This window comes from Muntiacus reevesi, chromosome 3 (genome assembly GCF_963930625.1).
Source record: "Muntiacus reevesi chromosome 3, mMunRee1.1, whole genome shotgun sequence".
NCBI classification, from domain to species: Eukaryota; Metazoa; Chordata; class Mammalia; order Artiodactyla; family Cervidae; genus Muntiacus; species Muntiacus reevesi.
Window position 1 is genome coordinate 202,154,691 of NC_089251.1, and position 144,179 is coordinate 202,298,869.

Consider the following 144,179-nt stretch of genomic DNA (forward strand, 5'->3'; position numbering starts at 1 on the left):
ATTTTTTGAATGTTGAGGGCTTTTATTATTATTATTATTGGCATTGCTTTATTTTCATTGAATTTTTATAAAAAATTATTTATTTTTAAATTGAAGGATAATTGCCTTACAGAATTTTGTTGTTTTCTGTCAAACCTCAATATGAATCAGCCATAGGTATATATATATTCCCCTTCATTCTGAACCTCCCTCCCATCTCCCTCCCCATCCTACCCCGCTAGGTTGATACAGAGTCCCTGTTTGAGTTTCCTGAGTCATATCATTGGCTGTAATGCAAATTTCCATGTTACTCTTTCCATACATCTCACCCTCTCCTCCCCTCTCTGCATGTTCATAAGTCTCTTCTCTATGTCTGCTTCTCCATTGCTGCCCTGTAAGTAGATTCTTCACTACCATTTTTCTACATTCCGTATATATGCATTAGAATATATTTGAAAACGAATGTTGAGTTTTAAGCCAGCCTTTCCACTCTCCTCTTTCACCTTCATCAAGAGGCTCTTTAGTTTCTCTTCCCTTTTCTGCCATAGGGTGGTGTCATCTTCATACCTGACATTATTGATATTTCTCCCAGCAATCTGGATTCCAGCTTGTGATCTAAAGATGTTGCTTGTAGTTTTATTGAAATGTCTTATTCTGCTCCTTACTTTGTTTCTGTTTCCTCTGGGTTCCTTTTCTCTGTTTCTTGTATGGTGGAGGTATTTATCACAATGTCTGTCCATTTACATTAAGCTTGAAGTTTGAAGCTTATAAGCTTGAAGTTACATTACAAACAACAACTTCAAAGTGCTCTGTGGATGGGTGGGACCTGCTGAATGGTGCTCCAGGGCCCAGGGTCTGGAGGATAAACCTCCAGTCTCCTGTCTGGGAATGGCCTGAGGTTCTGAGGATGCAGAAAGGTGAATCAGCCAGCTTTTTATCACTTTTTGTGGACGCTTTACTAGGAGCATCTTAACTGTGGCAGTTCCTACTCCTCTGTAAACTTTCCAGCTTCAACAATGGGGTGAACTCTCTTAATCTCTTTGTCTTTGTGGTCTTATACCTGTCCCTTTATCTTCATTTTAGTGGAGTTTCCAGAGGAGATGATGTAGTGAATATGTTCAGTCTGTCATGTTTAACTGGAAATCTGCATGCATGCTTCTTTCCCTGTTTCCTTTTAAAAAATTGGAGTATAATTTATATACAGTAAAATGCAAAGACCTCGAGTGGACTGTTCCATGAGTTGTGACAAGTGTACAACTTACATCCCTATCTGTGTCTTTACAGAATGTGCCCATCCCCCAGACATTTCCTTCACACCCCTTTTCAGGTCACTCCCCTCTTTTCCACCGTTAAAAGCCACTGTTGTGATTTCTGTCAATGAATTTGGGGTCCTCATTTTTGAATATTTTAGGGAAGTGTTTATATGGTAAAAATCATCCTCCTAGCTTACCTAACTGAAGAACAGCTTTATTATTATAAGAAATTGAAATTTAAGTGAGAGCAATTCTGTTTTATTAAAAAAAAAACACACACCAAATTTTGTCCAACCTAATGTCCTTCTTCAGGAGTGAAGAGAGGTTTATTGTTACCTTGAAAAGCTTTTAAGGAAATCAGTTTCCTCCATAACCACCAGAATGTCATATCACACATTTAGTTAAAAACTCAAGTAGTACAAAATGATCCTTAATATCTTTGAACAGACGTCATGTCCTCTTTCCACGTCTTCAAGGTCACACTCTCCGTGTTCTTCTGAACAAAAACCGAGATCCCCCTTGTTTTTAGATGGATGTGTGATTAGCTGTCCTTTCAAATACCTTCCGATGTCTGTGCACTTGTGGGCGCAGGGCTGTCATGGCAGGGGTGGCCGGGAGGGTGGATCTTGACCTGCACTGTGTATACAGGGGGATCTGTGATACTGACATGATAAGGACTGCGGCGTGCTAATTGCCTGGCTCCTGCCTGGTGGTTGCTCCCTTCATATAGACCTTCCACGAATGATAAAAGTCATATTTTTAAAATGCTAAGTCTGACTGTTTTTTCTGCAACAAGAATTAACAACCTCTGTGGGACAAGCTAGGCCATCAGAAGAGAGACCCAGCCAGGTCCAAGAGCAGCTAGCATTTACTGAGTGCAACTACTAATGTTAACAGATTTATGCACTTGTTACCCAGCTAGTAGGTGATGGAGCTAGGGTTTAGAGTCTGCTCAGGACCAGCTGTCACACTATCTTTGTATGGAAGGCAGGAGGGGACTCTAAGGTTAAGAGGGAGGGTCCTTAGAATCACCAGCTGCACTGCAGAATATTTGCTAATTGTAGCTAGAGCAAATGATATCCTTCTTTGCCTTTCATTGCTTTCTGATACCTCCTCAAGATGAGACGGCTCAAAATTCTTGGAATTGACACCTCACATGGCTGCCTTCCCTTTCTCGTTCCACTTCCACCGCCTTGCTTGGGCCTTCATTATTTTTTGTCTTGACCGTTGAGACACCATTCTGTCATCCAGCGTGTCCATCTGTCATGCATATTACCAGAATCATCTCTTAAAAGTGTAAATCAGAAAGAGAAAAACAAATATCATATATTAATGCCTATATATGGAATGTAGAAAAATGGTACTGATGAACCTATTTTCAGGGCAGAAATAGAGATGCAGATATGAAGAACAGACTTGTAGATATGGTGGGGGTAAGTAGAGGGAAGGAGGAATCGAGAGAGTAGCACTCTCATAGATACACTACCGTGTGTAAAATAGCTAGTGGGAAGCCGCTGTGTCGCACGGGGAGCCAAGCTCCATGCTCTGTGATGACCTAGAGAGGAGGAGTGGGGGTGGGCGTGGGAGGGATGCTCAAGGGGGCAGGGATTTGTTGTTTAGTAGCTAAGTCCTGGCCAACTCTTTGGGACCCCGTGGACTATCGCCCTCCAGGCTCCTCTGTCCATGGGATTTCCCAGGCAAGAGTACTGGAGTGGGTTGCCAGGCCCTCCTCCAGGGGATCTTCCCGGCTCAGGGATTGAACTCTTGTCTCCTGCCTCTCCTGCACTGCAGGCAGAGTCTTTCCTGCTGAGCCACCAGGGAAGCCCCTGAGGGAGGGGATGTATGGATACCTGTAGCTAATTCGTCAGCAGAAGCCAACACAACATTGCAAAGCAACTGTCTTCCCATTAAAAGTAATTAAAAAAAACTCAAGTCTGACTGTGCTCCTGTCTGCTCGAAACCAGCTGATGGTGGGTTCCTGTTTCCGTCAGCATGAAGTACACACTCTAGTGGGGCCGGGGACCTTTTGGTTTCATCTGGAGGCACATCTCCAGCCTTTTCTCTTGCTCTGTGGGCTGGCACGCCCCTCCTCTCTCCTACAGCCCTCCCCCGTCCCCAGCGTCTGTTTCTCTGCACATGCCATGTGCCATGGCTTCTCTGGGACGCTCCACCCCTCCTCGCCCAGACAGGCAAGCACCTTGGGGACGCTGCCAAGGCCAAGGGTCACCTTGTCTCTGAGATCTTTTCTGACCCGGCCCTCCCACCACCTCAGGGCCAGCAGCCTAGATGGTGCTCTCCTTTGGGTCCTCACCAGGTCCTGGCCAGTGTTTTATAACAACAGAGCTTCTAACAACACACCATGGTCTTGCTTTTTTATGTGTTCATCTTCCCAACGAGACAGGGCTCTCCCCAAGTTTGGGGATCGAGTCTGATTCACTGTTGGACTTCCCTTGCCTGGCACACATCAGGACTTAAGAAAGGTGTGAAGGTGAAGTCGCTCAGTCGTGTCTGACTCTCTGCGACCCCATGGACTGCAGCTTACCAGGCTCTTCCATCCATGGGATTTTCCAGGCAAGAGTACTGGAGTGGGTTGCCATTTCCTTCTCCAGAGGATCTTCCCGACCCAGGGATCGAACCCAGGTCTCCTGCATTGTAGGCAGACACTTTACCATCTGAGCCACCAGGGAAAATAATAATAATAATAAAGGTATAGTTGTATTTATTTATATATGAATGGATGGATTCGCTTTCTCTATTGCATCATATACTTTTCTAAAAGTTACCTGGCTTTCTGGAGCTTATATTAAGAAATTCAGATACCAGCAATAATATCTGGTTAGCTCAGCCAGTGCCAGAATTGCCTGTTGAGATTATCTGTGCCTCTCAGCTAGGACCACAATTTCTGCTGCTTTTCTGTGTTCTCCCCATGATCTGACACAGTGTTGGACATGCATTACCTGTTTAAATGTATCTGTTGATTTGAGTTGGGGAGGTGTTGGGGGTGGGAGACAAAAGACAGAAGAAATAGGGTCCCTACTATTGAGGACCTGACACATAAAAGGGGAGACAGGGCACATCCTGTCGGGGAAAAGCCAATTACTATCAACTTCCCTGGTGCTCCAGTGGTTTAGAGGCCACCTGCCATTGCAGGGGACATGGGTGCAATTCCTGGTCCTGGAAGATTGCTCCTGCTTCGGGGCAGTTAGGCCCGTGCACCGCGCTCTAGAGCCTGTGCAATGAGAAGCCGCCGCCACCAGGAGCACATGCACCGCACCTGGAGAGCAGTCCCCACTTGCCACAACGAGAGGAAGCCACGTCCAGTAAGGAAGACCCAGCACAGCCAAAAAAATGGTCTAAAATCCCTTATATAGGACAGTCCTTCGAAAAAATAAGCAAATAAATAAAAACATATTCTCTTGAAAAAAAATTACCAAGACTTTCCTCCCAAGTCCCCAAAGGTGCCTGCACATATCCCCAAAGAAGCCATTCTGAGTTGCATGACCCTGATGAAGGTCTTCCTTCATCATATGATTTGTTGCAGTAAAAATAAGGAAGGAATTTCTAAGCAGTTAAGGTCACTTTGTACCGAGACTGTGGCACTCTATCATGTTAAATAAAATGTCAGTTGATAGTTATTGTGTCATTCTTTTCAAATGATTTTATGCACAGTAGATGGTTTTATTATAGATGAATTCGATTTGACTGTTGATTTTTTAAGAATTTAGTAAGAATATGCAAACAAATGTGTATATCTTATTTAAAGAATCCTAATAAGGAAACTGCAACAATACTAATGTTGAATGAAAGCTGTGTTGGGTGTTTTGGATATGAATGCCCTTATCTGATCTTCTTTACAATCCTGGGACAATGATTTTAAATCGCCTATTCACAGAAGGAAAAACCGAAGCTAATTAACTGGCTGGAGATCTCTACAGCCATTATCATGTACCATCTATAAATAGTTAAATCTAAATTCATTCATGTGAAATTATGGGTTAGATCTTTTAGGAAATTGACAACTATAAGGTTCTGTTGGCTATACTCATGTGTATTTATTTATTTATATTTTTGTCCACGTATACATTTTTAAAAATTTAATTTTTAAAGTTTTATATAATTTTTATAGTTTATTTCCATTTACAGTTTTTACAAAGCGTTGGCTATTTTCCCTGTGTTGCACAGTACATTCTTTCCATGTACATGTTTTTAAGTTTCAAACATGAAAACTATTTTAGCCACTAGGCTGCAAAAGTAAATGCATAGTATACAGAATGAATGTGGGTTGCTGTATATCAGTATTTCCATATAAATATATTTTCTCAGGTTAAAGCGTGAGGAAACCTGGAGCAGTATTTTGGGGTGGAGATAATTTGACAGTGTAGAATACCTAATTCAACAGTACACCAATCCAGTGACCCACCGAGGCCTCTTTGGGGATTCTACATCATACAGTAACATAATAGTTAAGAGCAGAGGCCCTGGGGCCCACATGACTCTGGGAAATTTACTTTAAGCCCCATTTTCCTCCTCTAGCATTAGGCCTGTGGTGCCTACCGAACGGGGTGTCATCAGGATTAAATGTCAGACGTCTGTCTAGTGCTTGTTCGTGGTGTGGCTAGCAAGGGGTGGTTTTTCAGTCGCTCAGTCGTGTCCGACTCTTTGTGCCCCGTGGGCTGCAGCACGCCAGGCTTCCCCGTCCTTCACCATCTCCCGGAGCTTGCTCAAACTCATGTCCGTTGATTCAGTGATGCCATCCACCCATTTCATCCTCTGTTGTCCCCTTCTCCTCCTGCCCTCAATCTTTCCCAGTGTCAACTACACTGGCACTTATCAAGAGCATTGCCATCTGCCTCTACGGAGATTGAACCTCATGCTGCTATAGCTATTGGCCTTCAACAACCCCTGAGGGAGTTCAGGGTGGAGTCCGGTACTCTGCGCTCCAGGGACTCTGGTGGGGCAGGTCTTTAGATAGTTGGATGTTTTTAGGGACAGATTTTATGATATCTATCCTTGCATCTCCTCACGTCTAGAGAAGCACTAAATCCTTTCATGGTGACATCAGATGTCATGACTTACAAAATCCTTTTGTGAATTGAGTGCTTCACGGTGTTGAACTCCCCCTTCACTGAAATATTATATATTGACTTTCCCCCACTGCCGCTTTGGAGCAGTCTCTCAGAGCTATCTGAGATCCTGCCTCCTGGGCTGCAGTCCTCGTTTTGCCCCAAATAAAACTTAGCTTGCAGCTCTCAATTGTACATCTTTTTTCAGTCAACACCAGCATCAGGATCTTTTACAAAGTTCACTCTTCTCATCAGGTGGCCAAAGTATTGGAGCTTCAGCTTCAGCATCAGTCCTTCCAATGAATATTCAGGGTGGATTTCCTCTAGGATGGACTGGTTTGATCTCCTTGCTGTCCAAGGTGCTCTCAAGAGTCTTCATCAGCATCACAGTTCAAAAGCATCACTTCTTCAGGGCTCTGCCTTCTTTATGATCCAACTCTCATGTCTGTACGTGGCTGCTAGAAAAACCATAGCTTTGACTATATGAACCTTTGTTGGTAAAGTGATGTCTATGCTTTTTAACATGCCATCTAGGTTTGTAATAGCTTTTCTTTTGATTTCGTGGCTGCAAGTCACTGTCTGCACTGATTTTGGAGGCCAAGAAAATTAAGTCTGCCACTGTTTCCATTGTTTTCCCATCTAGTTGCCATGAAATGATTGGACTGGTGCCATGAGCTTAGTTTTTTGAATGTTGAATTCTAAGCCAGCTTTTTTGCTCTCCTCTTTCAAGGAGTACATAGCTCTCGTCATTGGCTAGAGGTGCACTCTCCTTCTCACTGGTTAATGAGGTGTTCTCTTCTGATTGTGCAGATTGAGAGGGCATGGAGAAGCTGAGGTTGGGTGCTGGGCGATTATGGAAGGCTTCTAGGAACTCCAGGAGGGAGAAAAGGTCACTTAGAAGTGAGCTTGATGTCTGAAGCCATTTTCATATCATGGGTGAACAGAAAGCCCGATTCTATCAAGAAACCAGCCCTGGGTGTCTTGTGCTCCCAGATGTCTGTGGTCCTTTCATTGTGCAAATAGGGCTTATATTTTCTACTTCCTGAGAAGTCTCAGCTTCCAAGATTCAGTCCTATCAGCAAGGCCCAATTTCTGATTTTTTTGAATTTGAGAATATGGAACCTAGAAGTGGAATAACCCTCCAGTGTTAATCTTGAAACATGGTGAATTAGATACGGGACATGGCAAAGAGAAAGGGGAGCCGGTGGGAGGGGTACAGAGGACAGAGGGAGGAGAAAGGCAGGACCGGGGCTAACCCAGGGCTGGACACCCAGGGGTGTCGGGACAGGGGTTGCTGCACTGGGTTGAGTGAGCACGTTACGTAAACCAAAGCCTGGGAGTTCAGGGGCTGCTGAGTGCTGACCCTCATACCCTCCACTTGCCCCTGCTGCCTCTGATGCCTCCAGGGGCATCCTGCCTGACATCTTGAGGGAGGTGGTCACCAGTATCTCTCTGGAGCCCCCTCCTCTCCATCAAGGGCCCCGAGGAGAGAGTTCCCAGGTTGGGGCATGGGCCTATCAGGGCATCACTCAACTATGAATGGCCCCTTAATTATTCAAGACACTCACCTAATGTGGCCAACTCTCCAGTCCCTCCTGTGCTCATCCACAAGGAGAGAAACTCTGAATTGGATACTCTTTCCTAGGGCCTTGGAAGAATTCTGCCAAGGGCTGTAATCACCTCCTACCTCAGTCTTGAGGTTTTGAAAGAGTGAAATGAGAGTATTTTGTGATTCTGGGCTTCATGCTTTCACTCCATTCCCCATTTCATCACACCCCTCAGTGCTATGAAATGTGGATTAGTTTTTAATCTTCCTTTCTCATTTTTGTTGTGTTGGTGTTGAACTGATTATGCAGAACTGTGTGTTGATATCTCTTGGCATCTTCCCTCCAGGGATGGAGCTGTGCTTTCTAAACATCACCTTTAATCCTCTTACGGAGGGAGGCTGTATAAGGTGCTCGCCCCGTCCATCAGGACCCATTGAGACTGACAGGTTACAGGCCCTTGTAACCTGGGCCACACAGAACAGGAGGTTCAGAAGTGCCAAGATCCCAAACCTATTGCTACCCCTCCAGCCATCCGTCTCAGGTGACGCTGGTGGCTGAAAGAATAAATACATGAAAATTAAGCCCACTCGGCCTGCAAAAGAGAAGAGAAGGCAAGCTGGCTGCAGGCTGTCACCTGGAATCACCTACTGGGAAGTGCTGAGTCACCTCTAGATGAAGGATGGAGAGGCGGCTTGAGTGACAGACTCGCTGGCAACACCTTGTACAAGAAAGCTTCAGTTCAAAGTGAAAACAGATTCTCTGCCTTGGAGCCAACCTATCAGCATGAAATATTTTACTCTTAATATAGGGATATTTGTGGTAAATAGGTCGACACAGGAATGGTCGGTTTCATTTTTCATTTACATGTGCTCCTTGGAACACCTCTCACTTTCCCATCTTAATGGCCTTTCCAGAACTTTTCAGAGCACATACAGCCGACTCCTAGTGTGTCTGGGGATGATTCCTGGTGGCACTGAGAAAGTTACTCTTGTTTTACCTGCCCTCCTGGCCTTCTGGTTGAGTGGAGAAGAGGCTTCACCCTGCTGCTTAAGACTTCCCTCGCCTGATTCCTTCTTATTTGTTTTATATTTTTAAAGATACCAGGGCCAGTCCACTAAGCATTTTAGCAGGTAAATAGTTAGACTTAGTAAGCCCTCTTTTGTTTCTAAGATTTTATTTAAGATTTTATGGAAGGTAGTACTGGTTTTCCATTTATACTAGAGGCATTTACTTAGCAGACACTCATATAGCATGTATTCTATGGAAGGCCTGTTTCAGGCACTTTATAAAGAGACAGCCCCTTGTTTCTCCCAACCTGATTGTAAACCTCTGTGATAAGAACTATAATCACCCTCATCATGCTTGTGTGCATGCTAAGTCACTTCAGTCGTGTCTGACTCTGTGACACTGTGTACCACAGCCCTCCAGGCGCCTCTGTCCGTGGGATTCTCCAGGCGAGAGTACTGGAGTGGGCTGCCATGCCCTCTTCAGGGGATCTTCCCGACCCGGGGATCGAACCCAGGTCTCTTATGTCTCCTGTGCTGACGAGCAGGTTCTCTACCACTAGCGCCACCTGGGAAGCCCACCCTCATCACATAGATGGGGAGATTGAGGCACTGGAGGGTTAAATCAGGTTAGGGAGTGGCAGAAGTAGTGTTGAAACCAGGGCAGCTTGACTCCAGACTGCGTTCTTAACCTCTGTGCACCGCTGCCTCTCCAGAAGGAATGCATTAAAAATTGATGTATTCAAGGGAAAAAAAATGAGCTGATTCAAAAAACAGGATATGAAGAAAATGAGGTTCACGTGCTACTTGGAAATGGCAGAAATGGTGACGGTGAACTAAAATGAGCGTCGCTGGTAGCTCACCTGGCCTGCAGGATGAGGAAGTGACTAGCTGACTGAGCAGTCAACCTCAGGCACAACGCGCTGCACCCGAAGGGTCCCTGGAGCTGCAGATAAAACTTCTTGCAGGTTGACTGTGTTGTAGAGACCTCCTGCTGCAGTAGATGGTGTATTTGTAGTAATATGTACGTGAATTCACAGGTGCATGCACACGTACATGCGTGTGCACACGGCTGCCTTCACTGCTGTTACAGACCAGGAATGGAGCCACACAGCTCGATCAGCACCATTCCTTCTTTTCTCTCTTGATGGGCGTATAGTTGATTCACAGCGCTGTGTTACAAAGGCAAAGCAAAACAAACAAGCATGCTAGTTTCCAGAGTAGAGCACAGTGATTCAGCTTTATGCGCGCGTCTTCTTTTTCAGATTCTGGTCGTCATAGGTTATTGTAAGATGTTGAGCATCGTTCCCTGTGCTCTATTGTAGGGCTTTGTTGTCCTACATACAGTAGTGTGTATATGTTAATCCCAAACTCCCATTTTATCCCTCCCCACTCTCTTCCTGTCTGGTCACCACAAATTTGTTTTCTTTGTCTGCGAGTCTGTTTCTGTTTTGTAAATAAGTTCATTTGAAACATTTTTTTTTTTTTTTAGATTCCACAATAAGTAGAATATGGTATTTGTCTTTCTCTGACTTACTTCACTTAGTATAATAATCTCTATTATTCACACTACTGCAGACGGTAATGTTTCATTCTTTTTTATGGATGAGTAATATCCCCCAGAGAAGGGAATGGCAACCTACTCCAGTATTCTTGCCTGGAGAATTCCATGGACAGAGGAGTCTGGTGGGCTACAGTCCATGGAGTCACAAAGAGTTGGACAAGAATGAACGACTAACACTTTCATATTCAAAATTTTCCATTGTATCTATGTACCACATCTTTATTCATTCATCTTCTTTTCTTTAACCTGTGTTATCTCTTTAAATGTTCTCAACAGCCTCTGTGGTGGTTTTCATCCCCATCCCAGGACGAGGAAGCTGAGTCTGGGGTATGCTATGGAACTTTTCCAGGCCACCCTGCTGGAAAAGGGGTGGACCTGGGCTGGGAGACCAGGCCGGGCTGCTCCTAAAACCCAGCAAGTTCTCAGCCATGGCGTTACACTCTCAGTTACTTATTCCTTAAAGGTGAACTCAGGCTTCCTACATTCTCTTTCATAAAAACAATGTTGGGTCTGAACATAACTCTTGACCATAAGTCTCAGACTCTGTCATTTAAATAAAAAATAACTTAGATCTTAGAAATTGATTAAATTTGTCAGCTCTTTATTTCATCAGGTAAACACATTACTTCCCTAAGTAGTAGCAAAGTTCAACAATGCTTCTTTAACATTGTCAATACACAAAGAAAGGAGATCATGACAAAAACGTAGGGAGGACATAAGCTTGGGATGATCTGTGTGTGTATGTGCATGTGTGCAAACATGTGTACATGTGTATAGTATATTTTTAAGACAAATGAAAGCTTCTTCATGGAGCCAAGTTGGTAGTATTGGGGAACCACTGTTTTAAGAGTTCCTGCCTGGTGTTTCTGCTGTCTTCTGTTGGCTGGTAATTAGGCTATCAAATGTGAAACAGATCTCCAGCCCAGGTTGGATGCATGAGACAAGTGCTCAGGGCTGGTGCACTGGGAAGACCCAGAGGGATGGGGTGGGGAGGGAGGTGGGAGGGGGGATTGGGATGGGGAACACATGTAAATCCATGGCTGATTCATGTCAATGTATGGCAAAAACCACCACAATATTGTAAAGTAATTAGCCTCCAACTAATAAAAATAAATTAAAAAAAATTTTTTTTTTTAAATTGAAGTATAGTTGATTTATAATGTGTTAGTGTCAGATATACAGCAAAGTGATTTGTTATACATATGTGTGTATATATGTGTGTGTGTGTGTGTGTGTTTATCTTTTCTTTTTCAGATCCTTTTCATGATAGGTTATTATAAGATATTGAATATAGTTGTACTATACAGTAGGGCCTTGTTTTTTTAATTTATCTATCTTATATAAGTAGTGTGTACATACTGATCCCAAACTACTAGTCTATCCCTTCCCACTCCTCTCCCCTTTGGTAACCATAAGTTTGCTTTCTCTTTTATTTGTTTGTTTTGGCTGCACCGGGTCTTCATGGCTGCACACGGGCTTTCTCCAGCTGCAGAGAGTGGAGGCCAGTCTCTAGTTGTGGTGTGCAGGCTTCTCGTTGCGGTGACTTCTCCCGTTGCCGAGCACAGACTCGAGGTGCGTGGGCTTCAGCAGTTGAGGCATGCAGGCTCAGCAGCTGCAGCCTGTGGGTCTGGGGCACGTGGGCTTCAGCAGTTGAGGCATGCAGGCTCAGCAGCTGCAGCCTGTGGGTCTGGGGCACGTGGGCTTCAGCAGTTGAGGCATGCAGGCTCAGTAGCTGCAGCCTGTGGGCTCTGGGGCACATGGGCTTCAGCAGTTGTGGTGTGTGGGCTCACCACCAGGCTCTCTCGAGCAGGGGCTTAGCTGCTTTCCCACATGTGGAATCTTCCTGGACCAGGGATGGAACTCGGGTCCCCTACACAGGCAGGTGGATGCTTACCTACTGCGTCACCAGGGAAGTCCAGTAAGTTTGTTTTCTGTGTCTGTGAGTGTTTGTGTTCGGTAAATAAGTTCATTTGTATCATTTTTTTAATTCCACAAAAAAGTGATATCGTGATATTTGTCATTGTCTGACTTACTTTCTTTAGTATCTTAGTTGCTTCAGTCATGTCCAACTCTGAGTGACCCTATGGACTGTAGCCCACCAGGCTCCTCTGTCCATGGGATTCTCCAGGCAAGAATACTGGACTGGGTTGCTGATTCCTTCTCCAGGGGATCTTCCTGACCCAGGGATGGGACTTGTGTCTCTTATATCTCCTGCATTGGCAAGTAGATTCTTCACCACTAGCGCCACCTGGGAAGCCCATGATAATCTCTAGGTCCATCCATGTTCATGCGAAGGATATTGTTTCATTCTTTGTAATGGCTGAGTAATATTCCATTCTATGTGTGCACCACATTTTTAAAAACTCATTTGTCTGTCAATGAACAGTTAGGTGACTTCCACATCCTGGCTATTGTAAATGTGCTGCTATGAACACTGGTGTGTACGTATATTTTCAAATTGGAGTTTTCATCTTTTCTGGATATATCGACTGGTTACTTTTAAAATGACCTCCTTCAAATGATGCTAAGAAGGTATCTCCCAGTTATCCTGAAATTAATTGCTCTGATTATGGATTGTACTGGCTCTTAGTTCTGTAGATTTTTAAAAAGCTGCTTCATAATCATCACCATCTCCAGTGACATGATAAATCCTAGAAAGTTGTGAGCTATGAGAGGGGAATAGCAGTGTCTGTTTTTTCACTGATACATCCTAGAACTTAGCACAGTGCTTGGCATAGAGTGGGTGCACAGTAACCATGAGTTAAGTAACTGAATGAATGAATGAATGGTGGATGAAAGAGATAATTACATTTAAAATTTCTTACTCCTTGTTTCCAGAGCTGATAAATTCTTAATGTAAACATATTTGTAAATTATGAAACAATAATGGGAAAGTACACTATTAACCCACTACTGAGCTCAAGAAAAAAGCTGTGGGTACCTTTCCTATCCCATCCTTCTTGCTTCCTTCTAAATAAAAACCATCCTGAAATTTGGGTTTCTCATTCTGTTGCTTTTTCAAAGAGTAGTTAAAAAAATCCCATATGTGTATTCCACCCTAAATCTCATGTTTACCACCCTTGCTTCCTTAAGATAGTTTTTAAAATCACATCTGTATGTAACCTAATCAGAGTGTTGTTTAGTTTCTGCTTGGTTTCTGAAGTTTATAAAGAATGCTATCATACATATAGCTTATGGTATTTTACTATTTTTTTTCACTCCATATTATGTTTCTAAGCTTCATTGGAGCAATAGGTGGTTTATTTTCATTGCCGAATAATAAACAGGCCATCATCTGAATAGTACAATTTATTCATGAATTCACCTGTCAATGGAATTTGGGTTATTTCTAGTTTGGGGCAATTGTGAACAGCTTGGCTATGACCGTCCTTTTAAAAAAATGTTTTGGTTGTTAACATAACAGTATATACATACATCCATGTATATATAGCATAAAAGATGAAAAGTTCATGAATTAAAAGCTGAACACTTTAAACACCCCCATGGCGAGATGACTCACTCTGACCTCAAAGCCCACGATAGTCCCCGCGCCCTCCCCCAGTTGGACTTTGTGCTAATCACCGCTTCCCTCTTCTTTGCTGCAGTGTCATCATTCCTAAGCGCTACAGCTTAGCTTTGCCTGTTTCTCTTTTCCTTCTTCAAATGTCTTTTCTAGGTCTCCTTCCATCTGTGCGCCCCCGTCCCATTCCTCTCCCTCCTCTCCCACTTTGAATTATTAGGCTTTTGTTTTCATCGGTGCGTTTCTCTGGCATGCTTTTCTGATCTACAGGGATGTTATTCTGCTCCTCATTTTTCTTTGAATAACTGTACAGGATTTGACTTCAATCCTTTTCTCTTACTTATGCATACATGATATTAGGTTTCCCGAACTTATAGGAAGGAGGTATAATTTAAGAGTTGTTCTAATTTTACAACTTTGGAGCATCCTCTTCTGTAGTTTTTGTTAAGTATTGAAGAACTCTGGCACCTCACTTCCTGCGATCCCCAGATTACTTTTATCAGGCTCTTCTCCCCACCCCCTTTACTCTATTTCCCTGATATGCTCCCTGTGGATTCTATTTCTGGCAGTTCCTCCTCAGTTGCAATTTTTAAAAAACAATTTATTTTTATGTTTCTGGCGGTGCAGGGTCTTCATTGCTGTGCAGGTTTTCTCTAGTTGCGGAGAGTGGGGGCTACCTTCTAGTTGCGGTGTTCTGGCTTCTCATTGCAGTGGCTTCTCTTGTTGCAGAGCACGGACTCAATATTATCAATTCGCAAATATTATTGCCCATACTGTGAGTTGTTTTTTCACTTCTTGGTGATGTTCTTTGAAGTATAGAAGTTTTTCATTCCAATTCATCTATTTTCTCTTGTGTTTCTATGCCCTACATATCATATTGAAGAAACCATTGCCTATTCCATGGTCATGAAGATTCATACCTATGTTTTAATTCCAAGACTTTTATCATTTTAGCTCTTATGTTTAGGTTTTTGATCCATTTGTGTTCATTTTTATATGTGGTGTGAGGGAGAGGTCTAATTTCTTTCTTTAATGTGTGACTATCCAGTTGTCACACCATTTGTTGAAAAGATATTCTTTCACCATCAGTTGGCACCCTTGTTTAAAATCAATTGACCATAGGTATATGGGTTTATTTCCTAACTCCAAATTCTATTTCATTGACCTGTATGTCTATATTTATGCCAGTCTTATTTCCTGTAGCTTTGTAGTAAATTTTGAAATTGGGGAGTGTAAGTCATCCAACTTTTGTTCTTTTCAAAATTGTTTTGGTTGTTCTGTGCCTTTTGCAATTCCATATGAGTTTTATGATCTGCTTATTAATTATTGAAAAAAAACCCACAAAAGCCAGATGGAATTTTGATAGAGATTGATTGAATCTGTATATCAATTTGGGGAATACTGTCACCTTAACAACATTAAGTCTTTTAATCCATGAAGATGGGGTGTCTTTCTGCTTATTTAGAGCTTATTTAATTTCTTTCAGTAATGTTTGATAGTTTTCTGTGTACTTAAGTGTACTCACACCTTTTTGTTAAGTTTATTCTTAAGTAGGTTAGTATTTTTGGTGGTATTATTAATGGAATTATTTAATTTTTGTATTGTTTATTGCTAGGTCATAAAGCACAACTGATTTTTACATATTGATCTTGTATCCTATAACCTTGCTGGATTGGTTTATTATTAAAAAAAATTCCAATTTTTTAGTGGATTATGTACAATTTCGTATATATAAGATGATGTCATCTCCAAACTGAGATAGTTTCACTTCTTCCTTTCTAATCTGAATGTCTTCTCATTTCTTTTCCTGCCTAATTGCCCTGGACAGAACTCCATCCAGTACAGTGTTGGGAAGAGTGGATATACTTGTTTTCTTCCTGATCTCAGGAGAAAATCAAGCAGACTTTGACCACTATGTTAGCTATGGGTTTTTCATAGATGCCCTCTATCAGGGTGAGGAAGTTCCCTTCTCTTCTTAATCAGTTGTGTTTTTTTATTTTCAAAAGGAGAACAATTGTTTTACAATATTGTGTTAGTTTCTGCCATACATCACCATGAATCAGTCATAGGTACACATGTGTCCCCTCCTTCTTGAACCTCCCTCCCACCTCCCACCCCTTCCCACCCCTCTAGGTTGTCACAGAGCACCGACTTTGAACTCCCTGCTTCATACGGCAAATTCCCACTGGCTGTCTATTTTGTATATGGTAATATATATACTTCAGTGTGACTTTTTCAATTCATCCCTCCTTTCCTTTCCCCACTGTGTCCACAAACTGTTCTCTATGTCTGCATCTCTATCTTCAGTTCAGTTGCTCAGTCCTGTCTGACTCTTTGCAATCCCATGGACTGCAGCACACCAGGCTTCCCTGTCCATCACCAACTCCCAAAGCTTGCTCAAACTCATGCCCATTGAGTCGGTGATGCCATCCAACCACCTCATCCTCTGTCGTTCCCTTCTCCTCCTGCCTTCAATCTTTCCCAGCATCAGGGTCTTTTCCAAGGAGTCAGTTCTTCGCATCAGGTGGCCAAAGGATTGAAGTTTCAGCTTCAGCATCAGTCCTTCCAATGAATATTCAGGACTGATTTCCTTTAGGATGGACTGGTTGGATCCAAGGGACTCTCAAGAGTCTTCTCCAACACCACAGTTCAAAAGCATCAATTCTTTGGTGCTCAGCTTTCTTTATAGTCCAGCTGTCACATCCATACACGACTACTGGAAAAACCATAGCCTTGACTAGACAGACCTTTGTTGGCAAAGTAATGTCTCTGCTTTTTAATATGCTATCTAGGTTGGTCATAGCTTTTCTTCCAAGGAGGAAGTGTCTTTAATTTCATGGCTGTAGTCACCATCTGCAGTGATTTTGGAGCCCAAGGAAATAAAGTCTGTCACTGTTTCCATTGTTTTCCCATCTATTTGCCATGAAGTGATGGGACCAGGTGCCATGATCTTAGTTTTCTGAATGGTGAGTTTTAAGCCTTTTTTTTTCACTCTCCTCTTTTACCTTCATCAAGAGGCTCTTTAGTTCCTCTTTGCTTTCTGCCATTAGGGTGGTATCATCTGCAAATCTGGGGTTGTTGCTATTTCTCCTGGCTATCTTGATTCCAGCTTGTGATTCATCCAGCCCAGTATTTTCACATGATGTACTCTGCATGTAAGTTAAATAAGCAGGGTGACAATAATACAGCCTTGATGTACTTATTTCCCCAATTTTGAACCAGTCTGTTGTTCCATGTCCAGTTCTAACTGTTGCTTCTTGACCTGCATACGTGTTTCTTAGAAGACAGATAAGGTGGTCTGGTATTCCCCTCTCTGAAAGAATTTTCCACAGTTTGTTGTGATCCACATAGTCAAAGGCTTTAGTGTAGTCAATGAAGCAGAAGTAGATGTTTTTCTGGAATTCCTTTGGTTTTTCTTTGATCCAACAGATGATGGCAATTTGGTTTTTGGTTCCTCTGCCTAATATGTTACACACACCTGTAATAGGTGATACACACATATTGAATTAGGGCCCACCCCGATAATCTCACGTTAATTAATCGCCTCAGTGAAGACACACTCTCCCTTCAGGTCCTGGGGGTTAGAAATTCAACATGTGAATTTCAGGGGGGACTCAGTTCAACCTCTAATCGCAAGTGTACACATATTTTTTTTAATATCTGGAAAGAGTTTGTGAAGGATTATTGTTAATTTTCTTTAAACATTAGGTAGAATCCATGTAGTGATGCCTTCTTGTCATGGCTTTTTTTTGGGTAGGAAGTAATCAAAACAATTTTGATTATTAATTCATTGTTTTTTACTTGTTATAGGTCAGACTTTGTTTCTTCTTGACTTGGTATCAATAGCTTGTGACTTTCTAGGAGTTTGCCCTAGAAGGCTATCTAATTTGTTGGCATATAGTTGCTCATAGTATTCCTTTATAGTCTGTTTTATTTCTGTAAAGTTGGTAGTAATGTACCCCCTTCATTTGTGATTTTACTGATTTAAGGCTTCTGTTTTTCTTGATCAATCTTGTTTGTCGATTTTGTTGATTTTTTAAAAGAGCCAATTTTTTGGTTTTGTTGATTCTATTGTTTTTCTATTCTCTAGTTTATTTATTTTCACATCAGTCTTTATCATTTTCTTTCTTCTGCTTTTTTATTTTTGTTTGCTCTTGCTTTTCTAGTTTATTCAGAGTATTGATTTGAGGTCTTTAGTCTTTTTAAAGATAAGTATTTACTGCTATAACTTTCCTCTAACCACTGCTTTAGTTATATCCTAAGCTTTGGAGAAGGAAATGGCAACCCACTCCAGTATTCTCTCCTGGAGAATCCCATGGGCAAGGAGCCTGGCAGGCTACAGTCCACTGTATTGCAAGAGTCAGACATGACTTAGTGACTGAACGACCACAAGCTTTGGTATGTTTCTGTTTTCATTTATCATTTTCTAATTTTCCTTGTTATTTCTTCTTTGACCCATTGCTATGTTGTTTAATTTCCAGATATTTTGAATTCATAAAATTTATTTTTGTTATTGATTTCTAATTTCTTTCCATTGTGAAGAACATACTTTGTATGATTTTAGTCTTTTAAAATTTATTGGAACTGGTAAATTTTTTTGGAAGTAATGTCTAGTCTGTCCTGGGGAATATTCCATGTGTGGTGAGAACAAGGTGTACACTGCTGTTGTTGGGGTGTTCTACAGATACGTGTAAGTCTGATTGGTTTATAGTGTTCAAACCTTGGATTTTCTTATTGTTCTTTTGTCAGGTTTTCTACCCATCACTGAAAATGGGCTGTTGAAGGCACCAGCTATTATTTTTGAATTGTCTAGTTCTCTCTTCAGTTTTGATAGTTTTGCTTCATGTATTTGGGGGGTTGTTAGGACATTTATGTTTATAACTGTTATATATTCCTGATATATTGACTCTTTTATTATTTTAAGATTCTGACTCCATTAAACTATTTTGTCTTAAGTCTATTTGTCTTTTTTCATATAGTCATGACAGTTCTCTTTTGGTTATTGTTTGCATAGAGTATCTTTTTCTATCCTCTTACTTTCAACCTATTTGTGATCTTGAATCTGAAGTGTTTCTCTTGTAGCCAACAGATAGTTGACTCATTAAAACAATTCATTTTGCCTTTTAAATGGAGTGTTTGACCTTTTTACATATAATGTAATTATTTATAAGGTAGGTCTTATGTCTCCCATCTTGCCATTTGTTTTCTATATATCTTCTCTTTTGTGCCTCAACTTCCCCATTATTTATTTTTTTGTATTAAATAGACATTTTGTAGTGTACCATTTTAATTCCCTTATCATTTCTTGTCCTATATATTATTTTCTTACTGGTTGTCTTTGAAATTATAATTAACATTAACTTATAACAATTTAAGTTGGGGTTAATACCAACTTAATTTCAGTATTATACAAAACTTTTCCCCTATATATATATTAAATTCCATCCTCTCTCCTTTGTGTTGTTTATTGTTGTACACATTACACCATTATACACTGTGTGCCCGTCAACTCAGATTGTAATGATTGTTTTATGTGTTGTCTTTTAAATCAGATGGTAGAAAATTACAAATAAAAAATACCTTTATGTGTTCACCTCTGTCCTTACCTTTATTGGTGTTCTTTACTTTTCATCTGAGCTTGAGTTACTGTCTAGCGTTCTTTTAATTCGGTCCGAAAAAAAAACCTTTAGCATACCTTGTAGGGTTGGTTCACTAATGATGAATTATCTCGGTTTTTGTTTGTCTGTGAATATCTTCATTTTTCTTTCATACTTGAACACATTTATAATGGGTATTTTGAGGTCCTTTCTGTGAAATTTGATATCTGGTTGCTTCCAGAGACAGCTTATGTTGTTTTTTATTCCCAAGGTGTATGGGTTACATTTTCCTGTCTCTTGCATGCCTCATAATTTTTTGTTGGAAACTGGACATTTGAGATGATATAGTGTAGGACTCTGGGTACTTGTCTCCCTTCTTCCCCAAACAAGATCTGTTATTTTTGTGTGCCTGTTTGTTTTTTAGTGACTGGATTATTTTAGCAATGTTTATTTCCTCCATCCTATAAAGTATGAAGTCTCTGATGTTGTTCCTCAGGGAGTAAAACCAAGTAAGACCCTGTGGGCCTCCCGGGTATAGAAGCATTTCTGTGTCCCCATTCCTTGCTTGTAGGGCACAGACCCCACCCTCCATGACCTTCCCCGCGTCCCAAAGAGCAGATTCAAGCAGTTGCTAATCAGGGAAGGGAGGAGATTCAGAGACAAAGAAAGCACAGCCGAGAAGCGACAGTGCAGTCCTGGGGCAGGGTCCTGTTTCTCCCTCCAGATACACACAGCAATATCCGCAAGCTCTTTATAGAACTAAAACCCCAACAAATGCAAGGTGTCAGCAGTTCATTCTAGAGAAGACCATCTGAAGTCAGATGAAAGGAACCAGAGAAGCTCATCAAGAGATTAGCCGAGAGCAGATGAAAGGAGTGCAGGCCCGCACACACCCTGATCCTTATCAGCAACCCCACTCTTGAACTATTGCTATGAAACTCCTCACCAGATCCCCCCAGGTTGGGACAGTTTTCAAGGGCAGGAGCCTGCTGTGTCTCCCTTTGCCTGGAAAAGCAGTAAAGCTCTTCTTTTCTAATTCACCCCAAACTCTGTCTCCAAGATTTGATTTGGCACCAGTGCCCAGAGGCTGTTTTCGGCATCAGAAGACCCAACTTGGATACTTCCACACTCGCCTTGGGATGAGAGTGGTATTGGTCATGCTCTTTCTTTCCCAGACCACACTCAGTTGTTAAACCCCACTAACTGCAAGCTTATTGCTCTATTGTTTCTAATAATGCCCTAGGGCATAAATTGTCCTACAAACTAATCCAATCAAAGAGTGGCTCCTTTGGAAGGATAGTTTCTGAGGTCTGTTTGATATTCTGACTCGAAGAGGATTCCTCCCAGCAGTCCTCCTCCTTGAGTCTCTCATAAACTAGCTATCCTATTGTTTAGGTTGTGTTTTCTTAAAAATCCATGAATCTCTTTCTCATCGTCTTTCACCAAAACCTTCACTATTCTTGATAGTGCTCTTAGATTTGAAGTTTCCCATGCCCTACTGAAAATGAAATCAGTTCCTTTGGGGGGAGATTAGGAACTACCTATTTTGCAGTCTGCTGCTCACCCAGCTGAAATCACTGAGCCAGGGCTCCAGAGCTGCAGGCATGGACAATGACAAGCTTCTCTCTGAATCATACCTCTTCTCTAGGAGCTGAGTGATCACTGGGATGTGCTGGCAGCAGTCTGTTCCTCAGAGACCATCAGAGACCACTTTGGCTTGTCTCTCCTGGCATGAAGCCATCACATAGGATGGGGCAAGGCAGGTGGGCCCCAGTATTCTCAGCATGCCACATCTGGACAATAACCTCTATTCTAAATGTGGGGGCTGAACATAAGAAGGGAGCCTCCACCTCTCAATGACACTTGCTTAGAATTAGCTTTGCTGAAAAAGGTCCATCTAGTCAAAGCTATGGTTTTTCCAGTAGTCATGTATGGATGTGAGAGTTGGACTATATAGAAAGCTGAGCGCCGAAGAATTGATGCTTTTGAACTGTTGTGTTGGAGAAGACTCTTGAGAGTCCCTTGGACTGCAAGGAGATCCAACCAGTCCATCCTAAAGGAAATCAGTCCTGGATATTCATTGGAAAGACTGATGCTGAAGCTGAATACTTTGGCCACTTGATTTGAAGAACTGACTCATTGGAAAAGACCTTGATGCTGGAAAAAAGTGAAGCCAGGAGGAGAAGGGGGTGAAAGGATGAGATGGTTGGATGGCATCATCTACTCGATGGACAAGCTTTGGGAGCTGGTGATGGACAGGGAAGCCTGGTGTGCTGCAGTCCATGGGGTTGCAAAGAGTCGGACATGACTGAGTGAATGAATTGATAAGCAGCTAGGGACAGAATGTGAAACACTGAAGTTCTGCCTCTCCTAGGAATAGGACCCTTTCAATGGTAGCTTGAGGAGAGGGAGTCCTATGTCCTTGGCTGCAGAAGTCTGCAGTCTTCACTTAGCTGGAAGAGTGAGGAGGGTAGTCTCTGTTCAAAGACTGCCTACTTGTGCCTTTGTCACCAATTTTGGGGTGTGTGTGTACTTGCTAAGTCGCTTCAGTCATGTCTGACTCTGTGCGACCCCATGGACTGCAGCCCACCAGGCTCCTCTGTCCATAGCATTCTCCAGGCAAGAATACTGGAGTGGGTTGCCATGCCCTCCTCCAGGGGATCCTCCCAACCTAGGGATCAAACCTGTGTCACCTGCGGCTCCTGCACTGCAGGCAAATTCTTTACCGCCGAGCCACTGGGGAAACCCAATTTTGGGAGTTCAGTTTTCTCAAATACGTGCACTAAAGCCACCTATGCTCTAGGCCTTATCTCTTCTTATACCCTCCAGAACTTTGACTGCTTTCTCTCTCTTCGTGAAAGACTCCAGTTCATCTTGTTCTTTTCCAGAAACATTTACAACATATTCAGATCAGAACCATGGGAAAAAACAACCAACTCTCCTAACCCCCCATTTCTCCAACCCTTTCTCTCCCCTACTTCACAGCCAAATCTTAAAACAGTATCTAGAATAGCCTTCAGTTCCTTACTTCTCACTCATTCCCAGACTTTACTTTACCCCCAACATTCCATTGAAATTCTCACCCTAAAATTTCCATATTTCCAGATTCAGTGGACATTTACTGGTCTTTACCCTACTTGACTTCTCCATAGGATTCAACACTGTTTCCAACATTCACATGAGCACACACACACTCTCTTTCTCTCTCTCTCTCACACACTTCTTTAGCCCTTATTTTAAAATGTTAGTTTTAAAGAGGGTCAACAGTGTTTAGTTGAATATCATTGTGTTTCTCTCAATACCAACTTACTCACTGTAAGATCATTACTTATAATAATTTCTACTCATTATTAGTATTGTATATATATATATGTACACACACACATTTATATATATATATATCAGTTCACTTGCTCAGTCGTGTCCAACTCTGCGACCCCATGAACTGCAACATGCCAGGCTTCCCTGTCCATCACCAGCTCTCAGAGCTTACTCAAACTCATGTCCATTGAGTTGATAATGCCATCCAACCATCTCATCCTTTCACCCCCTTCTCTTCCTGCCTTCAATCTTTCTCAGCATCAGGGTCTTCGCATCAGGTGGCCAAAGTATTGGAACTTCAGCTTCAGTATCAGTACTTCCAGTGAATATTCAGGACTGATTTCCTTTAGGATTGACTGGTTTGATATGTTAGTGTAAATTACTTTGGATTTGTTTCTACTTTATATTTCAATTAAGACCTTATGTTGATTTAAAGGGCTTCCCTGGTGACTCAGATGGTAAAGAATCTGTGTGTAATGCGGGAAACGTGGGTATGATTCCTGGGTTGGGAAAAAACTACATGTAGTAGTTTATATTATTTCTGAATTTCATTCATAGAAAGGAATTTTCAACATATTTGTTAGAAAAAGTTGGTGCTAGTCTGGTGAGATTGAGAGTTTCTGCTGTAGCAGCCCCAATTTCCTCTTTCCAAAGAGATCCAGTGCAAGTGAGCTTCTGCACTTCCCAGTGTCCCGCTTCATTACTTTTGAAACACATTCAGCTTTTCAAGTAGCTGAATAATTCTCTTTAACTAATATGAGTTATTTTGGTTGCTCCTTAGCTCTTATGTGAGCTACCAAAATAATGGATATTTTTTTCATCTACTTTATCCCTTCTTTTTAAACTTACCTCTCCCAGCCTTATGCGTGGGAGGATGCGTGCTTACAAACCTCCAAGTACAAGATTTTGTTTTTCTATTGAAAATTATTTGTAGTGAAGTTTTTCTTCTGGCCGTGGTTCTTATTTTGGAAAACCCTTTTCACAGGCTCAAAATGGCAAGGCCATCTCTTGGTTATTGTTCCCAAGAAATGGTTTTCAACCACTAGATTGCTTTCTGCACATGGGTTTCTTTTTTATTCCCTGGTACAAGACAATTCTGGTGGCTTCAGGAGAAAAGCTTGACTGCGTGACAGGTGGGTGCTCTGTGAACAGTTCCTGTTTGCCTGATGGACCCGGAGCCAGTGTGTGGGCCCACCTGGGGGCACCCTACAAGGAGCACATAGAGGGCGAGACTGCGGCGGGGGGGTGTTGTCCCCCGCTACTTCGAAGAGAACAGGGTTCGCAGCAGCATCAGCAGTATCTCAGCAGGGCAGCCAGGGAGCCGGAGCCCAGGGGAAGCTTAACGGAGCAGACACACATGGGCTGTGGGCTGTAGACTAGCGCAGCAGAGTCCGAGAGAGCCATTGAGGCCCTTGTCACTCCGTCCGAGGATTGACACCGTGTGCGGCACCTGGGAACTTAATAAGAAGCACAGTCCTCACTCCCGACCCGCACATCTAAACCGAGGTGTGGACAAGATCCTGACGCAACTCCTGTGCACTTTACAGTTTAGGAGCCCTGCTGCTCTAATCAGACCACAGCACAGACACTGCTTCCTCCAGGAAGTCTTCCTGGTACTCCCTTCACCACCCCGGCACTCTGTCACCTGCATCTCATCTGTGTCCTCACTGGCCTTCTTGCTGCAGGTCTGCATGTCCCTTCCTCAGAGGGAGTGCTAACCCAGATCATTCTGTGCTCACCTTGCACACGACCTGACTCAGAGCATATTCCAATCAGAAGGCCCACTACTGGGCCAATGAACCAATGAATGGGCAGGTGATCAATGAGACAGAAATATAAGCCTGAAATTCATGGAAGGCTAGGTGTTTATTTTTGCTGCTTCTCAGACAAGCTCCTCAAGGTAAAAACAAAACACACAGTTTCAATAGCATAGATTTTAAACGTTCAACCTCATACCATGGCATTTCAGGTTTCCAGAGCACTTTGGTTCAGGCACTTTTGTACCCAGAGGCACAGAGAATTTCCCAGACTGGAAGGGAGTGACTTACTCTCATGGGGGTGCGGTTGTCAGCTGCCTGATGAGGTACGGAAGAACAGCAGATGACATCAGGTCAAGGCCAAACGCACAGCCCACCCTGCCTTTCATGAGCTGATCGTCCGCTTGGGGTGTGGTCAGGCCCTCTGCTGCACCTGCCCCCCTGAGGAGCCCCTACAGCGGAAGGTGGGCAGGGAAGGGGAGGGAGCATGTTAGACTTGGCTCTGTGTCAGCATCTTTGGTGTAAGGAAACATCCCAGGCCCAGGGACGGCCGGAGAAAAAGGGCAGCCAATACTGAGTGGGGCTGACAATCTTTGGTGAGTCCCAGCTGCCCGTGTTCTCCCTGCTTCCTATCAGCAGGAAGTTGATGGGCATTTTTGTCAAGCAAATGCTGAAATCTCTGCTTCGCCCACCGCCTTTCTAGTGAGCTCTACTCTGAGGCCAAGGCTGCCGCGCCATCAGGGCCCATCTGGGAGGCAAGCCCATTCATGCCGCTCGGCTCTTGAGCAGCAGACGGAAAACATCCGCAGGAAGCAGGCCGTTTCGTCTGCACTGCTTTCCCTCCATCAGTCACTGGCCTAATGAGATATGCTTGCACTTGGCTCCTTTTTTTTTTCTTTCCTTTTCACTCAAGGACCCTAATGCGCTCCACAGACATGAGCTCATGCAATCTCCATGGGGAGGCAGGAGCATTTGTTCTGTGGCACTCCTGGGTCAGCTTTTGCCAGCTGACTCTCTATTTCATGAGATGGTTAGATAACATCACCAACTCAATGGATGTGAATCTGAACAGACTCTGGGAGATAGTGAAGGAAGGGGAGCCTGGCGAGCTGCAGTCCACAGGGTCGCAAAGAGGCGGACACGCCTTTGCGATAGGATGACAACAGGATGCCCCCTGGCCGGGGAGACCTAAGAATATACGCATGACCGACACCCCCTTTCAGGGTACATCTCACTGATGTCTTCCATCAGGACCGCACCCCTGTGTGTTCAGAGGTGACACGTCATCCCGATGCTGCCAGGGGTTGGAGGCTTAGCCGAGAACAGCTGTTTCTCTCCACAGGGGGATAAAAGGTTTCAGTGTCAATCAGTGAGGGACAGCATGCAATCCAGGGACACATGTCCTGTGGCCTCTCTTGTGCTTTGGGGCAGCAGTGTTTCCAGTTTGTGGCTCTGGTGGAAAAGACCTCCCACCTGACCCCCCACAGCTATTTTGAAACATAACCCTGCGTTAGGAGGAACTTGGAGCCAGTATAGCTTTGGGGTGTTCAGAAGGCAGGTTCTCTGCCTGGCGGCAGCAGGAAATTTAAAGAGTCCCCAGTGTCCCTCCACAGGACAGTCCAGTGAGGACTATCCATCCTTCAGCCCTCTGGCTGGGGCCCTGAGAAAGGCAGGCCTTGTTTCCCCCTCCCCGTTGAACCAACTTTTAGAGGGTCTGCTCCTGGGGAGACGTTCACACTGATGATTTACAAGCTGAGAAGGCACACTGGTTTAAATAACAGTCATCACCAACTTAAAGAGAGAAAAAAAGGTACACTTGTTCTCAAGAAGGAGTTCATTAGTGGCTCCACTAAGGAGGTGACTTCACACTCCCACAAGAGGATCAATTTGCAGCTGGCGGGATGATTTCTGACTTTTAGGAAAAAAAAATCTCCCCAGCTCAGGGAGGATTAGGGGTAGCAGCCTCAGCCCCAGTCGCTCCCCCTTCCCACCTCCTAACCTGGCAAAGGGTGAAGCTTCAGGTGGCTCCCTGGGCACAGACCTGGGCTCAGCCCCCTGCCCTCAACCCCGCCTGGCCTCCTGCTGCAGCCGAGGGAAGGGCAGCACCCTGCCCCCTGGTGACTGGTCAGCCCTGTGCACTTGGATTGGGCTCCAGGCAGAGCCCCTGTCTGCCCTGCCACCGGAGAGCCTCAGCTCTGCAACCCCTAGGGAAAGGAGCAAGATGGGCAGGGAGGCGCACCCATGGATGGAATCAACGTACCAGCCTCTCATTGCCTTTTCTGTGCCAAGTCTGCTCAGCTCTCTGCAGATGTCCCAAGTGTGAGCTGCTTCTCCTAACATCTGGCACTGGCTTTGAAATCTACAGGTTGAAATCTCAGGGACTCAACTTTTGAAATAAGTAAGTATAATTGTAAATTTTTTTATCTATATGAAATACAAGTGGACATATATATATCACACACAGGCGTGTTATTTTGAATATTACCGCACACATCCCAGGAATCCAGACCTTGGCCCACCAACTTGTGTGTGATTCTGCTGTCCTGCATGATCGAGAAGTCCTGTCAGACTCCGGGCACTCTCCCGCCTGCGTCTGGATCCCGGGAGCTGGGTGCAGGCCTGTCACACGTGGCTTGTCTTCTGGGCCAGGGCGCGGTCCACTGGCAGTGTGAGCCTGACGGAACCATCCTTCTCCCAGCCCCTCCGGATCTTGGTGAGTCTGCGGCCGACGCACGGCAGGAGAAACAGGCCTTTGGCCAGGATGACAACGCAGGGCACCAGGAGGGTGAGGGTGAAGGTCGGCGGCAGGAAGAACTTGTAGCGGCTCTCCTCGAAGGCGCGCGTCCAGCCGTAGGTGAGCGTGTGCAGCGTGCTCAGGACCAGAGCCACGAAGCCCAGGGTGGACTGCGGGGGAAAAGAAGGCTGCCGTAAGGGGGCGCATGGACACAGTGATCCCGCCAATGACAGAGGGCAAAGACGCAGGGTGGCTTTAGTGGGGGTCTGGGTTCAAATTCCAGCACCATCGCTCACTGTCTGCATGATCTTATTACTACCAAAACTCTCTGAACCTCAGTTTTCCCAACAGAAAAATGGGAACAATGCTCGTATGCCAATGTGTGTAAGAACCGATCGATTCGTAAGGATTCAATACAACAACAATGCTTTTCCCCAAACTGTATTATTCATACCTCCAGTGGCTGCCAAAGGACTTAAGATGGAATTAAATTCAAAGAAGTTTAAAAACACGTTAGCGGTTTTGTGTATATATTCATACATGTAGAGTAATAAGTGTCTGCTGGCATATCAAAATCATAATTTCACAGATAATATTTGGCACAAGATAGGGCCAGGAAAAAAACAAGTGGATTTTAAGTTGATTTAAAGATAAACACAGGGACTTCCCTGGTGGTCCAGTGGTTAAGAATCTGCCTTGAAATGCAGGGGACACCGGATCGATCCCTGGCTGGGGAGCTGAGATCTCACGTGCCGTTGGGTGGGGTATGGCCAAAAAAAAGAAAAGATAAAATAAAACACAATGGAAAAAGTTCCCTTGGCGCCAACAGTGAAGATGGCTCTCAGGGGCCTCTAGGCTAGGTGTCTTCACACTGTATACAAAGCCCATAGCACCACAAAGATGCTGTCTGTGGGTACTGGTCCCTTACTTCCTGCCCGTGCTCTGAGCTACAAACACCCCAGGCACAAACCCTACCAGGGTTACATTCCTGCCTGGAAGGAGACAAGTGATGCTGAGGAGATCAAGACCATCACAAATCCAAATGGACACGGTCCAGGCCATCTTAACAGCAGAGCATCCCACCCTTGAGCCAGGTGTGGGCTTTTGTGGGTCAGTTCCAGCCGCGAGCAGCTCATCACCCCAAGTGCTATACAAACGTGACTTTCTATGGGGACCATGATGTGAAAATAGTCAAGAAGTGCTGATCTGTAACTCCAGCCTCTGGGGATCTTTTTGCAGGTAGGGTTTCTTGCAAACTACATATGACGCCTTCCAGATTTACTGTTGGTGCTAGTCTCAACTGACACCGTGACCCTCGGCAAGTCGCTTCATTAGCCTCAGAGAGAAGGAAGTGATTACAAATGCTGAAGTCAGAATTGTGGGGAAAGTGCTGTATCGATGCAGCATTCTGCAGCCCCCAGACCTGGCAGGCTACAGTGCAGAGCAGAGGGCACCTAGGGTTAGGGCTTTGTAGAGGCTGGGGAGGAGGGCACGGAGCGCTGAGTCTGGTGGGAGAGACCTGTGTTCACCTGTGTTCATAAGGAATATGCACTGACCCATCAAGCGATGAACACATATGCACTTTCTCCAAGGAGACACTGCAAGGGTCTAATTGAAATGTGGCGGCTTGATGGTACCTGAGGGTGCTTTTTACAGGTTGGCTTTGAGCTTTCCACAGAGAAGCTGTAATTGGCCTCCTGGATTTCCTTCCAGCCCAGCTTGTCAGCATCAATCCAGGGGCTTGGCTGAGAGATGCTGTCTTGTTTGCAGTGCCCTCAGACACGGCTCTAAGTGGGTCTGATTTTACTACGGTACCTCATGCTTACTCCTCCCTGGCGTGGGCGGCGCTTTGCTTATACCGGCTCCAGTGTAAACCCAAGATGGTGAACCTCAGAGACTGGTTCAGAAGACTTGCTTGTAATGCTTTCACTAAAAATAGTAATAATAAATATATTCTAATGGCTATACATACAAGTTCATAACTAGGTTCGCAAGTATAACGTTTTAACCCTAAGTAAAATACTAGCTGGGCTCCCCTGGAGGCTCAGTGGTAAAGAACCCACTTGCCAGTGTAGGAGACATGGGTGTGACCCTGATGGAGGAAGGTCCCACATGCCTCAGAGCAACTATGCTCGTACACAACAATTACTGAGCCTGTGTTCTAGAGCCCAGGAGCCGCAACTACTAAGCTCGATCCCTGGGTGGGGAAGATCCCCTGGATCTTGCCTGGGAAAATCCCATGGGATCTTGCCTGGGAAAATCCCATGGACAGAGGAGCCTGGAAGGCTACAGTCCATGGGGTCACAAAGAGTTGGACAGGACTTAGTGACTGAACAAGAAAAAAAATACTAGCTGCCAAAAGATCCCATCTCTATTCTTCCTTAGCCAGCTCTGGTTCTTCTTGGCTTTGTGACCACTTCAAGGATCTTTTTGTCACATCCTTGACAACTTCTTGGCTCAGTAGAGCCTGTTGGGAGAGACCACGGTTAGCGCTGTGCTACCCACAGCTACTTCAGGTGTCACATGAAAAGGCTGGCCCCCAAATGGGAAGCTTCTTGACTGTGAGTCACATGTAACCAGAGTCACTTCCAGGCCTGTCAAGAATTTCAAATCTCCTAGCAACTTCTGAACCACACAAGCTTTTTCTAAGTTCTGATCTATTGATAATGAAGACTCGGGTTAAAGAAGTTCCCAGCATTGAGAAAATATTTGGGATTAATATCCAGAATATATAGAGAACTCTTGAACTCAACAACAACAAAAACAAACAGCCTAATTCAAAAATAGGTAAAGGACTTGAACAGAAATTTCTCCAAAGAAGATACATGAATGGTCAGTAAACACATGAAGAGATGCCCAACATCAGGAAAATGCAAATCAAAACCACTCCCCATCCATTAGGAGGGCTATTATTAAAAACAAAACAAAACAAGAAAAGCGTTGGTGAGGATGTGGAGAAGTTGGAACACTTGCTGCTAGTGGGAGTGGAAAGAGTGCGGCTACAACAGAAGATGGTACGGTGATCCCTCAGTGAATTCAGAAACAGTCACCATGTGCTCTGGCAATTCCACTTCTGGTATATATCCCAAGTAGCTGAAAGTAGGGTCTGGAAGAGTGCTAACTACAAGCACAGAGTCCTCACTACTAGACCACAGAGTAATTCTCCATCAGGAATAAATCTTCAACTGCCCTTCCAACCACCCCGATATTTCCCAAACAACTTCCAAGTCCCAAAATACTGCTATCCTCACTCAGATGAACTCACTGGGTTTTGCTGAGATGGCTGGGGTGTGCCTTTTCACAGCTGGAGACTGTTTTCAAATCTGGCTGCATAGTAACATCACTTGGGGAGCTTGGGGAAACATCTTAATGCCCAAGCGCCAGTCCTAGGAATTCAGATGAAATTGGTTTGGGATGGGGCTCAGACACTGGTAGCTTTTACAAGCTCAGCAGGGATGCTGTTTGCAGACAGGACTAAGAATCACCAGTCTGGGAGACTTTCCTCACCTGAGACCGTCTAGCCCCAGGCTGAGACGTCTTCTTGGCCCCTCTGCTCAGGCTATTTGATGCGGGTGGAGCCGGTCCTCTCTGTTCCTTTGACAGAGACCTACCCAGGGCCTGAATGGGCTCACACTCTGCTCTGTGATGCCTTCGCAGATGCTGCAGCGGTGAGAATCCACCCTGGCCCAGGAGCGAGTCCTGGCAGCCCCAGTGAGGCCTAAACACCCCCCTTGGAGACATGTCCTGGGGCTCCCGTGTTTCGCCCATGCTCCCACTGTCCCTGGCCCTGATCTGGAGAGTGATGGACTGTGCAGGGCAAACAAGACAGGCCCTGGGAGACAACAAAGACCTGCTCCCCTTCAGACACCCTCTTCCCTCCACCATCCAGAATCCCACAGTGACGGATGGCGGGAGGGCCCATGGCTCTCAGGGAGGGCTGACAGCCAAAGCCCGGCCAATGACAAAGGGCCTTTTGACCTTCCAATCCCAACGAGAAGCCTGGATGACTCCGGCAAGTTTGTTTCCCTAAAACTCACTCTCCTTGGGAACAATTTAAAAATCCCAGAACAACCAAAGGGAGGCATGGTCTTGCGGCAATTAATGACTCCCACAACAAGCTAAGGCCATTTCTATTAGATGTACGCTTGTTAGTGAGAAAGAAACCACCAGGGTGTTGCTGGCTCCCGCCAGCGCCCAGTTACTGTCGTGGGAGGGGCTTGGACCTTTGCTCACAAGGCTGGGATCAGAGCAGGCCTCCGCTATTATCTCAGGCAAGTGGCTAGAGGGGCAAGGCCACAGGAAGCCCCTCTAACTATGGGGCAGAGCTGAGGTGCTAAGAGCTGAACCCTAGTTCCTCTTCCAGTTGAGCTGCACTGACCTGGTATTCTGCAATCTGACCATGTTTAACTGGCTTAATTAGAAGCAGCTGGCACAGCCCAAAACAACAGCAACAAAAACATCCAAACAAAACCCCAAATTAAAAACTTTGAAAACAGCGTCAGGAACGTACGCACAGGCCAACTTGTTGCATCCACACACTGTTCTGATGGCTCGTAGCTCAGTAAATCATTACAGACCCAGGGGTCAGGCCAGGCCCACTGGGAACCACGTTGTCTCCACAGTCAGTTTCTAGGCCGTGGTGACAGTCATTCTTGGCTGGGGAAGGAAATGTGGTCGGGGTACTCCTCGTTATAAAGCAGTGCGTACCTTACGGAGAAGCTCATGTCAAAAACTATACAGCCACCATTGGATGCCTTTGTCATGCACCATACACGTCCTCAACACAGATTCTCCCAATGACTGCAGGAGGCGGACACAGACAATCAGGACACAGTCAGGATGCTCGGATAGGCTAGGAAACTGTCTAGTGGTGCAGGGCTGGTAAGTAGTGGTCTTGGGACTGAAACCCAGGTCTGCTGGCTCCACCAGCTCAGAGACTGTCACACACCGCATGGCATGCACTCAAGTCACTCAAAGAGCTTATGGGTTCTAGAGCCAACCCATAGGTCGGGGTAGTCCTGGGTATCTGCACTTCTCCAAGAACTCTGTGACTTCTAACTTTTTGATGTCAGCTCACCATAAGAATCGCATTTTCATTACCGCCCAGTACACAATGACATCTATCCACATATGTATCTATAATTACTGAACTGATACAACTGAAAAAAAAGATGTCTGTGCTTAGAACATGTGAAGTGCCCTGACATTGTGGAAGACATTCTACTCTATTTCATATTTAAAAACCTTGTTGTAGACCAAAACTTGACTTCATGACCCATCAATGAGTGTCCACTGCAGTTTGCAAACCTGCCTTGGACCATTCTAAGGCCCTCAGGGGAGTCTCTTGGCCTCCCCTGAGTGCTGAGTGACTCAACTGTTTAGTCTTTTCCTGCTTCCTACTGGGCTCAGAAATGGGCAGTTGGTGGCTTCGTGATCATGGAAATGTGGCCACATGCCCCGAGAATAATGGCGAATCACTTTGTATGTGTGTTTTACACATAATCTTGCACAGTGAGTCACAGCACCCCTGGCGGGAATTCACTCCACTCCACAAGAGTGTAAGGTAAGGCTTAGGGAGCGCACATGATCTGCCCATGGTTCCAGAGCTGGAACAACTGTTCCTTCTCCATGTCAGCCCTTGGGAGATGAAGCATTTGAGGACAGAATGTGGGCACTGGATTTCCACAAGTAAAACCCTGCCTTTCCACCCCTCTCTCGGCCTTCCACCCCCCTCTTCCTGCAGCATCAGCAGGACTTTCCTATTTGTATTTCAACTCTTCAGTATGTAAAGCAGAGCGGCTGCTGAGGTCCCTGTCAGCTTTTGCTAACAAAACCAAATCCCCCGGCTTTCTCTGGCAGCAGGAGCCGGGGCTTGTAATCTACGGCTGCTTAAGGAAGCAACTTTCTGGTGAGGGGAGCGAACTGCAGTCTGTTTTAATTGTGGATAAACCATGCACCCTGGCAGACTCCAGGCAGGAACTGGAAAATCCCAGATTTGGGTGTTTGACACATGAGGATTAGTGGCAGATAAATAAAATTCTTTTTTCCCCTCTTTTGCCAGCATGTCGTCAGGCCTGAGCATTCCTCCAGAGACCTTCCAAGATGAGCAGAGCTAGTGACAGTCAGAAACTGACATATAAAACACTGCAACTCTGTCTTGTTCTAGGCTGTGCATGCGTCCCCAGTTAGGAACAATTAACTTGGATTACATAAGAGTACCGCGCCATTGGCGTCCCTGTTGGAATCTCATGCTGTGTCCTTGCTGCACAGAGAAGATATGCAACAGATGTTTGTTGGCAGTGGGGGTGGGAGTGATAGCTGTTCCCTGCCCCGATACCACGTGCATGTTAGAAGCCGGTATTAATCAGCGCTCCTCACTGGAGTGGGTGAGCTAGCGTGTCAGTACCGGGGGCTGACCACGTGCTCTGTATAGAGAACAGTGGGCGATGCCAGAGGAATGCAAATGTCCCTTCCCAGTTGTCCTTAAAATTAAAACATGGCAATGCCTGGCTTTAGAGGATGAAACAGCAACCCACTCCAGCATTCTTGCCTGGGAAATCCCATGGACATGGGAGCCTGGGGGGCTACAGTCCACGGGGTCACAGAGAGTCAGACACGACTGAGCATCTGGGCGTGTGCACACGTGCATGCTTGGCTTGTCCACAGGTCTAGCACAGTGCTGGGTGCAGAGCGTGTTCAGTAAACACCGAGAGAATAAATGCATGAAGAACCTTCGCCACTAGTAGCAGATTCCTTAAGTGTTCTGTAGAGTGTAGATAGCTGTTATGTGGGTGGTGGTGGGGGGAAGTGGGGTAGGGAGGGTGCTACGACTCAAATAAGTCGGCTGAACAGGGTTTGCTTGTGGTAGACATTAATTTGATGTGCCAAAGTGCATTGTGACCAACTCAGGGGCAGCGAATCTTTTCCCAGATGTATTTGACCCCACATGTCCTTTTTCATAGAGCGGTGTTCTTTGGGAAATGCTGTGGTTTATTTCTTATAAATTGGAGACCCTCATGCCCACCTCCTATCCACTGTGCATGACTCAAGAGGTCAAAGGGAATAACAGGGCCCGGTTGAGCAGAGGGTGCTGGGTGGGCCGCTAGATTCACTCCAGGGCTCGCTGACTCCCTGGCCAGATCAGCGACATGTCCAGTGACTCCATGTTATGGGATTTTGTTTCAGAAGCCCAAGAATTGCAGAAACTGAGAATGTGTAGTCCAGGGTTCAACGTTCTGCCATCTGGTTTTTTCACGTGCCTAAATCTGGCTTCCCCAGATGTGGTGAAGATGAGCTGGTCCCAGGCAGCCCCTTTCTCAGGAGACCTGGGTGAACCTGCCAGGCTCCCGGGACACCGGACTGAGTGGTTCTGTTCACAGATTATGAAAACCGAGGCAGCATGTGGATGGGAAGGTGCCTGCGTGGGAGAGGCAGGGCCCAGGCTCCCTTACCTGCACAAAGCTGAACTCCCTCCAGTTGAGTGAGTTCGCGATGGACGGCAGTGAGGTGACAGCCAGCAGGGACAGCATGCCGAGGGCCAGCACTCCCAGGGACACGTAGATCTCCATCCGCCACACTTCCTCCTCATTCCAGAGGTGACTCTTATTGGTCAAGACCTGGTACAGATGGAAGGAAAACCATGAGCACTGTGGCCAAGGTCGATGCCCTGGGATTTGGGCCAGTGAGGAATTTGGGATGGATTCCACAATTTGGAATTTGTTACTGAAACACAGTAACAACCAACATTTCTACTTTCCACCTCATGTAATGTGTGTCTAGCTCTGTTTGAAGCGCTTTGCAAGTATCAGCTCACCTGATCCTTAGAACGACCCTGTGAGGGAGAGTTCATTACTGTCCCCGTTTTTCAGATGAGGGAAACGAGGCACAGAGATCAAGTTACCTTGCTGTGGTCACACACACCTCAGGAGATGGCAGAGCTGAGCTTAGGAGCCAGGCAGCGGGCTCCGAAGACATGGCTCCCTCCGTACGACTTTCACAAATTTGCCTGGGGCCAGTCAACCAGAGCAGCCACAAGAGCCAAGAGTAAGGAGCCAGAGAATTTGATAAGACACGAAGAACCTCCAAACATGACCATCTCCCAAGGTTTTTGGGTGCCCAGGTCCCCCAGGGGAGGGAGGAGCTCTCCGAGCTCAGAATCCCATCAGCTGGGCGGGCTGCTGCCCCTGCGGCCCACCTCCCCTCCCAGCCTGTCTCACCGGACCCTTGGTCCCCCAAGCTGCCCCCATCACTGGTTCATACTCCAGACACACACAGACACCAAACCCCTCAACATTTCCTAACTAGCCCCCAGCTCCCATCTTCCCACCCAGCTCCTCATTTCTGTCTGAGGAATATAGCTTTGACTCAATTGTGGAGTCCCATACCGAGGTCACAGGTGTGAGGCCTTTGATGCAGAGCCCAGATCCAAGGTCACCTCTGGAACTGACTGAGCCTCACTGTAACCATTGCCAAAACCCGCCCTGATCCTTACTGGCCAGATTCCTGACTCCAAATTAGGCAAAAATGCCCCTCGTCCCAACGCTGCCCCCCTGGTACTTACCCTATTGCGCCCAAACCAATCACCTGATGCCACCCTTCCAGCAGGAATTTTCTTTGTCTTGAGACCATAAAAACTGGCTACCAATCCGTGGAAAGCATCAGCTCTCCCTTGAGCTGACCAGCTGTTCTAACAGCGTCCCATCCTCTCTCCCTGGCCTGTCAGGGGGTTGGCCCACTGTGCTCACCGCCCCACACTACCTCAACTCTTTGTTCTTAATAAACTCACTCCCATCTGAAATGCCCTGTGTCTGGAAGTTCTTTTCCAACCTGCGCTCGGACTGCCGTGACATCAACCACTCACCAAGCAGACCCATGATCACTTAAGAAGCACCTACTGTGCCAACATCCACTGGATCATCAAAAAGCAAGAGCGTTCCAGAAAAACATCTACTTCTGCTTTATTGACTGCACCAAAGCCTTTGACTGTGTGGATCACAACAAACTGGAAAATTCTTACAGAGATGGGAATACCAGACCACCTGACCTGCCTCCTGAAAACTCTGTATGCAAGTCAAGCAGCAAGAGTTAGAACTGTACATGGAACAACAGACTGGTTCCAAATCAGGAAAGGAGTATGTCAAGGCTGTATACTGTCACCCTGCTTATTTAACTTCTATGCAGAGTACATCATGAGAAACGCTGGGCTGGATGAAGCACAAGGTGGAATCAAGATTGCTGGGAGAAATATCAATAACCTCAGATATGCAGATGACACCACCCTTATGGCAGAAAGCAAAGAAGAAGTAAACAGCCTCTTGATGAAAGTGAAAGAGGAGAGTGAAAAAGTTAGCTTGGAGCTCAACATTCAGAAAACTAAGATCATGGCATCTGGTCCCATCACTTCATGGCAAATAGATGGGGAAACAATGGAAACAGTGACAGACTTTATTTTCTTGGGCTCCAAAATTACTGTAGATGGTGATTGCAGCCATGAAATTAAAAGAGGCTACTCCTTGGAAGAAAGGCTATGACCAGTCTAGACAGCATATTAAAAAGTGGAGACGTTACATTGCCAACGAACGTCCATCTAGTCAAAGCTATGGTTTTTCCAGTGGTCATGTATGGATGTGAGAGTTGGACCATAAAGAAGGCTGAGTGCCAAAAAATTGATGCTTTTGTACTGTGGTGTTGGAGAAGACTCTTGAAAGTCCCTTAGACAGCAAAGAGATCGAACCAGTCCATCCTAAAGGAAATCAACCCTGAATATTCATTGGAAGGACCGATGCTGAAGCTGAAACTCCAATATTCTGGCCATCTGATGTGAAGAACTGACTCATTTGAAAAGACTCTGATGCTGGGAAAGATTGAGGGCAGGAGGAGAAGAGGATGACAGAGGATGAGATGATTGGATGGCATCACTGACTCAACGGACATGTTTTGAGTAAGCTCTGGGAGTTGGTGATGGACAGGGAAGCCTCGCGTGCTGCAGTCCATGGGGTCACAAAGAGTCAGACACGACTGAGCGACTGATCTGAACTGAACTGATCTGTGTGCTAGGCCCTGGGCCACAGACAGCAAAGACACCCGCCCTCATAGAGTGCCGGATCACCCATTGAGCCCCAGGGATGCACCACTGACGAGCCACTGCGGGCCCAGAGGTGTCCACTCCCTTCCTCCCCATGGGGAGTGCCCTTGCACCTGAGCCCCCTCCAAGCCGGGCTGACAGATCCTCCTATTAAAAATATCATTTCCCAACCAGACCAGGTAGCAGAGTTCCCGGAGGTCAAGGTGTTCTCTCAGAACACTGGGAAATGCTGGTGCTTCAGTTCTACCCACAGGACAAGGAACAGCATTTCCCTTAAGAAACATGACCAGGCTTTAGCAGGCACGTCTCTGCATCGCAAAACAGAGTCAGTCAGGTTTTTGAGAAACTATTTCAGCAGAGGGAAAAAAATAACCCCAGTGCAGCTAGAAGATGTAATAATAAAAATGAGTCTAGTGGGCTGAGCAAAAATGGTTGAAAAGCTTATGAGAAAAAGTTGAAAGAAACTGAGCCAATGCCATCTATTGAGTACTTTTCCTGCCATTTGTGAAAAACATGGACTCTGTTCTATTTCAGGGCAGGCTGGCTCTCGCTGGCGTCATTAAGCCACAAAAGGACCAGGAGTCTGCAGACCCAGATTCTCACCCTGACCACGAGTCCGGGGAAACTCGGGGCACCTCCAGCTCTGGGCCCCCGTTTCTCCACTGACAGAGCAGGAAGAGCTCGTGTCTGCAATCCCAGAATTCTGCTCCCTCACCAAACAAATGTCATCACTAGCTAGGGAAGGCGGGGCCGGATGTTACCCTGAAGGGGGCTGGGAGGTCTCCCTCCCACCTGAGCCTGGTGGAGGCTTACTCACACCTTCCCAGGACTAATGACTGCTGCTTGTAAGTCATCCCCATGTTCTGAGTTGTTTGCTCTTCAGATATACTTCATTAGTCACTCCCTCCTGCATTTTGGTAAGATTAGGCAGTTAATGTCACAAGAGTCTGGATGATGACACACACCACATTTGCTCGCAAAATGTCTGGTTTTTTCCCTAATATTTCCAGTCAGCAGTGATGCTGGGAAGGAGTTGGGTGAGGCAGGCGAGGGAGTTGCGGGTGGCGAGGAGCCTGTGTGAGCATCTGGATAGTAGGCCGTGGGGGTCTCCTCCAACCACAGCGCTGTTCTCAGGGCTCCCAGCGACCAGGGTCACACGCGGCTAACCGGGACATAGATACGATGGCTCTCCACTCCCCTAGGTATTCTCCCACGTTCAGAGCTAATCAAGCTGGCCGCCTTGACACGATGAGGACAGTGCGCATCAACAAGAGATGGAACGCTGGCATCCACGCCTGACATTTCCTTTCCCTGTAGGTTTCAGGTCAGAGGCAGAAGGGCTCAAGGACAGGAGACCAGAAGGCTCACCATGTCCCAGGAGTGGGTGGTGGTTGACAAGAGGGTGATGCTGACCTCCAGCCAAACCCGGAGAATATGGTAAGGCGGGAGAAGGGTCAGTCTAGGGCGCTGGTGAGAATGGCTTCGCTGTCCCAAGGCCTGGCTTCCAATACTGGCTCTGCTGCTGGCGGGCAGTCCTGAGATCCAGGCAGTCACTTTCCAGAGTACCGGCACCTCTCTCTGTTATTGCAAAGACTAAATGGATGATGCTTGTGAAGTGAGAAGCATGTGACTGGCACATAGTAGATGATTAATATAATAAATGGGTGGTGCTGTTGGTCTTAATGGCAGCTGGGAAGTTAGGCTAGTTCTTTCCCCAAGCTCTACCCAGACTTCTCTTGAGAGATTCCTGGTGTTAGCTTCATGGTGGCCAGGCTAACTGTCACTCAGTGAACATCCACTTGTGTTAGGAACCATGGACCTCAAGGGGTGGAAGACCCACCCAGTCATGGGAATCTAGGCTGGGCAGACATGTCGATGAGTGATTACACAGTAATGCAAAAGAAATATCATAGAGATGTGGCCCAAACACAACAGATTACAGAGGTGGGAATGGGGAATGGGAGAGTGGCTGGAGAGGCTTAATAGAGGTTGGGTTTTGAAGGAGGAATAGGAGTTTGTCAGACTCCCAAGGTGTCCCAGGTTGGGGTATCCAAGCTGGAGGAATGAGCTCTGCCCATTCAGAGAACAATGTGGGACCTGAGTGTGACGTGTCAAAGAAGCATTGGGGAGATGAGGCTGGGGACAGAGCCCAGATGCATTGTGAAGGGTCTGTCTTTATCCTGAGTCATCGAATGCTTTTCAGCAGTGACATGGTCACATGTGAGGTCTAGACGGTTCTCTCTGACAGCTTAGACTAGATTTGGGGTGAGGGGAAGGAGAAGACAGTGTGTGCATAAAACATTTTCTTTGATATTAATTTTGATCTTAAAATGTATTTCTAAGGCACCATACAAGTAAATCAGAAACCACTAATAAATGAAATGTGATCTACCATGGAAGTAAGTCAGAAAGTGCTAGTTACCGCTGGTAATACTGTTAATACTGTCGATAAACATGGTCTCAGAGGTCTTCTCTGCGGCTGGTATACAGCTGCGTCTCCAAATCTGTGGACTTGGGGTTAAAGGAAATCTGTGTTTCCTATGCCCAGACTAGCATGCTCCATCCCTCCAGTCGGGCAGCCAAGGTGGTGAGTGCCTGCCTCCTGCAGGCCCTGAGAGGGCAGCCCGAGGGCAGACTGGGAAAGTCACCGGTCACAAACCGCCCCCAGAGCCCTGCTGTTAGGGGCTGAATGCAGAACAACCTCAGATGCCCAGTCTTGGAGCCTGAGGGTATGGTTGACCCGCGGACTATCCAGTATCTGAACCTCCAGGTTCAGGCAACTCATCACTTCTTGGGTGTGCATCCTACTTCTGGGCTGCTCTGCTGTTAAACGCCAACCCCCCCCCCCTCGCCCCCAACCCCGACATACCCCCAGCAGCCCTGGCTCTGCCCTCCAGAGCACTGCAGAACAAGGTTCAGCCCCTTCGCCTGACTTTGCTATCTGTCTCTGATCCCATCCTGTGGGAGTGATGGTTGCCTGGCAACCTCCACTGGGGCCTGCAGCCTTACAGGGCTTTGAAACTCAGGGAAAATGACCTTGTACTTGCCCCTCTGTGCCTTGGTATTTGCATCATGGCAAAACTATATTAACATAATATCAAGAGCTGTGAGGACGTCCCTGGGGGCACAGTGGATAAGAATCTGCCTGCGAGACAGGGGCCATGGGTTTGATCCCTGGCCCAGTCGATTCCACATGCAGCAGGGCAAAGAAGCCCGTGTGCCGTAGCTCCTGAGCCCACACACTAGAGCCTGCAAGCTACCACTGAAGCCCATGAGCCCTAGGGTCCGGGAGAGACAGGTACTGAAAACGGAGCGCCTAGAGCCCGCGCATCGCAACTGCTGAGCCGCCCAGAGCATGTGCTCAGCAACTAGAGAAGCCACTGCAATGAGACGTCTGGACACGGCAACAAAGAGTAGGCCCTGCTTGCCTCACCTAGAGAAAGCCTAGGCGACAACAAAGACCCAGCACGGCCAAAAATAAATGAATGATCTAAAAACAAAGCCAGAAAGCGCCTTTGCAGGGTGGAGAACCTGGAGAGTGGCAGTCAGAGGGTGAGCAGGGGAGAACCTGGAGAGGGGCAGTCAGAGGTGAGCGGGGGAAGCGGCAGCCAGGGGTTTGCCTCGTGCTCTGGTGGGAAGGGGGCATCACCTTCTTCCCTACCCGCTGCCTGGAATACCTGCCACCCAGATCTGCCACCTCCTGGGCAGCAAGCACTGTGCCATACCCCAGGGAGCTATGCAGGACCTCCTGCCCGGGGGAGAATATCAGAGTGCATCAAAACCGCTAGCACTGGGGAAGACCTCCATCTCCACCGGGGTGCTGAGAACCGAAGAGGGGCTATGACTTGCTCAAGGCCAAGCTGTTTGTTCCCATCAGTGATGCTAGAGGACAAGAGTCCAGGGTTCTGGGCTGCAGGCCTGCAAGCCACCCCGTGCCAGCAAAGGGGAGGACGAGACTGTCTTACTTCATCCTGTGGCCTTAGGGCCTGGTAGAGTAGAACTCAGTGAATGAATGGGCTCTGGGATCACTTACTCAACTGGTAATTTGGACGTGTTTTCCCTGTAGAAATTACATGGGCATGAACTTGGATCTGGAAGAGAATGGCTGGATCTGCATCCCACCTCAGCCCCTTACTGGCTGTGTGACTTTGGCCAAGTAACTTAAACTCACCATGCCTCAGTTTTAGCACTTGTAAAACAAGGGTAGTACAGCATCTGCCTTATAGAGATAAAGGCTAAATGAATTCACGCTGGGTATGTAAAGCTCTTAGAATGCTACTTAGAACATTGTAAGCTCGTTTTAAAGACTGTGACCATTATTTTTCCCTTTTTTTTCTCGTTCCCAGCAGGTGTCTTGCTTTCACACCTGAAGTCTGGGTTCCAACTTTCTATAATGAAAGCCCAAGCCTACAGATGCAATGATGCCAGGTGTCCATGGGTGGAGAAGGACAAGGGCATTTGAGAAGCTGCGAGCAGGAACCCAAGTGAGTAGGGGCTGAGGTCTGTGGTTCCCAGGAAGCGGGCCCACCTTGCCCCACAGTCCTGCTCTGGGAAGAGGCCAGGCCTCTGAGCGGATGGCTGCATGGCAGAGGTACCTGGGGAGGGCAGAGCCTCCGTAGGACCCCTGCTTCCCAAGCAAGAACAAAACTGCAGCTGGAACCACGGGTAGAGGAGAAGGGTCTCATTGGATGACTTAAGTGTCCTGGAGTGCGTAGGAGCCACACACCAGGCCAGAGGCTGAGGGCTAGAGGTAGAATCAAGCAGGTTAGGGAAAATAAAGAAAAGCAGTGTTCCTTGCAGACCTGAGCTTTGGAGTCAGAATCAGGCCCTGTGAGTTTGTAAACCAGGAGGAAGCATCTGGGGGGCCTATTTCTGTGGATACAGGTGCCAGGGGAGGCTGCCTGTGGTGCTATCTGGCTTGGCCTGAAGGCCCGGCATTCCCACGAATCCTGATGGCAAACGAGCACCATCTGCCTTTCCTAAATGCATAATTAATGTGCCCACCCCTCCAAAAAAAACATATTTCTGCAGCCTTCCCCATCTCAGATGACAGTAACTCCATCCCCCTAGGTATTCAGGCTAAGAACCTGAGCATCTCATTTATCCCAAGTCTATTACAGCAATCCTGTGACTCAGGCTTCAAAAATATGCCTTCAGTACGTTCTTGCCCCTCTGCTGCCCCCACCCCATTCTAAGCCTCCCTCGCCTCTCGTCAGGGTTCCTGCATAGCCTCCTAACTGATCTCCCAGCATCTTCATCTGATCAAGTTAGAAGATCTCCTATCTTCTCCACCTGGCAGCAGAGTGAGCCAATTAAAACCCCAGATGGATCATCAGTCCTCTACTCAAAACCTTTCGTTGACTGAGAGTCTAAGGCCAAAGCCCTTCCTTGGCCTTCAAGGCCTCTCTGGTGTGGCTTCAGCCTCCCGGGTCTCACCCACCACTGCCTCCCTGGGCTCCACCAAGAGGTCCTCCTTGCTGTTCCTCAGAGGTGCCAGGTAGCTCCTCTCCTTCCAACCTGTGTTCACATGTCACCTACTCCAGCACTCCTACACCACCCTTTAAGGGTGCACCCCAGCCTTCTCCCCAGTTTTCTTTTCCTCCTTAGCAACAGGCACGTATGCTCAGCTGTGTCTCTTTGCGACCCCATGTATATAGCCTGCCAAGCCCCCTGTCCATGGGATTCTCCAGGCAAGAATACTGGAGTGGGGTGCCATTCCCTCCTCGAGGGGACCTTCCCAACCCAGGGATCGAACCCACATCTCCTGCATTGGCAGGCCGATTCTTTACAACTGTGCCACCTGAGAAGCCCTCCATAGTGATAACTACCTTCTAAATACCCTCTGTAACTTATAGCTACACTTTAAGTCTCCCTGACTTGGGCGCATAGAGACTTTGACGCTTTGTTCACCGATACTCAGAATCTCGGACAGCAGGGTGTGGACACGGCCCCGTCTGGCAGAATGGTGCTGTGTGCTCAGTCATGTCTGACACTTTCAACCCCCGCCAAGGTACTGAAGGCCCACTTTGAAGCTGGAGTACAAAGAATCACTGTAATAGACGTGGGATACCTAAGGTGGTCGAGGATGACACTGGGAACCTAGAGGGATGGGGCTGCCCTCAGCGTAGCCCAGCAGGCCCCTCTGTCCGTGGGATCCTCCAGGCAAGACCACTGGAGCGGGCTGCCATTCCCTCCTCCGGGGATCTTCCCAACCCAGGGATCAAACCCCCAACTCTTGCATCTCCTGCATTGGCAGGCAGATTCTCTACTGCTGTGCCACTGGGAAGAACTGGCAGATGACAAGTGGCGGGGTGTACCTAGGGCACAGCCGGCACCATGACTGGCAGGGGACGACTCAGGAGGGCCGTACCTGCTTGACGGCCAGGTTGACCAGGTCGTAGCGGTGGGAGCGGCGCAGCGGCAGGCAGAGACTGTAGATCGCGTGCAGGGCCGCGCAGAAGAAGCTGAGCAGGCCGATCTGCTTGCGGTGCTGCAGCCAGTGGTCCAGCCAGTCGGGGAAGCGCTGGTACTTGGTGCCGCGGCGCAACTGCAGGGCAGCTGCCAGCACGCCGGGCAGATACACCAGCGAGAGCAGCACGTAGGCCACGCAGGGCAGGGTCGTGTTGACCACGAACACGGGGAGCTTGTAGAACTTGTTCTTGCCCTCCTGCACATAGGGCTCCAGCACGTCGCGGACAAAGTTGTAGGCGTAGAAGAAGATGAAGAGCCCCAGGGCCAGGAGGGCGGGCACCTTCCAGCCTGGGAAGAGGCGCAGGGGCATGGCCTCCACCTCCCGGGCTGAGGCCAGGGACCCCATGTCCACAGGGGTGAAGCCCATGGCCCGCACCATCTCCAAAACAGTGTGCTTGGCTTCCGGCCGGTCACTGCAGATGGGCACCTGTGGGGAGAGAGGTGGGAGGCGTCAGATGGGGTCCCTGGGTGGGGCCTCAGAGAGCCTCCTGGCCAAACTCCTCTCTATGTAGCCGAGGAAACTGAGGCCCAGCGAGCTGCCAGGTCAGGTACAGCTGGAGCAGAAGGTGGCCCTGACTCCCAGCCCAGAGGCCTATTCCTCGGCACCCTGTGGTCTGCCGGTCTCTGACCCAGCAATGCCCACTACTCAAGGATAATGGCCAACACTCATTCAACGGTGAGCATCTCACCCAGCTCACAGCCATCAGCACCCACAAGCAGAACGCCCATCTAGGCAGCCCCCAGGAGCCCTTGGAAGACGCACCTCGAGGACTCTGGCCTGCCCTGGGGGCTGCTCAGCAGCTGGGCTTTGCATGTGGCCCAGAACGTGCTGCTGTGGCTGCGGCTGCATCCCTCAGGCCACACGTGTCCTCTCTGACCACGTCCTCTTGCCCTTGTAGCTCTCAGCCAACACACGAGGTGTTCCACAAGCCAGCCCCCGCCTTGCAGCCCTCTGCTCCCCTCTGTGAGCCCCCAGGCAGGTCCGCTGGTGTCCTCTGACCCCAAGCACTCCATGGGTCTTGCTGACGCTGCTGTGGTCACCCGCTCTACCCACACTGACTCGGGACCTACCGTGTGCCAGGCTTAACACGTGTGATCCCTCAGCGTTGCCACAAGCCTGAAAGTAGGCACTATTATCACATTTTTCAGGGGAGGAAACTGAAGTATGGGGACATCATTCTCACCTCTGTGCCTCAGAAGGAACGCGTTTCTGTGCCTGATTGCATGAGGCAGGGCCAAGGCCAAAGCTGACCTCAAAGGCTTCCCCAGCCAGCTGCTGGTTCTGCTCCCTCCAGGCCCTGCTAGTCTACATTCAGCCACTGTCCCTTGTCTGTCCACATATGAGAGTCCCAAGATGCAGGCTGTAAAGAGGACCCTCCAGTTAGAGGGGCTGGGGACCCGTGGGCTCACCCACAGCCTGGCACGGAGTTGGCAGAGGAGCCGTCTGAGCTGGACTCATTGGAAGAGGGCATCATACTCATGTGGAGCCTGGCATCCTTCCTCCAGGAAACTGCAGGTGGCCTCTTGACATTAAAAACCATCTTGTCTTGGTTACAGCCTCTCTTGCCAACAGCTGTATGTAGCAGTGGCTGTTTTCTGGAGCCATTTCCCACTTCCAGAAAAACCTGCTGTTGACTACTCTGAGAAATCTCCTCAGTTCTGGGAAGCCCTTGGAATAAACGGGATGAAGTTTGGGACCTGCCTGCTTCCTCAGGATCTGCAACAGGTTCTTCTTTCTAAGTCCAACCCTAAAAGCAAAATCTCTCTTCTTCTTGACTCCAGATAGTAAAAAGAAAGCCATCAACCTTTTCCTCCTTACCTTCTTGGAAATCAAATTACCCTAGAAGAACATGGAGTTCTGGTTCAAACCCCAGCTCACCAAGCTTTGGGACCCGGTGTAAGTGAACCCATTAACGACTCTGCACCACACGTCCCTACTCTGTGGAGTGGGACTTTGCAGTCCTGTGAGACGAGCTGAGATAAGGTACACGAAGAGCCTGGTACTCCAAGGGGCTTCAGGGACAGTTAGCCACTTACATTTTTTAGGATGGCTGGCATTCTTCCAGCACTTACCTGCCGATTTCCATCCCTCGGACCAGACTGCAGGGTCCAGGCAGAGATGACATTGAAGGCCTTGACCACTGCGCAGGTGGGGAAAAGGGAGGCCAGGTACTCAGCATTGGACTCATGGTGCTGAAGGTGCTCCCACTCCGTGGGATTGCTCACGTCCACCAGGATCTTGCCAGCCAGCTGGTCACTGAGGCCACACAGTGTGGAGTAGTGTTCCCGGAACATAGCCATGAAGATGACCTCCGGGGAGCCCACCGCCTCCTCCTGGAAAGTCACTCGCGCCGCTGAGGGAAACAGCCCAGCCACGCGTTTGGGGTTGCGGCTCCCCACCACCACACTGAAGCCAGAGCCCAGCAGGCGGCTGGCCAGGGAGCGGGCAAAGTCCCCGCTGCCCAGGATGCCCACTTTGGGAGCCTCACTGGGGGCCTCAGCAAGGCTGCCATCACTGTCCACCAGCTGGTGGCTGATGAGCGGCTTGTCCATCTTTCCTGATGTCCCGGTGGCTAGAAGAGAAAACAGGAAGTTGGTCAGCGGAGGGCTTGTGGACTGCCCCTCCTACCAGCTCCCTCTCTTGTCCAAATAACTGCATGATGGCCCAACATCCACCCAACAGGCCTTTCAGTGTTAACATGTGCCAGCATGGGGCCACAAGCTGAGTAAGTCCCAGCCCCTTCCTCAGGAGCTCACAGATTCCAGAAAAGCAGAGGGAAGGACCTCTGCGTTCCACTCTGTCCTTCGTCCTGAATTATTTCCTTGGTACAAATTTGTGAGAGCGAGCGTGCTGAGAAAGAAGGGTATGGAATTTCTATGATCAATGCTATGCATGTCTTTTCAAAACTATTATGCAATAGTCAGTGTTACTATCCAGGAGTGACCCCAACCTCAGCATCATTGGGTTTATCGGATTACCAGGAAGGGTAGATGATATGTTCCTATGCTTATTTACATTCTGCACTTTGGAATGGTATCTCTGATGCTCTTCCTTAAGTGAGCAGCTTAAAGGTAGCGACCTCATCTTATTTGACTGTGGATCTCACCATTTATCACAAGGCCTGGCCCAGAGCTGGTATTCAGTGCTTACTGAACAAATGAACAAACACCCGAATGCTACTCTCTGAGGGTAGGACTGGAGTGGGACTTGACAGGGGATGGGACCTAAGACTGGGCCCCTGAACTTGGGCTACAAATTTACAGTAAACTTGGGTGGGAAAGTTATTTGTTTTAATTGTCACCAACTTCTAACTGTAAGTTGCTATTTTCTTCGGTATGAACGTAAGCAGCAGCACAGTGGTATTGGCCTATCTGCAGCTTTGTTACCAATAACGACCAATGTAACATCACACGTTTAATTGTGAAAGAGCTCTCCAAATATGATTTAAAGTCATCATTAATTTAAAATTATGGTAGATAGGACACTAAATACATAAAGCAAATATTAATATACCCAAAGGGAAAATAGCAACCACAAGAGTAGGGGACTTCACTATCCCACTTTCAATAATGGATGGATCAGACAAAAACAAAGTCAGCAATGGAAACATTGAACTTGAACTATACTTTAGACCAAATGAACCCAACAAATATATAGAGAACATTCTATCCAACAGCAGCACAATAGACATTCTCCTCATACGTCACAGAACATCCTCCAGGACTGAGCATATGTTAGGTCATAAAACACATCTTAACAATCTTAAAAAGCTGAAAATCACATCAAGTATTTTTCTGACCACAATGGTATGAAACTAGAAATCAATAATAGGAGAAAAATTAGAAATTTCACAAATATGTGAAATTAACATACTCCTGAATGACCAATGAGTTAAAGAAGAAATCAAAAGAGAAATTAAAAAAAAAAACCCCAACTATCTGAAGCAAGCAGAAATGGAAGTATAACATACCAAAAAGTATGAAGTGAAGCAAAAGCAGCTCTAAGAGGAAAGTATAGCTTAATGCCAAAACGAAGAAAAAAGAAAGATCTCAAACAACTTAATTTACATCTCAAGGAACAAGAAAAAGAACAACAAAGTCCAAAGTTAACAGAAGGAAGGAAATAATAAAGATCAAAGTGGAAATAATTGAAATAAAAGCTAGAAAAACAATAGCTCTTTTATATTACTGATTAAAGATTAATATTATAATACCCCCAAAAAATCAATGAAGACCTGGTGTTCTGAAAAGATAAAATCGACAAACCTTTAGCTGGATTCACTAAGGAAAAAAAAATCAAATAAAATAAAAAAGAGAGACATTATAACTGATACCACAGAAATACAAAAGATCATAAGGGACAATTATAGAGAATTATATGACAACAAATTGGACAACACCAAACAAATGGATAAATTCCTAAAAAATACTATCTACCAAGACTGACTCATGATGAAATAAAAAGTCTGAACAGGCCAGTAATGAGTAAGGAGATTGAATCAGTGATTTAAAAAACTCTCCGACTTAGCTGACTAGATAGATGTTGAATCAAAGAAGAATATCTATAATGATTTTTTTCCACTTATTTTTATTAGTTGGAGGCTAATTACTCTACAGTATTGTAGTGGGTTTTGCCATACATTGACATGAATCAGCCATGGATTTGTATGTGTTCCACATCCCGATCCCCCCTCCCACCTCCCTCCCCACCCCATCCCTCTGGGTCTTCCCAGTGCACCAGCCCTGAGCACTTGTCTCATGCATCCAACCTGGGCTGGTGGTCTGTTTCAACCTTGATAGTATACTTGTTTCAATGCTATTCTCTCAGAACATCCCACCCTCGCCTTCTCCCAGAGTCGAAAAGTCTGTTCTGTACATCTGTGTCTCTTTTTCTGTTTTGCATATAGGGTTATCATTACCATCGTTCAAATTCCATATATATGTGTTAGTATACTGTAATGGTCTTTATCTTTCTGGCTTACTTCACTCTGTATAATGGGCTCCAGTTTCATCCATCTCATTAGAACTGATTCAAATGAATTCTTTTTAACGGCTGAGTAATATTCCCTGGTGTGTATGTACCACGGCTTCCTTATCCATTCGTCTGCTGATGGGCATCTAGGTTGCTTCCATGTCCTGGCTATTATAACCAGTGCTGCGATGAACATTGGGGTGCACGTGTCTCTTTCAGATCTGGTTTCCTCGGTGTGTATGCCCAGAAGTGGGATTGCTGGGTCATATGGCAGTTCTATTTCCAGTTTTTTAAGAAATCTCCACACTGTTCTCCATAGTGGCTGTACTAGTTTGCATTCCCACCAACAGTGTAAGAGGGTTCCCTTTTCTCCACACCCTCTCCAGCAATTATTGCTTGTAGACTTTTGGATAGCAGCCATTCTGACTGGCGTATAATGGTACCTCATTGTGGTTTTGATTTGCATTTCTCTGATAATGAGTGATGTTGAGCATCTTTTCATGTGTTTGTTAGCCATCGGTATGTCTTCTTTGGAGAAATGTCTGTTTAGTTCTTTGGCCCATTTTTTGATTGGGTCATTTATTTTTCTGGAATTGAGCTTCAGGAGTTGCTTGTATATTTTTGAGATTAATCCTTTGTTGCTTCATTTGCTATTATTTTCTCCCATTCTGAAGGCTGTCTTTTCACCTTACTTATAGTTTCCTTTGTTGTGCAAAAGCTTTTAAGTTTAATTAGGTCCCATTTGTCTATCAAGCTACCAACAGTATTTTTCACAGAACTAGAACAAATAATTTCACAATTTGTATGGAAATACAAAAAATCTCAAATAGCCAAAGCAATCTTGAGAAACAAGAATGGAACTGGAGGAATCAACCTGCCTGATTTCAGGCTCTACTATAAAGCCACAGTCATCAAGACAGTATGGTACTGGCACAAAGACAGAAATATAGATCAATGGAACAGAATAGAAAGCCCAGAGATAAATCCGCATACCTATGGACACCTTATCTTCGACAAAGGAGGCAAGAATATACAGTGGAAAAAAGACAACCTCTTTAACAAGTGGTGCTGGGAAAACTGGTCAACCACTTGTAAAAGAATGAAACTAGAATACTTTCTAACACCATACACAAAAATAAACTCAAAATGGATTAAAGATCTAAATGTAAGACCAGAAACTATAAAACTCCTAGAGGAGAACATAGGCAAAACAGTCTCCAACATAAATCACAGCAAGATCCTCTATGACTCACCTCCCAGAATATTGGAAATAAAAGCAAAGAAGAATATCTATAATGATTTAAAGACATTTCTAAGACACTCCTCCCTTTCCTAACTACATGTCTCTGTGAGGCTGGATTTTCTTCATACATTTCAACCAAATATTGCCGCATACTGAATGCAGAAACATGAGAATCCAGCTCTTTCATATTAAGCCAGCCCTTAAGGAGATATTAAAAAACATAAGACAATGCCTCTGTTCACATTACTTTTTGCTTTGGAAAATATCATTTTCATGAAAATATCTATTTTAAAATAAAATGGATTTATTGTCACTATTTTAAAATAAATTAATAAGCAAAAAAACAAAAAAACCTTCAAAGCCTCTCCCAACAAAGAAAGGCCTAGGACTGGATGACTTCACTGGTGAATTCTTCCAGAGATTTCCTGACAAGTTAACGCTAATCCTTTCCTCGCTCTTCAAAAAAACTGAAGAGAAAGGAACACTTCCAAGCTCATTTTATGATGCTATCATTATTCTGATACCAAAGCCAGATAAGGACACTGTAAGAAAAGGAAATTACAGGCCAATATCCCCGATGAACATAGATGTAAAAATCCTCAATGAAACATTAGGAAACTGAATTCAGCAGCACATTAAAAGGACCCTATACCATCATCAAAGTGGGATTTATCCCCGGGATGCCAGGATGGGTCAACATCGGCAAACCGTTAAATGTGATGTGCCATAATGAAAGACTGAGGGATGAAATTAATATGATCATCTCAATAGATGCAGAAAAAACATTTAACAAAAGTGAACATTCTTTCATGATAAAAACTCTCAACAAGTTAGATACAGAATTAGGAATGTACTTCAGTATAATAAAGGCCATATATGACAAGCTGACACGTAACATCATACTCAGTGGTGAGAAGCTGAAAGCTTTCCCTCTAAGACCAGGGACAATACAAGGATGCCCACTCCTGACCACTTCTATTCAACACAGAAGTGGGAGTCCTAGTTAGAGCAATCAGACAAGAAAAAGAACAAAAGACATCCAGATTGGTAAGAAAGAAATAAAATTGTCTTTCTTTGCAGTTGACACGATCTTATATATAGAAAACTTAAGACACCACCAAAAGACTATTAAAACTAAGAAATTAATCCAGTGAAGCTGCAGGATACAAAATCAACATGCAAAAATAAGCTATATATATACCAACAATGAACTATCTGAAAAAGAAATTCACTAAGCAATCCCATAGTGAAGTTGCTCAGTCGTGTCTGACTCTTTGCTACCCTGAGGAGTATAGCCCACCAGGCTCCTCTGTCCATGGGATTTTCCAGGCAAGAATACTGGAGTGGGTTGCCATTTCCTTCTCCATACAGTACCATTAAAAAGGACTTCCCTGGTGGTCCAGCGGTTTAGAATCTGCCTTCCAGCAGGGGTGCTGGTTTGATTCCTGGTCAGAGAACTAAGATCCCACATGCTTTGGGGAACTAATCCATTTTCCACAACAAAAGATCCCGTGGGTGCTGCAACTGAGACCCAATGCAGCCAAATAAAACAAATAAATAAATATTTTTTTTAAAGGATAAAATACTTTGGAATAAATTTAACCAAAGAGGGGAAAGATCTGTACACTTAAAACTATGGAACACTGATGAAAGAAATTGAAGAAGATGCTAATAAATGAAAAGACATTCAGATTCATAGCAATCTATACAAAAATTCCAATGACATTTTTCAGATATAGAAAAAAAAATACTAAGATTCATACAGAACCACAAAAGATCCCAAATAACTAGAGCAATCTTGAGCAAGAAGAACAAAGCTAGAAGCGCCATACTTCCTGATTTCAAATTATTTTACAAAGCTTTAGTAATTGAAACAATATATTACTGACATAAAACAGACATAAACCAAAACAGAATAGCCAACCCAGAAATAAACCCATGCATATATGGTCAAGAATACGCAATAGGGAAAGGACAATCTCTTCAATAAATGGCATTGGAAAAACTGACATCTTTATGGAAGAGAATGAAAGTGGACCCATATCTCATATCATACACAAAAATCAACTCAGAATGGATTAAAGACTTACACTCCAAAAAAAAAAAAAAAGACCTGAAACTGTACTACTGTCCTAGAAAAAAACTTGGGAAAAAGCTCTTGACATTGGTCTTGTCAATGACTTCCTTTAGATTTGACACCAAAAGTACAAAGATCAAAAGTAAAACAAACAAGTTCAGTTCGACTACATCAAACTAAAAAGCTTTTGCACAGCAAAGGAAAAATCAACAGTCAACAACATGAAAAGGTAATCTACGGAATGGAAGAAAACATTTGTAAATCATATATCCAATAAGGGGTTGATTTCTAAACTATTTAAGGAAATCATACAACTCCATAGTAAAACCCCAAGTAATCCAATTAAAAATGCAAAGGAATTAACAGACATTTTGCTAAGGAAGACATACAAATGGTCAACAAATACATAAAAAGATACTTAACATCACCAGTCAGGAAAATGTAAATCAAAACCTCACACCTGTGAGGATGACTAGTGTCAAAAACTCAAAAGACAGTCAGTGTTGGCACACATGTAGAGAAGAGAACCCTTGTGCACTGCTAGTGGGAATGTAAATTCCTACAGCCATTGTGGAAAACAGCACAGAGGCTCCTCAAAATATTAAAAATAGAACTACCATGTGATCCAGCAAACTACTACTGAATATTTACCAAAGGAAATGAAATCACTATCTTGGAGAGATCTGCACCCCATGTTTATTGCAGCATAATTCATAGTAGACAAGATACGGAAGCAACCTCAGTGTCTGTCTGTGGATGAATGGATAAAGAAAATATGGTGCATGAGTACAATGGAATATCATTCAACCTTAAAAAAAGAAGGAAATCTTGATATTTGCATCAACATGATGAACCTGGAGGACATCATGCTAAGTGGAATAAACCAAATACAGAAGACGAATACTGCATGGCCCCACTTACACGTGGTTCTGAAAAACCTCAACCTAGAAGTAGAGAGTAGACTGGTGGCCAGGAGAAATGGCGAGATGTTGGTCAAAGGGTAGAAACGTTCAGCTACGAGTATGTGTGGGCGATCTAATGAACACTGTGGTGACTACAATTGATAATGGCACACGTCACGGGGGGTTGTGGGAATGAAGAAACCAACGTGTGTTGAGCATCCCGAACAGTGGTCTGTCAGCGCTTAGCCAGCACTGGGCGGATGGCGGCTCTGGTGATGAAGCAGACCCTGGATGCCAGCGCTGACCCGGCAGCAGGGATGAGGTGACGGTAAGATGCAGTGACCCTGCCGTGCCTCTGCGACTGGGGGAGAGGGGCGAGTGGTGACAGGGGCTTCGCTGGCAGCCTGAGATTCCCAGGCCAGCATCAGGGATTTGGGCCAAGATAACTGTACATCCCTCCCTAGGGACCCCAGCCTGCCCCATGGCCAGTCGGGGCTGGGACGGGTACCCCGGGGTCTCCCCAGCCCCTGCCCCAGCCACCGGGAGACACCAGCGCCAGAGCAGGCTGTGTTCCTGTGGGAGGGCGAGTCACACACTGAGGCCTCCAGCTCACCTTCACGTTCGCTAATGATTTGGAGGATCCCAAGCAGGTCCTCTCGTGAACAGAAGCCTCTCCTCTGGCTTTGCTCCCCCCTTCTCCTTCCCATCTCCTGAGCAACTACCACGTGCTGAACACTCCCAGGAGCATAAAGATGAGTAAGAAATGCTCCCCACTCTCCACTGGCTTATAACTGTGTGTGTGTTGGGTAATGCAGGGAAAGAAGGGACAGGGCTTCCAAAGGGGCAGCCAACAACAACTGCATGGCGCACACAGCCTCTGCTGGTCCTTGAAGAGCCCCGAGTGGCCTACAGCCTCACAGTAAACATGCACCGACCCAGAGAAGTCAGTGAGACCTGGACTTGGAATCCTGTCTGAGTTTATCCCCAGACTTAGCATCACGAGGTGGGAGGAAGTGTTCAGGGCTGGCACTCAAGCTTCACTGCTCGGAACCTCATTTGTATTTTTTTCCCGTCAGGGATCTGAGGTGACACAGCTGAAGCTGAGGGAAGTCACAGCCCCAGACTGGGGGACCTGGGGCTGGTCCCAGTTTTGCCCTGAACTGACCCTGAGACACTGGAACATCTAGGGACCTATTAAACATCCCAGACTGATCATCCTCAGGGGCCCTGCTTTGAGCCTCAGGGTAAATGGAAACTAAACATGAAACACCTCCAAAGCACTTCTTGCTACCAAAATTTGGTCCTTGGGATAGGAAAACGCCAGCCACCTGGGCGGAGGTGCTAGGTTCTGCTCACAGCCACACCCAGTGCTCACCGCCCAGGTGCTTCTGCACTTTAGTCCTCTCACCTTTAAAATGGGGACACAAACTATCTTTCCTCAAGGATGGTTGTGAGGGTGAGACTAGTTAACAAGAGCTCAGAGCTACCTTTTGTGACTGGTGCTGTGTGTACATGTATGTGTGTGTATCCATGTGTACTACCCTCTGAAGTGCTTCATGGGCCTTTCAGAATTCTTCAGCCCTCCCAGTGCCGAGCGTGAGGCCTGCAGCTGGCACGATGCTGGCAAGGGCAGGACATGTGGTGGGATCCTGGAGGCCCCAAAGGTCTAGCGGAGTCCTTGCTGCCTGTCCCTGGGACCCAAAGGTGAGAGGGCCTGACCCTGCCTGGGCCCTGGCTCCCCTGCTATTCTATTTACAGATCTGGGGGGTGGAGGGGAGGGGATCAAATTGCATCTGGGTTGCAGCTGGGGCCTGCTGCCTGCACACACACACCTGCCCGCCTCCCCCTCAAACTGTGGACAGAACGACACGCAGGCCCGGTTGTGCAGGAACTGGCACAAACCACAGCTCCCAGTCCCCTCTGGGTCCCTGCCCTGCGTGCTGGGCCTCTCCTCCTTCCTGGCAGGGCCACAACTTGGCTTGTTTGTGGCTGGGAGCCAGGCCTGGCCCACAGGCCTGCCCGCCAGCTTCCGTCTGCTCTCGGCCAGGCCTTCAGAGGTGGGCAGTCAGGGCCTGGAAGGCCCCTTCTACACGGGTGGCACACACCCGTCAGACCCCGAGGGCTGGAGCAGGCTGCCCACGAAGGCGTCGCCTTGGGGCTGGACGTGGGTGGGGGCAGGGCTGCCAGCTTGGCACCCTGCAGCTGGAGGGTCTGCAGGCCAACTGGGATGCCACCCCCTCCACCCCCAGGGCAGAGGCTGACTTAGCTAACAATTCTGACCTCATTGATTGCAAGGGGAATATGCCACAATTCTTGCCCTCAAGTGGTCCACCGTTGTGTTCAAGCTTTATTTTTAAATTTTAACATTAAATCTGGGGGGCGCCCATTCCTGTAACTCTCTGTGTGTGCGTGCTAAGTCACTTCAGTCGTGTCTGACTCTTTGTGACTCCACGGGCTGTACCCCGCCAGGCCCCTCTGTCCATGGGATTCTCCAGGCAAGAATACTGGAGTGGGTTGCCATACCCTCCTCCAGGTGATCTTCCCAACTCAGGGATCAAACCAGAACGGCTCTATTTGTTTATAAATTAAGTATATTTTAGTATGATTTGTGCATGCTAATGTTATATACAGAATAAGTCATATATAAACACACATAAATGTAAAGACATAAGGCTAAAAATTTAAACACAAACAGAAGTTCTAAGTTTTCTTCCCACTCCCAGGGTTGATCCCTGACAACCCTGGGGAAGTTCGCACCCTCCAGACACTGGGGTCCAAATGGAGTGACAGGCACAATATGCAACTGGACACGGTCTCCTGGGAAAGGGCCCTGCCTACAGACAGGGCAGCTTGGCAGCTTCCTGCAGGAGGTGGGCCTGAGCCGAGCCTTGCAAGATGTGCAAGTGAGCTCAGAAAAGCCTCTTAGAAAGATAAGCCTGTGTGAGAAAAGGCCCAGGAGCTGAAGAGCAGGGATCCACAGACAGCTCGTGGCCCTGAGTCAAAGGGAATATGTGCCCACAGCCAGCACCCAGGAGTTGGCAAGACATAAATGAAAATGCAAATTCTTGCCCAGAACTTAAAAAAAAAACAAACCCTAAAAAGCCATAGAGATGAAGAGCATGGCTCTCAGAGGTTGAAACTCTAGGCTCCATCCTGACAATCTCCTCACCAGGAGACACCAGACAATTTCCTTCAGTTTCCTCATCTGTGAAATGGTGGAGGGCTGCCTGGCTTCCCGCAGTGGGTATGGGGTGGTTGAGCCTGGTAGAGACCTGGGACCTTGCCTGTGGTTAGGGACCCGGGGGGCTTCTCCAGGTCCTTGTCTGTTGGCGTCCCCATGCCTTGCCCCAGTCAACTCTGGGAAGGTAGAGATCACCATGCATGTTCCATGGCCCGACTTCTAAACCCAGCCTTGTGTCTGACAGATCGCAGATGTTCCACGCATATTTGTGCCCAGAGATACAAGTCACAGGAGCTTCCAGCTTCAAAGCTTACTCTGTCTCAAAGGACAAAAATCCCTCCAAAACTCAGTGCCTGTTTCAAGAGAAGGCAAGCACATCCTCACCCAGAACCCAGAGATCAACCTGAGCCGCAAGAAGGGAGGTTCTTGAATCTCGTTTTGCTTTTATAGAACTGTGTTACAGGCTTATCTCCCCCCTCACTGGCAGGACATTTATCACACCTGTCAGCCTGCTTGCCTCTTAATTAAAGCCCGCCCAGATCCTGCTAATTGGCTGTGGACAAGAAATACAGACAACACAGTATCAAGAAAGTGGAAGGACAACCCGCAGAATGAGAGAGCAATTTTGGAAGCCATATATCTGAGGAGAGACTTGTTTCTAAATATATAAAGAACTCTTACAACTCAATATTAAACAGGCAGTCTATATAAAATTGGGCAAAGGATTTGAGTAGACATTTCTCCAAAAAAGATTCACTGGTTTTCAGGAAACACACAAAAAGATGCTCAACATGATCAGCCCCCAAGGAAATGCAAATTATCAAGAAAACCATGAAGTATCACTTTGTACCCACTAGGATGGCTTAACCAAAAAAAAAAAAAAAGAGAGAGAGAGAGACAAAGATAAAAATTGTTGGTGGGAATATAGAGAAATCAAAACCTGCATCCACTGCTATTGGGAAAGTAAAATGGTACAGACACTGGAGAAGAGAGTCTGGAAATTCCTCAAAAATTTAAACAGTTTCTATATACTCCAGCAATCCCACTTCTAGGAACTCAGATACCCTAGAAAAATGAAAGCACAAAAACGTGTGCACCAATGTTCCCAGTAGTGTATTCACAATAACCCCAAAGAGGATACAACCCATGACCACCACTCATGAATGCATAAACAAAATGTGGTTTATGCACACAATGGAATAACATTCATAACACAAAGGAATGAAGCACTAATACACACTACAACATTATGAACTTTGAGAATATTATGTTAAATGAAAGGAACCTGTCTCAAAAGGCCACATACTGTATGATTCCATTTATATGAAATGCCTAGAAACAGGCAAGTCTACAGAGACAGAAAGTAGATGAGAGGCTGCCGGGAACTAAGGATGGGGGTTGTGGGGGGAAGGGGTTGGGGAAATGCAGAGTGACTGCTCACTGGTGCAGGGCTTCTCTCTGGAGTGATGAAAGTGTTCTAAGGTTGACTGTGGTGATGGGTGTACAGCTCTGAGCATATACTAAAAAACCACCGGGGGGCTTACTGTGAATGGATGAATTACATAGTACATGAATTACAGCTCAATAAAGTTGTTACAGAAAACCCTGAGACGCTACACAGCCTGTCACTATGCGTAGACTAAGAGCAAATGTGCTTTGGTGAGAGTTTAAGGACGCCTCCTGAGTTAATGCATGGATTTTGTGACAACCGTGTTGGTGATTCTGCAACCTTCCCAAGTTATCTCCTAGTTGTTTCCAAAATTTGAGGTTTCTAAGCCCCAGGACATCTAGAAAAGTGAGGCTTGTGTAATCAACACTATTAACTATTGCTGTAGGGGAGATGGTTGCTGTTGGTTACTGGCTCAGTTGTGTCTGACTCTTTGCTGTAGCCCACCAGGCTCCTCTGTCCATGGAATTTTCTAGGCAAGAATACTGAAGTGAGTCGCCATTTCCTTCTCCGGGGGATCTTCCTGACCCAGGGATCGAACCCATGTCTCCTGCACTGCAGGTGGATTCTTTACCACTCAGCCACCTCGGAAGCCCCAAAGGCAGATGGCACCATGGGCTAAACGGCCCTCTGGGCTTCTGAATGGGCCTTGCAGCTTTTGCTCACACAGCTACTTCTCTGCATTCCACTCCATGTCAGCAGACGGCTGTTCCAGAGCCACAGTGGATGGCCGGCAAGGAAGGGCGCTGGGGCCTGAGGCTAACCTACCAGCTCCTGGGATGGGTCAGCAAATAGGGCACATGTGTTCCAGTGAGAGGGGACAGGCAGGCATCATCTGCTCCTCATCCAAGTGGCTGAGGGTCTGTATAAGGACCCACAGCTGCAAACTAGCACACAGTTGCCAATCTGCCTGCATTAGGTCCAATACATTCATCTTTCCCCACCAAACTCATCCCTCCCTTAATTAGGCAGAAGATCGGCCCCTGAGAGCCATCAGTGGTCATTGGGAGGTTGCCTAGCAGAATGTGGTCTCCTAAAACATCTGGATTTACTCAGGATCAGTCACCTTAGGAAAATGCAAAGTGGGCCAGCAACAACACAGGCAGTTATGGAGTCATATTTCAGCTGCACCACTTATGAGCTGGGTGGCCTTGGCAAGTCACTTTACCTCTCTGAGCCTCAGTTTCTTCATCTGTACAATGGGGTGATGTGACTTACTTTAATGAAACATAGTAAGGATTACAGGAGGTAGCAAAGTGCAACAATCTGAGTCTGTTAAAACTCACACGAGTTTCATGTTGTTCCTCTCTGCCTAGGATTTTTAAAAACCTTTGATCTGTGTAAAGCAGAAATAAATGCACCTAAATCAATAAATGGTGCTCTCTGCTGAATGGAAAATTTTACTCTAAAATTTTTCTAAAAATATGCTCTGAGATAATGGTCTGTATATCTGCACACACTTCTCACTAAGACAATTGGAGGAAAAGTCATGCTGCTCTTTGGGGCTCAGGAAGAGGGAACGGGATGGTCGAGCAGGGAGGGGTACAGTGGAGAGAGCCTGGCGGTCAGGGGCAGGGCCCCAAGGGTGGTCTGGGACCGGGCTTTGCTAGTCTCAGCACCAGGCTCCCTCCCAGGGATGGAGCTTAAGCCCCTGGTGTTGACAGGCCACCAGCAACCCTTACCAGCAACCCCAACTCCTAGATCAAACCCTGCCAGCAGCCACTCTGCCTTCCTGCTCTTTGAGAGCAGCCCTTTCACACTGACAGGATCTCTCTTTCCTGCCTTTGTCCTCCCTAGACTCCAAGGGCAAGAACAGTCAAATTCACTTCTGTAATTGCAGCACTTAGCCCAGTGCCTGGCATGTACTAGGTCAAGCCTGAGCTACACTGGAGTCATCTGGGGGGCTTGCTAAAACATACTGCTGGGTGGGATTTCCCCGGTGGCTCCGTGGTGAAGAGTCTGCCTGCCAATGCAGGGAACATGGGTTTCAACCCCTGATCCAGGAAGATCCCACATGCTGTGGAGCAACCAAGCCCATATTCTGCAACTACTGAGCCCACGTGCTGCAATTACTGAAGCCTGAGCCCCAGAGCCTGTGCTCCTCAGTGAGAAGCCGCCTCAGTGAGAAGCCCATGCACCACAACTACGGAAAAGCCAGTGAACAACGAAGACCTAGCAAGGTCAAAAATAAATACATAAATAAAATTATATATATAAACCATACTGCTGGACAGGACTTCCCTGGTGGTCCAGTGGTTAAGAATCAGTTTTTCAAAGCAGAGGACGCGAGTTCAATCCCTGGTCAGGGGAACTAAGATCCCACATGCCAGCGAGGAATGAAGCCCAGGAGCTGCAAACTCCAGAGCCTGCACACCACAACTAGAGAGTCCATGCTCTGCAACAAATGATCCCAAGTGACACACAGCCAAAAAAAAAACCACCCACGGCTAGACTGCATCTCCAGGATTTTTGATCCTGCTGGTCCTAGAACCACAGGCTGAAAACACCGCAGCAGATGCTCACAAAAGTCTGGGTGACGGGTGAGTGAATTAACCAATCACTCGCACGTAAGAACCACTCCCGATCTGACTTCTTCCTTGAATTCTTATGGTCAGGCCTAGCCTTTAGGCCACTCCTTCATAAAGCCTCCCTGACCCCTGAGACCCCAGGTATCAGTACCTCTCCTATACTCCTCTCAGTCTTGAGGGCCAGGTGTGCCCCATCCCTGCACATACTTTGGCCTCCCAAAGCTGGCTCCTCCTGGTAAAGAGAAGGCAGTCAAGGCTATGGTGGCGTTGCCCACTCAGTCAATGAGGCAAACCCTCCAGGCAAATGGCTCCCATGACCCTCACCCCGTCCTGTGTGTGGGTCACCAGGCCCACACAGGCTGAGGGAGAAGAGAGTAGTGAAACCAGGAGACCACACGGATCCTGTGGATCCCGGAGCCCCCAACACATCAACGGGGTCGATCTCCCCAGAAGACTTAGTTTCCTGAAGGACCAAGAATTCAGATGGCCTGAAGTCATATCCATATCCATGTATTCTTTCACTAGGATTTGACAGCCAGGCCTGGAGGGAATGCTCACTGGCACAGTTCATCACTACCCACCGTCAGCACAGAGGCAGGAGGGTGGTGAGCGCTGCTTGCAAGGGGGAGGGAGGAAGTCCCGGTGTCAGCACCAAGGCCAGTGGCATGAAGCAGGGACGATGCTAGCTGGGCCCTGTGCCGCACGACCCCCGTTTATGGGGGTAACCCCATTATGATGGGGCCCCACTTACATCGTCATCCATGCGAGCAGTGCCCTTGGAGCTGAGCAGTGCACATCCTGTGTGGTCTTACATAAAGGTTGGTCCTGCCAACCCTGGTCTGAAAAATTTCCTCATTCGTCATTCCCTGAATACCCACTGCGTACCCAGCAGGTGTTCTGGCTGCTGCTGCTGCTAAGTCGCCTCAGTCGTGTCCGACTCTGTGCGACCCATGGACAGCAGCCCACCAGGCTCCCCCGTCCCTGGGATTCTCCAGGCAAGAACACTGGAGTGGGTTGCATTTCCTTCTCCAATGCACGCATGCATGCTAAGTCGCTTCATCATGTCGGACTCTGTGCGACCCCAAGGACAGCAGCCCACCAGGCTCCCCTGTCCCGGGGATTCTCCAGGCAGGAGCACTGGAACGTGTTGCCATTTCCTTCTCCAGGTGTTCTGGCAGGTGGCTAAAAAGACGGTTTGTCCGCTTGAGGCTCTTAGGGGAAAGGTTGGCTACGCCCCACAGCCAGGAGAAAAGTGCTTGAATGAGGGCGTGCCCAGCACTGTGGGAGCCAAGGAGGAAGGCCTGCCTCTGCCCAGTGAGGTCAGGGTGCTGGCACGTGGAGGCAGCCAGCTCCCCATGGACCGGTTAAGCCAGCCAGGTTGGAGGCTGTCAGGCAGTGGCAGCTGAATCTGCCACCTCAGCGACGGGGGCTGGATGGCTTCTCGCTTTCCAGGGACACTTGGTGCTGCAACTCCTGGGGCCAGATGGGTCTTGGGGCTGGTTGCTGCCTCCACCCTTTCCCCTTGCCATGATGCACATCTGCACATCCAGAAATGGGCCCACCTGGCCCTGGAGGCTCCCCTGCCCCTGGGGAGGATAGAGGAAGGGAAGGGGCAGGTCCCCAGGCTTCTGCCAAGCAGCTCAGCCTGCCTCATGTGGCCAGGTTCTTGGGTTTGGGGTGCCTGTTTCCTGGCTTTGCCCAGCTGATGGGCCACCTTTTCCAGGAAGCCTCTGGGGTGCCTGACCCTCAGGGGCCTCTTCTTCTGCACTCTAGGGACTGTGGGACTCAGCCTCCACTCTCCAACTGCTGTGTGTGGGGATGGCCGTCATGCCACTCCACCCCAACCACCTGCCACAGGCCAGCTTCATACAGAACTCTGACTTTTGTTAGAGGTCTCTGAGAACTCAAAGAACTGGTCCAGGCAGTCCTGGGAGCACCTCCTGGCTTCCTCCTGGGCCCTGAAGGATAGAGGGGATCTTGGCTCTGTGACTCAGTCTGCACTCCTGTCACATCACCATTGACTACACATACGGGTTTGCTCATCTATCACCCCACCTGACTAGGGGTCACTCTGGACTCACTTCTGGGTCTCTAGCATCTGGTCTGGGGCCTAGCACCACGGAGGTGCTCAATCAGTGTTTGTGGTTTGGATGACTTCACTGCTAGAGTCTGTGCTCGAGGGCATGTGCTTGGGAGTGAGCGCTGGCTGTTCACCCCAGAACCTAGCTGGGGTCCTCCTCCAGGAGGGGATTAAATCATACGATGAGTTTCCAATTCCTACTGTAGCTTGCTTATGCTGTTAGAACTGGCCAGACATTTCACTGTTTGATGAATTTAGTCACAGAGAAGACTAATGCATAGCTGCACTCAACCACTGCAGAGAGACAGAATGACACAGTTTGACTCATGCAACTCTGGCCAAAGTAGGAAACCAAACACCACATTTGAGGCACGTCAGGGTGCAGCCTGGTAAGGACAAACCCAGGGAAGGAGGCTTCGGGGATGCTGGGCCAATGGCTCCAGGGTCCATGAATCCTGAGCCAGGAGGTAGCAACCGTTCAGAGTGATCGCCCAGTCTCCATCAGGGAACAGTACCTGGGGCAGGTGAGGCCCAGCTGTGGCTTCTGGCAGATGAATTCCTTGGCTTTTCCCAATCAAGACACACCTGGCCCATGGTCTTGACTCTGGACATCCTTCCTTATGCTTTTTCCTGACCACGTCATAGGCTTAATCTCTGTGCCTGAAAAGTCTTTTCCTTCCAAACGACAAAACTCAAGGTCCAGCAGAAAGGCCAGTCCTCTGTGAAGCCCTCACCCTATCTCCTCTTCCAGGCAGGATTAACCTCCCTCGCCCGGTCCCCTGGGCTCCCTGCAGCATGCTAGCAGGATGGAACCAGCATATAATGGTAGGCACTTTCTCTGAGAGGCCCAAGGGGTGGATGGTGGTATAGTTCCCAGCCTCCGTAAATCTCCATCACCCTTGCCCATGTGCTAATGTTAATATTAAAATGAATACACTTTGGGAACTTCCCTGGCGGTCATGCGGTTAAGACTCTGCACATCCACTGCAGCAGGCATGGGTTCGATCCCTGGTCAGGGAAGTAGGATCTCACATGCCACTTGGCATGGCCAAATAAATAATAAATACATTAAAAAAAAAAATGAATACACTTTGATATGAATAATTCACATTTCCCAGTCTGGTAAAGTGAGTAACAGCTCCTACAAAATCTTTCCCATTTTATAAATCTGAAAGAGACAATCTAAGTACCAAGCCGGCTACTTGTTATGCAAACAGATACGGTTTTCAGGGAAGTCCCCTAGTTCCTCCTTCCCTCCACATGACTGCCCCTAAAGCCACGTCATGTAGAAATCCCGGTCTCCCCGGGGCTATGAGGTCCGCCAGCCCTTCCCTCCTGAGATGCAGTTCGGAGGTCACAGCCCAGCGAGTGTCTGGCACATGCCACGTCAGCAACAATCGGGAGTCAAAGGAGAGACAACGAGGTGGGGTCTGACTCACACGGTGGAGACACTTTAACTGTGGACTTGTACACTCAGGGTATCACTGCTTCCATTTCACAGGTGAGAAAACCGAGGTCAAGTCAGGACTTCCTGAAGGCCCCTAGACGGCTCTGGCCCTAGCCCCATCCAGTCCTGCTCGTGGACATGGGCATGAGTAATGGCCAGTCATCTGGTCTACACGAGGCTCTGAGGTGGTCTTGGCTTCCTCTCTGCTCTCCCTCCGCCCAGACTCATACTTTCCAACCTCTCATTCTGAAGTTGCTTCTGCAAATCCAGGGCTGCGCTCTGTCCTCGATTCTAAACCACAGCAGCGCCGGCCCTGCCTCACTCATCTCAGGTTGCGGGGTCCAAGGGGCAAGAAGGGGGTGCTACCTGTGTCCAGTTCCCCCCCCCCAAACCCCCACAGCTGACCTGACAGGAGACAGCATAGAAGAGGCCATCTCAAATACAGGTTTAAAAGCTGGGCCACAGACACACACATCTAGTTGGTGCGTTTCTATTTTTTTCTGTGGGCATTTTCCCTTTCTGATGGACTCTAACAAACATTTTACTGTTATATTTCTTGTAATACTGCCTGGAATCATTATTTAGACGTCATTAAAAAATCATTATATTTTTAAAAGGACGGCTGAGCAGTTCCTACGGAGGAGAATAACAGTAAGCAGGGGTGCATGCACATGCATACACACACAACCCTGTCCACACACAAAGACACATATATGCAAGTTTGGTTGGACAGAAAAGAGAGGTTTATCACCATACCGCCTGCAAAACAGAAGTGAATGAATAATTTATAGGGCTTTTTGCAAACATTTAGATTTTTGAAACATTCTAAAAAAAAATCCGGTTCGACTACTTACAGCAGCAGTTCTCTGATAAACCAACCCAGAAGTGGTTCCTAATAAGTAAAATTTACAATTCCCAAATGGACCTGCCTTCCACAGAAATATATCATAAACATTAACCTTTTTTTTCTTTAACACACCAGAGCCCACAAAGCCGGTGCTCACATTAACTGAAGGCATTGTATGTGATAACTCCTTGAACCCTTTACTCTGAAAAGGTTTCTGGCTTACTGTGCAGATGGTAAGATTTCCCATTGTGGCAAGAATATCACCAGATGGTGCTCTCGGTGCCAGTTCTAAGACGGGGGCTCTCCGAGACGCTGGGGCACACTCCAGCCGACCAGGATTGGGGTGGCTGCAGCGAGGGCCCCACATGCTGCCCAGGCCCTGGGGCTCTGCACCCTGTAACCAGACTCACCCACGACAAGCCGATGCGAGGGTCTGACGCACGCCTCCCTCCACAGCCCCACTCTGATCTGGCCACCCGTTCTTCCTGGGGTCTCCCCCTGACCTAAGCTGCCTGACTTTGGCTTGGAAGGCAGAACTCAGGCGGCTGCTCAGAAGGCGTGGGACTGCCAGGGGCTTGGACAGCCGGGCTGCCACCGCCTCGGCCCGCACGCTGGTTCCCGGCTGCAGGGAGTGAGCGGGGCAGTGACTGATGCTTGGTTTCAGAGTGCACTGCGAGCCTGTGGCTCTGGCTTGATACTTCCTGTTTAGGGAGGAAACCTCCCTGGTGATAATTAGTGGCTCAGACTCAAGTCTCTTTGCTACAGGAACTGAGGCAGGACAGCCAGCAGAACCCAGGATACATAAAATGAATAAATGTCATCCAACGCGGGGCAGACTGCCTCACCACAGGAGTGTGTGTGTGTGTGTGTGAGAGAGAGACAGAGAGAGAGACTCCTTTACTTCTCAGATACAAAGCCAAACGTAATGGCTGCAGAAAATGGCAATCTACCAATTGCTGCAGGGGGTAATTTATTGCAATCACTGTGGTTGTCATTGGCTTAGTGATAATTCTGTCTATATTTGGTGCCAACAAGGCTTCACAGTCATCTTTACTAGCTAGCTGGTGCCTCTCTCCGGTGGGGAGACAGACAGAGAGGCAGACAGAAGGACAGACAGAAAGACAATACTGTCGAGAGGACATAACCTGGATGGGGAAGGCCTGCGTGTGCAGGGACCCTGGAGGCCAGCCCACACCAACAGCACAGGGGGAGGCCGGAGGTGTGGAAGCTGTTGTATCCCTGAAGTAGACTATGCCAAGTTCAGTCTTCTGACAAGTCCTTTGGATTGTTTTCAACTTGGAAAACTGGTGACTTTGGGAAACTAGCTCTGAGGAATCAGGGGCATCTGCGCCTTTGATGACCAGAATACATACCCTGGTCTCCAGACGGGTTCACTCTTATTACCAGCAACAGGTCAGGGCCTGCATGGTTCTCTGCTAAGGCTCCTCTGTCTCACCCTGTGGGCAGGGAGGGGCACTGTGGAATGTCTCCAGAGTCCAGCCGAAACCCAGCAATGCACAGGCTGACTTTCCCCTGCTCAAGTCATCTGCCACCCCTCCTCCCAGTCCTCATGCTCCCCTCTTCTGCCTGAGCCGTCACCTCCACCTGAAGTCTGCATCCTCCTGTGCATTCACACTCCTCTTCCCTGAAGATCGAGCCTGAACCCTTGGGCATGCAAGGCACCTCCAGGCGTCCCCACAGCCCCCCACCCATCTTCCTCATTCTGAATACAGAAGCAGCTGTCCTCACGGGGGATCCAGCTAGACAGATCTAGGTGTGCATTCAGGTTTGACCACGTACCAGCTATGTGATCTTGGGCAGGCTACCTTCCTTCTCTGTTCTGACGGTTAAGTGAGACAGTAAGAATGAAAGCTCCCAAACCTGCATCTTAGAACCATTATTTTGTACACATGGCCTGTGTTCTGCTGTGGGCCGCGGCCACATGCAGCCCTGGACTCTTTCCCTTCCTCTGCCTAGGAGCATTTCCTATCCTCATCTGGCTTCCCAGTTGACTGTAAATTCCCCGAGGGCTCTTCACTTCCTTGAGGGAGCTGCCATCAGGAAACCTCACTTCCTTCTGAAAGCAAACCCTCCAGGCACGAGCTCCAGGCATGAGCAGTACCTCCATGGTTCCAGCTGTGATGCCCTCCCCCTGGGGTTCTCCCCAAGGCCCTAGCTGTGTCCTGAGCTCCCCCAATCTTGTGAATCCCCCTCCCTTCACATGTTGCACAGAGCCATGCCAGATCTGAATGTTCTAGAAGAGCTGTAGCAAAACTGTTGTTGTCGATTACTCGGTCTGTCATGTCTGACTTTGTGACTCCATGGACTGTACCCTCCAGGTTCCTCTGTCTGTGAGATTTCCCAGGCAAGAATACTGGAGCAGGTTATCATTTCCTTCTCCAGGGGATCTTCCTGACCCAGGGATGAAACCCCCGTTGCCTGCATTGCAGGTGGATTCTTTACCATTTGGGTCACAAGGGAAGTTCACAGCAAAATCACGAGAGGACAAAGGCCGCCACGCCAGAACTCACAGAGCAGTCAGATCTCCAGCCTTCTAATAGGAACACCAGGAGGGCGGGGCTTTCCCAGATCGAGCCCCCTGAACTCTCATCACAAGCCTTGGCCACCCGGCTCAGCACATCTGGTTTCTTCCCTAAAAATTCCAGGCCACCTGACTTCCAGCCACTGTGGAGCCTTCTCTGCAGACACCCACAAAGGGCCTGCTCTGACCTCCAGGAGAGGCTCAGTCCCACAGCAGGGCATCATTTGCCAGACCTCCACCCCACCGTATCTGTGCAATACTGACCCGTGTGCACGTCTGGCTGGGCACCTGGGCTTGGCACAGACCCATTTGCTTCAAACGGCCCACTGGGGTGACTCCACAGGCACTGTCTTTGGCCAGCCTGTCTTTCACACAATCTACCTGCAGGGCCCATCTCACAGGGCCACCTGAAGCCCCCTGACATCCTCAGCTGTGAGCCCTGAGTGATTCACCTTCGGAGAGACCTTCACATCAACACAGGGCATGCTGTCACCTCCAAGCCCACCAGTCAAATCACAGGCTTCCCCTTTCCACAGCCTGACAGCCACCAGAAGCGCTGGGTGCTACAGTCACGGTCTTCCCATCACAGATGGCACACGGGCTCTGGGAAACATGCTGTCTGCACTTGAACCAAGACAGCCTGCTCTCCACGGAAGACTTAGGAGGCCCATTCACCAGCCACAAACTCCTTTACATTTACCTTGACTGATTTGATAGTCTTGGGGCTAGGTTTTTCACAGTTTAATCTCCTAATTGGATAGCTCTAAAAGGCTTAAAAATGTGCTATGTTCTTCGACCCCATCTGGATCTCATTAAGCAGAAGCGGGAGTGAGAAGTTACTGCCTGATTGCAGACCAATTAGGGCTCACCTGTTGCACGTTTTGCCGGATGACAATGGTGACTGATGAGGACAGACTTATTGGAAAGAGCTGAGCATCAGATAATTCTCCAGTGACAGTGTTCCATACCTGAGGACAGGGGAAATCTTTTGCTCTGGGTTGAAGAGACAACACAGGGGTGTATGACTCTGCATAAACTTGCAGCCACTGATCCCGCCAGGGCAGTGGTCAATACCTCCAGCTCAGGGAGGAGCCGTCTTTGGTTTTGAATCCTGGCTTCCTTGCATTAGCTGTGGAACCTGAGCCTCAGTGCCCCCACTCATATTCAGAAATAAGTGGAGGGTGTTGGTTTTCGTGTGATTATAAACGACAACCTACACTCATCCTGCTAGAAGCGGGACTCAAACCAGGTCCTGAGTGCCTGACACCAAGTTAGTGCTCGGTAAATGTTGAAGGAAGAAACAATAAGGCAAAATTTGGACAAGCAGTTACAGTCAGTGGTTAGGAGAACAAATCTGGTGTCAGAAGAATGGAGTCTCATGTGTTCTTGGGAAAGTCACAAGGCTGGGAGAATAGCACTGTCTATTTCATAAGTGTGCTCACACCCATAACATGCTTGGCACGTGGGAAGCTGACTATTCACTGATGATGATGATTGCATTTCAGTTATGAAGTGGTGCTCACTGCACGCCAAGGCCATGGAAGGGCTGACATGCAGAGGTCTGGGTTGGACAGGTAGGTGGGCCCAGCAGTGGGGCATAGTCAGGGGGAAGTGAGACTTCTGTAGCCAAATGTTTGAAAACCACCTACTGTGCCTTGCCCCCACCCCTTGCCTTCCCACCTCCAAGTTCTGTAACCCAAACTAAACTCAGGCCTGGGCTCAAGACCAGGTCTGCAACAGAGAAGGGGACCATGGAGGCCATGCTCTAGTGAACGGAGGGGCTCAGACAAGAGGAGCGATGAGCCCGTAAGGTTCCCAGCTGCTCTCCATGCTCAAACCCTGGGAGAATGGGAAGGGGTCTGATAGTTACGGTACTCCTAAACCTCAGCACTATCACAGAGCATCCTCCCCCAGCAGGCAGTTCCTGTTTTATAGGAATGCCAGGTCCCAAGCCCTTAGCAAGGTCTTATAGATGAAGCAGGTTCAGAGAACGGAGGCCGTGCTTTAGGCCACATGTTAAAGCGCTGTGATGACTGCAAAGCCAGGCACCCTCCTCTGCAGTCAGCCACTCCACTGCTCAGGTTTGCAGCTATGGACTTTAGTCCTTGCATTTCCCTTTTAACTATCTGAAGCCCTGCCCAACACTCTGATATATCCTGCAAGGCAAGGGCCCTAAGTTGAGGACAGAAAGCATGGAGGGGAGGAGTTCATCTGTTGCTCTAGGCCACGGAGGGGAGAGGAGTTCATCTGTTCGGCATCTCCAGGCCAAAGAGGGCATACCTATGGTCCCAGTGTGACCAGGTCTGGTCCTGGGAAGCTCAGCAAGCTTGAGGCTGTCTGTCCAACCCTCCAATGAACAAATGGCCTGGCCTGAGCTCCCTGCAAACTCTGAGGCCAGGGTCACCACATGCCAAATCCAGGCCTTCCTCCCCAAGGCCTGGCTGAGGTCACTTATCCATCATTCAAGGCCTCCTTCAGGAAAACTTTTCTATCCCAGTGATAGCCCCTGCCCCACGAAGTCCACTCACCCATGACATTGCTTAAGTGTTGTAGGGGAGAGTCAATTGACTCCATGTTAGATCTATTTCTTTGACTTGCTTTTCATCACTTTTGTTATTATAATCATACATTAGGGTCTGCCTCAGAGAACCCTGTCCCTCTGCCTGATTGTTAATCTAGAGCGCCCTTATTCAGCTCCTAGGAAGATAATCTGATCCTGTCCACCAGTGAATGGCTATAAGAAAGACGAGAATAGCATATCCCTTTCCCAAGGCTGGCCATTCCCAGAGATGTTTTGCAAGACTGATGGCCTCTTTCACTTTACTTCCTCATTGCCTCTATTCTGCTTTTTTGCCTTAGTTCCTCACCGCTTCTCTCTCTGGTTCTATAAAAGAACCTAGCATCCAGACCCTACAAGATGGTTTTTTGGAGGTATTAGTCTGCCATCTTCTCCGTCAGCCGGCTTTCCAAATAAAGTCATATTCTTTGCTTCAACACGTCATCTCTCCGTTAACTGGCATGTTGTATGGAGACCAGAGTGAACTTGTACTTGGTAACAAAAGCATCTGCTCCAAGCAGGCCCCTCTGGAGGCCACTGGGGATACAGATGAGGGTAGAGATGACTTAGATATGGTCTCAGCCCTCCAGGCGCTCCTGACTAGATGCTAGGGGGGTTCACTCTGCAGAACTGGACTCGGCCAGCTGTGGGTAGGACCTTGTTGTTGTTTAGTCGCTCAGTCGTGCCTGACTCTTTTGTGACCCCAAGGACTGTAGTCTGCCAGGCTTCTCCGTCCGTGGGATTTCCCAGGCAAGAATACTGGAGTGGGTTGCCATTTCCTTCTTCAGGGGATCTTCTCGACCCAGGGATTGAACCCATGTCTCCTGCATTGGCAGGCGGATTCTTTACCACTGAGCCACCAGGGAAGACCTGGGTATCTGTGTTTTTAAGAAACCATGCAGGTGACCGAGGGTCACACCCAGGTAAGACTCTTAGGTCTTGTGGGTTTTCTGGCCCCAGCCCAGGATTCTTCAGTCTGCCACAATCCTGAGAGCCTGACCTGTCTCTCCGAGTAGTAGCATCCTCCCGGCTCGCAAGTCAGATAAATCTGTGTACAAATCCTACTTTTGCAACTTAGTACTCGTGTATACTTATAAAATACCCATGCTGCCTGAGGCTCAGTTTCCCCATCTTAAATGAGATAATAATGGTGCCTTTCCACACTGAGGATTAACTGGGATACCGTGTGCAAAGCAAGAATTCTGGTGTAGATAATGCACAATAAATTTCTGCTATTAATCATATCACTGGACTTTGATGGACAGAAATACTTCCCTGTATTTCCAGGTTCCCTATCCGCAGCCTGAGTCTCAGAGGCGGCCTTGGAAACCTCTGGGGCCTCTCCCCAGAGCCCTCTGCCGGGGCTCCAACAAGACCTGTCTGCATTTTCCCCGAGGACCTAGCGTCCTGGTCCTCAAAGGACACACTAACTCGTCGTACCCTCCCCTTCATCTAACCCAGAGTGAGCAAAGTTCCAACCACGCCTCTCCGGGCAGCCTGCCCCCAATTTCGGGGAAACCGGTAAGTTTGCCAGGCAGGAGCTCCGCGGGCAGAGGACACGGGCCAGCCCAGCCTCTTCCTGGTCAAGGTCGGGAGCCCCCGCCCCTGCCGCCTGCCCCGCCCGGGGCAGCCACAGGGCTGGGAGGCCTGGCGAGAAGATCCCGCCCGCCGCTCCGGCGCTCCCCTGAGACCGCGGGCGGGAGCAGCGGGGAGCGGGGGACCGGTGGACTCGGCGGGTCCGCGGGGTGGGGCGCGGGACGCAGCATCCCGGGGAGTTAGCTCGGTCCCTCCAGTCCCGACCCCGGCGCCGCGCGCACCCGGCCCTGCCCACCTCGGGTGGCGCACGCGGTTGGGAAGGAAGGCACAGAGGGAGCGGAGCACCCAGGACCCGGGTTCGCTGCCGCCCGGCACACGTGGCTGGGTCCCAGTCGCCCAGGTTTCCTGCATGCGTGGGGCGGCCCAGGCGCAGGAGGCTACGGGGCAGCCTCCGGGGCCGGGGTCCCTGGCAGGGCGCAGCCCCGCGGCGACCTGGGCGAGGGGTCACTCACCTCTCAGGCCCGCCGCTGCTCGGAGCGGCGGCAGCAGACGGTCCGCGGCGGCGGAGGCGGTGGCCCGGCCCGGAGGCTCCTCCTCTCCCGGTGCCCCGCCCGCCCGCGGGGCCGGACCTGCGGGGGAGGAGGCCGCCCGCCTGCCGGCTGCTGCTGCTTATCCGGCTTGGCCACCTCCGCTGGGGCCGCAATCAGGGAGCTGCAGGGTCCTCGGTCCCCCCCGGTCCTGCAGCTCCAGCGGTGGCGGTGGGCGCCAGGGACGAACGACCCTCCTCTCCCCCGGCCTAATGTCCCTAAACTTCCGGATCTGCTCCTCTATCTCCCTCATTAAAGCGGGCAACTCTTAACCCGGACAAGCAGGGCGTCTGGAGTCCAGAGTAACTTCTGGGACCGGCTGGCTCCCTTCATCCGAGGGACACCTCAAATCCACGTCCATTTCACAATGCCAGGTCAAGTGGCAGGCCAAGTTCACACAGGTGGGAGTTGACGCCAAGGCACCTGTTCAACCTGGCTTCCTTCCATCCTGCAAGGGGCGCAGCCGCAGAGGCCCCCTTCTCCACGAGGCTGCATCCAGGCCTCCGTGCTCCCGTTGCTCCTCTGTCCTTGGTCTACCCTTAGCGCAGACCTCTGACCCTTCTTCAGAGTCCTCCCTTCCAGGGCCTGGGAGTTGGGGAGGGAGCTAGTCTCCCCAGCTAGACTTCCTGGGCTTGAGACTACCACCCTGCCCTGAGACATACGGGTTCCAGCCCTGGGCGCTGTCCTCCACTCCCCCACCTTGGTGGCCTCCCAGCACAGCCGCGGTTCAGGTATGAGGTGAGGGTGTCTTTCAGGTAGCTTTGTAGAGGTGTGCGCCTTCATCTGAAGCCCTTTCTCACCTGAAGTCTCACATCATGGGCTGCTGATCACCATTCCCCTCCGTCCACAGGTGAGGACGTGGGGGATCTGATGGTTGTGGGGCGCCGACGTCGCGCTTCTTCTGGGAGACTGACACGGGGTTACCTGACCCCTGGGACTCTCTCTGGATTAGTCCTGTGGGACATATTCTGCCAGACCTTGATAAGGAGCTTCAAATTACTCCAGCATCCCAAGCTGTTCTGGGGAGATAAGTCCCGGGGAGGGGCTATCTGAACCTGGAGACTAGAAAGGCAGGGGGCCGGGCCTCAAGAATGGCCCACAACTAGACCTCAGGGAGCGCAGTGAGGGGGAGAGGCAGAGCTCTGGCCAGGTGGAGGGATGAGAGTCGTCCTCCGTCCTCTCACTTCTCCAGCATCTTGCGCTCCCTCACTTCCATAGGTTTCCTCTTGCATAAATACCCACCCGCCCCAGCTCTCTGCTTTGCCAGACCCTGAGGCCCAGCTTCTCTCCCACCTCCTGTCCCACCCTGCCCCAGGAAAACATCCTCTCTGAGCTCTGGAGGCAGTCCTCATAGGTCCTTTGTGCATTCCACACTCAGGGAACTGCACTGTACCACAGTGTTCCGAGTGCTGGGGACGCAGTCGCCCCATGCCTGGTTCTGGCCCTAGGATGGCAAGTTGCCTCTGCAGTGCCTTTGGGGAAACAGGAACGAGCATGTAGCCTTCTTTGGTGCCCCTCACATGGTGCTCTGCACACAGCAGGTGCTCTTTAAATATCTGCTCTGTCTGATGAGGGTCTCTGAGGACCCTTCCTGTTACTCCAGAGGAGTTGGGGCACAAGGAGATGCAGCTTGGGAAATAGAGACGCTGAGAGCTCTTCCAATATGCTCAAAGTATCTAACATCCTTCCAAAGAGACCTGGTAGGCCTCTGAGGGGCTCCCCACAAGTTGGAGAGAGAGCAAAGGCTGGAGCAGCAGAGAAGCACAGAGGAATGTCCTAGTGGAGAATGAACGTGTGCAAGAGAACAATGAAGGGCCTGAAAGGCACAGGGAGGGAGGTGAACCCCGCTGAGGCCAAGCCTTGGTGGGCAGAGCACCGTCCACGCCATCGGCCTTTGATGCTTGGCCTGTCTGTCTTACCTGACATGGGGCCTAGTGTGGGTGAGAGCTGAATCAGTGTTTCCTGGAGCCCGACTCCCAGAAGCAGAGGAGCCATCTCCTGAGCTGGGAGGGAGGATGGTGTGCTGACATTGGTTGAGCACCTCCTCCGTGCCAGACTCGTCGTGTCCACGGCCAGGCCAAGGGCAGAGTGGCTGGAGCCATCCTTTGGAGACATTTGTCAGATCATGTTACTCCTTGGCTCTAAACTTGCCCCTGGCTCCCTGGTCTCTGAGAGTCAAAGCAAAGTCCTTTCTATGGTGACCAGGCCCAGCCGGACCTCGTCTCTGGTTCCCTTCTCTCTGCTCCCACTGCCACGCAGGCCTTCTCCCTCCCTCCTTTGGATCCTTGAGAAATAGCATCACCTCTGTGAGACTCACCCAATGATCTGCATCCCTCATCTGGGTTCCCTGCCCTATTTCCTTTCACTTAGCCTTTTTCTCCTTCTAGTGTGTGTTAGTCACTCAGTCGTGTCCGACTCTTTGCGACCCCATGGATTGTAGCCCGCCAGGCTCCTCTGTTCATGGGATTATTCAGGCAAGAGTAATCCCATGCCATTTTCTACTTCATGGAATCTTCCCAACCCAGGGATTGAACCCATGTCTCCTGCATTGGCAGGCAGATTCTTTACCACTGAGCCACCAGGAAAGCCCTCTTTTCTCCTTCTAACACACTATAAGACACACTTTCTCTGCTGTTCAGTAATGTTCTGTTCCCACGGAAATGTAAGCTCCTTCAGGGCAGGGAGCTGTATCTGCCTCTTTCACTTCTGTATTCCCAGTGCCTGGATCAGAGCCTGGCACATAGTCGGTGCTCTGTAAACAGCTGTTGAGTGGATGCTTGGCCATTCTCAACCTTCTGCACCTCCCAGCATCGCTGGGAAGCTTCGCCCAGGGCTCGCACCCACCTCTGGCCTCCTTTGCTTGCCCCAGAGCTAGCACTGTGGGCACACAGGAGGTGCTCAGTACATGCACTGCTGGGTATCTGGATATGGAACCCTGTGTGTCAGTCTCCTGAGATTGCTCTTTTTCCTGCAGACAAGGCTACTCCTTTGGCTTAGAAGATGAAAGGATCCAGGAAGAGAATCTAGGTTTATCTCCTACTTGGCCCAGAGAGGAGAAGGACATAGTTCAGACTCAGCTTCTTGGATTGATCCAGCATTTATAAGCTCGGACAGAACACATCCATTTCATAAAATAAATACTCTAATTGACTACTAAATCAAGATGGTCACTAGAAGCCATGTGCCAGATGTATTCTGACAGCCTGGCTGGGAGCCAGGCCACCTGGACCTGGATGTGCTCAGGCTGGGCTCGGCCCCAGGAAAGGTGCCCTGCCCTCCCCTGCTCAGCCCAGTCCAGGTGAGACTCCCCAAAGCAAGATTCTGGGCACAGGGAACTGCTTCCTTCTGTGAGGCAGGGAGCAGGACTGCAACTCGGGGAAGTGATTTCAAGGGAAAATGGAGGGGTTGTATCTTCCTGCATGATGACCTTGTGGATAAAGTCTTGTCGGAACCATGCAGAGGTGGGGCAGCCGCCACAGGCATGGGGCGGGCTGTGGGGGACAGGCCCTGGAAGGGGAGGCAAGCTGTAGAAGTGTGCTCAGGCCTCAGGGTTTAAGCTTCCAGCCTCCTTCAGGTCGTGGGTTATTTCAAGCCAATGTTGTAAGGCATTATAAGGTGTGGCTAACAGGGCCCTCAACCCTCTGCGCCTGCACCCAGGGCTTGGCACTCTGGTGTAAGTCTCGCCTGCTTCTAGTCCTCTATTGCAACATGAGCTCTCTCCAAAGGAGAAGCTCTGAGTTCAGTGGAATGAGAGGCTGTATGCACAAGAGATTTAACTGTGGCCGCACAAGAGCATGAAGAAGGTTCTGGAGGCAGGTGCTTTTAGGGGGAGGGTGGGCAGGAACAGCCATTTTGCTAAGGGCGCCTTTACACGTGGTGGGTACTTAATCAGTCTCCGCGTGAGCCGGGAGTCATGGCTTGGGACTGGGCATCAGTGGTCGGCGGGAACGACAGCTGCACTGCATTGCCCTCGGCTGGGGGAAGCCGCATAGGTGCACAAGTGGAGAAGTCTGGGCTTTCAGCTCCTTGCTCCAAGTGTGGTACACGTGGTACCCTGGGAGTTTTTTAGAACTGCCCACCCCAGATCTAAATCAGAAAGGCATTTTCAAAAGACTTGCCAGAGATTGCATGCATATTAAAGTTTGAGAAATGCAGGTCTACAACACAGATGAGGAAAGGGACAACTTGCTGAACACCCAGGCCAATCTGACCATCAGAAACCCGTACTGGAATGCATTCACCCTAGTGATGTGGTGCTTTAATACATTCTCTTTGCTTTCTCAAAGGCTCTTGTGAGCCAAATAGCCTGATTTCATCTGCTTCTGAATTTTTAGAAATATGAAGTAAATGACCTGTTTCTCACAACGCTCAATGCCTATTATATAAAGCTCTAAGAAAAAAATCTAAGACTAGTATGCATTTTCCTTTCCAGTTGCTGATCCTATTTCCCTTTTTACCATGGCGACTAGGATGAGTCAGACCCATATTCATGATTGTCTTATCTTTACTAAATATATTTAATGAAAGTCGCTCAGTTGTGTCTGACTCCTTGCAACCCCATGGACTATACAGTCCATGGAATTCTCCAGGCCAGGATACTGGAGTGGGCAGCCTTCTCAATCAGATCTTCCCAACCCAGGAATTGAAATGGGGTCTCCTGCACTGCAAGCGAATTCTTTACCAGCTGAGCTACTTTAAGTTCTACTTCATTTTTACCGCACGCCACAATTTCCCATGTCTTATTTACTATTAACCCTATTGTGAAGCTCTTCCTTACAAGCTGTTCTAAATTGCTTTTGGAAAAAGCCGATTGTTTAAGAAAAATAAAGAGGTAACATATGTGTGTTATAACGGCAAATTCATTTCTCCCTGGGCGACCATTACCCTTCCATTCCCATCCTCTGCTGGAGTTTTGAGAAGGTGGAAGGATTGGGAGATGGATGAGTCTGCCCGAAGTTACTAAGAAAAGAAAACTCGACCAGCTAGGCGGCACTGGGGCGACAGCGGTGGGGTATGGTGACACCCATGCTATGCTCCTCCCTGCTTTCTCCCTGCCCATCCACACCCAACTCACCTGATTGGGGGTGCAAGGGGCTGTCCTCCATGTCAAGGGACTCACCGCAGCCCGGAGCAGGGGCTCTGCCCGCCAGCTGCCCACTCTCCATGAGCTGCTCCTTCTGCCCCTGGGCCGAGCCTGGTGGCCAGAGCGTGCTCGGCTCACTCGGCTCAGTGTGGGCGGAGTGTGGAGTCAGCCCAGACTGCTTAAGCGCAGGAGTGTCAGAGCCCCTCCTGGCCCAGGCTGGGTCACTGACCTCAGGGTTATCTCTACATGCACTGTGGTCAGCAGCCAGATAAGGCTTCCTTCCAGGCCTGGGGATGTTTTCATGCTGCCTAATTCTCTGCTTCCTGGATATTGGCTCCCAAAGGGAGGAGGGTAAGGAAGTGACATTTTTGAAGTTCCACCGCCTATTTAACTTATACTCAGAGCACACCATGTGAAATGCCAGACTGGATAAAGCACAAACTGGAATCAGGATTGCCAGGAGAAATATCAGTAACTTCAGATATGAAGATAACCACCCTTATGGCAGAAAACAAAGAGAAACTAAAGAGCCTCTTGATGGTGAAAGAAGAGAGTGAAAAAGCTGGGTTAAAACTCAACATTCAAAAAACAAAGATTATGGCATCCAGTCCCATCATGGCAAATAGATGGGGAAACAATGGAAACAGTGGCAGACTTTATTTTCTTGGACTCCAAAATCACTGCAAATGGTGACCGCAGCCATGAAATTAAAAGACGCTCCTTGGAAGAAAAGTTATGACCAACCTAGACAACATATTAAAAAGCAGAGACATTACTTTGCCAACAAAGGTCCGTCTAGTCAAGGCTATGGTTTTTCCAGTGGTCATGTATGGATGTGAGAGCTGGACTGTGAAGAAAGCTGAGCGCTGAAGAATTGATGCTTTTGAACTGTGGTGTTGGAGAAGAGTTTGTGACCCCACGGACTGCAGCACGCCAGGCTTCCCTGTCCATCACCAACTCCCAGAGCTTACTCAAACTCATGTCCATTGAGTCAGTGATGCCATCCAACCATCTCATCCTCTGTCGTCCTCTTCTCTTCTCGCCTTCAATCTTTCCCAGCATCAGGGTCTTTTCAAATGAGTCAGTTCTTCAAATCAGGTGGCCAAAATATTGGAGTTTCATCTTCAACATCAGTTCTTCAAGAGTCTTCTCCAACACCACAATTCAAAAGCATCAATTCTTTGGTGCTCAGCTTTCTTTATAGTCCAACTCTCACATCCGTACATGGCTACTAGAAAAACCATAGCTTTGACTACACAGACCTTTGTTGGCAAGGTAATGCCTCAGCTTTTTAATACCCTGTCTAGGTTGGTCATAACTTTTCATCCAAGGAGCAAGCATCTTTTAATTTCATGGCTGCAGTCACCATCTGCAGTGATTTTGGAGCCCCCTCAAAAAGTCTGTCACTGTTTCCATTATTTCCCCATCTATTTGCCATGAAGTGATAGGACCAGATGCCCTGATCTTAGTTTTCTGAATGTTGAGTTTTAAGCCAACTTTTTCACTGTTCTTTCTCACTTTCATCATCACTTTCACTTTCATCACTCTTTCACTTTCATCAAGAGGCTCTTTGGTTCTTCTTTGCTTTCTGCCATAAGAGAGGTGTCATCTTCATATTTGAGGTTATTGATATTTCTCCCGGTAATTTTGATTCCAGTTTGTGCTTCATCCAGTTCAGCATTTCATGATGTACTCTGCATATAAGTTAAATGAGCAGAGTGACGATGTACAGCCTTGATGTACTCCTTTCCTGATTTGAAACCAGTCTGTTGTTCCATGTCCAGTTCTAACTGTTGCTTCTTGACCTTCATACAGATTTCTCAGGAGGCAGGTGATCTGGTAGCCTTTGACTGTTCAGATCACAACAAACTGTGGAAAATTCTTAAAGATCATTAATCTTAAGCCCATACATCTGGTAAAATGGCCAGAGGGAATGAAAAAGGGTGGTGACTTAATCCAAGGATCAAGAGAAACCATAAATATTTTAAGTTTCTTGACTTAAATTGATTGGTTAGAAATAATGGTTATGATTGGTTAGAATAATAATTGGTTAGAAATAATTTGAGGAAGGATATAAAGACTGCTTTAAGTCCCACCTTGGGGGTACTCTTTACCCCCTCTCAGTGTCTATGCTGAGAGCTTTGTGCTTTCCTCCTCTTTGATAAATCCTATTCACTTGCTACCGTGAGTGTCTGTAGGTTCGTGGATTGCATTCTTCAGCTCTGCAAACGAGAACTTGGATGCCCATCTCAGCATCTCTGACTCAATGGACGTGAGTTTGAGCAAACTCTGGGAGATGGTGACAGACAGGGAAGCCTGGTGTGCTGCGGTCCATGAGACCACAAAGTGTCCGACAAGACTGAACACCTGACAACAACCTCAACAACCCTGAGGCAAGGACTGCTCCACGTTTAAATCACGGACTTTAAACCCCATCAAGGCCTTGTGAGGTGAATACAATGGGCCACATTTTCAGATGAAGAAAGCATCTTGCAGTGAGGAAATAGAGCTGGGACTTGAACCAGGTCTGCCTCAACCACAGGTCTTTCTGCTCCCTCTGCCTCACAGGTGCATGGCTCCTGTGGAAAGTGGCCAGCACACCTCTGTGCTAAGGGCTGGGGTCAGCCTAGTCAGGGGCAGAGCAGGAGAAGTCCATGTAGTGTGGTCAGAGGGAAGGTGGATCTGGATGGGGAAACACTTGCAGCCCTGCCCCTTCTAGGTGGAGTCCTGTGAGCCGCCCCAGCCTCTCAGAGGTGAGGCTCCACCGATGAGATCTGCATAGCCTGGAAGCAGGTCTGGGAAATGTCAGGTAGGCTTTTAAGAGTCTGGTGCTATCCAGTGTACCTCCTGATATCACTGATGTGCACAAGTGGGCCGTCATCCTCAGGGTCATGTAAACATTTGCTATTCCCTTGCAGCATGCGAGAAGCGAGGTCCCTGCAGGACAAATAAGGGAGATTGTGGCCCAAGTCCTGGTATATATTCCAAGAGCCAAGGCCACAGTCAGCTAGATCCTGGGGACTCCAAGGAGGAGAGGGACCAAGGATTGGTCTTTAGAGGCATTTGCAGGACAAAGCAACATACTGACCTGGCTTCAGACTGAACCCAGGATTCAAACTTGGTGTCCTCAGCTGCAAAATGACAGCATCTATCTTTTTCAGGTGATTGTAAAAATGAAGTGATAAATTGCCAGGAATATGCCTGGCACGTAGCAGGTGTTCATTAAAAGGTGGTCAATCAATTAAGAGGAAAAGGAAGAGTGAAGTGGGCAGACCACTGAAACAAGTCATTTCCGTAAGAAATGCACATCCTAGCTGGCCCCTCTTCTCCCCCTTGGAAAAGTCTTCTTCCTTTTGTGTCCTGATCTAAACTCTCCCTGTCTCTGAGAAACCCTCAGGGAACTAGCTCTCCACTGAAATCATGCCAAAGACCCCCAGTGAATGCCAGTCTCCCCAACCCCCTCCTGTCATAGTGGTCAGTGGGCACTGTGGGCCCTCTAGTCAGCTTCCAGGCTGACTGTAGAAACTTCTTGCCCAGTTTCCTGCCCCCGTCAGCTTAAGCTGTCTGAAACTTCCCCCAATGCCTTGTGAGTCCTGTGAACAGGGCTTGCCCTGTGCATGATCTGGGGGTCCCTGAAAGATGCTGCAGCAGATGGGGCTGGGGACAAAGGGGACAAATGAAGAGAGGCCTGATTTGCCTTTGGGTGAAAATCGAGGTTTTGTCCTGCTGGCTGTGGGGGCCCAGGAAGATTTGAAGAGGCATGACTGTGTGTGATAATAACAGCTAAGAGTTTTTGAGGCATGCTATATACCAGGCCCTGTTCCTAGGATGTTAACTGTGTTAACTCATATAATCCTTGCATGGGCAGTGTCAACTACAAATGGGCCCTTTCCCAGAGTATTGCTAGTGACTGAACAAGGGCATTTGCCATCCGCCTCTGTGGAGATTGAACCCTGTGCTGCTGCAGGAGTTCACCTTCAACACTCCCTGAGGGGAATTTAGGGTGGAGTCCTCCAGGGAACCTGGTGGGACAGGTCTTTAGATAGGTGGATATTTTAAGGAACCGATTTTATGATTCCAATCCTTGCATCTCTTCATATCCAGAAAAGCACTAAATCCCTTCATGAGGACATCAGATCCCAGCAACTAGCAGAAAACCTCTTGTGAAGTAGCATTGATGGCATTGAATTCTCCCTTCACCATAATTTTATGGATTGACCTTCTCCCACTACCTCTTTGGAGCAGTCTCTCAGAGCTATCTGAGATGCTGTCTCCTGGGCTGCAGTCCTCATTTTGCCCCAAATAAAGCATAACTCACAACTCTCAAGTTGTGCGTCTTCTTTTGTCAACAGCAGGTCATTCAAAACGGCTGTTCTCTTACTCTCTGTATATCCCCTCTTCAACCAGACCTCGCTTCATTCACATACCTACCTAATCCTTTTAACTACTGAGCTTAATGAGCCCCTGGTAGCTGATGAGCCCGCCCGACGTCAGTAGATAGTAGCCCCCTTTTCCTCTGAGTAGCAAAAACTGCTGTCATGTCTCACTCACCATCTGTCACACACAGTGGGGGGGGTCTCTCCAGGACCCTCTGCAGAAGACCTCCTGTCCAATAAACCACAGCTGTCTCTGTCACTGTCTCTGGGCCCTTTCTTTGATCTTGAGGCTGGGCATCTACAAGGCTTGCAGATCCACAGGTACAGCCCAACAATCTTCATAGAACATTCTCCCCATCTTCAAATAGGAGACAGGTGTGGGCAGGTTACGTCACCTATTGCACTGTATTGCTAGTCTCTCAGTTGTATCCAACTCTTTGTGACCACACAGACTGTAGCCCGCCAGGCTCCTCTGTCCATGGCATTCTCCAGGCAAGAATACTGGAGTGGGTTGCCATTCCCTTCTCCAGGGGATCTTCCTGACCCAGGGATCAAACCCGGATCTCCTGCATTGCAAGCAGATTCTTTATCATCTGAGCTATAGGGACATCCCTACATCACCTACTTGATGTGAAATAGCTCAGGAAGTGGTGGAGCTGGGATTGAAAGCCGATGTGTGTATTCTGGTGCCCACCCCTTACCACTTCCTTCCTGTCTCTTGGAAGCCGTTGGGGGGTGGATCATAAAAGGCACATCAGAGGCTGGGAGGGGGTCAAGTGTACTTAGGGGACAAAATAAGTCTGGTAAATCTTGTGCATTCAGAGCTCCTCACCCAGGGCTAAGGGCTGCATGTTTAATCAGAGTTCAGAGCAACTGCCCAAGTGGTCCTCTGGCTGAGGCTAAAAAGAGCATTCAAAAAGGTCACTGAGCCAAAATCAAATCTCTTGCTTTCTGGAATCCAGGAGGGGAAGTGACTGAGGACCTATGACCAACCCACTGACCTTGACACCTGGAGAGAATAAGACTTTTGATGTGACAAGGCTTTTGAAGTTGAATCCTGAGCCTCAGTTTTCTTATCTGTAAAATGGAACTGATGATAGCAGGGGAGTAAACTACATGCAGATGGTAAAATTAGGCCTTGAACACACATTAAATCCCCAATCTGCCCTCACCTATATTCCTTGGTTCATTGTCCTTCTCTGTCCCAATCAGTCCCCTGGATTCCAGAGCTTGGAGGGATGGAAGGAGGATGCTAGGACCCTGGGTACCTGCTGCCCATTGGACCTGGCCCAGCCCTGGCTGGAAGACCTGAACTTTGTGGCTGCGAGCCCCAGTCTTCCCTCAGCTCTCCCCTCACAACCTTTCCTGACATTCCAGAAACATTCATTCATCAAAGGTGGGAGGCAGGGTTGTTGTTCAGTCACTCAGTTGTGTCCAACTCTTTGCAACCCCATGGACTGCAGCACACCAGGCTTCCGTGTCCTTCACTATCTCCTGGAGTTTGCTCAAACTCACATCCATTGAGTGGGTGATGCCATCCAACCATCTCATCCTCTGTCACCGCCTTCTTCTACCCTCAATCTTTCCCAGCATCAGGGTCTTTTCCTATGTGTTGGTTCTTTGCATCAAGTGGCCAAAATATTGGAGCTTCAGTTTCAGCATCACTCAGGATTGATTTCCTTTTAGGATTGACTGGTTTGATCTCCTTGCAGCAAGAAGAACAAGGGACAAAGGAGGATTTTTTCCCATTTCTGCTCCAGACTCATCTGGCTACTCTGATTCCGGAACTGCTCTGTGAGGCCTGGAGCCTCTTGGGCATCTTCTTCAGCTCTGCTGGTGTTGTTGTTCATGTGCCTGATGGACAGTGAGGCCAAGCAAACCAAAACGGAGTTTGGAGCAGAGAAAGTTTTATTGCAGGGCCAAGCAAGGAGAGCAGACAACTCATGCTCAAAAGACCTGAACTCCCTGATTGTTGTCAGGGAAGAGTTTTTTTTTTTGTTTGTTTGTTTGTTTTTAATAGTTAATTATTTGCCTGCACCAAGTCTTAGATGTAGCATGTGGGTTCCAGTTCCCTGACAAGGCATCAAAGCCAGGGCCCCTGCACTGGGATCTTGGAATCTTAGTCACTGGACCACTAACCATAGGAGAACCCAGGGAGAGTTTTCATAGGAAACATTTGGGATGAGGGCTGCAGGGTGCATGACTTTTTTCAGATTAATTAGCGGTGATGTAAAAGAGTGGTGTTCCAGGAATCTTGAGCTTCACACGGAGGGAGTAAGGGCTTACTTTCTGTGGAACTACTAACTCAAAGATGTGCTGTTCAGTCGCTCAGTCATGTCTGACTCTCTGTGACCCCATGAACTGCAGCACGCCAGGCTTCCCTTCCTTCACCATCTCCTGGAGCTTGCTCTAACTCATGTCCATTGAGTCGGTGATGCCATCCAGCCATCTCATCCTCTGTCATCCCCTTCTCCTCCTGCCCTCAATCTTTCCCAGCATCAGGATCTTTTTTCAATGAGTTGGCTCTTTGCATCATGTGGCCAAAGTATTGGAGCTTCAACTTCAGCATCAGTCCTTCCAGTGAATATTCGGGACTGATTTTCCTTTAGGATTGACTGGTTGGATCTCCTTGCAGGCCAAGGGACTCTCAAGAGTCTTCTCCAACACCACAGTTCAAAGGCATCAGTTCTTTGGGGCTCAGTCTTCTTTATAATATAATACAACACTAACATCCATACAATGACTACTGGAAAAACCATAGCTTTGACTAGATGGACCTTTGCCAGTAAAGTAATGTCTCTGCTTTTTAATATGCTGTCTAGGTTGGTCATAGCTTTTCTTCCAAGAATCAAGTGTCTTTTAATTTCATGATTGCAGTCACCACAGTGATTCTGGAGCCCAAGAAAACAAAGTCTGTCACTGTTTCCATTGTTTCTCTACCTATTTGCCATGAAGTGATAGGACTGATGCCATGATCTTAGTTTTTGAATGTTGAGTTTTAAGTCAGCTTTTTCATGCTCTTCTCTCACCTTCAAGGGACTCTTTAGTTCCTCTTCGCTTTCTACCATAAGGGTGGTGTCATCTGCTTATCTGAGGTTATTGATATTTCTCCTGGCAATCTTGATTCCAGCCTGTGACTCATCCAGCCCGGCATTTTGCATATGTATTCTACATATGTTAAATAAGCAGGGTGACAATATACAACCTTCATGTACGCCTTTCCCAATTTTGAACCAGTCAGTTGTTTGATATCCAGTTCTAATTGTTGCTTCTTGACCTGCAAACAGGTTTCTCAGGAGGCAGGTTAGGTGGTCTGGTATTCCCATCTCTTAAAGAATTTTCCACAGTTTGATGTGATCCACACAGTCAAAGGCTTTAGTGTAGTCAATGAAGCAGAAGCAGATTTTTTTTGGAATCCTCTATGATGCAATGGATGTTGGCAATTTGATCTCTGGTTCCTTTGCCTTTTCTAAACCCAGCTTGTATATCTGGAAGTTCTTGGTTCTTGTACTATTGAAGCCTAGCTTGGAGGATTTTCAGCATGACCTTGTTAACATGTTAAATGAGTGTAATTGTGTGGTAGTTTGAACATTCTTTGGCATTGCCCTTCTTTGGGATTGAAATGAAAATTGACCTTTTCCAGTTCTGTGGCCACAGCTGAGTTTTCCAAATTTGCTGGCACATTGAGTGGAGCACTTTCACAGCATCATCTTTTAGGATTTGAAATAACTCAGCTGGAATTCCTTCACCTCCACTAGCTTTGCTTGTAGTGATGCTTCCTAAGGCTCACTTGACTTCCCACTTCAAGATGTCTGGCTCTAGGTGAGTGATCACACAATCGTGGTTATCCGGGTCATTAAGATGTTTCTGGTATAGTTCTGTGTATTCTTGCCTCCTCTTCTTGATATCTTCTGCTTCTCTTAGGTCCATACTGTTTCTGTCCTTTAATGTGCCCATCTTTGAATGAAATGTTCCTTTGGTATCTCTAATTTTCTTGAAGAGACATCTCAGTTCAGTCACTCAGTCGTGTCCGACTCTTTGTGACCCCATGGCCTGCAGAATGCCAGGCTTCTCTGTCCATCATCAACTCCCGGAGCTTGCTCAAACTCATGTCCATAAATTCGGTGATGCCATCCAACCATCTCATCCTCTGCAAAGAACTGACTCATTGGAAAAGACCCTGATGTTGGGAAGGATCGAAGGCAGGAAGAGAAGGGGATGACAGAGGATGAGAGGATGAGAAGAGATGTCTAGTTTTTCCCATTCTATTGTTTTCCTCTATTTCTTTGATTGATCACTGAGGAAGGCTTTCTTAACTCTCCTTGGTACTCTTTGGAACTCTGCATACAAATGGATATATCTTTCCTTTTCTCCTTTGCCTTTTGCAAAGATGTGTATCAGACTGTTATCCCTTGAGGAGGAACTAGGACTCTGCCTTATCACCGCAATAATGTTTCTTGACTGCTTTTTCTCTGATTCTGCATTCCCTCACTTCCCTAATTAGTAACTGTTTGAATCTGCCCTTTGGAACTCCAGAAGGTCTAAGAGGTGGAAACCTTTCTCTACAAATAAAAAATAGTGGAAAGGCTTTTGTATGTGGGAGGGCCTTGCAGAATCATGCTCAGTTTCAATCTTCCCTGTTCTTTGATACTCCTCTATCTTGAGGAGAACATGAAAAGGAATAAGGTTTTGGTTTGAGAGGTATGAAGCTGGCAGAGGAACTGGGCTTTGGGGGAATTCAATTTCAATGGGTCCACAGGCACACCAGATCCTCTGGTTCTGGTTCCAGCTCTGCTGCAGACTCTGTGATCTCAGCTGAGAATTTTTCTCTTCCTTGGGTTTCTGTTTGCCCAGATATAAAATGGGGGAGGGGGTTCAAATGCTCTGAGAAGACTGAGGTTCCTGCAGATGCCTCTGTGGAGTGAGGGACTAGCCTAAGGGTAGGACTCCAGGCTGTGGCCTCCCCTCAGCTAGAGCAGAGGTGCCCTAACCTGTCTGAGGGTGGCATCAGGTTGAATGGCCTTGGATTAGACATCCTGAAAGTCCTCTCTATGTTTAAGATTCTAATATGGTTAAATTAAGGCAGCTGAGGAGTAGGGAAGGATTGGAATTGCCAAGACCTGCCTTTCCCAGATGCTGGGAACTTCTGGTGGTCCTGATGGGGGTTCAGGGGCAGCAGGCGGGGGAGGGGAGGAGTGGAAGTGCAGGCCTGGGGGAGGCATTCTCTGCTGGGGTGGAGCAGAGGGTCTGGGTGCTCTCTTGACAGGAAACCCAGGGGACCACACCTCTGCTGGCACCCTTTCCTGGAAAGCAGAGATGCAGGAATGAAATAATTGGCTACAAGACTTGGGGATACAGTGATCATGCAAATTTATGCAAACACCATGCAAATGAACCTGGCCTTAGGCTGGGTTCCCTGGGATGGCAGCTGGTTGGGGTTGGGGTGCTTCTCCTTCACTTCTGACTTTGCCTTCGGCCTCTGAGAATTTCACAGACAGAGGCCCATAGCCTTCCCTTTGACAAGTCCTCTTCTCAGCGGGATTAAGACAGACAGACACACACACAAAAAACAAACAACTGTGGAGTGCCTACTGTGGGTATAGGTCCTACTGTATAGGAAGACGCCAGGGCCACCAAATGGACAACAGAGAGGAAGGTTCCAGGCAGTCTGATTTGGGACTATGTCCTCATTCCATAGAAAAGGACAGTGAGGCTTGGGCAGGTGAGGTGAATTTCCCCATCACCCAGCTAGAAGTGACAGAACTGGAATTCAGTCCAAGGCTGCCTGATTCTGACTCCATGCCCTTCACCATGACAGCATGTAGCATGCTGTCTACAGCACTGTGCTACCTGACAACTAAATACTATTGTGTGTGTGCATATATGTGAGAATGAGCCTCCAGAGCCTGGCAGGGGGACCCAGGCTGCCTAACATGGTAGCCCTGGGCCACCTCTCCATTCCCAGACTAGAGCTTGGTAGGTGCTTGATGAATGCTTTCATGAGTGCATGGAGTTCATCTTTAAGTACTTAAAGTTTATTTCAGCTACTCAAGGTATTTGTTGCTCTTAAGTCAGCCTGATCTAGAGTGAGACTAGGTTGCTGGTCAAAATCTTGGCTATCTCTGCCCACTGAAGCTGAATAAAAAATTCAGAGGCAGAATTTGAAGGAAATAGAAAGGTGGTTTTAATTCCCAGCTGGTGGAGAGGGGAGCACATTAGACTCATGCCTCAAGAACTGTGCTCCCCCTCTGGGAGGAGTCTAGGGGCTTATACAAGGTGAGGAACAAAGGTGTTAGGATCTTGACTTCTTCCTCTTGCATTGTTTCAAAGACAGTCATAGGCTGGCATCAGGAACTCAGTAATTGAGTCTGGAAGTTTGGTGGCTCAGTGGCCTTCTTTCTGATATGTAATTACAAGGGGAAAGGTGTTGTAAGGGTAAACACCAGACACAGGATGTATTTAGCACAGAGTCAAAGGAAAATAAGTGTGAATTGTAGCTCCTGAAGAGTTCAGTTCAGTTCAGTTGCTCAGTCATGTCTGACTCTTTGTAACACCATGGACTGCAGCACACCAGACTTCCCTGTCCATCACCAGCTCTCAGAGCTTACTCAAACTCATGTCCACTGAGTTGGTGATGCTAACCAACCATCTTGTCCTCCGTCATCCCCTTCTCCTCCCGCCTTCAATCCTTCCCAGAATCAGGGTCTCTTCTAGTAAGTCAGTTCTTTGCATCAGGTGGCCAGAGTATTAGAGCTTCAGCTTTAAGATCAGTACTTCCAATGAATATTCAGGACTGATTTTCTTTAGGATGGACTGGTTGTATCTTCTTGCAGTCCAAGGGACTCTCAAGAGTCTTCTCCAACACTACAGTTCAGAAGCATCCGTTCTTCGGTGCTCAGCTTTTTTATAGTCCAAATCTCACGTCCACACATGGCTACTGGAAAAACCATAGCTTTGACTAGATGGACCTTTGTTGACAAGGTAATGTCTCTGCTTTTTAATATGCTGTTTAGGTTGGTCATAACTTTTCTTCCAAGGAGCAAGCGTCTTTTAATTTCATGGCTGCAGTCACCATCTGCAGTGATTTTGGAACCCACGAAAACAAAGTCTCTCATTGTTTCCATTGTTTGCCCATCTATTTGCCATGAAGTGATGGGACCAGATGCCCTGATCTTAGTTTTCTGAATGTTGAGTTTTAAGCCAACATTTTCACTCTTCTCTTTCGTCAAGAGGCTCTTTAGTTCTTCTTTGCTTTCTGCCATAAGGGTGGTGTCATCTTCATATCTGAGGTTATTTATATTTCTCCCTGTGATCTTGATTCCAGCTTGTGCTTCATCTAGTCCAGCCTTCCTCATGATGTACTCTGAATATAAGTTAAATAAGCAGGGTGACAATGTACAGCCTTGATGTACTCCTTTCCCAGTTTGGAACCAGTCTATTGCTCCATGTTCAGTTGTAACTGTTGCTTCTTGACCTGCATACAGATTTCTCAAGAGGCAGGTCACATGGTCTGGTATTCCCATTGCTTTAAGAATTTCGAGTTAGAGGCAGAGTTAGGGGGCAGAAAAGCAAACTTTGAGACATGCAGAGTTAAAAGCAGTTAAAGTTAAAAAAAACTAGGAATGTTCTGGCCTGCTCACTGTTCTCTTTACCTTCTTTGTTCTCAGGAAAGGGAAAGAGAAAAGCTCATTTCTTTTTTTTTTTTTTTTTTAACTGCAATAGCTACATGTGGATGGCTAGGGATGTGTTTGTTCTCTTGCTTCAGAGAATGGGTTTCTATCAGCTGGTCAAGTCATAGGGAGAAAAGCTAATCTGGGGGGTGGGAAAGCAGGGGGCCTTAGAATTGGGCAAGGAGGTCCCCCCCTGGGCCAGAGAGTGCTAATCTGAGTGTTCAGGTAAGGAGGAGCAAGAGTTCCAGCCAGTGAAGGCTGAGTTGCAACTTCCTTCTTCCCCTCTCCAGTCTTCCCCTGTCCTAGTTTCATTTCTAGGGATCACGTGGGCACAGCTGAGAACTGAGTGGAGTTGTAAGGTCAGTAAGTTGTAAGATCATGAAGTGAGTGTGAGCCGTAAGGTTTGTGTGAGCCAGGAGTGCTGGACTTAAGTTGTCCTCAAACTTTGAAGGCCGTTTTGCTCAGAGTCATGGTTGGGCCTAGTTGTGCTGTAGGCAGTCAGCAATCCCATTCCTTCTCCAAAGCCAGTGGGGTCATCAGTGGTCCCCAGGGGAGAGAGCTGTGCCCACATAAGTGCATGTGTGACCATCTCATATGGTCATTGGCAAATGTGGGGGTCAGATCGGAGGATAGAGAAAGGCCTCATGCAAGAGCCCTTGGAAGCAGTTTTCTGGGAAATCTGTCTTTGTTCAGTCACTAAGTCGTGTCTGACTCTTTGTGACCTCATGGACTGCAGCACACCAGGCTTCCCTGTCTTTTACTATCTCCTGGAGTTTGTTCAGACTCATGTCCACTGAGTCAGTGACACCATGCAACCATCTCATCCTCTGTTGCCCCTTTCTCCTCTTGCCCTCAATCTTTCCCAGTGTTGACTAAGCAAGATGTGCAATGTGAGAGTTGTGAGTTAAGTTTTATTTGGGGCAAAACGAGGACTGCAGCCTGGGAGATAGTTCCCAAGTTAGTTCTAAGAGACTGCTCCAAAGAGGTAGTAGGGGGAAGGTCAATATATAAGATTTTGGTGAAGTGGGAGTTCAGTGCCATCAAGCGCTTACTTTACAAGAGATTATCTGTTAGTTGTGAGGATCTGATGTCATCATGAAGGGATTTAGTGCCTTTCTAGATAAGAAGAATAGGCACAATAAAGGACAGAAGCAGTATGGACCTAACAGAAGCAGAAGATACTAAGAAGATGTGGCAAGAATATGCAGAACTATACAAAAAAGATCTTCATGACCCAGATAACCACGATGGTGTGATCACTCACCTAGAGCCAGACATCCTGGAATACAAAGTCAAGTGGGTCTTAGGAAGCATCACTGTGAACAAAGCTAATGGGAGTGATGGAATTCCAGCTAATGGAATTTCAAATCCTAAAAGATGATGCTGTGAAAGTACTGCTCTCATGGCGCTTGCTCAAAGTGGCTACAGGACTGGAAAAGGTCAGTTTTCATTTCAATCCCAAAGAAGGGCAATGCCAAAGAACATTCAAACTACTGCACAGTTGCACTCATTTCACATGCTAGCAAGATCATGCTCAAAATTCTTCAAGCTAGGCTTCGATAGTACGTGAACCAAGAACTTCCAGATGTACAAGCTGGATTTAGAAAAGGCAGAGGAACCAGAGACCAAATTGCCACCATCCGTTGGATCATAGAAAAAGCAAGATAATTCCAGAAAAACATCTACATCTGCTTCATTGACTACCCTAAAGTGTTTGACTGTGTGGATAATAACAAACTGTGGAAAATTCTTCAAGAGATGGGAATACCAGGCCACCTTACCTACTTCCTGAGAAATCTGTATGCAGATCAAGAAGCAACAGTTAGAAGTAGACATGGAACAACAGACTGGTTACAAATCTGGAAAAGAGTATGTCAAGACTGTATATTGTCACCCTGCTTATTTAACTTCTATGCAGAGTACATCATGAGAAATGCTGGACATTCCAGCACAAGCTGGAATCAAAATTGCCAGGAGAAATATCAATGACCTGAAATAAGCAGATGACACCACCCTTGTGGCAGAAACCTAAGAGGAACTAAAGAGTCTCTTGAAGATGAAAGAGGAGAGTGAAAAAGCTGGCTTAAAACTCAACATTCAAAAAATGAAGATCATGGCATCTGGTCCCATCACTTCATGGCATATAGATGGGGAAATAATGGAAACAGTGACAGACTTTATTTTCATGGGCTCCAAAATCACTGCAGATGGTGACTATAGCCATGAAATTAAGACACTTTTCCCTTGGAAGAAAAGCTATGACAAACCTAAGTAGCATATTAAGAACAGAGGTATTACTTTGCTGACAAATGTCTGTATAGCCAAAGCTATGGTTTTTCCAGTAGTCATGTATGGATGTGAGAGTTGGACCATAAAGAAGGCTGAGTGCCGAAGAATTGAGACTTTTGAACTGTGGTGTTGGAGAAGACTCTTGAGAATCCCTTGGACTAAAAAAAGATCAAACTACTCAATTCTAAAGAAAATCAGTCCTGAATATTCATTGGAAGGACTGATGCTGAAGCTGAAGCTCCAATACTTTAGCCACCTGATGCAAAGAGCTGACTCGTTGGAAAAGACCCTGATGCTGTGAAAGATTGAAGGCAGGAGAAGGGATGGCAGAGGATGAGATGGTTGGATGGCATCACTGACTCAATGGACATGTTTGGGCAAGCTCTGGGAGATGGTGAATGATAGGGAAGCCTGGCATGCTGCAGTCCATGGGGTTGCAAAGAGTTGGACACAATTGAGCTGCTGAACAACAAAAAGGATTGGGATCATAAAATCTGTTTCTGAAAATGTCTAACTATCTAAAGACCTGTCCCACCAGGTTCCCTGGAGCACAGGGTGCCTCACTCCGCCCTGAACTCCCTGAGTGAGTGTTGAAGGTCAACAGCTGCAGTAGCACAGGGTTCAGTCTCCATCGAGGCAGATAGCAAGTGCCCTTGTTGTTCATTGTTGACAGTGCTCTGGGAAAGTGCCAATTTGTAGTTGACACCAGCACCAGGGTGTCTGCCAATCAGTCGGCTCTTCTCATCAGGTGACCAAAGTATCGGAGCTTCAACTTCAGCGTCAGTCCTTCTAGTGAATGTCCAGGGTTGATCTCCTTTAGGATGGACTGGTTTGATCTCCTTGCGGTCCAAGGGAGTCCCAAGGGTCTTCTAGAGCACACAGTTCAAAAGCATCAGTTCTTTGGCACTTACTCTTCTTTATTTCTGGGAAATACTCAGAAATAATGGGGAGTGGTGGCAGGTGTACTTTGAGAGGGGCTAACCTTCTGGGTAGATGGTGGTGGAACTCGTATTACAAAGACTTCAGCCTAAAAAGCAAGGGCACTTTCTTTTGGGATCACAGGCTGATGGACTCAGAGACCCATATATCCCACCTCGGTCTCTGGCCTGCAGACTAGTCGAGCATGGGGTGGAAGAAAACCCAAAGGCTGGTATGGTGGTGACAGAGGAATGGGCAGAACTGGCAGGGGCTGGGGAATCCAGGCAGAACTGATGGCAAGTGTGGGGTCCCCGGGCCCAGCATCCAGCCTCCTTTTACTGCCAACCTCAGAGCACTGAGATTTCCTCCCAAGCAGCGTTTAGTTCAGAATTTGACTAGGCCTTCCCTGCTGGCTCAGTGGTAAAGAATCCACCTGCCAGTGCAGGAGACACGAGTTTGATCCCTGATCCTCGAAGATCCCACATACCACGGGACGGCTAAGCCTCTGTACCACAACTACTCAGCCTACACTCTAGAGCCGGTGCTCCGAAACAATGAGAACCCCACGCACTGTAACTAGAGAGTGGCCCCTTCTTGAAGCAACTAGAGAAAAGCCCACTCAGCAATGGAGCAATTGAAAAAAGAATTTGACTGGTTCCCTAACTAAGACACAACTTTTCACTTCTCCAGGCTTTTCATGCAGTGAAAAGTGAAAGTGTTAGTCGCTAAGTTGTGTCTGATTCTTTGCAACCCCATGGACTGTTGCCCGCCAGGTTCTTCTGTCCATGGGCTTCTCCGAGCAAGAATACTGGAGTGGGTTGCCATTTCCTTCTCCAGGGCATCTTCCCAACCCAGGGATTGAACCCCAGTCTCCTGGATTGCAGGCAGATTCTTTACCATCGGAGGCACCAGAGAAACCCCGTTTCATGTAGGAACCAGGTGCAATTACTGGTAAAATAACATGCCAACCCCCAAAGCAGAGGCTCAAGTTCTTGGCAGAGGGCAAACCGCAGTGACTGGCAGAGTAGTGAGCCCGGGTGCGGGCGCAGCTCAGGCTTCTTGCCCAAGCCGGGCAGAGATGGGGGCGCCTGAGCACTTAGGCAAGGTTGGAGGCCCAGTCCATTTCCTCGACCATTAGCAAGGCGAATGACTGTTAAAAAATTAACCACAGGCAAGGGTAATGTGCTTTGAAGAGGAAAAATCTCCTTAGAGCAGGACGTGGGCCCGAGGGGCTGGCTGTGGTGGGTGGAGGTTTTGGAAAAGAAAAGAGAGGAAAGATATGGAGTTGGCCTCCACAGCAGCCTTCCTCAGTAGTGTGGTTGAGGGAGTAACCCCAAGGGCTGGGGCTTCTCTTCCATGGCCCCCACTGAGCCTCAGATCTGGGAAGACTTCCGTGACCTCTTTCAAGGCTCTGCTCTCTCACCTCGGGGGTGTCCCCCTCTGTGGCACATGCTCTGAAGCAGGCCCACCTTCTCCAGTCAGCCCCCAAATGTGTTTCCTCGAGGCAGAAGTCCAGTTGGTTGTAAACACTCCTGGGCAGAGATCTCACCTGAGCTGGGGCAGGAAAGCAGCTGATGCTTCCTCTGCTTGGCATGGGGTCCCCTTGCCTGCCAGCTGGCTCTCCTGTGCATGTGCCAGCTACCCCACTTCCATTATTTCTAAAGTCTTCCACACCCTTCCAAGATGGTCCTTGCCATCTGCCCATTGCTCAGATGAGAACACTGATCCCCCAGCAGTGAGAGCTGAGAAAGCCACGTGGCAGGCAGTGCTTCACGCAGGACAGCTCAGTGATGCATGGATCTTGAATGTGTCTTCAACCCCCTCCCCTTGCTGAGGGAGGTAGCACCGGAACCACAGGTTTCTTCCAGGCTCAAGTTCAATTGGCAAATGTCCGTACCACCTGCAATCCAATAGATACGATCCTTGGCTCAAGAAGATCTCCTGGAGAAGGAAATGGTAACCCACTCCAGTATTGTAGCTTGGAAAATCCCTTGGACGGTGGAGCCTGGAGGGCTACTGTCCGTGGGGTCACAAGTGTCGTACACGACTTAGCGATTAACCCATCACCACATCATATTTGAAAGCTTTTGATGGATGGTTGGTTTATCAAATGGGTATAAAGCTAGGGCTTTCAGGCTTTTTCTCGGAGTCATACAATCTGGCCCAATACATACCTACTTATATATAGGTTATAGATCCATACCTGAGACAAATGTGTGAGGAGACAAAACATATCCTCACCACGTGTGGTAAGGTCTGATATTTAAACTTTTATTCTCTTCCACTTCCTTAAAGAAGAAGCTTGCTGATCCAATCCTCTAATAAAGATGTAAACTGAAATTTGCCAACACTGGCTGGTGGCCACGTGCCCCCGGTTAGGAAGGGGTGCCGCCAGTGTGCTGTGGTCGCTATGGCGTGGTGGTGGGCTGTGGCCTTTGGGGTCTGCACGCTGGGGTCTGTGTGAGAAACAGACGGGAGGCTGTCCAACCACATGTATCTCAAGCCTGCATCCCAGGGAGTGCCTGGGGTCTGAGGCATCCACCCTGCATCTCAGACGGACCCCGATCCCCTGACCTAGCTGGGTGCCTTTGACCTTAGTTACTCTGTTCTCCGTTTCTTATCAGAGCACTGAAATGGTGGCAGCTGATAATGCCCACGGGCTGTTCTAGCTTGACCATTCTGGGATGGCTCCAACTTGAACTTGACTTTCTAGGCTGTAAAATCATGCCCTCTGAGGGGCAAGCCCCCAGAGGCTGAGTGGGGCCGGCAGCACTGCAGGAGCAGGGAGTGGGACTGGGGCAGGGGTGGCAAGCGGCAAGACTTGAGGCCTTCTGTTATTGCCCTGGGCACTCAGGAGGCATCGTGGGTGGGGAAACATGGACCTGTCATTCCCCTCTTTGGTGGGCTCCTCCACACCTTCTAGCATTTGGAATGCAAGAACGTAGACACCCAGACACCCCAGCCAAGCTTCATACCAGCTCGCCCTGTTCTCAGAGCTCTTCCCCACTTACTGGGCAGCTTCATCTCTTTTGTGTTGGATGTTTCTTTAATAGGAAGAATTATATAATTCTTAAACACAGGCTACAATCTGAGTGCCCTGGGCCAGGAGGAAAACAGAATTCATCTCAGGGAGGGAAAGAGAGAGAGGTCTGCCCCTTTGGGACTCCACCTTGGCCATGAAAGTCAAACTCCTGTTTAATCCTTCACCTCACACCTAGGAAGGAGTGCAGGCATCAGACTAATGGGAGATAAATTTTCTTTTTCTTTTTTTATTTTTTTTTAAAGTATTTTGATTTATTTGGCTGCACTGGCCCTGGGTCTTTGTTGTTGCATGCTAGCTTTCTCTAGCTGTGGCGAGCGGGGGTTACTCTTTGCTGTGGTGCATGTGTTTCTCACTGCTGGGGCTTCTCTTGTTGCGGAGCATGGGCTCAGTAGCTGTGAAGCATGGGCTTAGTTGCCTTGCAGCACATGGAATCTTCCTGATCAGGCATTGAACCCATATCCCTTGCATTGGCGCAGATTTTTAACCACTGCATCACCAGGGAAGTCCAAATGTTCTTGTATTTTAAATAACAGGAATTTTGCATTTCAGGCCACTTACCACTTGGGAGAGAGGTGAGGAGCCAGAGCTCAAAGTCAGGCAAAAGGAAAATCTAAAGAGAAAGGGGTTCCTGAAACAGGGTGGAATCTGGGAACTTCTTGTTAGAAACTGTGCTGTGGGACATTCCGCTGGAAGTTTTCCAGCCCCACGTCAGTTATGGGCCCCAGGTTCCAGACTTTCATGAGCGACCGTCTTGAACACCTGCTTGTGGTTAGCATGCTCTGGGGCCAGGCGGAAGGGGAGCAGGCTGAGTCCATGTCAGGCACCTAGGACATGGAACTGGAGCTGTGTTTGCTCCACTGTCGGGACCAGACCGCTGTGTGGACTGGCTAGGAAAACATGAGCCCCTGCACATTCAAAAAGCTTGGATTCCAGAATATTTGGGCGGCCAACCATGGGGTTTCAAGGCCAGCTCTCTAGCCAGCTCTGCAGAATGGTCATGCCTTTTGCCAGCCCCCTCTTGTCCTTTGCTGAATGTTTAACTTATGCCTACATTATTTTCGTTTAGGCTAGGAAATCAGTAAGGAAAGACCAAGATCCCCTAAAAGAAGCACTTACTGGCCTATTTTGCTCTAGTGTCCTTTCATCTTAAGAGACAAGTAATGAGACGTCACACTCACACGGCCCTTACAGTGTCAGGCTCTGTCCCATACATGGTCTGACGTATATGATTTCATTGTCTTATGGTCAGCCCATGAGGTGGGCTCTGTGACTGTCCCCCCCATTTTATAGACGAGGAAATCGAGGCACTCAGAGCTTCCATAGGCAGAACCTCTCTCCTGTGAATAGCTCCCAAACTGCAGTGTGTTTCTTGAATGATTTCTGATTAACCCAGTGGTTCTCATCTGTGCCAATTGTACCCGCCCCTCCCCCCACCCCACCCCAGCAGGAGACACGACAACATCTGGAGACATTTTTGGGCAGAGCCTCAGGCCAGTGTGCATGTGGTGTATTTGCAGGGAGAGCTCAGGGTGCTGAGTGCGGGGCTGGGGAGTGAAATGGAGAGGGAGGAGCCAAATCAAGGGCACATTGCTTGACAGGATCTCCATCCTGCTAGAAGCTTCTGGGGTATTTATGTGTTTCTGCAGACCCCCAGCCTCATGGCCATGGAGGACCGCTCCAAGGCACCTCAGTGGTCCTGCACTTCTGAGCTGGGAGCAGACGAGGCCCTGATGCAGCCAGAGAGTCAGAGGGGAGTTGAAGGGAGGATGAGATGGGGCAATAGGGCAAGGGACAGACCCAGTGGGCTAGCGCTGAGACCTCCACCAGGCCATCAGCAGACAAGGACACATACCCGGTGAGGACTGTGGAGAAGGCAATGGCACTCCACTCCAGTACTCCTGCCTGGAACACCCCATGGACGGAGGAGCCTGGTGGGCTGCAGTCCATGGGGTTATGAAGCGTCAGACACAACTGAGCGACTTCCCTTTCACTTTTCACTTTCATGCATTGGAGGAGGAAATGGCAACCCACTCCAGTGTTCTTGCCTGGAGAATCCCAGGGATGGGGGAGCCTGGTGGGCTGGCGTCTATGGGGTCGCACAGAGTCGGACACGATGGAAGCCACTTGGCAGCGGCAGCAGCAGTGAGGGTTGGCAAAACCCCTGCCTTCAGGCCATCATTGTCTGGCTGGGGAAAAAAGACAGGATTCTTCCAAACAGTTGGTGAGGCCAGGACCTTACATAATCCAGCTGCACTCCCACTGAGCAACAGATGACAATGTCAGAGCTAGAAGAAGCTTCAAGGAGCCTCTTGTTAATTCCAGTCCAACCTTCTCACTTACAGAGAAAATTGAGGTCCATGTATTCATTTGTTCAACAACTATGCCCATTTTATTATTGTAAAATGAGAGAGAAGTTACTAGTCTTCAGAAGGCAGCCGATGTTTTGGGTGATTCACCAGGAAGTCCTAGAGGATTGGATGGGGTGGGGGGTGGGCAGGGCCAGCTTGGAGCACCTCTGCTGACTTACCGTACCACTTGGAGGGTGATTCCCAGTTATTTTGGACACATCAAGGAAGACCTGACCTTTGCTGAAGTCTTGGCCGTCCTCCCTCAATTGTTAATGGGTATTGATCTACAGATGAATTCCCGAGTACAAGAGATGAGGACTCTTTAAAGAACAAGCATCAGTTCATGTAGAATTTGGAGTCCTACAGTAATATGGATACTGTGTTCCTACTTTTGGTTCTGTTTAACCTTGAGTGGTTCGTCTTTCCTCTCTCTGAGCCTAAATTTCCCCATGTTTTTAACCCAGCTAGAGTCTTCCAGAAAGGCAAGCTTTGTTGAATGCATGAACCAACCCACATAACAGTCAAATTTAGAAAGATGGTAACGATGACCCTATATGCGAGACAGCAAAAGAGACACAGATGTAAAGAACAGACTTCTGGACTCTGTGGGAGAAGGCGAGGGTGGGATGATCTGAGAGAATAGCATTGAAGCATGTATATTATCAAGTGTGAAACAGATCGCCAGTCCAGGCTCAATGCATGCGACGGAGTGCTTGGGGCTGGTGCCCTGGGATGACCCTGAGGGATGGGATGGGGAGGGAGGCGGGAGCGGGGTTCAGGATGGGGAACACATGTGCACCCATGGAGGATTCGTGTCAATGTATGGCAAAACCACTACAGTATTGTAAAGTAATTAGCCTCCAATTAAAATAAATAAATTATTAAAAAAAACACAAACACACACATAAGAAAGTAGCCTTGGAGATAATCTTACCTTGTTTAAAGATGGGGAAATTGAGTACCAGGGAGAGAAAGCGTGAATTGCCCTCCAAACACCTATAAGCAAGTAAAGTAGGCAGACGTGTAACTAATAAATACAAGGTGACAAGTATTAGAGGAGGGATGCATGCCAGGAACATAAGCATAATGAGAGGAGTGATGAAATCTGTCCAGGCTTCTGTGGATGGCGGGGAGTAGGCTGGAAAAAGCCTTAAATTCCCCCAGATGCCACAGAAGTGTCTGTTAGTATCATATTCTTTAATTTTCAATTTTTTTAAATTTCATTTTTAATTGGAGGTTAATTGCTTTGCAATGTTGTATTGGTTTCTGCTGCACAATAACGTGAATCAGCCATAAGCATACCTATATTCCCTTCTTCTCGAACCTTCCTCCCACATCTACCCCTGATTCCACCCCTAGATCATCATAGAGCACCAGTCTGAGCTCCTGTGTTATATAGCAACTTCTCATTAGCAGTCTCATATTCATTCTTTCCTCCCTCTCTGCCTCTGTCCCTCCTTTCCCTTCTATGACCTTGAGGGTTCTGGGCTGCCCACAATAGACCTGTGTTCTGACTGTCTGGAGCAAGATATGGGTCCTTACAGAATCGAGGGAGGCAGGGAAATGAGGGAAATGAGCTGGGAATGAGCTGCAACCATAGGCCACCAGGAAGACAGCTGAGGTCACGTGACAGGACTCTGTGGCCATCAGCACGGACCCCAGATGCCACTACTGGTCCTGTTGCTTCTGCTGCACCCCAGCCATCTGACCTGCCCTGCTTCCAAGTGTCACTCACTCTAGCCCAAATCCCTGGTAGGAGATCCCTTCATGTGAACTTTGGGCATCATCTTAGCCATCGGCCGTCCAGGCTAAAGGGGACAAGTCAGGGCCTTTCAGCTCTCCTGGAGGAGGCAGGGCTAACCTTCTCCAAGACTCACACGGTGGCCCATCCCTGAAACCTGGGGAAGTGGGCCAGATATTGGGTCCTTCCTACTCTGTGTCTGTCCTCTTCTGGCCTCCCTGCACTCACCCTATGTAGGATGTGGTCCAAGCTGCGAAGAGCTCATGGCCCATAAGAAGGCAGCTGGAGACTGAGTCCTCCCAACACCCCAGGCTGGGCCCAGGTCTGATCTCTTGCATTCCAGGAGTATCTGAGAGGTGAGTCTGGCCCAGCAGTGCCCTGCATCTCCAGAGAGCATCCGTGAGCATTCTGACCTCTGTGAGCATTCTGACCTCTGTGTTCTGACACACCCTACAGATGTCAGGACAAAAGAGAACTTGATCAGAAGAGGACACGTCTGCAAAGTGGCGAGTGCTCACTGCACCCCCAGACTCCGAAGTGAGCGGTTGAGGATCCCAAGGCCACAAGAGGACCTGAATTAGCACAGTCTTCTCCCTCTCCTCTCCCTCCACAAGCTGCTCTCAAGAAGTGACTACACGAGGCATCACCTCCCTCCTGTCTATGCTGGATGAGACCGTCACACACAGAAGGTGAGGCACGTGGATCTGCATCTGTGTTTTCTTCCTCGGCGGTGTATCTTGGTGATGCACTGGCCTTCCATGTCAGGGCATCCAGAAGTCTCATTCTTTGTGACGGCTGCAGAATATATGCCTTATTTATTTACCCGGCCCCCTTTGGAAGGAGAGTTTGATGGTTTTCACGCTTTGCTCTTGAAGGTTTTTTTTTTTTTTTTTTGTATGTATATGTGACTGTATTTGGGCTTCCCAGGTGGCTCAGTGGTAAAGAATCTGCCTGCCAATGCAGGAGACCCAGGTTCGATCCCTGGGTCAGGAAGATCTGCTGGAGTAGGAAATGGCAACCCGTTCTAGTGTTCTTGTCTGGAAAATTACAGGGACAGAGGAACCTGGCGGTCTATAGTCCATGGGATTGCAAAGAGTTGGAGATGACTGAGTAGCTGAGCAAGTACGCATGCATGTGATTGTATTTGGAGGAGAAGGAGTCGAATGCCTGGATTAACTCGTATGCACATGAAAAATGTCATCAGATATTGCCGAATTGCGCTTGAGTAGAGGCTGTATCAATGCTCACTCCTATGTGTATGTATGAAATGTATGAAAATGGGTTCTGCTTCCATACCTCAGGGTATCTGGAATGTGGGGAAGGAGGAGAGGTGACGTGTTTGCTCATCAGAAACCACCAAGATAGCAATGCCTGGTACATGGCTGGGAAGATATTTTCATAGTTCTCTGGCTGTGTTATAAATGTTAATTTTCTGAATGCAAAGCATTTTGTCAGAGTTTTTCCGTTTTGATGGCGGAATTGGTCTCAAGGGCCTCCCTTAGCCCTCGGGGTGGTGGCTTTCAGGGTAAAGAAGGGTCAGCAGAGCTTTCCTCTGGCCGTGCGCTCCCCTGCATTTCAAACTGTTTGGCCCTGTGGCAAGTTCATTGCTCAGCCAACAGGAAATGGCAGTGGCCCAAATACATCACTCTGGAGCAAGCATTCCTTCACTTGCTCACTAGCCTGCATCTGTCAGTCCTTCTGTCCATCCAGCTATCTGCTCATCCATCTATCCATCTATCCCTCTCTTCTTTTCATAAAACATTTATGAGTACCCACTCTGAGTTAGGTACTGGTGTATGTGCTCGGAGAGCTACAGGGTGATGGGAAGGGATGTAGAAATGCAAAAAACCAACAATACTGTGATGCAGAGGAAGGCTGGTTACAGTAGATCCACTCATTACAGAGCTGCCCTGTGCTGGGCTTCTGTACCCGGGATGCAGAAATGCTGGAGGGAACCATCCTCTTCCCGTAAAGAGATCAGGGTCTCCCAGGGATGAAGGGTAGTCACTATTTCCTAGTATCCAGGAAATGCCCTCCACATGTAGGAACACTGAGGAAGGAATTTGTTCTTGCTGGGGGTTAAAGAATATCACATTATTTTATTTGCTTTGCATGCTAAGTCACTTTAGTCATGTCTGATTCTTTGCGATCCTATAGATTGCAGCCCGCCAGGCTCTTCTGTCCACGGGATTCTCTAGACAAGAACACTGGGGTGGGTTGCCCCTCCTCCAGGGGATCTTCCCAATCTAGGGATCGAACCAGCATCTCATTATGTCTCCTGCATTGGCAGGTGGGTTCTTGAGCACTAGCGCCACCTGGGAAGCAAGTTAAACTGGCTGCAAGCCCCCATTTGTCAGGATAGAGGAGAAATCCATAACTGCCATGCTCTAGGCTGACCTACCCCCGGGGTGAGCATTCAGGGGTCAGCACTCTGGTCTTCTGCATCACTGGTTCCTCTAAGTTCCATCTCAGCAGGAGTGGTTCCTCTGCCTTCATGCGGACTGAAGCTGGAGGTCTTTACTAAGGTGGGGAGCCTCAGGATGCAAGGTCAGCCTCCCTAGGGACTTCCCTACGAAGGTCTGTTATCTGCTGCGGGAGGCGTTCAGACGAAAGCATGGGTTCCTGCCATCTCAGAGACTGCACTTCAATTCCTAGGTCTTGGGGAAAACAAAATCTTCCCTTCTCCCTGGATTCCAATCTTGCTGAACTTAAGTGTCGATTCCTTCCAGCGAAATCAGTTCGATCAACTTGAGCACGGACTATGAAAACAAGAGCCTTCTGGGCATCATCTCCCTGGGTGCTTGGGCAGCTTCTGATCTCAGCTGGCTGAGCAACACTCAGCAGGGAATCAGAGGCCTGGTCCCTGTTCTGTTTGGGGAGGTGAACATCCCTACCGCAGTGTGGAGGATGCGGCTCTGATCCCCTCAGATGTGTTTATCTGGGCCTGTGCGCCCATCCCCGGTGTACAAGGGCGTGTCGTCTAAGGCTCTGTGCCTGCGACTCTGAAGCCTTCAGGCTTCTAAGCCACACTGCCCGCACACAGGCACAGGTGGCTGAGTGCCAGACTAGAGCAGGTCTGTGGAAGCCTAGCCACCCTGCCTCAAGTGGTGTAATTGAAGTTGAACTGAGTCTAGAATTTTGCCCAAAGCACAATCTTCTTCCATTTTTTTTTTTCTGTTCTGCTCCTCCCACCCCCTTACTGGTTTCTCCTGGGAGCACTCTCTTAGCCAGTCTCATGAACTCCTGTCTCAGGGCCTGTTTCTGAGGAATGAACCCGTGACAACCAGTGGGGCCAAAACAGAGATATGGACTGTTCATGGTGCTCCCCTTGGGAATGCAGTGAATGTGTTCTTTCAGGGCAGAGTTTCACAGCAGAAAGGGACTCCTGAACCCACCCAGCCTCACTTGGCTCAGTTGGGTATACCAGATGACCAACACAGGCCAAGGCGAGGTGGCTTCCCAGGGTGCAGGGGAGAACAGTATAATGTTCTACTGCAGACTACAAGCTCACGCCTCAGTGCAGCTCAGCTGCCCTGCATGAATAACCCTAACCACCTTGGTTTCTAGCCTGTTTGCCCAGTGTGAGCAAAGCCAGACTCCAGAATAAGAGAAGTGAAATCCCATTTAGACCAGTAAATCCACAGAGCTGGGTGGAGTCTCCTAGGTGACTTTGTCTTGTATGGCGAAGGGGCTACAAACCAAGGTGTGTGGCCCTGGGGCAGCTTACTGTCTGCAGCCAGGTGCAGAGACCTGATGTTCCCGAGTGCTCAGTCACTCAGTCTTGTCTGAACTGGAATGGGTTGCTACTTCCTCCTCCAGGGGGTATTCCTGACCCAGAGATCGATCCAATGTCTCTTATGTCTCCTGCATTGGCAGGCAGATTCTTTACCACTAGCGCCATCTGGGAAACCCCTGATGTTCCTAAAGGAATGAAGAAGGCTTGATAGAATGAGTGGAGATTGAGCTGTGAAGGATGAAGGGAGGTCACTAGTGAGAAAGGGCAGGCATCTGAGGCAGAGGGAGCCCCTTCTTACATACTGTGTGACCTTGCCCAAGTCATTTTTCTCTCTAAGCCTGGCTTTCCTTTTCTGTAGGATGAGGGCAGAAACAGTACTTAATTCCTAGGGTGTCGTAAAGATGAACTAAGCAGATGAAGAGCTTAGCACAGGGCCTGACCCATAGCAAATGCAGAGATAACATGAGCTATTATTGCCATGTTATTATTGCCAAGAGCCGATGGAACTGAAGATGTTTGGATGGTCTACTCGACAAAGATTTGACAAAGATATCTGAATATCAAGACCCAGGCCAAATAGGATCTCCTACTGTCCTCTTATTTCTTCTCCCTTCAAAATAGAATTGGCCATCACCTCTTTAGGCATCCTTGTGTGTGCTCTGGAGTGGATGCTTTGCTGTGTTACCCAGACCCCCTCTCTAGACAGAGGCACTTGCTTCTCCAGCTGCCTGGAGCAAGTATTGGCTGCAGTGGCAGGATCACTGCAGGCCTTTCTGGCAATTGCCTTCAGCTGGAGCCAGACGCCCTGCCTAAGGCCCACACCCTTGCTGGGAGCGGCCCACACTCTAAGGCTTGGGAGCAGGGTAAAGGCCAGTCTTCTTGCCTCATTTGAGACAGCTCTGAAGGGCCGTCCAGCTCAGAGTTCCTCATAGAATTAGCTGAGGACTCCATCGTGACTGCATCTCAGTATAAGTCTGCCCGCTGTCCAGTCTTGCTTCCATCATTCCGTCATTCCCTTCCGCACGCAAACCTAAGACACACCTTGTACATTTTCTCTATGTCTGTCTGTTTCCTACAATAAAACTGGGGCCATCTGTTCTCCACCCTAGGGTCCCCAGCACGTAGCACGGAACAATGATGTATTAAGATTAGTGCAGGTGCCATCAGAGTCCAGAGCAGAAAACGCCCAGTTAAGACGGGTGGCTTCCAGGCAGAGGCAGTGCCTGAGCCAAGTCCAGTCCCAGCCCTTTGTGATCCAACTCGACTGGCCAGCGAAGCACAGAGGTCTTGGCTCAGATGAGGGGTTCCAGGACTAGTACCCATCCCCAGGCTGCAGGTTCTTGAAGAGAGTGGTGATTACAAGCTCCCAATGGCCTCCAGGTGACACCTAAGCCTCAGGATGAAGGCTGAGAATTCACAGGGAGGGACGTGTGAACAACCAATTCCATCAGTGCAGAGTACAGCAAGGCGGATGGAAGCCAAGCTGAGCCTGGACTCTCTAGCCCGTGTGGGCAAGAAGGAGGGGCCCAGGTATATCCAGCGCCACTGGTTGCAAAGACAGTGTGGGAAGGAAAGGTGAAGCATTTGCAAACACACATCTAAAGCTGAGGAGATGTCTGGGGAGAGCTGTTCAAACAGGGTGGACAGACATGGGGTAGAAATAAGAGTTGGAACTTGAAGCCAACTAGTAAAAGCAGAAGAAGAAGAGAAGGCTAAAGATCTGACCTGGGGTGGAAGAAGGGATGGGGCCCTGATGGTCAAGAGGGGCGATTTGGGGGAAGATACATAGAGGAGAGGCAAAGAGATCTCAGAAGTCAGAGGGGTCAATTGTTACTTGGATATCAAGGAGGTTGAGGCCAAGGGAAGCCACGGGTTGGTTTGGGGAGACCCCTGGTGGCCTGTGGGAGGCTGGTCAGGGCACGGCTTGAGAGCACAGGTTTTAGAATCAGAGCTGGGTGCAGGTCATAGTTCCTTTACTTCCTGCCTGTGTGACCTTGAATCACTTAACCTCTCTGGTTTCTATGCCTAGATCTGTAAAATGTGGTTGTTACAAAGACTAAAAGACACAATAGTTAGAAAAGCACTTGGCTCAGTGCTTCGCCGTGGATAGTTCCAGCCACTGACAGCTCCTGTGGAAGGTGAGGGCAGACAGGTGAGTTTACGTGAGAGGGGGCCAGGGTGAGAAAGGCTTCGTGAGGCTGGGGGTGGGGTTTGCCGCTGTGTGGATGGGGCCAGGAATGAACAGAGCTGAAATTTCTAACGTGGGCCAGGGTAGCTGATCCTGGAGGTGTGGCAGGTGAGCAGAGGCAGAGAGAGGGGAGTGTGGAAGCATCCTTATGTCCCTCCAGGCTCGGAGGAGGCAGGGCCCTCATTGACAGCGACACGAAGCCATTTCCCCTTATCATGGGTCTGCTTATGGCCATAAAATATGGGATGACACTAGATTTGGCCATCAAGTAAATGGTATAAAGAAATAATTGGAAAATGGATCTGGAAGGAGTGGAATTTTCCCCTGGGCTACTTCTGTCTGTGCCTGCTCTCTGAGTAATCTGCAGAGCCAGGCAAGTAAGTATGTCAGGCCTAGGTGTGCTGAGAAACTTTACCTTAAAAAGAGCCTGAAATTACCCCTGACAGAGGAAGAGCCTTTGTCTCCTGAACAGAAGGAGGAAGAAAGACCTTGAATGTTCCCTGGGGGGTGGGTGGGGAGGGAAGGATGTTAAATGTTAAAGGGGCACCGTGGTGTCTTCCCTGGGAGGGCAAGACTCAGGGTCCCGCCTGGGGAGGGCTCCATGTGCTGGGATGGGGGTACACTAGGCTTGGCGGAGAAGGTGGCTGCATAGGAGGAACATAGGCTTTTGCCTGCAAGTCAGTTCATCCATCTCTTGGACCCTGCAATTCATGTCCTTACACCCAACCCTTGGCACACTCCACAAACCAGAGCTCTTGCTTGGACTCTTGGGAGGAAGAAAAGTGAGGTTACAGATATCTAGGGCAGCCCTGGGAGGGAGAACTGGTTTTCCAGTGGATAGAGTGTGAAGAGAATAGAGGGGAGCCCTCCTTTTCCATACCCCCAAGTCTTTCACAAAGAACCCACGGTATCGGATGGAAACGCCACTCTGCTGTGCCTCTCTGGGGCTTCAGACCTCGTTGTCCCTCATCCCGTTGACCCCGGGTGCTTATGGCCCTGAATCCTACTCACCCCTCCCATGGTCCATTGTCCAAGGCACTAAAGTATTGTAGAACCGTACTTCCTCCTTCTGTTGTGCCGTCTGAGCAGGAAGCACTGTTTCAGGTACCGTTTTCTCTTCCTGCCTCCAAAGACAATTCAGGAGCAGCCCCACGAGGGGCTTCCCGACTCCAGTCAAGCCCACAGGAGGACCCCAGTTTTCCCATCTCTGGATGAAAAGAGCATCTTCCACAGGCTGGTGGACTTCCATAGCATCAGCCTCACTCCTGACACTTGTTCAAAACAGAGATTCCTGGGCCTTGCCCCAGAACCCCTGAATCAGAATTGTATTTGGAAACCCGGACACTTGACTTGGGGTTTCCCAGGTGGTGCTAGGCATAAAGAACATGCCTGCCAAGGCAGGAGACTTAAGAGACTCAGGTCTGATCCCTCGGTTGGGAAGATCCCTGGAGGAGGGCATGACAACTCACTCCAGTATCCTTGCCTGCAGAGTCCCATGGACAGAGGAGGCTGGCGGGAACAGTACACGGGGTCACAAAAAGTCAGACATGACTGAAGCGACTTAGCACACACGCATGCTGGACTTGAAGGGAGAAGTCTCTACTTAGAGTGTTGTACCCCCAGCTAAAGGCAGATTGCCTTGCAAGAGACGGTCAAATGCCAGAAAGTTACAAAGCACTTCTCGGCTTTACAAAAAATGGAAAGTCTGAAAATTCTCCAAATAAGATAAACAAGAGTTCGTTGTTGCTAAACACTGACAACATAACAATTTACTAGAAGGTAAAAGTGGAATGCGTAAATCGGTAATGAAGAAAGGGAGTATTTCTACAAAATCCATTTTTATTCATTTCCATTTGATGTCCATCAGAATGAATCATTGACCATGTAGGAAGTAAATAAAAATGTGATACACTTGTGCACATGCATTAGTGGCTTTATGTGCAATAAAGGAAATGGAAGGAGAGAAAAAACTGGAGTAGAGTCATCAGGATGTGGTAGGCCCCTCCTGCCTGCTGCTGGATCACACAGCTCTATGCCCACCCTCCCTCGACAACTGTGTGAGCTGTGTCTGGCATCACCCTTTGAGTTTGCATCTGTGCTCTCATGAAGGGTTTTACTGAGTAATGCATGCTTCTTCTTTGAAAACCTCACCGTAGAAGCATCCTACTCTTCCCTTGTCACATTTATGTGAAAGTTGTTCTCAGTCCTGACCCCATCCTTTGGTTTCTCAGGGCACACGGCCAGTGCCAAAAGAGTGAAAGGTTGTTGCCGAACGATAAGACGTGGGATTCTTGACCTCTGGAGGAGACGAATTCAATCTGGGGCCAGAGACAAGGCTGGATTGCTCAGAGCTTTTGTGTAATAAAGTTTTATTAAAGTATAAAGGAGATAGAGAAAGCTTCTGACATAGGCATCAGAAGGGGGCAAAAGAGTACCCCTTTGCTAGTGTTAGCAATGGAGTTACATACTCTCCAATGAATCCAAAGAATGTCTGGAGGTTGTAAAGACCTCACCAGATCTACTCCCATAATTTACATTTTAAGATAACAGAATTAGCCAGAGGGTTTAATCCAAAGACTGTCCTCAGGCAGGATACATTATGGTTATATAGTCCCTTACAATCTGAGTAAGTAGGTTGGGCCATTTGGCGGAACCAACTTGAAGATAGAGTCATAGCTTAAGACAACATTTCCGTAAGAAAAAGAAATGTATTGGTTAACTCAAGGTTTGAGAGTAGTTAGCTTCAGGTGAAACCAGGTGTCATGGCAACACAGCATTTTAAGAGAAACCTCCTTTTAAATTTGTATAGAGAAGAAAAAAATATCGCTGGTTTGTTTCCTCCTGCTGCTTAAGAGAGATAAAAATGTCTGGCATTTGCAGCCTCTTTCCTCCGTTTGGAGACCCCTGGCCTTCCTGCCTGTTACCCTCTCAAGAGGTACCCATTTTTCACCAAGGAGCCTGTGGAAAGCGCCAGCGGGGGCTTGTTTGTCTGATGTGTTCTCCAGATGGTTGCCAGACGCATCAAGTGGGAGAAGCCACGGATGAGGTGTCTGAGATCTGTGGCAGGGTGTTAGTCCCCGTCGCCTTGCTGGCTGGAGCCCTCAGGGGTCCTCCACCGGTTCCTTGGCCACCCCCAGCCCTCTCCCCAGTGTTCCTTCGAGGGGTGCTCCATCACATTACCCCTAACCATCCCTCTAACCTCTGATCTAAATCCCAGCACAGCCCTGACCTAGCTAGTTCCTGCCCCACTGTAGTCAGGTTCCATATCTCCCCTCTTTCCCCCCCCACTTTTTTAATTAGAGGAAAATTCATAGTTCATTGGTATATGGACATTAACAAAACCAGGCAGGCATGTAATCATCCCATATAGAAGGTACAGGACGGTTGCATTTCCCCCAGGATGCCTCATGCTGGCCCTTTGTGGTCATTTCCTCCCCTAGCCTCTGCACGCATGCATGCGTGCTAAGCCGCCTCAGTCGTGTCCGACTCTGTGCGACTCTATGGACAGCCGTCCACTAGGATTCTAATTACTGATCTGTTCCTATAGTTTGGTCTTTCCAGAGCGTCATAAATGTCCGCGATATTTTCCAAACTGTCACAGCATACTACAATGTGCGCGCCTTTGAATCTGGCTTCTGTCACTCAGCACAATGCATTGAATTTCATCATGTTGTTGAATCTATCAGTTGTTCATTTCTCTTTATTGCCGAGTAGTATTTCATTGTGTGAATGGAACATGATGTGCTCATTCATTCGTCAGTTGAAAGAAGTGTTGGGTTGTTTCCAGTTTTGGGTGATTATAAATAAAGTCATTGTAAACACTTGTGTGCAAGTTTTTGTGTGAACATATGTTCCATATCATATGTTACCTAGGAGTGGGATTTCTGTGTCATTTGATAAATTTTGTGTTTCATTTTACAAGAAACTGCCAATTTCTTCTCCAAAGTGACCATACCATTTTGCATGTATGTATACACAAACAACATGAGTTTTGTATGTATGTATAGCAAGGAGATCAAACCAGTCAATCCTAAAGGAAATCAACCCTGAATATCCTTTGGAAGGACTGATGCTGAAGCTGAAGTTCCAATACTTTGGCAACCTGATGCCAACTCACTGGAAAAGACTCTGATGATAGGAAAGATTGAGGGCAGGAGGAGAAGGGGGCAACATAGGATTAGATAGTTGGATGGCATCACTGACTCAATAAATATGAGTTTGAGCACACTTTGGGAGATGGTGAAGGACACAGAAGCCTGGCATGCTGCACTCCATGGGCTTGCAAAGAGTCGGACATGACTTAGCGACTGAACAATATACACATATACAGATATGTTTTTATTTGTATATACACACACACAAAGCAATGAGAGAATCATTCATTTGCACGTGTGTGTTTATACACAAGTATGTATGTATGTAATTTATTTATATTTGTGTGTTTATATTCACAAGCAATGGACCAGAGCTCCAGTTCCTCCTCAGCAGCTATATATTTTTTTAAAAGTCATTCTGTTAGGGCAGAGTCATCTTTCACTGTGGTCTTCGTTTGCATTTCCCTAAGGCTTCCCAGATGGCACTAGTGGTAAAAACCTGCCTGCCAATGTAGGAAACATAAGAGATCCCTGGGCTCGATCCCTGGGTTGGGAAGATCCCATGGATGAGGGCATGGCAACCCACTCCAGTATTCTGGCTCAGAGAATCCCATGGACAGAGGAGCCTGGTGGGTCGCAAAGAGCTGATTGAGTGACTAAGCATGCAAGGATTAATGATGTCAAGCATATTTTTATATGCTTATTTGCCATCAGTGGCTCAGACCATAAAACGTCTGCCTACAATGCGGGAGACCCGGGTTCAATCCCTGGGTTGGGAAGATCTCCTGGAGAAGGAAATGGCAACCCACCCCAGTGTTCTTGCCTGGAAAATCCCATGGACGGAGGGGCCTGATTACAGTCTATAGACAACAGTCCATGGGGTCACAAAGAGTCGGACACGACTGAGCGACTTCACTTTCACTATTTTATTTGATGAAGTGTCCAAATCTTTGGCCTATTTAAAACTGGGGGAGTTCCCTGGTGGTCCAGTGGTTAAGAATCCACCTTCTAATGCAGGGACACAAGTTCAATTCCTGGTCGGGGAACTAAGATCCCGCATGCCACAGGGCAAGCAGACCTCAGCGATATAACTACTGAGCCCACACACTCTGGAACTTGTGAACCGTAACTAGAGAGCAGCCCACAAGCTGCAACAAGAGATCCCACGTGTCACAATGAAGCCCTGACACAGCCCCAAATAAATGAATACATAAAGAAATAAGTACATACAATAAATAAACAAAATTGAATTGCTTTGAGTCTTGAGTTCTTTCTATATTCTGAAACAAGTTATTTTTATGGAATGTGTTTTGCAAACATTTTCTCATACTCTGGATTTGCTTTTTTTTTAATTCTCTAAACAGTGTCTTTCACTGAGAAGAAGTTCTTCATTTTTAATAAAGTCTGATATATCAGTTGTTTTTGGTGAATCATGGTTTGGTCATCATGTTAAGAAATCTTTGCTAACCCAGGATCATGAACATTTCTCCAGTGTTTTCTTCTATTAATAGAAATTTTTATAGTTTTAAGTATGTTTAGGCTAAGTATGTTTAGGCCTCTGTTCCATTTTCCTTGAGATTTTCTATGTAGACCATCTTGTCATCTGACAATAAGAATATAAGCTCTATCTCAACTTTTCCAATCTCTGTGCCTTGTGTTTCGTTATCTCACCCATTGCGCTGGCTAGGAACTCCAAGTGATATTAAATAAGAGTGGTGAAAGTGGACATCTTTTCCTTGTTCTTGATCTCAGAGGAAAGCCTTCTGCTTTTCATAATTAAGCAAGACGTTTACTTTTTTCCTAGATGCCCTTGGTCAGGTTAGGGATGTCCCTTTCTGTTCTTAGTTTGCTGAGACTTTTCTCTTTATTATGAATGGATATTGAAATTTGTTACATACTTGTCCTTCATCTGTTTTGATTATCATATATGTTTTTTGTTTTAGTCTCTTGGTTTAGTTAATTACTTTATTTTTGAAAGCTGAGAAAACTGTATTCTTGGGATAAATCTTAAGTGATTATGATATGGTATCCTTTCAATATCGTGTTTAATTCAATTTGTTAATATTTCAAGGAGGATTTTTGCACTTATACTCATTTTTTCATTCCTGATTTTGGAAATTTCTGTCTTATTCTCTTGGTCAGTTTGGCTAGAAATTTAATTTTATTGATCCTGTTGAAACAGTTTTTGGTTTAATCAATTCTATTATTTTGAATTTGTTGTTTCAGTGAAACAACTTGATTGTTTTTAATTTTATCTGTATTTTTTTTCCCTCTATTGGCTATGAGTTTAATTTGCTTTAATTTTTGTAGTTTCTTAAGGTGGAAGTTTAAAGTATTGATTTGAGACCTCGTTTTTTTCCTAATATAATAATTTAATGCTATAAATTTCAATTATATTTTCAAATTTGCAATTAAATTTTTTTCAATTAAAATATTTTCAATTTTTTTCAATTAAAATATTTTCAATTATTTTCAAATTTGCCTATTGATATCATGTATGACCTATGACGTATGAATTGCTTTAGAAGTACATAGCTTATTTTCCAAATATTTGGAAATTTCCCAGATATTCTTCTGTTATTGATTTCTAATTTAATTTTATTAGTTGACTCAGAGAAGATACTTTGTATAATCTCAGTTCTTTAAAAAAGCTTCCCTCCCTCCCCAAACAGTCTAGAGTATGTTTTATTGTGGTAGGTGTTCCATGTACAAACAAAAAGAATTCTTCTGTTGTTGGGTCAATTAAATCAAGCTTGTTAATAGTGGTATTCAGGTCTTCTATGTCCTACAGATCAGTCGCTCAGCCGTGTCCAACTCTGTGACCCCACGGACTGCAGCACACCAGGCCTCCCCGTCCTTCACCAGCTCCCAGAGCTTGCTCAGACTCATGTCCATTGAGTCTGTGATCGCATCCAACCATCTCATCCTCTGTCGTCCCCTTCTCCTCCTGCCTTCAGTCTTTCCCAGCATCAGGGTCTTTACCAGTGAGTCAGTTTTTCTCATCAGGTGGCCAAATTATGTCCTTACAAATTAGCTGCCCGTCTTTTCTAGTAGTTAATGTGAGAGCAGTGTGAAGTCTCCAAGTGTAATTGTGTATTTCTCCGTTCAGTCCAACCAATTTTCCTTGTATGTATTTTGAAACTTTGTAGTTAGGTACATACATATTTAAGGTTTAATTGATCCTTTTATCATTATATTATGCTTTTATGCATAATATTCCTTGTTCTGAAGACTACTTTGATACTAATGTAATCATTCCAGGTTTCTTTTGATTGCCATATCATTTTCTATCCTTTTACTTTCAACATACTTATGTCTTTATACCTGAAGTTTTTTTTTTTCTTGAGAACAGTATATGGTCAGGTCTTTAAAAAAAATTCTATCTGATAATCTCTGCTATTTAACTGGGATTTATATCATTCATATTTAGGATCACTATTGATAAAGGTTAGATTTAGTTCTACCATTTTATTATTTTCTATTTTCCCCCCTTCCTACTCTTTTTTTCCCCCTGCATTCTTTTGATTATGTGAATATTTTTTAGTATTTGATTTTTTCTGAGAGAGAAACTCCTGTTTTTATTTTTTCTTTGAACATTTATTTAATTTTAGTGGGAGGATAATTGCTTTCCAATATTGTGTTGGTTTCCGCCATACATCAATATGAATCAGCCATACATATGTCCCTTCCCTCTTGAACCTCCTTAGTATTTGATTTTATCATATTGAATTTTTATCTCTATCTCTGTTTTTTTTTTCCCCCTTTTGGGTGATTTCTCTAGAGGATATAAAGTATATAACTTTGTCAGTTTCCTGGGGCTTCTGTAGCAAATAACCACAGTCTGGGGAGCTTTAAGGACAGAGATTACTTTTCCCGCAGTTCTGGAGGCCTGAAGTCCGGCATCAAGGTGTGGGCAGGGCCGCGCTCCCCGAGAAGGCAGCACAGAAGGGTCTGCTGCAGCCTCTGGCTTAGCTTGGCTGCTGCTTGGCTTGAGGCAGCGCAACTCTAACCTCCACATGGCATTCTCCTTGTGTCTCTATCTGGGTGTCCAAATTTCTTCGTTTTTCTAAATTCGCAGTCATATCAGACTAGGGCCCACCCTAATGACCTCATTTTAACTTGATTACTTCTATAAAGAGCTTATCTCTTAATAAGGTCACATCTGAGGATTTCAACATACAAATTTAGGGGGACACAGATCAACCCATAGCAATAAATAACCTTTTGTAGTCTATTTAGAGTTAAATATTTTACCATTTCAAATAAAAGGTAAAGTAACTACAAGTCCTTGACCCTCCACCATTGTATAGTTTTTGTGTGTATTACATGTCTTACATGAAAACTGCTCCAGAAACCATTATAATTTTTGCATTGAGCACTCATGTATATTTTAAAGAACTTAAGAGGGGGAAAATACTTTATATTTATACAGATATTTATGTTTGTTTTGCTCTTCCTTCATTCTTGAAGTCCCCAGTTTCTCTTTGGCATCATTTCCCTTCCGCCCAAATAATTTCCTTCATAGCAGGGCTGCTGGTGATAAATTCTCTTAGTTTTCCACTATCTGAGAATATTTTTATTTTGTCTTCATTCCTTAAGGATAGTTTCACCGAATACAGAATTCTGAGTTGGAAGGTCTTTGCACTTTACAGAAGCTGTCTTACCATCCTTTGACCTCTGTGATCATTCAAATGTTCTTCTGTAAGTAATGTGTCATTTTTTTCTGACTGCTTTTAAGATTTTTTGTTTAATCCTTGTCAGTAGTTTCAGTTTGATGTGTATGGCTGGTTTTCTTTGAGTTCACCCAGTTTATGTGCTTCTTTTCGTTTATGTCTTTTCCCAGTTTGAGACATTTTGACCATTATTTCTTAAATTTGTGGGGCACCGCTATGTTTTCCTCTTTTTCTAGGACTTCAATGACACCAACATTAGATCTTCAATATTGTCCCACAGGTTCCTAAGGTTCTGTTTATCTTTTCAATCATTTTTCCCCCATTTCAGTTCTTCAGTTAGTATAATTTTTACTGACTTATTTTCAAGTTCATTAACTTCTTCCTTTGTCACTTCCATCGTGCTTATTGAAATTTGTCCAGTGAGTGTTTTATGCCTGATATCATATTTCAATTTTCTTACAGTCTCTATTTCTCTGATGAGCATTTTTCCATTAATTTAAGTGAGTTTACCACTCAGTGTTGTTATTACACTTGCTTTAAAATCTCTGTCTGATAATTACAATATGTGCATCATCTATTGATGGCTTAGTTGCTAACTCGTTTAGCCGCTGACTCTTTCGTGGCCCCATGCACTGTGGCCCACCAGGCTCCTCTGTCTGTGGGGTCTCCAGGCAAGGATACTGGAGTGGGCTGCGATTTTCTCCCCCAGGGCCTCTTCCTGACTCTGGGATCAAGCCTGTGTCTCTTACTTCTCCTGCATTGGCAGGCAGGTTCTTTACCATCTGAGCCACCAGGCAAGTCCATCATGTATTGCCTCACTCAATCTAGGGCACCATAGAACTCTGATTATCATCACCATTCCCCATTCCAGACATTTTTAGCCTTTAAAAAAGCTTTTAGCAGCTCAAGACCCAGCCCGAGTCAGAGAGGCCCTGTCAACAGATTCCCACAGAGCCGACTCAAAACACCAGAACTTACAGTGCCACCGACAGTCATCGTCTGGTGAATCTCACTGTCCAGGAAGGCTCTGTTCTTCTTCTGAAGCTCCTGTTTCAACGACTCCATGTTTGGGCCTTCTTCAAGGTCTGAGAGAGTCTCACCAAGATGACCACCGACTGGGTTGAAAACTATTCCTCCTGGAGTTGGGGCATATGAGTGAATTATCCCGGCAGACCTGGACTGGAAGACCTCAGGCAGCCACACCCGGTCCAGCCCTTGCCTGTCGGCCCTTTGCTTTCTGAGAGCCCGGCCGCCTGAGTTCAGGTCCCATTTCAGCCAGCCTCCCGCGTGTCCTCAACCTTCTTGCTGGCAGCTTCTGTTTGTCTCAGAAGTTCAGCAGCCATCTCTCCCGGCAGTCCACTCCCGGTCTCTTCACCGCCCACCTGCTGCTTACTTCCCACGCCACCTCAGTCCCAGAGTCACACGGCAGCTTCAGGGCCAGGCGCCTGGTGCAGAGGGCCATCAGTCTTGGTCCCCGCCCTCAGGGAGCACACATCCTGATTCACTTCGGGGATGGCCCTCAGGGGGCTCTGTGCCTCCAGCTTTCTGTCGGGAGCAGCGGTGCTCAGAGTGCGCTCCCATGACCAGCCGCGTCGGAATCACCTGGATACCTGTCAGAGCTGGGAATCAGGAGGTCAGGGGGTGGAGCCAGCAAGCTGTGTTCTAACAAGCCCTTCATGTGAACCATCACTGAAGGACTGAAGAGGAGATGAGAAGACAGAACTAGGAGCGGCTGGGGGCTGGGGCAGAGACATCCGGACAAAGTGTCAGCTGGAAGGGCTCCATCTCACGGCGCCATCCTGTGGTCTCTGCACGCGAACCGCTGCACAGCGGAGGTACGTTCAATGCAGGTTCCCTCTGGGGCCTTGTCCCCCTGCCTATAGCCCGAGTCTAGGGACAAATCAGGACTTCAACACTCCATATACTTCCTGCCTCTAAGCCCCAGATCTGTTCCCTATGGCCTGTCAGTTAGGAGAGACCTAAATCTCCTGGTCCAAACATCCAGAGAAGGAAAGGCAGTTAGTCGTGGCCTCACTGCAATTCAGTTCAGTTGCGTAGAGGATCCTAATTTATCTTATCTTGAACTCACCCGCCTAAGTGAGGACAGCCTGGAGCCTCTGGATCCAAGCCCTTTTGCATAATCAGGGTGTTGAGAATCTAGGCAAGGAGAATGATGGGAGTGGGGAGGGATGGTGAGAAGGAAGACAGGGAAGGAAACAGGGGGAAACAGCTTACAATCATTTGGCCAGCCCCCACTGGGACCATCTCTGTCTGTGTGGATAGTCCAGCCTAGAGGCTCAGAGAGCAGGTTAAGGTAAAATCAGATGGAACCTGGAGTCCAAAACCTGCTGGGGAGTCTCAGTGGCCTAGGCCATTCCTGGATGCTGTCTTGGAGAAACCTGGGCAGACCGAAGACAGCTTGAAAGATTCAGACTCACAAAGGACTGGGAGAATCATCAGATCTGAGCATAGAGAACTGAAGGAAAAGATTTCACTGAGCGGGAATGTGTGTGTGGGGGGTGGGTGGGTGCGTGGGGTGGGCAGAGTCAGGGAGGAGAAAGTGCTGGGTCCTGGAATCACAGAGATCCTCTGCTGGAAGCTGAGCAGCTTGCTGAAGAAATTTAGCGGAAGTTGGCCTTCTTGTCTTGTCCTGCATCTGTGACACCCTCTGTCCACCAGGAGCATTGCCACATACACAGACAGTAGGGAACTCTGCTTGAACTCTGATTCAAATACAGCCAATCAGGGATTCTGATCATCATTAGACAGCTGTGCTATTTCCCAGAATTCACACTTTATCAGACAACAATAAAGAACTTGAACTCTGATTAATTTAGAGAACTTATGATGGACATGGTCTCCATTTAGCTTCTTGAAAGGTTGAAGATAAAACTTGTGGACATTCCCTCACTGGGGTCTCGGAGCTGTAAGTGCTAGGAACTATAATAATAAGGGAGAAGTCAGGGATGACTCTAAGATGCCTGATCTGGAGGAACTGTGTCCTGAGAGGCTGGTATAGGGCACAAGCAGGACTGGGGGAATGCTGAGTTTAGCTTTAGAGAAAAGTAGAGATGAAGGAGGAATGTTCAGAAGGAAGCCTACAGGGAGTACCTGGGAAAGACTTTTATCTTCTAATATCTTGTTTACAGCCATACTGCCCTGAATGGGTCTGATCTTATCTAAAATCTGAGTGACTACATTTGCAAGATAATATCAGTCTTGGAAACAGATATTACTGGAGTCATTGCAAGCAGGTGGCAGTCTTAAAAATGGGTAAACTCCCCAGGACAGTTTTGGAAGCCTTCTAGGAATTGGTTGTGGGTGGATGGGAATGCCAAAGTTGAGAAAGAGTTGTTTGCTTTCTCAGTCCAGGCCTCCATCCCAATTCACCTAGTGGTAGCAACCTGGGTGCCAAGAAGATGAATATGAAAACATTTGGAGTGTTATGAGTTGAATTGCATTTCCTCAAAAGATACATTAAATCTGTAAGTCCTGGTACCTGTTAATGTGACCTTATTTAAAAATAGGGTCTTCTCCCAGAGGAGTCGGGTGGAGAGGGAGGTGGGAGGGGGGATCGGGATGGGGAATACATGTAACTCCATGGCTGATTCATGTCAATGTATGTCAACACCCACTGCAAAGTTGTGAAGTATTTAGCCTCCAACTAATAAAAATAAATGAAAAAAAAAATAGGGTCTTCTGTAGTTCAGATGAGGTCATTAGAATGGTCCTAATCCAACATAGGGCTTACCCAGTGGCTCAGTGGTGAAGAATCCGCCTGCCAATGCAGGAGACACAGGTTCCATCCCTGGGTCAGGAAGATCCCCTGGAGAAGGGAATGGCTACTCACTCCAATATTCTTGGCTGGGAAATCCCACGGACAGAGGAACCTGGCAGACTAGAGTCCATGGGGTCACAAAAAGAGTCGGACACGACTAAGCGACTGAACAGCAACAATCCAACATGACTGGTGTCCTTATAATAAGGGAGAAATTTGGACACAGGGAGAATGCCATGTAAGAGTGGAGGCAGAGATTGGAGAGATGGGGCTGAAAGTCAGTAATGCCAAGGACTGATGGCCACAACCAGAAACTAGGAAGAAACAAAGAAGGATTTTGCCAACATTTTGATTTTGGACTTCTACCCTCCAGAACTGTAAGGTAATAAATTTCTGTTTGTTTAAGCCATCCAGTGTGTGCTGCTTTGCTAATAGAGGGATGACTTCCTTTTTCTGAAAAGTGCTCTAGTCTGCCCCATGCAGAGTGAAAGAAAAATGGCTAACATTTATTGATCACTTACAGTTATACTAGGCACTCTTCTGAGCATTTCACACGATTAGTTCAATTTTAGAACGAGACTATTCTTTTTTTTAATTTTAAAAATTATTCTGTTTCGGTTGCACTGGGTCATCGATGCTGTGAGTGAGCGTCCTCTGCCCGCAGCAAGCAGGGGCCTCCCCTCCCAGTGGCGCACGGGCCTCTCATTGCAGTGGCCTCTTTTGTTGCAGCGCATGGGCCGTAGTGTGCGGGCTTCCTAGTTGCTGCAGGCGGGCGCAGTCCTGGCGGTTCGTGGGCGCAGACTCAGTAGTTACGGTGAGTGGGTTTAGTTGCTCTGAGGCATGTGGAATCTTCCCAGTCCAGGGATCGACTGTGTCCTCTGCATTGGCAGATAGATTCTTAACCACTGGATCACCAGGGAAGTCCAAGGCTGTTCTTATTATCCCCACTTTACAGATGTTAAATGTGAAGGTAAGTGGCTTGCATAAGGGCCCCCAGCTAGTACCTGGCAGAGGTGGGATTTGAACTTAGTTCTCTGTGATTCCAAACCCCTTGCTGCCTTTAGATCACACTGGCTTTCCGCTAGTGCCAGCCTGCTTTTAATCCCTGCACGTAATACTTGACCCTGTACCAGCTTTAGTCCTAGTCTGGGGACACCCTGGAGCAGCAGCATAGTAAAAACGAGACGAAGGATGTGACAAGACAGAAGTAAGGAGAAGATGAAGGCGGAAGGAGCGGGGGAAAAGGAGAGGGGGACCTAGAACCTCTCACCCAGCTTCCTCAGAATGAGGAAAAGAAACATTGAGGAGAGACTGACACAGGAAAATAAAACATCAAGAGGGTGTGGTGGAGCATGCCGGTCAGTCCTGAAGCAGGGGTAGGGAGAAGAGCTGGGCAGAGAGCAGCCAGCTCGGCAGGAGAAGGCTCAGAAAGAGGACAGGCCTCAGTGATGCAGAGAGGGACAAGAACTGCCCCCAAGCCCTCATTCTCTCTAGGTAGTTTGAAATCTATCCTAGTCTTCAAAGGCAGTGAGCTATCTTCTTTACAGAGTCTGATAAACACTCACCGATTTAATCCAAAAACCCCTGTAGTTGTTGTTCCTGAGACCTGGCTCATGAAGTAAGAACAAATCTCACACTGGTCCTCTCAGGCTTCTCTGCAGTAGGAGTCTCCAAGAGGCAGGCTGCGTCTGTGACAGCTCCCTAGATGCCCATCACTTCCTTCCTCTATACCTCCAGGCACTGGTCCCAGTGTTGTTCAGAATAACTTTCTGCTTCTCCACCTACTCTTTTTATCTTGGTCTACTCTTAAAAAAAAAAATTATATATTTATTTGGCTGTGCTAGGACTTAGTTGCGGCATGTAGGTTCTAGTTCCCTGACCAGGGATCAAACCTACGCCCCCTGCATCGGGAGCTCGGAGTCTTTGTCACTGGGCCACCAGGGAAATCCCTCAGTCTCCTCTTGATAGAAGAGCCCTGTTGGCACTAGAAACTCTAGTGACCAAGTTGAAGGCACTCAGTTCTCCACTGCCTGGACCACCATTGCTTCCCATCAGGATAATAACATCCTCAATCACTACTAATGAATGTTGTTTAAGTAATGCAATAAGACAGAATAAAGGAATACAGGTATAAAGAAATGGAAGGAAAAGACAAAATACTATGATCTATAGGTGACTGTATCATCTTCAAAGAATTCACAACAAATATAAGGAAAGTTTAAAATTAAAACAATGACTAGACATAAAACCAACATAGAGAGAGCAACAGCATTTCTATATACAAGCTATAATCAATTAATAAGACAATAGGAAAAATACAGTCAAAACAACAGTTAAAAAAAAAAGCAAACAGCAAAAACCCAAAAACTATAATGTATCTTAGAATTACATTATTGTTTTCCTTGGAAGAAAAGCTATGACAAACTTAGGCAACATATTAAAAAGCAGAGACATTGCTTTGCCAACAAAGGTCTGTCTAGTCAAAGCTACGGTTTTTCCAGTAGTTATGTATGGATGTGAGAGTTGAACTATAAAGAAAGTCGAGCGCCAAAGAACTGATACTTTTGAACTGTGGTGTTGGAGAAGACTCTTGAGAGTTCCTTGGACTGCAAGGAGATCAAACCAATCAATCTTAAAGGAAATCAGTCCTGAATATTCATTGGAAGGACTGATGCTAAAGCTGAAGCTCCAATACTTTGGCCACCTGATTTGAAGAGCTGACTCATTTGAGAAGACACTGATGCTGGGAAAGATTGAAGAGGGAGGAGAAGGGGATGACAGAGGATGAGATGGTTGGATGGCATCACTGACTCGATGGACATGAGTTTGAGCAGGCTCTGGGAGTTGGTGATGGACAGGGAAGCCTGGCGTGCTGCTGTCCATGGGGTTGCAAGGAGTCAGATGTGACTGAGTGATTGAACTGAACTGATCTTGGGTTTAACTTAGCCAAAAATGTATAACAAAACTTTATGTAAAAATTTTTTTGAAGTTTATTGAAGAAATTGAATGAAGATTCAAATAAATGATTTAGAAGTTTCAATACTGTAAAAAATTATTATTCCCAAATTAATCTATAAATTTAATATGATCCTAAATGATACTGCCAACAAAAATTTTAACACCACTTGGCAAATTGACATTAAAATTAATCTAAAAGGTTCAGTGAGCAAAAACTAGTAAGATGATTCTGAAAAATAAGAATAATGAGGAAAAGTGAATGTGTCCGATAAGAAGACCTGTTATACCCTTTCCTTCCCCTGCTATGTCGTATGCCTGGTGCTCTGTGTCAGCCTAGAGAGGTGTGATGGGGTGGGAAGGGGTAGGAGGTGGGACGGAGGTTTGAGAGGGAAGGGACACTGTTTTCCTATGGCTGATTCATGTTGATGTATGGCAGAAACCAACACATTGTAAAACAATTATCCTCCAATTAAAAGTAATAAAAAGAACTGTTCCAAAGTTATTAACCCTCGTAGTATAATACTGAGCAGTTTTAGGCAAATGGATAAATGGAATAGGATAGAGACGCTACGTATACATGGGAATTTGTTATGTGTTAGAGCTTGGCATCATACATCAATGCAGTAAAGACAGACTCTTAATAAATGATATTGGGATAACTGAATAGCCACATGGAAAAAAATTAAATTAGATTTTAACCTCATACTGTAAACAAATGAAACATTCCAAGCACATTAAAAACTTAATTGTTAAATAATAATATTTTAAAATATTATAAATGGAAAAATAGGATATGGGAGTCAAAAGGTACAAATTTGCAGTTATAAAATAAGCAAGTCCTGGGGATGTAATATACAGCATGACAAATACATAATACTGTACTGCATATTTGATAATTGTTAAAGAGTGTAGTTTTTTTTAAGGGAGGGGATATATGTGTACAGATAGCTGATTCATTTTGTTATACAGCAGAAACTAACACAAATTGCAAAGCAACTATCCTCCAATTAAAAAAAAGAGTAAATCTCAAAAGTTTTCATCACAATAAAAAAATTCTGTAACTATGTATGGTGACAGATGTTAACTAGAATTATTATGATAATCATTTAGAAATATATACAAATACTGGATCATTCTATCATACACTTGAAACTAACATAATGTTATATGTCAATGATACTTCAATAAAAAGTATTAGAAAATAATACAGGAAAACACTTTTTTCATTTAGGGATAGGAAAGACTTTTAAGCAAAACTCCAACTTGAAGAAAAAATTTACAGGAATAAACTGGTAAATTTGAAATTAAAACAAACAACTTTGCCACGTCAAAAGAAAACACAAAGCTAAAAGATAAGTAATAAAATAAAAGAGCATATTGGCAACAGATATAATAAAGATTTAACATAGCAAATATATGAAGGACTGACTACCACAAACCAAGAAGAAAAAGAGCACTATTTGATAGAAAAATGAGCATCAGCTACAACCAAGCAATCATAAAATAGAAAGTACAAATGGCCAGTAATTACATAAAGAGGACCAACCTCACTAGTAATCAGGGAAATGCAAAGAAAAATGATGGTGAGAGAAATTTTCAACCAATGTATCAGTTAAAATCTGAGTTGGATAGTATTAAGTGTTGATGAGAGCAGGTGTGAAGAAGTGGGTTCTTTGTGTACTGATAGAGGAAACATATCTGATATAGGATGCTTCACTTGTGGCTTAGATGGTAAAGAACCCACCTGCAATATGGATGACCTGAGTTCAATCCCTGGGTTGGGAAGATCCCCTGGAAAAGGGAATGGCAACCCACTCCAGTGTTCTTGCCTGCAGAATCCCCATGGACAGAGGAGCCTGGCAGGCTATAGTCCATGGGGTTGCAAAGAGTCAGACATGACTGAGCGACTAAACATACAGTAAACATAAATTGTACAAACATATGAGATGATTTCACTTTAATAACTAGAAATGCTCATACCTGTGACTCTGCATTCCGTTTCTAAGACTGCAGCATGGAGGCAGATGCACAAGGTGTACACACACATGAGAAACTCCAGAGGTGTTTACACAGCACCCTTGGTGATAGGAGACCCCAGTTCGATTCCTGGGTCGGGAAGATCTGCTGGAGCCGGGATTGGCTGCCCATTCCACTATTCTTGGGTTTCCCTTGTAGCTCAGCTGATAAAGAATCCGCCTGCAATGTGCGAGACCTTGGTTCAATCCCTGGGTTGGGAAGATCTGCTGGAGAAGGGAAAGGCTACCCACTCCAGTATTCTGGCCTGGAGAATTCCATTGACTGTATAGTCCATGGGATTGCAAAGAGTTGGACATGACTGTGTGACTTTCACTTCATTTGGTGACAGAAGAAAGCTGAAGTAACCTAACTGTTCATCAGGAAGTGAATGGATAAAGTCAGTAGGGCACATACGCTAGTAGAATGCATTCACTGGACTTAGAAGTTAAAAGCAGTGAACTCGATCAATGGCTGTTAAACTTTTGGGCTCCAGACCCCTTTGCCATTTTAAAAATTACTGAGAACCTCAAAAAGCTTTTCGGAGAAGGCAATGGCAACCCACTGCAGTACTCGTGCCTGGAAAATCCCATAGACAGAGGAGCCTGGTGGGCTGCAGCCCATGGGGTCGCTAGGAGTCGGACACAACTGAGCGACCTCACTTTCACTTTTCATGTTCATGCACTGGAGAAGGAAATGGCAACCCACTCCAGTGTTCTTGCGTGGAGAACCCCAGCGACGGGGGAGCCTGGTAGGCTGCCGTCTATGTGGCTGCACAGAGTCAGACACGACTGAAGCGACTTAGCAGCAGCAGCAGCAGCAGTAATGCCCCCTGGGAAGCTCTTATGTGGGTTATATCTACTAATATTTACAGCACTGGAAATGACAAGGCTGAGAAAGCTTTATGATACTTATCAATTCATTAAAAATAGGCCCATTTAATGTTAACATAGTATTTATATAAATATAAGCAACATTTAAATGAAAAATAGATATATTTTCCAAAGCAGAAAAAATGTAGTGAGAAGAGTGATATTGCTTTATATTACAATTTTTTTCCCCCAAATCTCTTCAACTTCTGACTTACTAGAAGACAGCTGGATTCTTATACCTACTTCTGCATTCAGACTATTGCACTTTCATATATAATATAGTTTCTTGAAAACTCCACTGTAGACTTGTGAGGAAGTAAGAGTGGAAAAAGGCGAATAAATTCTTAGTGTGATTATGAAAGAGTTTGATCTTAGGGACCTCCAGAAATGTCTCAGGAACTTTGTCCCCAGACCCCATTTTGAAACAGTCAAGTAGATCAATATAGACTTATTTTTAACAGTATTTTTAATTTAGTGTTTTAGCTTGGTTTCCACCAAACTGCTGAAGCAAATGATTACATTTAGGTACTTTACTTTGGGAAGTGATTTCTGGGATTAGGAGTTGAGGGACTGAGAAGAATGAAATGGGGAAGCAGGAAAGCCAACACAGGGGTGTGTTATTAAGTTGATGACTTGTGGGCAGCTGAGGCTCAGGTTAATTGGGGATTCCCTGAGAAACCAAGTAGGATATACTATAAAATCATCATGTGCCGGAGATCTGGAAGTATGGATTATTGATCCATATTTGACCCATCTCCCATTGGTCAAGGATTGCCTAAGGGAGGGTTAACCAGTACACCAGAACACCTGGGGCGGAAAGGAAGCCATGTGAGGTGCAGCCGAGGCAAAGTTGTCAGGCTGTACCTGGGAGCCCCTGGTTGCCACAGCAACTGTTATGCAGAAGGCTGGCCAGGACAATGTGAGATGAGGCCTCAGAAACTCAAAAACATCTAACATATTGTTTGGGAAAACCAGGTTGCAGAATAATACATACAGCAAGATACCATTTATGGAAATAACAAAACCACCAAAACAATAGTAAATATTTTCTGGGCATAAAATAAATTCTTTTAAATGGATTTACACAAATATGTGTGTATGTGCATATGTATATAAGCATGTGTTATGTACATACATACAAGATTACTACTAAAAAAGTATTGGGTTTTTATATACCTACTTCAGAGGAAAGAGATCTAGATTGGAGATGGGGTTGTCTCGGAGTTTTTTTCTGTAATTTTCTAACCTGTCTTTATCCTCCAAGCTTTAAAAACAGAGGATTACATAGAAATCTGCTGAAGTTAACGGACAGAACTCTTCCTGTGGGACAAGAAAGCAAAGGGAGCAAGCCGCGCCAAGAGGCTCTGAGAGAATAGCTTGTGGGGTCTGGGCTGTGTACGAGGGGAGGATGGTGTGTGTCTCTTTTAGCTGAATGACCATCCCCACAGAGAACAAGAGTGACTGACCCATGAGAAATTTGAGGGAAGGCCTGGCAAGTGTGCCTGAGGATTTAGGATGAAACCTGAGTAGACTCTTTCTTCCATTGTGGAGAATTCTATTTTCTTTTTTTTTAATTTAGAGCATTAAGTGAGTCTTTTTTTAATCTCAGTTTTATTCACTGATTTATTTGTACTTTACAATATTGTATTGGTTTTGCCATACATTGACGTTAATCTGCCATGGGTGCACATGTGTTCCCCATACTGGACCCCCCTCCCACCACCCTCCCCACCCATCCCACTGGGTCATCCCAGTGCACCAGCCCCGAGCACCCTGTCTCATGCATCGAACCTGGACTGGCGATTCCTTTCACATATGATAATTTACATAAGATGGAGATCTGCCTTGGAGCAGCTGTGATGGTGAGCAGGGAGGGCCAGTGCTGGGAAGCTACACTTTCACTCTTGGGCAAGGCATAGATTTGCTGTTTCCCAGGAGCTAAATGGAGCTCCCAGAAGCTGGGCTAAGCTGCCCTCAAAACAGCTCACTTGTGAGTATGGCGCTGGGGGGAGGGGTTCCCCAGGAAAAGGCTGTGAGGGTGAACCGAAGATCAGCCAGCGAGCACATCGTTCTTGTTGATGAACTTCTTCTGGAGGACAGACATCCCCTGGGTGTTTTGGGGAGGCAATTCCTCCAGACCCACTTGGAAAGTGACAGTGTTAGTCACGCCATCATGTTTGACTCTATGTGACCCCCGTGGACTGTAGCACCAGGCTCCTTTGTCCATGGAATTCTCCAGGCAAGAATACCAGAGTGGGTAGCCTTTTCCTTCTCCAAGGGATCTTTCTGACCCAGGGATCGAACCTGGGTCTCCTGCATTGCAGGTAGATTCTTTAACATCTGAGCCACCAGGGAAGCACAGTTGATTTGGGGGACAAATCACCCACCACCTCTCCTCTAAGCCTGGCCCCTCTCTCTCACCTCCTTCTTCCTGGCCTTGAACCTGGAAGAGTCAGTCTCGGGAAGGGAGGGAGGTAGAGAAGATGTGAGAGAGTAGGCCTAACCCTGCTTCTGCACCACAGGGGTTGTTTGAGCTGGGGGAGGGAAGAAGCTGACACCAGACTGAGTCCTGATGCAGACAAGGCTGCACTTTCATTCTTAAAAATACTACTCCACTTCTGAAAGCTCAATATGACGGAAAGGCTGTGGGACTAGGAAAAGTGCGCCGACAGAGCAGAGCTGAAAATATAGCAGTGGGAGAAAAAATAGAGCTGTTTTTCTCTGTGCCCACTGAGTTCTGCCCATTCAGTAAATCAGATATTCTTATTTGCACTAAAAAAAGTACATATATATGTTCAATGCTGAAGCAGCTACGTCCAAATGTTACCTGTGATTAGCAAACTGCATGTTACCTGTTCAACCTCTGTGTTTTCTGTTGTTTAGTCGCTAAGTTGTGTGCCACTGTTTTGCAACCCCATGGACTGTAGTCTGCCAGGCTCCTCTGTCCATAGGATTTCTCAGGCAAGAATACTGGAGTGGGTTACCATTCCTTTTCCAGGGAGTCTTCCGGACCCAGGGATTGAACCTGCATCTCCTGCATTGCCAGGCAGATTCTTTACCACTGAGACACACGGGAAGCCCCGGTGTTTGTGTTTCTTACAGAACCCTAATTTTGCTCTTGTATCATCCAGCTCTGAAGTCACATGGACCGGGAGAGCTGGTTGGTCTAAGCCAAGGAGGCAATACCATTCCCTAAGTATGCTGAAGCTGAAACTCCAGTACTTTGGCCACCTCATGCGAAGAGTTGACTCATTAGAAAAGACCATGATGCTGGGAGGGATTGGGGGCAGGAGGAGAAGGGGACGACAGAGATGAGATGGCTGGATGGCATCACCGACTCGATGGACATGAGTTTGAGTAGACTCTGGGAGTTGGTGATGGACAAGGAGGCCTGGTGTGCTGCGATTCATGGGGTCACAAAGAGTCGGACACGACTGAGCGACTGAACTGAAGTATGTTCTGGAAATTCATGGGGAGGACTTTTATGTTGGGGAGGAGGGCCCTGCTGTAGGTACTGAATGAGAGGAGTCTAGGAATGCCAAATGTCTTACAGTGTATGGGACAGTCCTTGAGAAAAGGACCCTGTATTCCATGTGATGTTTTGATGTACTATGAAACATTGATGCAGGTGAAAAACCCATTTCTAAGACTGGAACTTCATCCATTTGACATATATATAGTCTAGATACCTCTCCACGTGTTTTTTAAATTAATTTTTGTTGGGGTATCTTTACGATGTTCTGTTAGTTTCCACTGTACACCAAAGTGAACCAGTGGTCCATATGCACGTAGCCCCTCTTTTGGGATTTCCTCCCCGTTTAGGTCGCCACAGAGCACTGAGCAGAATTCCCCGTGCTGCTTGGTAGGTTCTCATTAGTTATCTGTTTTATACACAGTGGTGGATAGATGTCAATCCCGAGCTCCCATTTCATCCCCCTTCCCTGGTCTGGGCATGTTTTTAACATAACCTGACTTTCCTAGGAATGTAACTATGGTGTAAGTCAGGGAATGACTGCATTGTGTTTTGTTGAAAGGTTACCAAGAGCTGCTCACCATGTTAGAAAATCATGCTGTCAATGGCAGTGGCCTTGCGCTAGTTGAGTCATCTCCTGCATCCATCGTCTGCAGCCTTGGCATTTCCATGTGTGGCTGCCAGCCTCTCACTGCTTCATCACAACCTACTTGATAAAACTGCTGCCTGTGTCTTTGCTTATTAAGAGACATACTAATTTGTTATAAATTATTAATGTCTTCTTTACAAGTAACATTTTGAATCCTTTTAAAAATACATATTTAGGGGGAGTTCCCTGGTGGCCTAGTGGTTAGATTTCTGGACTTTCACTGCTGTCCTGGGTTCAGTCTTTGATTGGGGGGGAGTTGAGATCCTAAAAGTATGGTAGTGCAGCAAGATATATCTATATATTATATATATAATAGATACCTATATGTACATATAAAAATGGTTATCTATGACTTTTGTTTCTGGGCTGAAGAACATTTGTTTCAAGAATGATTGTTTCCACAAGGGCTAGCTGAGTCTAAGATGTTTTACGTATTTATTTTTGGCTGTGCTGGGTCTTCACTGCTGCTTGGACTTGAGTTGCAGAGAGCGGGGCTACTCTCTAGTTGCAGTGGGCAGGCTTCCCATTGCCGTGGCTTCTCTGGCTGCAGAGCGTGGGCTCGAGGGTGCACAGGCGTCAGCAGCTGTGGCAGGTGGGCTCAGTAGCCTCAGCTCCTGGCCTCTGGAACACAGGCTTAGCCATTGTGGCACATGAGCTTAGCCCTTCCGAGGCATGTGGGATCTTCCAGGCCAGGGGTTGAGCCTGTGTCTCTGGCATTGGCCGGCAGATTCTTTTTCACTGAGGCACGAGGGACGCCCCAGTCTGAGATGTCTGAGGGGGCCCCTTTTCCTTACTAGTGACGTGGAACACTTTGTTAACGTGGGTCCCCAGCGCGTTGGCCAAAAGCTATACAAGTTGAAGGAAAGGCCTTCAATCAAAGAGTGGAGAGGAGTTGATGAAGAATTCACAAGTAAAGAAGTTGATGGGGGACTCTAACAAGCTGGTCAGCAGTACATTTGATGAAATGAGACGTCTTATGAATATCCTTTGATCAAAGTGATTTCCTGTTGTAGAGCCCTCAAACCCTTGAATGATCTGGATTTTGTATGACCACTAGGACTCTGGGTGAAGGAGCTTAGTTTCACAGGAAGAATTTGTATCACCTATATACAAAAGGTATTCAATATATCAAAAACCAAGCCAAACTAGTGGCTAGTTTGGGTGTGGACATGTGACACAATTTGGTCAGTGAGATATATAGGTACATCTGTGGAGGGACTTTAATGAAAGGAAGAGATGGCATCTTTTCTACTTTAGGGAATTGCTTTCTTTTATCATATGTCTGGCTCTTAAGAACAGGAAGCCTGAGAACTAAGTCTACACGCTTCAAGAGTGGAGTAGGATAGAAAGAACCTGGTCTTTGGTCATATAGTTGTGCCATTAAGTAACCAAGTCTAAGGCCACCCCCCATTTGCATTTAATCTCCCAGTAAACCTACAGATATGATGTGAGACTATGATTAAGTGTCATTGCCATTTCTTTTGTTGATAATATTTGCCTTCCCAGCCAAAATAGAACAAACTAAACCAAAATTTCCTTCAAAGGATAAAAGTAATAATACACATGACAGAAAAACCAAACACTACAAAATGTTTATAATGAAAAGTCAGCCCTTTTTTTTTTAACCAGTCTTCCTGCTTCTTCCACCAGCCTGTTCACCGCTTTCCCAGAGGCAATGAATGTCACCAGTTTCTTGTGCATTCTTCTAGAAATATTCTATGCATATACAAGTATATATGCTCACACACCCACTTCCTTTTCAAATGCATCATCATATGTTATAAATTCTTCCCTTTTCCCTTTTTCCCCTGCCATGTGATTATAGAATTAGGACAGCAATTATCTTTGATATTTCCCTACTTGGAGGCTAATTAGAGAAGTCATCTTCTTGGCATAGTAAAGTGGAAAACATTGTAAATAATTTTTTTTCAACCCATTTTGACTTTTATTTTCTTATGCTGTCATTTTACTTTCAAACTTTCCGTGTGTAATGATCTTTATAGAAGTAAAGTTCAGGGGCTTCCCTGGTAAAGAATCTGCCTGCCAATGAAGGAGACATGGGTTCAATCCCTGGTTCGGGAAGATCCCACATGCGGCTGGGCAACTAAGCCTGTGTACCACAACTGCTGAGCCAGTGCTCCAGAGGCCAGGAACCAAAACCACTGAGCCCATTCACCACTTCCACTGAAGCCCACACATCCTAGCGCCTGCGCTGTGCAACGAGAGACACCTCCGCAACGAGAAGCTCACATACTGCAACTAGAGAGTAGCCCCAGTTTGCCGCAACTAGAGAAAAAGCGTGCATAGAAACAAAGAGCCTGCACAGCCAAAAAAAAGAAAGAAAGAAAGTTCAGATCTTTTAAGAAAATAAAGCTTCTTGGAAGAGGGGAAATTGCCAACGCTGTTGCTGGGAGGGCAAAGCAGCCTGGAACCAACATCCGCCTGTGTTCGCCTCCACCCTAATCTGAGGTATCCAGAGGGTCTGCGGAGGTGGTGGCAATGGTGAGAGCCCTGGGTGTGGAGCTGCTTCACCCTTCAGAGCCTCAGTTTCCTCCGCTGTAGATCTCCTTGGCCTCCTGCCTCCCCCACTATTCTTCCATTTTAAATAAAGTCACACAAAATGTGGGAGGGAAGGGATAAATCAGGAGCTTGGGATGAACACACGTGCACACTACCATATAAAAGATAACCCACAAGGACCTGCTGCATAGCACGGGGAACTCTACTCAGCATTCTGGGGTAACCTACATGAGAAAAGAGTCTTAATGAACGAATTATACATACGTGTATCACTGAGTCACCTTGGGTGCCCCTGAGACGAACACAGCACTGTACATCATCAGCTGTAGGCCGATAAAATGAGTGTTCCAGTGGGTCTTTGTTGCTGTGCCCAGGCTTTCTCTAGCTGTGGCCAGTAGGGGCTCCTCTGTTGCGGGGTGTGGGCTTCTCACTGCGCTGGTTTCTCTTGCTGTGGAGCGTGGGCTATCATTGCATGGGCTTCAGAAACTGTGGCTTTTAGGCATTAGAGGGCAGGATTGGTAGCTGTGGAATCTTCCAGGATCAGAGATCAAACCTGTGTTCCCTGCATGGACAGGTAGATTCTTGTCCCCTATACCACCAGGGAAGTCCTGCCCATTTTAAATCAGGTTGTTTGTATGTTTTTGCTTTTAAGTTTTATGATTTCTTTATATAATTTTCATATTAGCCCCTTATCAGATACATGGTTTGCAAATATTTTATCCCAAGCTGGTTGCTTTTTCTTTTTGTCAACCGTTGCCTTTACTGTTAGAAATTTTTAACTTTGATGTGATCTCACTTATATATATATATATATTTTTTTTTTTTTTTGCCTGTGCTTTTGTTGCCAAATCCAAGAATCACTGCCAAATCTAATCTAGAAATTTCCCCTGTGTTTTTCTTTTAAGGATTTTGCAGTTTTAGGTCTTAAAGTTAGATGTTTAATCCATTTTGAATTAATTTTTCTATCAATATATGGCACAAGGTAAGGGTCTAACTTTCATCAAGAGGCTTTTTAGTTACTTGATGAAAGTGAAGGAGGAGAGTGAAAAAGTTGGCTTAAAGCTCAACATTCAGAAAACTAAGATCATGGCATCTGGTCCCATCACTTCATGGCAAATAGATGGGGAGACAGTGGAAACAGTATCAGACTTTATTTTTTGGGCTCCAAAATCACTGCAGATGGTGACTGCAGCCATGAAATTAAAAGACGCTTACTCCTTGGAAGGAAAGTTATGACCAACCTAGATAGCATATTAAAAATCAGAGACATTACTTTGCCAACATAGGTTGGTCTGGTCAAGGCTATGGTTTCTCCAGTGGTCATGAATGGATGTGAGATTTGGACTGTGAAGAAAGCTGAGCACAGAAGAATTGTTGCTTTTGAACTGTGGTGTTGGAAAAGACTCTTGAGAGTCCCTTGGACTACAAGGAGATCCAACCAGTCCATCCTAAAGGAGATCAGTCCTGGGTGTTCATTGGAAGGACTGATGCTGAAGCTGAAACTCCAATACTTTGGCCACCTCATGTGAAGAGCTGACTCAATGGAAAAGACCCTGATGCTGGGAGGGATTGGGGGCAGGAGGAGAAGGGGACAACAGAGGATGAGATGGCTGGATGGCATCACTGACTCGATGGACATGGGTTTGGGTAGACTCTGGGAGTTGGTGATGGACAGGGAAGCCTGGCGTGCTGCGATTCATGGGGTCACAAAGAGTCAGACATGACTGATCGACTGAACTGAACTGAACTGAAGGGTCTAACTTCATTTTTTCTCATGGGGATATTCAGTTTTCTCAACACCTTTTATTGAAGAGACTCTCCTTTCCCCATTGTGTGGTTTTGACACCCTTGTTGAAGATGATTTGTCCATATATGCAAGGGTTTATCTCTGGGCTCTTTATTTTGTTCCATTGGTCTACATGTCTCTCCTTATGACAGGACCATACCATTTTGAATACTGTTGATTTGTAGTATAGGAAGCGTGAGGTCTCCAACTTTGTTCTTTTTTCTGGATTGTTTTGACTTTTGGGTATCCCCTGAGATTCCATATGAACTTTAGGGTGTTTTTTTCCCTGTTAGAAGTGTCATTGGGATTTTTGGTATGGGCATTGTAACGATATTGAGTCTTCTAATCCAGGAGAGAGTGTTCAGCTTTTTAGTCTAATCTTTCACATGTGGCTTGATGGGTGGTGTTGTGGGTCACTGGTCCTGCAGCATGGGTTCCTGTGATGATATGTTTTTGCTCAAAAGGAATCTTGGGAGGCAGTATGCGATGAGTCTGTATTCACAGAGCTGCCTGCAGCCTCCAGATGGTCCAAGAATGGGGCAGAGGGTGGGTGTGGCACGGTGTGTGGAGTGGCAGGAAATGACCCTGATAGTGGATGCCTGCCTCCCTACAGCATGGCTTAGCCTCCCTGCTTGAAGATATTCCTACGTTCCAGGAGCTGGTGAAGAGCCAGCATGTGCGGCGATCTGTCTGGGTCACCTCCTCTTCCTACTGCCCAGCGATGGCCCCAGCGCAGAGCAGAATGCCTGAGACGTGGTAGGTGCCTGGTCACACAGCTGACCTGGGAGAGGGCAGCACAGCACCCGGTCAGCAAGTGATGGTCACTCCTCTCCTTCACCCTCCTCTGGAGGCCAGCCTCTGAGGGCGAGAAGGCCTTACTGGAGAGAGGCAGGGGCGTGAAATGCAGAGTCCCTGTGCTCATTTTTCTGCAGAACCCAGAGGCCTAGCCTGGGCTGGCCAAGGGCAGCGGAAATAGTCACTAAGTGGATATGAGACTAAAGCTTTTAATAGGACTGGACATCTGCTTGAGATGTCCTGGAGGGACAGAATCTGACTGAAGACAAGGATGGAGAAAATAAAACCTTTTTATGCTTTACTAGGGCTTCACTGGTGGATCAGATGGTAAAGAATCTGCCTGCAATGTGGGAGACCTAGGTTCAATCTCTGGGTCAGGAAGATCCCCTGGAGAAGGGAATGGCTACCCACTCCAGTATTCTTGCCTGGAGAATCCCATGGACAGAGGAACCTGTTAGGTTACAGTTCCCAGGGGTGCAAAGTGCTAGACGTGATTGAGCACATCTTCCTCTTTAACATTTAATTTTTGCATGTGCTTTATAATGTCTGTAATTTATTAATCCTCTAGTCCATGTACAAAAAAGTAGGTAGTATGTTAAGGACTGTCCCTAAACATGTAAGCCTGGCTCTGCCTCCTGGAGAAAGGTAGGGAGTGCAGGGTCCTGCCCTCTGGGAGAGAAGCACTTTGCAGGTGAGCATCTGGGATGCTGGGGAGTAGAGCTTCCCACCTGAGCCCCAGCTGCTGGGAGGCTCTGGTGGCAGAAATGGTGGCTTCCTCTAACCTTGGAGGAGGGCGCAGGTCACCTCCAGGTGAAAACAGCTTGCCCTTTGATCTCCGTGTGCCTTGAGATGTGAAAGGTGGTGCACTGTCCAGAGGCTTGAGGGTCCAGATGTGTGCATGAGTTGGCTTTACTTACGAGTCCTGGGACCTTAATAGGACTCATTTCCATGTGTCAAGAGTGGAGGTGAGGACACCCTCCCTAGCACTGGGTGAGGGAGGCAGAGTCTTCACCACTCTGGAGAGGGGCGGTAGATATGGACTGATCTGGGGGTGGCCGAGGTGAGCCGGGTAGAAGCCTCCCAAAGGGTCCTTGCCCAGGATGGAAAGTGAGCAGACAGCAGAAAAACTGGGCATGTTTTGGAAATTACATCAGAGAAAGCAGAGATAACCAGAGAATTAGATCATGAAGGTAAGAAGCTTCCAGTGGGCTTGAGGGGAAGAGACAGGAGAATGGCTGCTGAAGCACATAAAGTTTGTTCCCTGTGGGGTGGTAATGGCTGAGATGTCATGCCTTGTACTGAGCTTCGAGTTTTCCTCCTTTATCAGTGTCCGAGAGAAATGCTGATGGCCCATTAGACCTGGACTGGGAATCATGAGCCACCACCCCCACTAACTCATCTTGTCTTCTTTTCTCTGTATACAAAGAGCTCTGGGTTCAGAAATGGAAAGGAACTTTGTCTTATTTTGACTTCTTGCTGAGAAGGTCCAGAATGACTACCATTTGGAGCCATGAACTTTCTTGTGGCTTCACTGGCTCTTTAGAAGAAGGTGTTCTGTTACTGGTGTGGAAACTGAGGCTGGAGAAGCCAACATCTGCTCCTTGATGGTGAACCCCAGTCTGCTGAATTCCAAAGCGCCCTCCTGTACTTCTCAGCTCATGAGCATTCCCAAAGCGTGGTGCCTAAGCCTCTGGAGGTAAGTGAGAATATTATGGGAGAATTTTTTTTTTCATTTATTAGTAATAGTTTTATGGTTTTCCATTTAGGGTAAGTATTTTTGAACAGGTGAAAGTTTTAATTTAATTTAATTTAATTAATTAAGTTAATTTAATTAAAAGGGAGTTGAGGACTTCCCTGGTTGTCCAGTGGTTAAGAGTCTTCCCTGGTCTGGGAAGATTTCTCATGTTGTGGGGCAACTAAGCCTATGTGCCTCAACTACTGAGCCCATGCTCTAGACCCCATGTGCCACAACTACAGAAGCCCGTGTGCCCTAGAGCCTGTGCTCTGCAAGAAGAGAAGCCACCGCAATGAGAAGCCTGTGCACTGCATCAAGAGAGGAGCCCTCACTTACCGCAACTAGAGAAAGCCTGGGCACGGCAATGGATACCCAGTACAACCAAAACAATTTTATTTATTTATTTTTTAATCAATTAATTTATTTTAATTGGAAGCTAATTCCTTTACAATACTGTAGTTGTTTTTGCCATACACTGACATGAATCCGCCATGGGTGTACATGTATGTGTTCCCCATCCTGAAACCCCCTCCCACCTCCGTCCCCATCCCATCCCTCAGGGTCTTCCCAGTGTACCAGCCCTGAGCACCCTGTCTCTTGCATTGAACCTGGACTGGTGATCTGTTTCACATATGGTAATATACATGTTTCAATGCTATTCTCTCAAATCATCCCACTCTTACCTTCTCCCACAGAGTCCAAAAGATTGTTCTATACATTTGTGTCTCTTTTGCTATCTCGCATATAAGGTCCTTGTTACCATCTTTCTAAATTCCATATATATGCATTAGTATATTGCACTGGTGTTTTTCTTTCTGACTTATTTCACTCTGTATAATGGGCTCCAGTTTCATCCATTTCATTAGAACTTATTCAAATGCATTCTTTTTAATGGCTGAGTAATATTCCATGGTGTATATGTACCACAGCTTCCTTATCCATTCGTCTGCTGATGGGCATCTAGGTTGCTTCCATGTCCTGGCTATTGTAAACAGTGCTGCGATGAACATTGGGGTGCACGTGTCTCTTTCAGATCTGGTTTCCTTGGTGTGTATGTCCAGCAGTGGTATTGCTGGGTCATATGGTAGTTCTGTTCCCAGTTTTTTAAGGGCTCTCCACACTGTTCTCCACAGTGGCTGTACCAGTTTGCATTCCCACCAACAGCGTAAGAGGGTTCCCTTTGCTCCACACCCTCTTCAGTATTTATTGTTTGTAGACTTTTTGATAGCAGCCATTCTGACTGGTGTGAGATGGTACCTCATTGTGGTTAACCAAAACACTTTAAAAAGGGAGTTGATATAAACATTAAGTGAACATTAGTACAAGTGCTATAGGACATGCAAATATCAGGATACTTCTAGAAGAATCTTGCTGTGCTCTCCTGTCAGCTTTCCTTTCCAGGACAATTGGCCTGGGGTTAGCCTGCCCCCATCATTTCAGGATTTATCTTCCAGTCACTCTCTCAATGAAGGGAGCAGTCATCACCTGGGAGTTGGGAGGGAGGTGGTCCATTCATGGAGGACATCTCCTAGCTACCCAGATCTGTTCTCTGAGAGCCCAGCTAGGTCAGATGTTCGCTTCCCCCATGACAAAGATGACCTCAGAGATGGGAGGGTTTTCCCCTGCCCCTCATCCCAATCCTTGGTCTGGGCTCTGAAAACACTGCAGAGAGATGATCCTGGGCTGGGGGAGGTGGTTGCAGTTCCTGGACCAGACCTCACAGGGCTGAGGGTATGTAAAGATGCCTTATCATAGCAGGAAAGGAAACTGGTGGAGCAAAGACCATACCTATCTAATATCATCACTCTAAAAACAACTTCTGTCATTACCCCCATCTTATCTGCTCTTGTTCACATGCACGTCTTTAAAGAGTTTTAATTCATTACATACCATTTTGTATTCTGTTCACCCCCTGGCCCCAAAGCCCACCATGTGCATGTGTGCTAAGTCACTTCAGTTGTATCTGACTCTTTGTAACCCCATGGACTGTGGCCCGCCAGGATCCTTTGTCCATAGGATTCTCCGGACAGGAATACTGGAGTGAGTTGCTCTGGCCTCCTCCAGGGGGTCTTCCCAACTCTGGGATTGAATCTGTGTCTATCATTGTCTCCTGCACTGGCCAGCAGGTTCTTTACTGCTAGTGCCATCTGGGAAGCCCAGAGCAGACCTCACCTCAGCCCTTCCCCAGGCTGCTCTGTCATTTCTGTGATGACCATTGTGATCTTGTGATCTCCCTCCAGTGGTCTTCAATCATCGACTAAGTCTCCCTGGATGACCACACTAGGACGGCTCCAATGTTTCATAATTATATAAAAGATTGCAAGGAACTGCTTTAACAAATGTCACCTTAAAAACATTTTTAACCATTTTTTAAGATAATTATTTGCCTGCCCTCTTATTACTTCATCCTCAGCCCTTCTTGATGTTCTTTGCCTCTTTTCTGGAAATTTCCTCCCCTTTTCCCCTCCCCAGCAGCCCTCTCTCTTCTTCCTGCCTGTCCTGTCTCCTGCTCCCCTATCCACATGGCTCGATGAAAAAAATACACGACAAAACTGGATATGGAGTCAGAAGAAATGAATTCGAGGTAGGATTTGTCACTTTCCAGTTGTGTAACCCCCAGGCAAGTCACTTGATCTTCCTAGCTCTTGTTTTATTTCTATCTTTAAACATAAGAAAAACAGAGGCTGAGCACAGAGAAATTTTAGGGCAGTGAAAATACTCTGTCTTTACTCTGATGGTGGATAACAGGCCTTATCTGTTTGTCCAAACTCATAAGATGTACAATATGAAGACTGCATCTTCATGTAAACCATGGACTTTGGGTCATAATGATGTGCCAGGTTAGGTTCATCATCGGTAAGGAGCACACAACTCTGGTGGAAGGTGTTGCTAATGGGGGAAGCTGTGTACATGTGGGGCAGGGGCACACGAGAAACCTCTGGGCCTTGCTCTCAGTTTTACTGGGAACCTAAAACTGCTCTAAAAATTAGAGTCTCAAAAAATATGTAAGAAAGGGGCTTCCCTGGTGGCTCATTAGTAAAGAACCCACCTGGCAGTGCCGGAACATGAGTTTGATCCCTGTAGCAGGAAGGTCCCACGTGCTAAACAGAGCAACAAAGCCTCTGCACCACAACTATTGGGCCTGCATTCTAGAGCCTGCGCTCTGCAACAAGAGAAGCCAGCACAGTGAGAAGCCTGTGCATCGCAACTAGAGAGCAGCCCCCACTCACTGCAACCAGAGAAAAGCCTGCACAGCTTCCAAGATCCAGAGCAGCCAAAATGAGCAAGCAGATCCAACCAGTCCATCCTAAAGGAAATCAACCCTGACTACTCATTGGAAGGACTGATCTTGAAGCTGAAGCTCCAATACTTTGGCTACCTGATTCGAAGAACTGACTCATTAGAAAAGACCCTGATGCTAGGAAAGATTGAAGGCAGGAGGAGAAGGGGACGACAGAGGACAAGATGATTGGATGGCATCACCGATTCAATGGACATGAGTTTGAGCAAGCTCTGGAGATGGTGAAGGACCTGGAAGCCTGGTGTGTTGCAGCCCATGGGGTCACAAAGAGTCAAACATGACTGAGCACCTAAACAACAACAGCAAAATAAATAAAATTATTAAAAAATATGTACGATGGTCCTCTGATCCCAGTCAGTGGATCTCAGCAGTAATGGCCAACCACATTGTGCTCTACACTGGCACAAAGATGCCCATCTTGGGGCTGGGCACCTGGAAGTCCCCTCCAGGCAAAGTGATGGAGGCTGTGAAGGTGGCAGTTGACCTTGGGTACCATCACATTGACTGCACCCACGTGTACCAGAATGAGAACAAGGTGGGGTTGGCCCTCCAGGCAAAGCTCCAGGAGAAGGTCATGAAGCATGAGGACTTTTTCATCGTCAGCAAGCTGTGGTGCATATTTCACAACAAGGACCTGGTGAAAGGTGCCTGCCAGAAGCTGAAGCTGGACTATCTGGACCTCTACCTCATCCACTGGCCCACGGGCTTCAAGCCTGGGAAAGACTCTTCTCATTGGATGAGGGCCGCAATGTGATTCCCAGTGAGAAAGATTTCGTGGATACCTGGAACAGCCATGGAAAAGCTGGTGGACACAGGGCTGGTGAAAGCTATTGGAGCCTCCAACTTTAACCATCTCCAAGTGGAGAAGATCTTAAACAAACCTGGCTTAAAATACAAGTCGGTGGCTAACCAGATCAAGTGCCACCCATACCTCACTCAGGAGAAGTTAATCCACTATTGCAACTCCAAAAGCATCGTGGTGACTGCCTGTGGTCCCCTCGGCTCTCCTGACAGGCTCTTGGGCCAAGCCTGAAGACCCTTCCATACCGGAGGATCCCAGGATCAAAGCCACTGCCCAGGTGCTGATCTGATTCCCCATGCAGAGGAACTTGATTGTGATCCCCAAGTCGGTGACACTTGAATGCACTGCTGAGAACTTCCAGATCTTTGACTTTGAGCTGAACAAGGAGGATATGACCCCCTTGCTCAGCTACGACAGGGACTGCAGGGCCTGTGCCTTGGTGAGCTGCGCCTCCCACAGGGATCACCCCTTTCACCAGGAGTTTTGAAGGCGTTTTGAAGCTGTAGGTGCCTGCCCTTGCCCAGGTGACATGCTGTCTCCCATCCCACTCTTTTTGTGTGTAGCGTAATTTGGCCCATGTCCCTCAGTGGTGGGTCACCGACTTCCAGACGAACCAGCGAGGGCTCAGCCAGCTTGGTGTTGGGTCCAAAGAGCAGACTCAATAGATTAGGAGTCTCTTTAGTTTTCCTTTGCCCTTCTTGTCCAGTTGGGGAACACACAACCCAAATACTAACCCAACCCAAATACTAATTTGCATGTGCTGTGAAAGTGTTGCACTTAATATGCCAGCAAATTTGGAAAACTCAGCAGTGGCCACAGGACTGGAAAAGGTCAGCTTTCATTCCAATCCCAAAGAAAGGCAATGCCAAAGAATGCTAAAACTACCACATAATTGCACTCTTCTCACACGCTAGCAAAGTAATTCTCAAAATTCTCCAAGCCAGGCTTCAGCAATTCATGAACTGTGAACTTCCAGATGTTCAAGCTGGTTTTAGAAAAGGCAGAGGAACCAGAGATCAAATTGCCAACATCTGCTGGATCATCGAAAAAGCAAGAGAGTTCCAGAAAAACATCTATTTCTGCTTTAGTGACTATGCCAAAGCCTTTGACTGTGTGGATCACAATAAACTGTGGAAAATTCTGAAAGAGGTGGGAATACCAGACCACCTGACCTGCCTCTTGAGAAATCTGTATGCAGGTCAGGAAGCAACAGTTAGTACTGGACATGGAACAACAGGCTGGTTCCAAATAGGAAAAGGAGAATGTCAAGACTATATATTGTCACCCTGCTTATTTAACTTATATGCAGACTACATCATGAGAAACGCTGGGCTGGATGAAGCACAAGTTGGAATCAAGATTGCCGGGTGAAATATCAATAACCTCAGATATGCAGATGATACCACCCTTATGGCAGAAAGCGAAAAGAACTAAAGAGCCTCTTGATGAAAGTGAAAGAGGAGAGTGAAAAATTTGGCTTAAAGCTCAACATTCAGGAAACTAAGATCATAGCATCTGGTCCCATCACTTCATGGCAAATAGATGGAGAAACAGTGAAAACAGTGGCTGCCTATTTTTTTGGGCTCCAAAATCACTGCAGATGGTGACTGCAGCCATGAAATTAAAAGACGCTTACTCCTTGGAAGGAAAGTTATGACCAATCTAGGCAGCACATTAAAAAGCAGAGATATTTCTTTGCCAACAAAAGTCTGTCTAGTCAAGGCTATGGTTTCTCCAGTAGTCATGTATGGATGTGAGAGTTGGACTGTAAAGAGAGCTGAGCGCCAAAGAATTGATGCTTTTTAACTGTGGTGTTGGAGAGGACTATTGAGAGTCCTTTGGGCTGCAAGGAGATCCAACCAGTCAATCCTAAAGGAGATCAGTCCTTAGTGTTCATTGGAAGGGCTGATGTTGATGTTGAAGCTGAAACTTCAATCTTTGGTCACCTGATGTTAAGAGCTGATTCATTTGAAAAGACCCTGATGCTGGGAAGGATTGAAGGCAGGAGGAGAAGGAGATGACAGAGGATGAGATGGTTGGATGGAATCACCGACTCAATGGACATGAGTTTGAGTAAACTCCGGGAGTTGGTGATGGACAGGGAGGCCTGGCGTGCTGTGGTCCATGGGGTCACAAAGAGCTGGACATGACTGAGTGACTGAACTGAACTGAAATTGAATTTACAAAATCAGAATAGTGCCTCTAACAGCTGGGCCTTGATTGCCTGGAACTGTAATTCTTTCAGCTAGACTTTTCTTTGCCTCAAACAAAAAATGTGTTTATGCAAAAAAAAATTTAAGAAAAATAACATCATCACCAAATATCTCCACAGCATTATTTCTATAAGTCAAAAAGTTTAGTTTTAGAAATAAGCCAAAAACCCATTAATAGAAGACTACATAAATGAAGTGATAAAAATATATAAATTGTTTCATGTGCAGGCAGCTGTGAATCCACTGAAAACAGTAAGACAGAGCTTTGTGTACACAATACGGTGCAGGTGATTGTGAGTCAGGGCTTTCCAGATGGCGCTAGTGGTAGTGAATTCACCTGCTGATGCAGGAGATGTAAGAGATGAGGATTCGATCCTTGGGTTGGGAAGATCCCCTAGAGGAGGAAGCAGCAACCCACTCCAGTATTTGTGTCCAGAAAATTCCATGGGCAGAGAAGCCTGGCAGTCTGCAGTCCGCGGGGCCACAAAGAGTCAGACACGACTCAGCGGCTGAGCACTAGCACAACTGTGAAGAGTCCATAAGTCGCCAAACCACACGCACGGCAACATCTCCCTTTTAGTAATTATTGCTCCAAATATTAATGCACTGAGAAAGAATACACAATAACAGGATAAATTATTAATGATATAATCCCCCAGGGATTGAGAGTCGGGGGAGAAATGTTTAGGGGTACTTTTTACTTCATCCTCTTATTGAAATGTTTTTTTAAACAAACGCATATTGATTTTGTAATATAAATAATGTGTGGAAGGAAAAAAACCTATTTGTTTGTCCTTCTCCCAGAGTGCTGACTCGCCAGCGGCACCCTTTATGAGAAAGCCCTTGATGGCACACAATCACGTGTGTGGTTATCAACTACGGTCACGGCTCCTTTCTCCTCTCCAGCTTCTGCTTCCCTTCCCAGTGTTTCTCTTCTTGTAGATGGTATGTGACAGAGATGACAGGGTAGAAGAGACAGATGAGTCTTAGATTCAGTACAATCCTCGGTTCCCCTTGCCCCTGCTGCAAGTTCTGCCCAGAGAAGGACACGGCTGGACAGTGCACAGACTGGCCCCCTGGGGCTGACCCCGCCACCCCTCGCCATCTCCTGGGGCCACTTCTGCAGACCCCTGGATGCTCCCTGCTTGCCCTGGCTCCCAGCCTGCAGCGCCTGCACCCATCGCCCTCTGCTGGCTGGGATGCCCACGCCCAGACCCCTGGCTCTCTACAGGCGCCATAAAAACCCCACCTCCCCAGGGCAGGGCAGGAGCAGCGCTGGATTGAAGCCCTCAAGATCTGTTATGTGGCGTTAGCTCAGAGCTGACAGATTGAGTCATATGGGCAAGCTAATTATATTTTTCTTTTCTTTTTTTTTCTCTGGGCATTTGTGAGTCTGTAGGAGCTTAATTTATGTATTAATTACACCTCAGAGCCAAATGAGGGGCTGGAGTGCCTCAGACAGCCTTTGCATTTTATTAGGAAACTCTGCATACACATTTGACTTCATAGGGAAACAGCTACTAAAGCACCCTTTGGGGGCTTAGAGGGAGCAGAACTCCCTGGGCAATGTGGGTGGGGGACTCAGCGGAGCAGTTTTAGGCCAGTCTTCTATTCCAGTCTGTGGCCGACTTTGGACCATGTGGTTAATCTTGCGCACCTTCTCTGCTGCCCCTCCTCCACCGCAGGGAGACAGCCCCCTCACTGCACCCCACAGCCCTGGCTCCTGCGGCGGCTGCCTGGGCTCCTCCTGATCGGGTGTGGGATTGCTGCGTGGCGCTGAGCTGCTGTCTCCCTGTTGTGGTCCAGCAGGGAGGCCATCACCCTGCTGCTAGAGGCTGGGGCTTCTGTAACGGAGTCACCCCCACAGGGTCCCCACCAGTGAGCCATAGATGTGAGGTTGGGCTTGATTAGGCAGAATGAGAGAGGGACTGGCTTTCTTCTCTTGAATCTGGACTTGAGGAGAGTCTGATAGCCTTGGTGTGGTGGCTCAGCCATCGCCCAGGAGGCAGGGCCATGACAATGGCCAGGAAGTTGGCAGGAAAGGTATGGAAGTCAACCTAAGCGTCCATCAAGAGATGAACAGATAAAGAAAATGTGGTATATGTATACAATGGAATATTACTCAGCCACAAAAAAGAATGAAATATTGCCATTTGCAGTGACATGGATGGATTTGAAAGGCGTTATGCTAAGTGAAATATCAGACAGATAAAGACAAAAACTGTATGATATCACTTACATGTGGAATCTAAAAAAAGCATAATTTGGTGAATGTAACAAAAAAGAAGCAGACTCATTGCTCTCTCTGAAGAGAGAGCAAATGAGTGGTTACTAGCGGATAGTGGGGTCATGATATAGGGGCAAGGAATTAAGAGATATAAGCTGTTGGGTGTAAGATAGGCTACAAGGATATAATATACAGCACTGGGAATATAGCTAATATTTTGTAGTAACTGTTTAAAAAAAAAGAAGTTAGCAGGAAGAAAGCCATGTTTCTGTAGCAGGACCGTCAGGGCTCTGGGCTCCTTAGTCTCCCTTTATTGTCTTCCAGTTCTTTCCCAGTTCTTGCTGGAAGCTCCAAGCGTAACTGTCCTGTGTTATGGGGGCAGGATTTAGGAGAAGGACCTGAGTGTACCCTTTGGCCAGTTTTCACGGGGGAAGCAGCACTAAGGCCTCATGGTGGGGGGTTGCTGATATCAAAGTGATCATCAAGGGGAACAATAGAAGTAAAATCTTTCTTAGCTCAGAGTCACTGGCAGGGTCAACCTTGGAGATTGTATAGCTGAAGAAAGCACTTTTTCAAAGAACTCAAAGAAGGCCCCACGGCTCTGCAGTGCCTAAAGGCTGACGGGCAGGTGTGGGCCCTGAACACTGAGTTAAGTGGTCTAACTGGTGTGCCCTGCCACTGACCTGGTGGTGGGCCAGCCATCTGCACCCATCTTGTGCCCCTTCCTTTTGCTCTGGCCCTTTCATGCAGCAGAGGGCAGGCCTACTCCATGCAGGACATGGAGTCTTGTCACAGTAAGAGGTGACCTTCAGTGCTAAGTTTGGAGGACTTGTGGTCTTTGTGAATGCCTTATAAAGAGGAAGGAGTAGTTTGGGGCACACCCACCCACCCCAGTGTGAGCCCTCTGAGGGAGGGAATTGTTGCTTTGCTTTGTTCACTGTATTCCAGGAATGTAGAAAAGTATCAGACACAGAGCAGGTGGTTATTAAAAGATCAGCTAGGAGGTGGTGTTAGGAAAGCTGGCTACAGCTGCTCTAAAATCATCTTCTGGGCAATGGA

General features: G+C 47.0%; 1 protein-coding gene and 1 pseudogene across 2 annotated transcripts; one reads left to right on the forward strand and one right to left on the reverse strand.

Annotated features, from left to right (window-relative positions):
• Window positions 1-24,672: 24,672 nt before the first annotated feature.
• STEAP3 (STEAP3 metalloreductase) lies at window positions 24,673-71,873 on the reverse strand. 2 transcript variants are annotated; one of them, XM_065931402.1, is made up of 5 exons: window positions 71,766-71,873; window positions 45,968-46,467; window positions 43,794-44,321; window positions 34,791-34,955; window positions 24,673-27,509 (listed from the first exon to the last, which is right to left on the reverse strand). In XM_065931402.1, exons 2-5 carry the CDS (start codon window positions 46,445-46,447, stop codon window positions 27,228-27,230), a joined length of 1,455 nt encoding a protein of 484 aa, XP_065787474.1. In that variant the 5' UTR covers window positions 46,448-46,467; window positions 71,766-71,873; the 3' UTR covers window positions 24,673-27,227. The 2 variants fall into 2 exon arrangements, with proteins under 2 accessions (XP_065787474.1, XP_065787475.1); XM_065931403.1 differs by lacking the exon at window positions 71,766-71,873 and adding an exon at window positions 65,029-65,088.
• A 66,378-nt stretch (window positions 71,874-138,251) lies between these two features.
• Window positions 138,252-139,167, forward strand: LOC136163393 (aldo-keto reductase family 1 member B1-like; annotated as a pseudogene).
• Window positions 139,168-144,179: the final 5,012 nt, after the last annotated feature.

Bases quoted from the DNA above. Each gene is read 5' to 3' on its own strand.
- STEAP3 (XM_065931402.1), bottom strand. From the start codon at position 46,447: ATGGACAAGCCGCTCATCAGCCACCAGCTGGTGGACAGTGATGGCAGC. The intron at 44,322-45,967 runs GTAAGTGCTGGA...CTCTCCCCACAG, and splicing joins CGAGGGATGGAAATCGGCAG to GTGCCCATCTGCAGTGACCG. The intron at 34,956-43,793 runs GTACGGCCCTCC...CATCTGTACCAG, and splicing joins TCAACCTGGCCGTCAAGCAG to GTCTTGACCAATAAGAGTCA.